Source organism: Rhipicephalus sanguineus, chromosome 5 (genome assembly GCF_013339695.2).
Source record: "Rhipicephalus sanguineus isolate Rsan-2018 chromosome 5, BIME_Rsan_1.4, whole genome shotgun sequence".
NCBI classification, from domain to species: Eukaryota; Metazoa; Arthropoda; class Arachnida; order Ixodida; family Ixodidae; genus Rhipicephalus; species Rhipicephalus sanguineus.
This window is the reverse complement of record NC_051180.1, coordinates 111,777,610-111,921,788: the sequence shown is the minus strand read 5'-3', so window position 1 is coordinate 111,921,788 and position 144,179 is coordinate 111,777,610. Positions and strand designations below refer to the sequence as shown.

At 45.9% G+C, this 144,179-nt stretch overlaps 1 protein-coding gene across 1 annotated transcript; it reads right to left on the bottom strand.

The window, feature by feature from the left end:
* Window positions 1-11,883: 11,883 nt before the first annotated feature.
* LOC119392933 (uncharacterized) lies at window positions 11,884-14,154 on the bottom strand. The gene has a single exon (XM_037659841.2). It carries the CDS (start codon window positions 14,137-14,139, stop codon window positions 11,917-11,919), a length of 2,223 nt encoding a protein of 740 aa, XP_037515769.2. The 5' UTR covers window positions 14,140-14,154; the 3' UTR covers window positions 11,884-11,916.
* Between the last annotated feature and the right edge of the window lie 130,025 nt (window positions 14,155-144,179).

Here is a 144,179-nt window from a genome sequence, read left to right as displayed (position 1 = left end):
TGACATAAATATTATGTATATACTTCCACTCAAGTCCAGGTCTCGCCGAAATTCGCTGATGCTCAGGGACCTACGGCAACGACACGAGAGTAGTAAATGTGCATACGTGATTCAAGCAGGTAGAAGAAAAATGAATTACAAAAGTTGTTTGAGTGCTTCTTTTCCTAAAGCCACAATTTAAAAAGCCTTTATTTTTGGTCGAATGTTTCTCTGTGCAACTTATACGCCGAAATAGTACTCGCCTTCTAAAGAGAGAGAGAAGGAATGTAGGAAAGGCAGGGAGTTAACCTCCCTGCCTTTCCTACATTCCTTCTCTCTCTCTCTCTCTCTCTTTAACAGCGGAGCTGTTTAAGCTTGGAGAGGGCCCGTTAGTCGCCAACAAAAATTGTCATCGTCATGAACCGGCACCCGCTCTCTCTTTCCTCTTCTTCCACATGTTCGTGTTCTGCTTTGCTCCCGCAAAACGTGCGCCGATGTCTCCGACGTGGGATGTAATAACTTAGACAGGCGAGAGAACGACAGCAGGCAGAGAGAGAAAGAAATAGATAGAAAGTAAGAAAAACAAAGAAATAGAGAGAAAAGGGGATAAAACACAGAAAAAACTGCACAAAGACCGAAAAAATAGCCACAAAAGAGAAGTAGAAACAACACACAGCAAGACAGAAAGAGAGAGAGAAAGAGGAAGCGAGAAATAGACAGAAAGAAAGAGAGAGAAAGGGAAGAAAGAAAAAAAGAGAAAGAGCGAGAAAGACGAAGAAATATACAGAGAGAGAAAGAAATAAACAGAAATAAACAGAGAAGAAAAAGAGAGAAAAAGAGCCAGAAAGAGAGAAAGATAAAGAAAGGAAGAAAAAAAGAGAAAGTGTTACAATTGCACGCGACGTGAAAGCTGTAGGCAATGCGGGGAAGGGAGTCGCCTGCCCATACTAGGGCTGCAGAAGTTGCATCTTTTGCTCTCGCCAACCTTTCCTCCTCCTCCTCCTTCAGCGGCGCTCGCGTTAACGGCAAGCGCGTGCTGGCGCTCCAAACGTGCTGCCTGTGCGGTGTCCAGGACGGGAAAGGAAGCCTTCGTTTGTGATGCAGTAGCGCCCTCTCCCTTCATTGTTTCTCTTCTTCTCACCCTCAAATCAAGCCTCCTCACCTGCCTGCTTTTCCTCTTCGTTTTTCTCTCCTCACCCTCATTATCTTTTCCACCCGCTTGCTTATACACGGCTGTGCTATGATTCACGCTCGCCCTCCTCCTTGCCTTCCTCCTCATCCTAACTTCCCTTTTCCAAACCCTTGATACTATACATGGTTATGCAATGCTTTACCTTCTCCTTCCACCTTTCTTTCTCCCTCCTCCTCACCTTCACATCCCTTCTCCTCACGTTCACTTTCCTTTTCCACCCCTTGGTGCACTATACTATACTATACACGTCTATGCTGTTGTTTACTACTCCCTCCTCCTTTACTTCCTCTTCACCCTCTTTCTTTCGCATTTGAATGGCCGAAAGCGCTCTTGGCGATGCCTGTCGTTGCGAGGAGACGCTACACCACATCCTGTGCGACTGTCCGGTATATAATCTTCAAAGAGAGTCACTGGCGTCCGTTCTAGCGCACCTTGACAGTAGACTAATGTCTGTTGAAACTGTTCTTTCATGTCGTCAACAGAAGACATCGCAGCTGAAGGCGACGAAGGCACTACTGAGGTTTTTAAGAGAAACGGACTTGGACAAGTGGCTCTGACAGTAATGCCGCGCACCGCGCAAGAGTGACCGACTGTGACTGACTCTGTGTGTGCTGCGTCATGTGCTATCTTTCTCTCTCTCTTTCCTCTCCATCTTTAAATTCCCCCCACCCTGTTCCCGTGTGTAGGGTAGTAAACCGGATTTCCTGAACTGGGAAACCTCCCTGCCTTTCCTTCTCTACTATTTCTTCTTCTTCGCCCTCACTTCCATCCCCTCCCCTTGCTATACTGCACTACACACGACTATGCTATGCTCTTCAGTCCCCCTCGTTCTTTCCCTCCTCCTCACACTCACATTACCCCAACTCACCTTCACTTCCCTTTCCCACCCCCTTGCTATAATATAGTAGAGCTATACGTGACTGCTATAGATGGTTTTGCCCCCCGCGCATCATATGTTCTACCCGCGGGTAGAAGCGCGCGAGCGGGGGCGATGAACGCAGCTGAAGCAGAGATGAAACGAGCCAGCCCATGTCCGTTGCACGAAGGGCACGTGCTATAACATCACCCGCGTGCGTGGCCCACCGTCTATCGCTGCTCAAGCAGAGAGGAAGCGCTCCGCCCATCTTGAAGGAGCATGAAGGGACGCCGGGGGAGGGGGTGCTGTGTCGCTCAAGGAGCAAGTGTGAACTTTATGAGGGAGCGGTCGCGATCGCTGGCGCGCGCTGTATCTGGGCAGGCATCAGCAAACGGCTCGCATGCCCTACTACATGCGGGGCTCTCAACGCGTACAGACTGCAAGAAAACTGCTGCGCTCCCTGGAGCGGCCGTATTCTCTTACACCAGCGTTTTGCTTAGTTATGCAAGACCGGATCCAAAAGACTTAGCTGCTAGCCTTAGTTCGCATACCACTACAATTTCCTGCTAACGCTTTCATTGCTTTGCCCTTGCGGTAAAACTGGAATTGCTTCATTTAACCTCTGTTTTCACCCCTTTATCCATCCCACAGTGCTGGGTGGGCAAATGTGCTTGCGTTTGGTTAGCACCCTTGCATTTCCATGCTTCTCGCTCTCTCTACTAATAGTGTTGTGCCAGTCATCATCATCATCATCATCATCATCATCAGCCTGTCTACACCCACTGCAGGGCAAATGCCTCTCCCAAGTTCCGCCAATCAACCCTGTCCTGTGCTTTCTGCTGCCACGTTATACCTACCAACTTCTTAATCCCATCTGCCCACCTAATATTCTGTCTCCCCCTCACGCGCTTGCCATCTCTTGGAATCCAGTCAGTTACCCTTAATGACAACCGGTTGTCCTGCCGACGTGCTACGTGCCCGGCCCATATCCATTTCTTCTTGATTTCAACTATGATATCCTTAACTCCCGTTTGTTCCCTGACCCATTCTGCTCTCTTCCTGTCTCTTAAGGTTACACCTATCATTTTCCTTTCCATCGCTCGCTGCGTCATCCTCAATTTAAGTTGAACCCTCTTTGTAAGTCTCCAGGTTTCTGCTCCGTGGGTAAGTACCGGTAAGATGCTGCTGTTATATACATTCCTCTTGAGGGATAGTGGTAGACTACAATTCATGATTTGATAAGGCTTGCCGAATGAGCCCCATCCCATCCTTATTCTTCTAGTTATTTCATTCTCATGGTTCGGCTCCGCGGTTACTACCTGTCCTAAGTGGACGTACTCCTTTACAACTTTCAGTGTCTCGCCACCTATCGCAAAGCGCTGTTCTCTGCCAAGATTGTTCCACATTACTTTAGTTTTATGCATATTAATTTTCAGACCTACTCTTCCACTTTCCGTATCCAGTTCAGTAATCATGAGCTGTAATTCGTCTCCCGCGTTACTCATCAATGCAATGTCATCAGCGAATCGCAGGTTGTGCCAGTAAGCCTTAGCATTGTTTTACGTTGAATGGAGCCTGATATCCTAGAGGGAAGCTCGTGGGTTTCCACGTCATGCCCGATCCTGTCCGTTTGATAAACGAGTACCTTGAAAAGAGCTCATTCACGCACTGCAGATATATGGAAAAAAAGGAGTCTGAAGAACTCGAAAGATACAAACACCAAATTACCAAAAACCGTTTTTTCATGTTGAATCTGAAGGATTTCTCGCAGGTTTAGCGACTTCCAGATTGGTTGAATTAAGTCGTAGACGCATCATATGATTTTTCATCCAAACTACCCGCCTCGCTTTCCTTTCGCCTTGCGTTATTCTGTAGGCCACTTACGTCGTGTAAAACAAGTCTTGGCACCAGAAAGACGAGGGGTCAACTGCATATAACGTCGTTTACAAGACCAACCACATTTGCGGTCATTAACGATAATCTGCTCTGACGCGACCTTTTGCACCACACTCGATGTCCTTTTACATAATCCCTAAGACTATAGTACCGAGACCTGCCGTGTAACAATAGAGTATTCGATTGTAGTGGCAAATGCGGCTTCCAGAAGAGAAACGAAAGAAAGTACAGTTGTTACTGTTGGTGCTTGTGTTCGCCCCGCTTGGCCACTGACTGAACTTCCCGTTGCTGTTCATTCTCTAATACGCTTACCATACCTACAGCGTTCGCGTACTATCAACGTCAATATTTTACTTGCTTGACAGCACGCTGATGTACGATGCCCGTGCTTACCACAGTCGAAATTCACGGCTTCTTTATAGCACCGTAGTTTGCCGTTTATTTCGTGGGGTACAGGCTGCACAAACTAGGAAGCACGGCAGTAGAGATCGCGAGGCGTCTCTCTTCTCTGGTCGCTGGCGTTACTCCCAGAAAATGGCGACTACGCTTTTCTTTTCAAGGCAGGTAGTTCTTAGCAACCTAGTCACGAAACCGGAAGACGAGGAGAGGGGTGGCCGGGGAAGCCACGACGAAGAACCCAACGTCTTCTCCGAGATCTCGAAGACGCTACGGAGAAAGGTAAATAGAGGCGAAGGTACTACAAATCCCGGCTTCGCGTGGATCGTGTTTCGACCGGCTTTTGTTTACGCAGCGACCGCAATATGTGCGTCTTCCGGGGAGAGAGCTCGAGAAGGCTTAAGAATTGCAGCCTCTCTCGAGGAATTGTTCGTGTCTTCTTCGGTACTTCTTCGGCATACGTCAAATAAAAAAAATCTCGATAGGGAGAGTGCGAAAAACATGTGGCTGCAACGCTCGTTACCAGTGTCAAATGAAATAACGTCGATGATTTACACAGCGTAATAACATGCCAGTTACATTCTGCACACTAGAAGCTGGCAGAGTTGAATTGGCGCACCTTCCAATTTTTCACGTTTTTAGGCAGCATAAGAAACATTATTTGATAGTCGCTTAAACAAGATAAGACAAAATTACGCGAAATGCCACTAGCGATCGCTGCAGCTTGGGCCTGATCCTGGTGACCTTGCCCTTTCATGTTCCGTATCGATAAACATTAGCTGAGCAAATCTACGACCTATGTAACCTACCGGGATCTGAAGGTTTCTCTGAGAGCCCTCCTTGGCGTAGTGGTCTAAGGTCACTTGAATAAATTACACCGTTGGTCATTCCGCTTAGGAGCTTCACGTTCTTGGGCGCTTGTTCGTGACCTTCGACACACTCGGCTTAGCTGTGTGTTCGCAGCGCTCGGACTAACGCGCTGCTCGCACGCAACTTCCCGCGGGCAGTGCGACAAGAACTGCCGAATGGTGGCACCAATGCGCGAAAACACGGAAAAAGCTCACAAGGTTCCCTTACTGGGTGGACCACATTGTAGCATTCACCGACACTTCGGTTACAAATGTTAACGATGTTCTTGTCCCGCATAAGTTGTCATCGGTTATTGGCAGCTGGCCGTCTGAATGCGCACAAGAAAATCTGCTAGACAATTGAGGCCATTTTTTATTAAAATGATAAGGATTTTGTCATTTCTTTATCACTTGATTTTAGGGATTTCCACTTACACAAAAACAGTTTAATACGTAGGGGTTGTTGAGAAAAAGCACCTTCAAGGACGGCCATCCATTTGTTACAACTGGCTGCACGGCACCGCCCACGCAACATATCATACAGTGCACTCTAGAGGGTTTATGGAAGTATAACACTTTTCAAATAGAAAAAAAAGATAATGCATTGTTTAGGCAATGAATTATAGCCGCAATAATAAACAAATAGAAAAGTATTTCATTCCCATAGGCCTAAATATTGGACCAATAAATTATGTGGCCCAGTGACCTCCACCATAGTTTCTTGAATTTTATGTGATGTCAGGAAGACAGCTGCATGGCCGTAGGCAAGCGGGGCTTGGCACACCGGGCCCGTGCCTCCTCCCCGAAATTTTTTTTGCCATGGCCTACAGAGCTCAAAATGACACTCGGTCACATCTGCCTGCCCGTCCCCCACTTCAGATCAAGCAGGTGCCCCCCCCCCCCCCCCCCCCCCCGAAAAAAAATTTCTAGCTACGCCCCTGGACAGCTGTGCCATTGTAAACCCATCTCGAAGCGCCTAAAGAAAGCTAGAAAACCTTGCCTTCTTCTATAGGAAAATGCCAATGTTCGCAACGCTCAAAAAAATTTATCTAGAATGTGATTCTGAGTGATCATATCTGCCAGCTAGCAAAATTAACAGGTACTCCGTAACACCAGCTGGCTAAAAAGTGTGTTCAACAGTCACCCCCATAGCTACTAGTGGCGCTGACTAACACTCCTAGGATTAAACGCTGTTATAGTAACCAATCCTAATTTAGTGTAATTAAATATCTGTTTATCCTGAAGTCATTGATGGTCTGTTTTGGCAGAAGTAGAATGAAATGTCAGGCTAGAAATATAATGCAAGTTCATTTTTGGTTACGCCCATTTTGAGCAAAGAAACCTTACACTTTTCACATGGCTCGCAGGAAGGGCTACGTCGAACCACTCGTCGAACGTGGTAGTGCCTTCAGCAAAGTGATCATATGCAACAGTACACTGCGAAATGAAGTTAAATGAAGACACATTTATCATACAGGAGCTTCAATTCATCCAAATCTCGATATATCTTGCTCTTTCCTAACCCATAGTTGATACAATTAGCAAGAACATCGGGTGTACACAACTGTGTACATAGCATGTGAAAGGGTTAGCAAACTATAGTATAACTACGATGTTAATTATTACGTAAGGTCGTCTAATTGAATTATCAGAAGCCAAAGACAATGCTCTTGAACTGTCCTACAGGCCATCGACTACATATTAATCTTGCCCCTTTGTACTATGAAGCGATTGAATATTACCTGCCCCTTGATGATCCAAGCGGGAAGGTACCGTTTCATTGTTTTAGCGCTACTGCCGTTTTTGACATTGTATACAGCCGTATTACTTAAATAAGTGACAAGCAGTCGTATGACTTGCATTAGACACTGCGAAACGGCACCCGCTGGAATCCCGCGCTGACGTGCCGTGCTGTGCAGTGAAGGTGAGACAATAGTAAACTTAATTTACTATCTGGGGTTTTACGTCCCAAAACTATGATATGGTTATGAGGGACGCCGTAGTCTAGGACTCCGGAAATTTCGACCATCCGGCGTTCTTTAACGTGCACTGACATCGCACAGTAGACAAGCATCTAGCGTTTCCCCTCCATCGAAATGCGACCGCCAAGGCCGGGGAAAAGCCAACTTATGGTGGTTCAGTTCGAAAATTCTTTTATCGCTTAAAACAAAAGTTGCTCTTTTGAAATTTTCTCAATATTTTAACAACAAAGCATATTGCCCAACGAACTATGAGTCATATTTTACAGCGAAAGCTGTTATGAGATCATTTCACCGGCCGTTTTTGGCGCCGTAGTTGTCCGCCGCCGCCGCCGCCGGTGTCCGTACCCAGTATCGCTCGAAATAAGAAAAAAAAACGAAATAAGAAAAAAATTCCAGGATGGAACGAGGTTCGAACCTGGGCCCTCTGCGTGGGAGCCCAGTATTCAACCTCTGAGCTATGCCGGTGCTTGGAACTGCTTTGCAAAAAGGTGCTATACAGGCTTCATGTCGGGAAGGAACCACATTAGCATATGCAATATAGCGTGGTAGAAGAGTAAAATAAGCACCAAGCGTCGCACAACGCGAATTCTGTAACCAGGCGTCACACAATGCGAATTGCGCAACGAGTAGGTTGTTGAATGCTTCCAACCCATTACAAAGGACTCTGCCATAATTCTTCATCCTCATCAGGCACAGCATCAACAAAGTGCGCATAATGCCTTACATGCGTATAGCAGGTACCAACGCTCTCCGTAGAATGACGAAAAATGACACAGCCTGCTGCCCTACTTCTAAAAAATTACAATGATTTATAGCGTAGTGGGTTCCTCACAAGTGCACTTGTATTGGTTTCCAAGGAAGCCCATAAGCACAAGATCCACTTCCTCGGGGTCTCAGTAAAATTACACTGATTTATAGCGTAGTTGGTTCCTCGCAAGTGCACCTGTATTGGTTGCCAAGGAAGCCCATAAGCGCACGATCCATTTCCTCGGGGTCTCAGTAAAGTTCTTCGCCCCCCTCCCCCCGTCTTTCTCCTGCGTCAACGTATGTTATACAGCATGACGGGAGAGGGAAATAGCGACCGGGCGTCACCCAACGCAAATTACATAACTGGTGGCCAGTTTAAAGATTCCAACCCATTACAAAGGGCTGAGCCATAATTCTTCATCGTCATCAGTCGTCGCGTCAACAAAGTGCACATAATGCCTTACAGACGTGTAGCTGGTGCCTCGCTTCTCCGCGGAATGACGAATAATGGCTTAGTAGGTACTTCCCAACTTCACAAAAATTGTGATTTATGGCGTAGTGGGTACCTTTCCAGTGTACTTGTATGGTAGCCCCCAGAGAGCTTAACGGGCTCTAGAAACGCCGCTCTTCCAGCTTTCGCTGTGACTGTGCTGCGGTTTCAGCGCAGGCCTGGCGTTTTTTATTTGGATCGCTACCCTGCGAAAATGAAGCTGCAATATGTGCAAGAATGCTATTTTTTCCCAAATTTGACACAATATTGTGACAATGTCATGGCTTCATTCGCTCCCGCAGTATTTTTGTCATTTACTATACGAACTTTTAATGCCTACATCGTGAATATTATGCTCGCGAAGAAATTTTTGCTTGAATTAAAAATGCCAGTCGTTCAGAATTTTGCTGTTTCTTGTCAAGGCCAAAAATACTGAAAATTGAGACAAAAAATTAATAAACCATCAAAGTCATGAAATATCGGAGCTTTCATATTAAGAAAAAAATTGTTACGTATAATTAGCTCAAACCGAAAATTTTATATAAGTTATGTAGCGCGACACAGTTTCCCGTCCTTGCGCAAAGTTCAAGGCGCCCAGCATTAGTTTTTTTTTACCGAAATATAGCGTGTCAACAACTTCTCACATGCGCACATACACACATAGTAGCACGATTTTTTTCAACATGATCGCAGACGGCCGAAAATCCACCCGGTGCACTTATATATATATATATATATATATATATATATATATATATATATATATATATATATATATATATATATATATATATATATATATATATATATATATATATATTATAGTAGCAGATGGAGCCTTACACTGAGCACTGCACTCTCTGGGAATTAAGTATAAACAACAAATAATGTTTTCTACTTAGAGTACTATTTTCTGAAACCTTCTCGTTCACACAACGGTTGAAGTTTTTATAGGTGTAGGTCCGGCTTCAGTGGAACTTGCGGTGTTCGGCAGATGGCACTTTAAAGGATGGAAACGCTTCTAAAAGAGTGTTGTGCTTCTACATTTACGCTATGGTTGTCGCTAATGTCAATCAGTTATATGTAAGCGATCAGCAAGCTGCACCAGAACAACCCTGGAGGCTTTTGAAGTTTATTAGTGTGGGCTAGACATAATATAGGTGGCTCCATGGATAGCACGTCGTCTTCGTGTGCATTCTCCACTACAATAACGTTTGCTCAGTTATCTTAGAATATAAGGAAAATTGCGCTAGATCCTATGCGCTGTACCAATGGATGTTTTCAGAAGCAGTCAGCGAGCAGCTGCTTATGCCGCATTGTTTAGCTTTGACACAAGCGTTACGACGCGATCGAAGACTTTGCGTAAATGAAGCAGTTTTGTGCATAATGTGGGCCTTCTAGTCACGTCGACTAAACTATGACACCAAAAGGGTAGCGTAAGTCCGGCGTAATTTGGGCACTCACGTTCGAGCACAAAAGTAGGTTTATCGAAATGTACGCTCTGCAGTGCGCTTATCTGCATATCATGAGCAGCGTTCGTCGGCGTATTCTGGCGGAGTCGAGCAGCGCTATACCACGGCCGCTCGGTAAAGCTATACAGTACTAATCATCAAGGGGGTTCGAATATTCAAAACCTGGAATATTAGACTCGAATAGTTCAATATTGTTGCGAATATATTTATAACTTATTTACAGTGTAGGATGGTCCAGCAGTCAAGATGGCGGTTGTTACTTCCAGCACACCGACACGTCGTCTGCCTCTTCTTTGCACACCTCACCATAGTCATAGCTGCAACCCCGCTACATCGACCTCCGGCGGCGAAAGCGCCGACTCGGCGCCTGTTAGCAGGTGGTGGGCGAAAGGTACGGCTTCAGGCGAGCGACGTGGACGACGTTTGAAGACGTAGAGGGCGCCGTAGGGTCCAGAGGGAGTCACCTGGCGTAGCACACGGTAGGGGCCGGAGTATTTGGGCAGAAGTTTTTCGGCCAGGCCAACATGCCGAGACGGAGACCACAGGAGAACGAGGTCACCCGGATTGAAGCGAACGTTCCGGTGGCAACTGTCGTATCTATGTTTCTGGCTGGGTTGCGAGTCCGAAAGGCGTCGATGGGCGATCTGACGGGCCTTTTCGGCTGTGCTGATAGCGTGGCGAGCATATTCGGTGGAGATGTGGTCAGGGATGGGTACGAGCGTGTCGAACGGCAAGGTCGGTTCTCTTCCATACAAAAGGTAAAAGGGAGAATATCCAGCAGTGTCGTGGCGCGAGCTGTTGTAAGCGAAAGTGACAAAGGGTAGAGCAATGTCCCAGTCGCGATGATCAGTCGAGACATACATGGCGAGCATGTCAGTGATCGTGCGATTCAAACGTTCTGTGAGTCCGTTCGTTTGGGGATGATAGGCCGTTGTAAGCTTGTGCTTGGTTGCACAAGAGCGAAGTAGGTCCTCGATTACCTTGGATAAAAAGTAGCGGCCTCGGTCTGTGATGAGTTGACGAGGAGCGCCGTGATGTAAGATGACGTCTTGTATCAAAAAGTCGGCGACGTCTGTAGCGCAGCTGCTCGGGAGAGGTCTCGTAATGGCAAAACGGGTAGAATAATCCGTAGCGACGGCGACCCATCTGTTACCGTTGTGAGAAAGTGGGAAAGGTCCCAGAAGGTCGAGGCCGACACGAAAAAAAGGCTCAGCAGGTATGTCTATGGGTTGAAGGAGCCCGGCGGGGTGTACAGCTGGCCTTTTCCGGCGTTGGCACGACTCGCAAGAAGCGACATAACGATGTACGGAACGGTAGAGGCCGGGCCAGAAAAAGCGTCGGCGGACACGGTCGTACGTTCTGGCAACACCAAGGTGGCCGGCCGTTGGTACATCATGTAGTTGCTGAAGTACGGTCGAGCGGAGATGAGTGGGTACTACAACTAGTAGTTCCTGTCCCACTGGGCGCATGTTCCGGCGGTATAAGATACCGTCTATGATGACGAACATGCGAAGCGAACTGTCCGTCGAGTCAGTATTCAGGCGGGTGATTAGATCTCGTAGGGACGCGTCACGCTGTTGCTCGTCACCGATGTTGCCGAAAGCAGAGAGCGAGGAGATACAGATGGACGTGTCATCCGTTACGTGGTCTGGATCGTCAACGGGGTACCGAGAAAGGCAGTCGGCGTCTTGATGTAGACGGCCGGACTTGTAGACCACTGTGTACGTGAATTCCTGGAGGCGCAGAGACCAACGAGCTAGGCGCCCTGTTGGATCTTTGAGTGCTGAAAGCCAGCATAGAGCGTGGTGGTCTGTGGTAACGGTGAAAGGTCGACCATATAAATAGGGGCGGAATTTACCAACTGCCCATACAAGCGCCAGGCACTCGCGCTCAGTAATAGAGTAATTGCGTTCGGCAGGGGAGAGGAGCCGGCTGGCATACGCAAGAACTCTATCATGACCGGATTGACGCTGGGTGGTGGTGGTGATATCTTTATTGCTCCCAGAACAAACAAAAAATAATAAAGAGGGGACCAGTACGAAGACTGGTTGCGCTATTTCAGAGGAGGTCGGCGGGGATCCCTTGGGATACCGCAGCCTCCACCGCGCGCTGGATGAGCCGGCGTTGGTCTTCTGGCTCGGAGGTACGCAAGAGGGACTCCCACGACTCTGGAGTGTTTGTGTTGTCTGTGTTGTAGTGCGTGCACGTCCACACCATATGTGTGAGTGTCGCCGGATATGAGCAATGTTTGCACCTTGGCGCTATCCGTTCCGGAAAGATTCTGCTGTATAAGAGGGGGTGTGGGAAGCTGCCTGTCTGTAGTTTGCGCCATTGGACGGCCTCACGTCTTGTTAGATCGTGGTGTGCAGGGGGGTATACGCATCTTCCGAGTCGGTAATACTGGAGGATGTCCGTATAAGTGGTGAGTAGTGAGTCGCGCGGTATAGTTGTATCAGGGGAAGCGGCGCGGTGAACCCTACACTCGGCTCGGCAGCTAAGATCTCGGGCGAGTGTGTGCACCTGGGCGTTTCCGCTCAACGACTCGTGGGCTGGAGCCCAAAGGAGTAAACGGGATGTAGAAGAGGGGGGAGCAGAAATTATAATGTGTAATGCCTGGCGGCAGATGCGGCCGGCATCGTAGTTGCGGATGGCTTGTTGAGAGTCACTGATGACAACTTTGGTAGTAGGGTCAGCTAGCGCAAGCGCGATGGCAACCTCTTCTGCTGCGGTGACCGTTTCTGTTTTGCGAATGCTGCATGCTGTGTGCCAGCTACGGTAGGGGGCGAGGGCCACCGCCACCATCGCTGGCTTCGAGGGGTGGTAAGAGGCGTCCGTATACGTGACGTCTGGACGTCCGCTGAAGCGCTTCTCGAACTGACGTGCCCGGTCGGCCCGTCTCTCGGCGTGGTGTTCCGGATGCATCCGCTTGGGAATGGGAGGGATGCAGAGACTTCGACGGTATTCTGGTGTGAGGTCTGCATAGTTGGGGGCCGCCCTCGTTGGTGAGATCCCAATTTGCTGCAGTATCGCTCGGCCGGCGTGTGTGAGTGACAGCCGCTCATATTGGGCGGTGAGGGTAGCTTCGATCAGCTCGCTCACTGTGTTGGTGATGCCGAGAGCCATAAGCTTGTGAGTGGCTGTGGACATGGGAAGACTCAGGGCCGTTTTGTATGCTTTACGAAGTGTCGTCTCTAGCCGTTCGCTTTCGGCGCGAGTGAGACGTAGGTAAGGTGCAGAGTAGGTGATGCGGGAGCAGATGAAGGCTTGGACGAGGCGCAGGAGGTTGGACTCTCGCATACCTCGGTGTTTGTTGGAGACTCGCTTGAGAAGGCGTCCGATCTGTACAACCGACTGGTCGATGCGTTGGAGCGAAATAGTATTGCTGCCGTTTGCCTGTAAGTGCAGGCCTAGAATCCTGATGTGATCCGTTCGAGGGATGGGGTTACCTTGGACCTGGAGGTTCATCTCAGGAAGTACCTTTGGTGCACGTCGTCCTGGGGACGGGATGATGATGTACTCTGACTTAGTCGCCGAACAGCTAAGGCCAACTGTATCGAGGTACCTACCGACACGATCGATGGCGGTCTGGAGAGCCTCTTCGATCTGGCCGTCGCTGCCCTGCGTGATCCAAAGAGTCAGATCGTCAGCATACAGGCTGTGGTGTAAGTTGGGGATGTCAGCCAGAAGCTTAGGTAGTCCTATCAGTGCGACGTTAAAAAGCAGCGGTGACAGAACGGAGCCTTGTGGTGTGCCGCGGTTGCCAGGAGAGACGATGCAGGAATTTGCCGTGCCGACGCCCAGTTTTATTTTTCGGTCGGTGAGAAAGTCTCGCACGTATGCATACGTACGATGTCCGACGCCAAGGGTCTGTAGTTGTCGAAGAATCGCTTCGTGGAGGACGTTGTCGAAAGCCTTGGCAACATCGAGACCAACAATGACTTTTGTGTCAAGGGTGCGTTGCATGACGACCTGGTGATGAAGAAGAAGCATAACGTCCGGCGCTGCTAGATGAGGGCGAAAGCCGAACATCGTGTCTGGTAGGAGGTGGTTGTCTTCGAGGTAGCGAAGGAGTCTAGTCTGGATCACACGTTCCATCAACTTCCCCACACAGGAAGTGATAGAAATGGGGCGGAGGTTGGCCAAGGTGGGTGGTTTTCCCGGCTTAGGAATAAAGACTAGATCGGCGCACTTCCATTCTTTCGGAATGGTACCGCTGGCCCAGCATTCTTGAAGGTAGTCGGTGAGGGCATGAATAGAGGCGTCGTCTAGATTCCTAAGCATTGTGTTAGAAATGCGGTCGGGGCCTACTGCTGAGTTGGTCTTAAGGCGATTAAGTTCTGCTCGGACTTCAGCTAAAGTGATCGGAGCGTCTAAGGTAGGATTGTCCGAACCCTGATAAAAGGGGAGGCTGGTTGCCGGTTTGGGCCGAATGTAGGTGTCAATTAGCTCTTGTTTGAGCTCATCTGGCGTGCCAGGATACAAGTGGAAGATTCGCTCTAGCTGTTGGCGTGCTTGGAGCTTTCCTCCAGCTGGTTCCAGCAGATGTCTGAGTAGGCTCCACGTATTTCGAGTGTTAAGGGTCTTGTTCATTTGGCAACAAATGTTGTACCAGCTCTGCCGGGTGAGTTCGATTGCATAGTTCTCTATGTTTGTGTGGGCGCGTGCCAGCCGACGGCGGATATCGCGGTCCCATTTTCGAGTGGACAGCAGGGCTTCGAGCGACTTCTTGCGCTTCCAGAGATGGGCGTAGTAACGGTCGCAGTAAGGGACTGTGTCTTCCACGTCGACCGTTTGCGTGGCGTCCGCCACCTGTTTGACAATTTCGGTTGTCCATGCGTTGATGTTCGTAATGGTGGGAGGCGCGTCCTGCTCTTTCCTGTGTGCGCGAAAAAGGTCCCAGTCGATCACCTTAGCCGGCCGTGTACGTTGCCTCGTGGGCTCTTTTATCACGATCTCGAGCATGAAGTGATCGCTTCCAAAATTTTCGTTAGTATGACACCAAGAAGCTTCGACTCCGGAGCTCGTAAAGGCGAGATCTGGCGTTGTGTCTCGGTGTAGGCCCGAACCGAGCCTAGTAGGGTAGGAGACATCTGTGATAAGGGTGAGCTGGTGGGTATGCCAGTCATTCCAGAGGCGTCTGCCCTTGGCCGAGTCGTAGTGGTAGCCCCAAGCGCGATGATGCGCATTGAAGTCACCGATGATAAGGAGAGGCTGCCCTCGCGCTAGCTCCTGGGCACTGAGGAAAAGGGGTCCGAAAACGTCTTTACGGGCCCGTGGAGGGCTGTAGACATTAAGCACAAACAAACTAGTGCGACGATTGCGCCCGGCTCGAGGTAATACTTCTAACAATACGTGTTCGGGGAAGGTAGGATCCAAATTATGCTGCAGGACCGTGAGGTTACGTTTGACGAGGGTGGCTACTTGAGGCTTTACTCGTTCTGAAAAGTATGTTGTGAAACCGGCAAGTTGCGTGTTCTTTCCCCCTTCTTGGAGGGCTATCAGCTCGGGGCGATCACTTGCGGTGAGGAACTGTTGGAGGACCGGACGCTTTCGTGCGAACCCCCGACAGTTCCACTGCCAGACGGTTGTGTTAGCCGAGCTGAATGCCATGATTAGGCTGGGAAAGTTCTGGCGTTGGAGGGAGTGCCGGCACAGCGGCCGCGGGTTCAGCGATAGCTGGGGGTTTTCCCTGGGCTTCTATGCTTTTGCTCAGGTTCTCAATTTGTTGGGCGACCTGTGAGCCGATTGTGTGAAGTGAACGTTCGATGTGCGCTTCTAGAGCCCTGATGTGAGTGTGGGTGAGTTCGTATTTTTTCTCGAGTCTGTCGAGACGTGTTTGCCAGTCTTCGGCTTTAGGATCGTTGTCAGCCGGGGCCTTGCGTTTGTGTTTGTGTCCGCTGGAAAGCGCGATTTCCATACGTTCTACCGTAGGTGGTGACTGCGCGGCCGGCGGAGATAGGGTGTGTGACGTGGCTCGATGTTCGAGAGCCTCCACTCGAACTATGAGTTGCTGTATAACTGCTGTCAGTTCTACAATCGCTTTATGTGTGTCTGAAGTACTGGGAGTTCCCTCCTGCGTACTCACCGGTTGTTGATGTCCTTGTGGGTCGGGGGAAGATGACGGTGGCGCAGGTGGATGCTGCAGAGGAGAAGAAGCTCCATGCTGCTGGGTGACTGCAGGCGGCTCTTTTCTGTTCTGGGAGGAAGTCTGAAATCGCCCTTTGGGGGTGGTAGACTCGAGCGGTGGAAAGGAGCTCGAGCGGTCCTGCCGCTGCCTCTGCCGGCTGCCGGAGCGTTGCTGGTCCCATCGACTGGTGTGCTGAAGCGTTTGTTGCTTGCCTGGCTCTTGTGTCTTGCTTCTGTGTGCCTCCGCTTGTCGGTGCTTTTCCCACTGTCGGCGCTTGACGGTGTAGGGGATCCTGAAGATTTCCTTGCAGCGGCTATCGCCCGTGAGGTGCTCCTTGCCGCACAGACGACAGGTTGGTATGCACGTGTGGTCAGTCGGCGGATTTGGTAGTTCGCAGCCTCTGCATTTCTTAGTTGGGCTAGCGCAGACGTCAGCTCGATGACCGAGCTCGCCACAGCGATAGCACACTTCGTACTTCTTCTTGAATAAGTTACATCTGTGTCGACTGTTGCAAAAGTAAATCCATGCCGGTACCTGAGGCTGAGCGAACGTGATGAGTACTGCGGTGGTGTTCCCGAGCCGCCGAAAATCCACGATGGGCGGGTTGCGGTTATCTTGTAATTCTGCTTGAATCGTATCTCGGTCCAGTCGGAGGTCGACTCCGCGAATCACACCACGGCCCGAGCTATCATCGGGAGCACAGTAGACGGACACCTCGTAATCCTTGTTGTCGATGGTGATCTCTTTGACTTGTAGGACCCGCTCAGCTCTTTCGAGATCTGGGGTGCAGTACGCGAAAGTGTTCTGAATTAGGTTGGCTTGTATTAGGTCTTCGTGACGCACGGCGTCTCTGGTGAAGCGAGCAGCATTGCACACCGCTTCCAGCAGTTGGTAGGTCGAAATCTTGGAAAGTAGCAGTCCGCCATGAGGGCGAACGATCAGCTTGAGTGCGTCGCTCGGTAATCGAGGCTGTTTTGAAGCTACAGAATTTTTGGCTAATACGCGTCCTCGCTGTCGAGGCGTGAGTTCGGTTGACGTCTTCCTTACAGGTGCACCCGAGGCATGACCTTTGTTGACTTGGGGCGGTTGATGCGGTCCCGCTTTATCTCCGGGGGAATTGGGTACGGCAGACCCTGGTGCTGTTCGCGCCACCCGGAGCTTGTTTACTTTTGTGAGCCAGTCAGTGGCGGCTAGTTCTTCACGAGAAATTGGGATGCCCTCGACGGCGACCTTCATGGTCGACTACGGCGCGCAGGCTCGGCCGACGGCGCGGCGCAGCTGGCGGACGCGCCGCTGCGGCGCCGAGCTCCGTAATCCTCGGCGCGGCGCAGTAGGCCTAGCGAGGCATCCGGCGTGGCCGCGGGAAACAATTGGCCTAGAATGGTCACTCGTCGTCGTACGTACTTCTGGTTGGTGCCTCTGAGTTCCTTTCGTCGTTAGGAAGCCGATGACGCCGATTAAAATACGCTAGGGTCTCACTGTCCGGGGTGAAGCCAGGAAATCGGCGCAGCCCATGTGAAGTGCGTCCTTCGTTGGTCGCGCTCAGTGGCGCCCCCCCAAGTGATCTCGATTGACGCTGGGCTAACACAGCGCCAATGCCGTAACCACTAGCGTCTGTGCGGACCTCGGTTTGAGCAGACAGGTCGAAGTGGGCGAGGATCGGCGGTGTGGTGAGCAGCGTAATGAGGCGGGAAAAAGCACTGGCTTGGTCAGGGCCCCACCAAAATGGCACATCTTTCTTGAGAAGATCAGTGAGGGGGCGGGCAATATCTGCGAAGTTTCTGACGAATCGTCGGAAATATGAGCATAGGCCCACAAAACTTCGAACGTCTTTGGCACAAGTTGGTACGGGAAAATCGAGGACAGCGCGAACTTTGTCGGGATCGGGTCGGATGCCAGATGAGTCAACGAGATGCCCGAGAATAGCAACTTGGCGATGGCCAAAGTGGCATTTCGATGAATTAAGTTGTAGCCCAGCCGCACGAAACACTGAAAGAATGGACGAAAGTCGGTCGAGGTGAGACTCAAAGGTGGGGGCAAATACAATGACGTCGTCCAGGTAACACAGGCAGATAGACCATTTAAAGCTGCGCAAAAGCGTGTCCATCATCCGCTCGAACGTGGCCGGCGCATTGCACAAGCCGAACGGCATGACTCTGAATTGGTAGAGACCGTCAGGCGTTACAAAGGCAGTCTTCTCACGGTCGAGGTCGTCTACGGCGATTTGCCAGTAACCAGAGCGTAGGTCTATCGAAGAAAAATAGGTAGCACCATGAAGGCAGTCCAGGGCATCATCGATACGAGGAAGCGGGTAGACATCCTTTTGGTGATCTTGTTTAAATGCCGATAATCCACGCAGAAACGCCAGGTGTTGTCTTTCTTTTTAACTAAGACTACAGGGGAAGCCCACGGACTCGAAGAAGGCTCAATAATGCCTTTTGTGAGCATCTTGTCGACCTCCTGTTGAATAACTTGGCGCGCTGATGGTGAAACTCGGTAAGGACGCCTGTGAATTGGAGCTGAATCACCGGTATCTATGCGGTGCTTGACTTGCGAGGTTTGACCTAAGGGCCTACCGTCGAAGTCAAATATGTCAGAGTAGATCATAAGGAGATCACTGAGGTCTTTAACTTGAGAGGGCAAAAGTTCTGAGGCAATCATCTTGGTGATGTTGTTGTGCAGTGTAGAAGAGGCGACTGCGTCGACTCTATGCGGGTTCGGAGAGACGACAACGGGCAGTTCAGGTGACACCGATGAGATCTGGCACTCGTGCGACGGTGACAGAGTAGCAAGAGCAATGCCTTGTGGTAGGACTTGAGGGCTGAATCCGAAGTTCAGAAGAGGAAGGCGCGTCTTGTTCACTGTAACAGTTACAACTGTGTACGGAGAGGAGACGCTGCGGGCCAGTAGAACACTGGGAGAAGGAGAAACCACGTAATCACCATCCGGTACATTGGGATAGGGTTCAACAGCGACGCAAGTTAGGGCTTGTGGTGGCAGACGAATAGCCTCAGCACACGAAAGTTTGGTCTGAACCACCTCCGACACGTCGGCGGACGCAGGCATGTCAAGTTGTACAACACCGGCCGAGCAGTCAATGACAGCAGAGTGGTCAGACAAGAAATCGAGTCCGAGGATGACATCATGTGGACAATGAGCGAGAACATGAAACAGAACGGACGTCTGGCGGTCGGAGAACCTCACACGTGCCGTGCACATTCCGAGTACAGCCGGAGTTCCTCCACTAGCGACACGTACAAATAGGGACTCGGGCGGCGTAAGGACCTTATTTAATCGTGCACGGAGATCAGAGCTCATAATAGAAATATGTGCGCCGGTATCAATGAGGGCAGTAACAGGTAGGCCATCCACTTCCACAGCAAGCAGGTTCTGGTCCGTAGTGAGGGTCAGCAGAGGGTTTTCAGGTCGGGGGTCGAATGCAGCATCACCTCCGGGAGCTGCATTGCTCAGTTTTCCGAGTATGGGCGTCCAGTAGGGTGGGGCGACGAATGGCGACGGGGCTGAGGTGACCGGGAGCGACGATCGCTTGGGGACGGTGAACGGCTGGAGCGTCGGACCGATGTCGCAGGAGCCTCAGCGTATGGTCCACCGTCACGAGCGGGAAACTGCAGGGGCGGGTGGTTGTCGTCACGTCGATAGCCAGAAAACGAGCGAGATGGAAAGGTGCGAGAACGACAGTAGCGAGAAATATGTCCTACACCGTGGCAACGAAAGCAGATCGGCTTGTCGTCCTGCGTTCTCCACTGGGCAGGGTCACGATAGCGGCGAAACATTTCCGGTGCACGAGGAGGCGTTATGGAACTGACACGAGGTTCCGTCAACGAACACACCGGCTGCAGTCCGACATTTGCAAGCTCTTCCCTCACAACCTGCTGGATCAACGAGATCGTTGGTCGAGGATCATCAGATGGCCGCGTCAGGAAAGATGGTGGCGACGCCGCCTCGATTTCTCGGCGCACGATGCGAACTACGCTCTCGTTGGTAGGCGGTTGACCGCATGGCGGCTGAAGGTCCTCGCAAGATGATGTAGCGGCCGTGTTCGGAAGTCGCACGAAATGCTGGGCAATGCGGCGACTCTTCAGTTCTTCGAACCGGCGGCACTCTTTGATGATGTCGTCCACGGTGGAGCAGTCTTTAGACACTAGTAAATTGAAAGCATCATCCGCAATTCCCTTGAGCAAGTGGCTTACTTTGTCACCCTCTGACATGTTGGTGTCGACCCGTCGGCAAAGGGCCAGGACGTCAAGGATGTAGGAGACATACGATTCGGTCGAAGATTGTGCCCGACAGGAGAGTTCTTTAGAAGCGGCCCGCTGGCGTCCGACGGCTCTACCAAATAGGTCACGAAGCTTCTGTTTACAGGCATCCCAACTGGTTATGTCAGCTTCATGAGCCTGAAACCACGTACCTGCTGTTCCGCAGAGATAGAAGTCAACGTTGGCAAGCATCATTGTAGGGTCCCACCGGTAGACCGCTGCAAACCGCTCATACTTCGCGATCCAGTCATCGACGTCAACGTGGTCGGTGCCGCAGAAGTTACCGGGATCGCGGGGTTGAGTCAATACGACCGGCTGTACCGGCTGTACCGGAGGCGCGGTCGAAGCGGCAGCAGCAGAGTTGCTTTCTGTTGACATATTGCTGCTGTCCAGGATACGTCCGCTGCGGAGTTCCGTCTTGCGTAGTACCCAGCACCACCACCAAAATGTTGCGAATATATTTATAACTTATTTACAGTGTAGGATGGTCCAGCAGTCAAGATGGCGGTTGTTACTTCCAGCACACCGACACGTCGTCTGCCTCTTCTTTGCACACCTCACCATAGTCATAGCTGCAACCCCGCTACAATATTTCATCAGATTCGGACGGCAGTTTTACAATTCGAAATATTCAGACACCACAAAACTTCAGAGCACTTATTGAAATGAGCACGAAGATTTACATACCTGTGCTGAATTTCGCCAATTATGATGCACAAATACACAAAGTTTCCGATGCCACATTCCCCCATCCCCCTTCAATGCGCTTTTACAAATTTTGCCTCAGTATTCAAGTGCAGAAGCCAGAGCATGGCTGTGTGTATAACAGCATGACAGTGTGAGGCCGAGCAATCGAGTGCCGTAATTATACTGAACAAATCTACCGAATCAAGTGGGAGCCCTTGCGAAATTAATAAGAAAAGGCTAAAAACAAGAAAACCCAGCATTATTCTGAATTAACCTTCGATGAAGCACATTCAACGAACATCATGCCAAACAGATGTCATTGCGATTGAGATGGAATGCTTAGCAGATTAAACTATGACAAGCTAAATCGACCGAGAATAACTGACTGAGCTACATCGACTGAGAATAAAAAGAAGAAGATAGCTTTCGCCTTGAGTCTTGTTACGCGAATTCACAAGGGACCCTGTGAGTAGTTTCTTTACGACCTGTGTGACGCTCGGTTTGTTGCTATGGACCGTAAGTAAACGGGTGTGCGAGACGTCGGGCCACCGACGACGACGAAGTTTACTCTCAGCCCGATCGGTACATTTAGGTATGATTATACGTTTTTATTGCAAGTAAATGTATGGACACTCCAGGCGCATTTCGCGGTCACCGTCGGCATCGCCGTCGCCGTAAGGTTCCACATAAAGTCGAAATCGACGTCAGCCTACGCGTTGTATGCTCAATGTGCGAGTGAAAGGCTGCGAAGGCAGTCTACGCTCGCGGCTAAAATGAAAAGAAAACGCGCCGATCGCCTTTCGACGCGTGAAAGGTTAATGGAAGAAGGGGGGGCCTCGGAGCTGGGTATGCACCACTCCGGCAGTCTCTTGGTACTTCGATCACCGGGCGTGGTCGCTCGCAGTCGCACGTGCTATATCTTGACAGGGATGAGCAACGTCTTACAGCTTTGTGCATGCTGTTTTACAGCGAAAGCTGTTATGAGATCATTTCACCGGCCGTTTTTGGCGCCGTAGTTGTCCGCCGCCGCCGCCGCCACCGGTGTCCGTAACCAGTATCGCTCGAAATAAGAAAAAAAAAACGAAATAAGAAAAAAATTCCAAGATGGAACGACGTTCGAACATGGGCCCTCTGCGTGGGAGCCCAGTATTCAACCTCTGAGCCATGCCGGTGCTTAAAACTGCTTTGCAAAAAGGTCCTATACAGGCTTCATGTCGGGAAGGAACCACATTAGCATATGCAATATAGCGTGGTAGAAGAGTAAAATAAGCACCAAGCGTCGCACAACGCGATTTCTGTAACCAGGCGTCACACAATGCGAATTGCGCAACGAGTAGGTTGTTGAATGCTTATAACCCATTACAAAGGACTCTGCCATAATTCTTCATCCTCATCAGGCACAGCATCAACAAAGTGCGCATAATGCCTTACATGCGTATAGCAGGTACCAACGCTCTCCGTAGAATGACGAAAAATGGCACAGCCTGCTGCCCTACTTCTAAAAAATTACAATGATTTATAGCGTAGTGGGTTCCTCACAAGTGCACTTGCATTGGTTTCCAAGGAAGCCCATAAGCGCATGATCCACTTCCTCGGGGTCTCGGTAAAATTACACTGATTTATAGCGTAGTTGGTTCCTCGCAAGTGCACCTATATTGGTTGCCAAGGAAGCCCATAAGCGCACGATCCATTTCCTCGGGGTCTCAGTAAAGTTCTTCACCCCCCCCCCCCGTCTCTCTCCCGCGTCAACGTATGTTATACAGCATGACGGGAGAGGGAAATAGCGACCGGGCGTCACCCAATGCAAATTACATAACTGGTGGCCAGTTTAAAGATTCCAACCCATTACAAAGGGCTGAGCCATAATTCTTCATCATCATCAGTCGTCGCGTCAACAAAGTGCACATAATGCCTTGCAGACGTGTAGCTGGTGCCTCGCTTCTCCGCGGAATGACGAATAATGGCTTAGTAGGTGCTTCCCAACTTCACAAAAATTGTGATTTATGGCGTAGTGGGTACCTTTCCAGTGTACTTGTATGGTAGCCCCAAGAGAGCTTAACGGGCTCTAGAAACGCCGCTCTTCCAGCTTTCGCTTTGACTGTGCTGCGGTTTCAGCGCAGGCCTGGCGTTTTTTGGAATCGCTTATCTTGCGTTGAAGCGATAGACAGCACAAAGGTCGCTTCGCTCTCTGCAGTGAGCACGTTCCCTTACACAAATGTTGTGCTGAGTTATACCAGAACGGACGCAAAGGAGTTACTGCTAGCCTTCGTATAATATTTTACATCGTTACTATCGCATTCATTGCTGCGCTTTTGAGGGCGAAACTGTGACTTTATTTAATTGCGGAGCATTTTTTTCTGCGAAGGAAAGGTCTTTTCTCGGTATTGCTAGAAAGTTGGGTTTCCGCAGACTGCATTTCGAAGCTCCGTTGGCTAACCCCCGCCCCTTGGCGCGTTCGTGCAGCCATTGATTTGCCGGCGTCTATGGCGGCTGCAACGCACATTGTCTTGTATAGGTGGACTTAATTGCTGGTGTGTTTTGTAAAGTGATACGATTCCTTATGAATTCGCCTAAGACGACTCGAAGGCAAAAGCCATGTTCTTGTTCTTCTTATTCGGCTCACTCTGTTGTATTGATTCACCCTGTGACGTCCTAATGACGTTACAGTATGGCGTCATCATGTTGCCACCTATCGTCACGTTAGTTTTTGCAGCATTCGTCTTGACGCCGATGCCGACGGTCACTTGTCACTTTTGATGACGCATATAAGCCTTTCGCCTTAATAATCTGACTCAATGTAGCGCGCGGAACTTCAAAATAGCGGTAGCTGAAAGACGGAGAAGTACGAGACGTAGCGAACAAATTAAGGTACAACGCCGGCATAAAAGGATGATGAGGAATGCTAACATAATGGCTAAAAGCACGAATCATATCGAAATACCGTATCTTCAAGGCTGCTATGTGTTTTATAGATTTCGGTGTAGCTGTTGATTTCAGAATAATGCATTGGACGGTAGAAAACCAACTAAAGAAATGAGTGCCATTTCCTTGCTGCTGCGGCGTTCTTCAGCTATTAGGGGCGAAGCTCCTTGAGGCGGCACCCGTTCGTCCCTCGTAGTCGTAGTCGTAGTAGTCGTAGTGCGTAACCAGTCTTACGCTTTGACCTCCAAGGTGGTGCCGGTGGGAGATTTTTCCTGTGCGTTGTTGAACAATAAAAAATTCGCAGCGTGCGCGTTAACTAAAAGCCGAATTCTTCTGTCTCTCATTCCCCATTAGCAGCCATTGGCATGTTCCAGTAGGAAACGTTAGTAGAAGTAGAATTGTAAGTGTTAGCTAAAAGCCGACTTCTTCTGTCTCTCATTCCCATTAGCAGCCATTGTTTACCTCCAAGGTAGTGCCTGGTGAGATTTCTCCTGTGCGTGATTAAACAATAAACATTTTGTTCAAAACGCCGTTGATTGATGAAATAAACCAACGAAAGACGCCAGATGTTTTGTAAAAGCAAAACGAAAGAACGCCAGATGTTTCTAAAGCAAAACGAAAAGACGCCAGCTGCTTAACGAAAGACGCCAGGTGTTTTCTAAAGCAATGGTTTTCTAAACAATGAAAATTCACAGCGTACATGTAAAATTAAAGTGAGCTGCAAGTCGTCATAACTCATCGAACCTTTAGTATAAACGCGCCCGATCTCACGTCGGTGATGATGTACTGGGCAGAATTCACGGAAGATTCACGGTTTACCGATGAACCTCCGCAGCTTCGCCCACTCATCATCATTCACTCCGTGGATATGCTGTGATTTATGTTTATGAACTTTTTTTAATGTCAGCCGAAAGCCAGGTTGGGAAGAATATCATTGCAAAAACGCGTTAAGGTATAATAAGTCATTTTACTGCTTCAAAATTGCCATGGATGTTTATTTCAATATTTTAAACAGGTCTAAAGAAGATTTCGCGTTTAACGTCCTTCCAACAGATTTTTTTTTTCTTTCTGGTGTGCACTTTACGAGTGTGATCAGCATGTATGAAGCACTGAGCAATAAAACAAGCAAAACAAGTAAGGACAGATTAAAGAGTATGCAGTATTGCCAACATAAACTGAGAAAGCCCCTCCTTGTGTTACCGCTGGACCTGTATAAAATAACATTACAATACGCAAATCAAAGGGAGGACAGATAGCAACGCCCCGCATTCCTCCTAACTATAAATACAAGGGTGATCGTTACAGATACCTCAATACTTTACGGTGGGCATATCTGACAAACGGTCAGCAAGAAGTTATGGCCGGTGGGCTCGGAATCTACTTTTACGGCATGGTACCGTTTATGGGCGTTTCCGTACTAACCGTTACAATCATTTGGCGAGATAAGCTAAATGACTAGCTAAATGACTGTATTATGGCCTTATTGGGATTACTATAACTTTGAAGGTTTAATATAAATCTGGAGCGAAGCGATTTGCACGGAACAGACTGTTTGATGTCGGATGCTATCTTAAGAGTTTCGGTGAATGGTGTCCTAAGCATATCTCGCTGTCAGGATTAGGCAGACGCTGGAATGGCGCAAGTAAAGTTTTTTTTTCTTTTCTTTCATTTTTTACCTGAGTAATAAAGCACGTTTGCTGGCAGAGCACGCAATAAATTTGAAACAACTCAAGATTAGCAAACAGTTCTGCCAAGTATTTATTGTATCGAAGGCGCTTATGATCTGGTTCAATAGAAAAAGACTGCATTTCATAGTCGTTCATGTGACGTTGCTGTGTGCGAAAGGTTAGATAGCTAAAAAATTGTAATATGCTTTCATTTTGTTTAGTTGCTGTGACGTGCTTCTATGCTTTCACAACGGGCACAAGGCTTATCTTATTGTGGCAACAGTGATCAGACAGGCACCATCGGAACGAGATGTTCTAGGCAACCACTCGCAAGGCGGTTGCTGCTATGCTGACAGCTGTGAATGTGTCACCAAAGTATGTAATGTCTACTCGTCTACAGAGTAGGTAATGAAAGCAGTGTGAGCTAAACTTCATAGCATAGGCGGTTTACTTTATTTATGTTCCTGGTTTATTACAGCGAAAGCTGTTATGAGATCATTTCACCGGCCGTTTTTGGCGCCGTAGTTGTCCGCCGCCGCCGCCGCCGCCGCCAGTGTCCGTAACCACTATCGCTCGAAATAAGAAAAAAAAAACGAAATAAGAAAAAATTCCAGGATTGAACGAGGTTTCTGCGTGGGAGCCCAGTATTCAACCTCTGAGCCATGCCGGTGCTTGAAACTGCTTTGCAAAAAGGTCCTATACAGGCTTCATGTCGGGAAGGAACCACATTAGCATATGCAATATAGCGTGGTAGAAGAGTAAAATAAGCACCAAGCGTCGCACAACGCGAATTCTGTAACCAGGCGTCACACAATGCGAATTGCGCAACGAGTAGGTTGTTGAATGCTTCCAACCCATTACAAAGGACTCTGCCATAATTCTTCATCCTCATCAGGCACAGCATCAACAAAGTACGCATAATGCCTTACATGCGTATAGCAGGTACCAACGCTCTCCGTAGAATGACGAAAAATGGCACAGCCTGCTGCCCTACTTCTAAAAAATTACAATGATTTATAGCGTAGTGGGTTCCTCACAAGTGCACTTGTATTGGTTTCCAAGGAAGCCCATAAGCGCATGATCCATTTCCTCGGGGTCTCAGTAAAATTACACTGATCTATAGCGTAGTTGGTTCCTCGCAAGTGCACCTGTATTGGTTGCCAAGGAAGCCCATAAGCGCACGATCCATTTCCTCGGGGTCTCAGTAAAGTTCTTCGCCCCCCCCCCCCCCCCGTCTCAACGTATGTTATACAGCATGACGGGAGAGGGAAAAAGCGACCGGGCGTCACCCAATGCAAATTACATAACTGGTGGCCAGTTTAAAGATTCCAACCCATTACAATGGGCTGAGCCATAATTCTTCATCGTCATCAGTCGTCGCGTCAACAAAGTGCACATAATGCTTTACAGACGTGTAGCTGGTGCCTCGCTTCTCCGCGGAATGACGAATAATGGCTTAGTAGGTGCTTCCCAACTTCACAAAAATTGTGATTTATGGCGTAGTGGGTACCTTTCCAGTGTACTTGTATGGTAGCCCCAAGAGAGCTTAACGGGCTCTAGAAACGCCGCTCTTCCAGCTTTCGCTGTGACTGTGCTGCGGTTTCAGCGCAGGCCTGGCGTTTTTTTCTTGTGAAACTTCAACCCTTCCCCTCCTACAGCGTAGACGTACATGAACTACCTGTTATTACGTCTACACCATTTCAATGATTGTACGTCAACAGTAACGCAACAGTAGGAATGTTTGCAGATGACTGAATTATCTGTAAGGAAGTAAGCAGCCGTGAAGTTCAGATGTACCCGAACAGAGCCCTTGAACATATAACACACTGGTGTCAAAAGTGGCAGATAGTGACTGACGCTGACAAATGATTTGTATAACAGTGACGAATAAAACGGCGCCCATAAACTTCCCATACTATTTTAGGCGTCATAATTTCATCAGATCTCAAATGGAACAAGCAGGTAACATTTATTGTTAACAAAGCATTGGCAGCTTTGTACTCGTTGAAACGCTCGCTTAGACCCGCATCCGTAGATACTAAACGCCTAGCATACACGTCATTCGTTCGCTCTATATTGGAATATAGAATAGTATGTTGGTTTCCCTTCCGTAGAGAGTACACAACAAAATTAAAAAGCGTACAAAGGAAAGCACTTAGATTTATCTTTATTAAGTATCGCCGTCATGACTGTCAGACAGAACTACTAAAGCAAGCCGAACTCAACACTATACAAAATCGAGCCAAACTACTTCGTCTTAAGTTTCTTTTTCTTCCTCCTAATGGCAGCATGAAGATCAATGTGGTCAACTATTTACTACATTCAGATACAACCAGTTCCTTAACACAACAAGAACTTAGCTGAATAGAGATTTCACAACTACATATTCAGGTACTCCTTTTTTCCGCCAGCAATCCGAGGTTGGAACAGTTTGCCTAACGATGTTGCCAAGTCCACATCACTCGAGGTTTTTCTCGCCAAGATATCAACCAATGCTTCGTAGTTATGATCGGCATGCAGGCTCGCTGCATTGTGAAATGGTAATCTGTTTCACTTCTCAGTATCTTGTTTTCCCGCCTTTATTTTACGCTACTCATGATTTCGTCAGTACTTTCCGAACCTTATCTCCAGTGAAATGAGTGTCTGATTTATGTACAGTTTCATTTTATTGCTTTTTTCGTGCGCTAAACTTTCTAATATGTTATTTATTACTATTTTTCTCATTGTAGCATCTGTAGAATTACTGTAGTGTGCACATGTATTGTCCGGTTCAACTGAACATGTATACGCGCCTACTTGAACTGTCTTGTCTTGAATATGTATCTTACCCCCTTTCTGCAACAGCCTCAGATGTTAGGCTAGAAGTGTGTTCAAATAAATCAATAAAATTTCACTCATTTTTGCTCTTGAGCAACGCCTCCTCTAGAAACATGCCTGCGGCGTCGCTGGCTATCCCATTGTAGCCGTAGTGCCTTGAGTTGTGGTCGCTTGTCGAGAGATGGCGCCACGTTCTCCCCTATTGTTTTCAATGGGGCTGACGTGGTGTGACGTCGAGGGAGGTTGTGCGCATGCGCAAATGTGTGTTGCAAGCGGCCACCGCAAGGATCGCCAGCTACTGCCCTCATTAGAAACGGTGAAGGAGGGAAAGGGTAGGGCAGGAGGTTTTTGGCTCACGCGGCAGGCATCTTTCTAGTTGAGGCGTTGTCTTGAGTTTACAGAACGTTTTATTCTATTACACTTCGGATCGGCCTAAACAACTTCGCAATGGATATCGTGTGACACTCACCGATCAAGGCCACTATCCAAAGGTGTGTATATCCAGAAGAATGCTTACCTGCAAAAATGGAAATCAAGCGATTGAGTACATATACAATACGTAAGCCGCAAACATGTCACGCATAAACACTCGCTTGATTATGTATGAAATAGCAATGACACTGTTTCTATCATGGTTTCTACCGTGCTCAAACATTTAGGTCCGTCACCTTTGTAAACCACTTGGCGTTTTACATTACAATACACAATACATATTATACACACTATTGAAAACAACGCTAACTACAACAATATAATAAAAGGCACCGAGAAAGGGGCTCTAGCCCTAGTTCTAGGTTCTTAGATTTTGCTAATTTTTGGCATCTCAGATGAGACAGGGCACAAAAACAAAACCACGTGCAGTCATCTGACACTGAAGCCCGACCCGACGTTCTTGTTTTACATAGTTCCCGTGTAACCAGGATACCGAGCATCCTTGTGAGACTGCCGTTCCTTAGTGTTGCACGGTCTCGATTATTTAGCTGCCAAATCATCCATTGTATAAATGACATATTGCTCGAGAACTACCCCAATAGAGACATGAAAGACAATGCTAAGTACAATGTAACAATGAGCTAGAGACGCTTTCTTTTTCAAGATTTAACGCAGAGAATCGTCTTAGGTACAGCTCTGTGACGGGCACCTCACTTAATAATTAGAGAAGTATAAGAACGAGTTACCTGAAGGGGGCAAAACTGACACAGCGAAATGGCCGAATGTTAGCCTAAACAATCTAGACAGGTTGTTAGACTTCCCCTAATCCCTAATTTGGTAATTTTATTGCAGAGCCAATTAGCGAAGCGTGAGGTTGCGCGCATTTTGGCGTCAGCTTTTTGGAGTGAATTTTCACAAAATTTGTTTATTGATTCACTTCCGCTGCAAGAAATATCTCTCGCATCGGGAAAGTGATGCCTCTCTCAGATCTCCTCGCGCGTTCCCAGGCGCCGTATCGCAATTTCGCAAGGGGTTATGTCGGTCGCTTAGCGCATTAAATACTGTAGCACGCTGCGGCCACTGGTCAAGAAGGTAAGTGGATACAGCTGCTACGAATACCTGGGCACGCAGAAATTCGAGGCAATCAGCTTGCTCACGCTTCCACCCACGAACTCATACACGGGACCCCCGCTGCTTCCTCCACAGCGCAACTTCTCGCTGACTAGGACGACCCCCAGCCCCTCCTTTCCTATACTGATATCTTGCAAAACATTAAGGTCAGAAGACTCACTCTACGCCCACCTGATTCTAAATTAAGATACGGCAACGCAGGTCGCGTGGCGACGAATACAATCACTGTCCTTTCCAAATTATTATGTCTTGTACAAGATAGATCCTTTGGCGTACAATCCGCGATGTAAATTCTGTTCCCAGACCGCCACCTTATTCCATATGGTATGGAAGTGCCAAGACAATCCCGATATATCGGCCAAACATAATCCTACAATAGAGTGGGAGGCGACCCTGTGCAGCTCTGACCCAGTGCAGCAGCAAGCCCTGGTCGACCGAGTCTGGACGGCGGCAAAAGCCAACGATTCTTTCTTTTTCTGCTCAGGCAACTACGCATAAAAAACTACACGTCGAACAATTCACTTCTTTTCCAGTCCAGATATTTTGTTTTCAGAACAGTAGTTTAGCCGAAGGAACAGAAAGAATTTACCAAAGTCTGACTGAAGTATTCCTGATACCTATTGTGAATTTGGGTGCGTTCTTCAGAACGCCTCAATTTGAGGGACCACGAGATAGGCGGACAAGAAAGCTGACGCAGGCTGTCAATAGCCTTGCAATTAGAGCCCTGACAATATAAAAGTGCATATAAGTGCGCATGTACACGAAGCGAGAGCACAGTTATAAAAAATTGCTTTAATTCCTTGAGCAGCGGCTAATATAGAAATCAAACAGCCTAAAAAAGATCACTGTGTCTCAGCCACCATCGATGCTTTTACCATACATTTCACTCAGGAATTGAGTAGAATAACCAACCAGCGCTGAAACGAAAAAAAAAAAACCGTTGGGATGTGCCTATATTAGGAACGGGTGCTCATTCATTATACCCGAAGTTATGCTTCGGCTTGGTTTCATGAATAATTCCTAAAATTTTGCAGCCCGAATCGCCCCTTTGTGTCAGGGCAGGTAATTAGCATAACTGATTCTGCATAGCCATCTTTCTTATTGGAAGAGATTAAACGTTTTGCCCATGCATTAGCATTAGCACTTAAACATATATCACGGTCGTTCTGACAGAAAAAGACCACCAGACCTGTCATTGCGTATTAAGCGTATGTAAATAATATGAGTGGTAAAATAAAAACATTGGCCGTACTACGGTATGCAAGCATAGTCACTACTATGGCGCCTTAAAAAACACATGTATTCGAAGTGTGCATACAGCAGTACTATTTCGAGAGGTATATAACGTAACAATATCAGAAATTCATACATGGTATACTACACTATGTCGGACTTTGCGAAAATCCAAAAGAGTATGTTGAGCATACAGATCCGTATTTTGCCACATATCAGAGGTGCACTAAAGTTAAACCCACCATCAATTCTAACTGCTAAATTATTCTTCCAAATCTCTGCCTTGATTATTCGCCATTACAGTTTCGTTACTAGCAGAGAAAATGAACGTAGAGGTTTCCTTTTGAATTCGGCGAGAAACTTCAGCAACTGAGAGTCAATTGGAGTTCACAAATTTCAGGCTTTCCAAATTTTTACCACATTAGCTCCATAATATATTTAGAGTTTAGTTAGGTATTCGGCGCACTTAATACACAATATGTAATTCCTTTTTACCGACAACGAACTTGATAGACCCTAGCAGACACCGTCAAAATATTTTCTGCCACGGCGGATTGGCGCAGGCAGTTGAAGCGGTGTCACCACATATTACAATTTTAAAAACGATAGTCTTTCTTGGGGAACTTCAACGCAGAAATTTTGGTCTGTCTGTCTGTCTGTCTGTCTGTCTGTCTGTCACCCGATTCAGCGACCCGGCCAAAGCTGAACCACTTGCTTACCGCCCACCCATTTTCAACTGGTACGGCTGTTCATACTTGTGAAAGTTGTCGGTCAAAAAAGTAAATATTACGCATATCTGAGGCGCAACATCACTAGGTAAGTATTAGGTGGTGTGTTCCTTTAAAAGAAAATACATAGATACGCAATTTTAGAGAGCCTAGTTTCTTAAGCTGCGCTGAAAATGCGGCTGCGCTGAAAATGCCTATGCGCGCCGACGAACGCCCTCTGCCACGGAGGAAGGAAACCCTCTGCACAAGCTCATGTTTCCCGACGTATTGCCAGATGGCGTCCACATCTCACGCAGCGCCTCCTCTATCGTCTTTACACGGCATTTGCAGCGGAGCACGCAGATACGCCGCCTATTATTTTCGTGCGTTTTCTCACTTGCAAAGCTTTTTTTTGAAGCAACAGTGGTACTTTTGGTATTGTGAAAAAGTGATTTACTAACACTACAAGAAAGTTTTTTAAAAAATCACAGCATATCCACGGAGTGAATGATGATGAGTGGGCGAAGCTGCGGAAGTTCATCGGTAAACCGTGAATCTTCCGTGAATTCTGCCCAGTACATCATCACCCACGTGAGATCGGGCGCGTTTATACTAAAGGTTCGATGAGTTATGACGACTTGCAGCTCACTTTAATTTTACATGTACGCTGTGAATTTTCATTGTTTAGAAAACCATTGCTTTAGAAAACATCTGGCGTCTTTCGTTAAGCAGCTGGCGTCTTTTCGTTTTGCTTTAGAAACATCTGGCGTTCTTTCGTTTTGCTGTTAGAAAACATCTGGCGTCTTTCGTTGGTTTATTTCATCAATCAACGGCGTTTTGAACAAAATTTTATTGTTTAATCACGCACAGGAGAAATCTCACCAGGCACTACCTTGGAGGTAAACAATGGCTGCTAATGGGAATGAGAGACAGAAGAAGTCGGCTTTTAGCTAACACTTACACTTCTACTTCTACTAACGTTTCCTACTGGAACATGCCAATGGCTGCTAATGGGGAATGAGAGACAGAAGAATTCGGCTTTTAGTTAAAGCGCACGCTGCGAATTTTTTATTGTTCAACAACGCACAGGAAAAATCTCCCACCGGCACCACCTTGGAGGTCAAGATCTGGTACTAGCGTTACGACTGGATACGCACTACTACGAGGGACGAACGCGTGCCGCTTTAAGGAGCTTCGCCACTAATATCTTTTATGTGATAGTATAATAACCACTGCTGTGAAAGGTCAATGGGTCGGCAAATCGAGACAGTCGTAGTCGAAGAGAACAGAACCGTGGTCGATCAGATTGTATTCGCGTTTATGCCTCAGACTCAATGACAACAATTATTCTGCGTGATTCATATAATTTTTCTAAGCCTTTTCACGCATCCTCTGTGTCATAAACAACATTCAAGATTTTGTTTCAGTAGATCCGCTAAGGTCAGCTCATCTTATAGTTTGTGGAAGTGCGAAATGAAATATCGCGACAAAGAGTTTCCTTACTCAGTGAAGTACGCCGTAGAGCAAATAACCAAAGGAGGCTATGGTGTGAGAGATGATCTTGCTATAATTAAAGAGGGAGTCACTTGCATAGAGAGTGTTCTTTGTTCTTTTTCCTCGTGGAGAGATGAGTATGATATGGGTCAGTGGAAACGATAGAGTCCCTTGTATAGCGTGCATAAGAAAGCACGCGGGCGTGAAGAGTTTCGAAGTGGAAAAGTGACCCTCGGCTAGAATACAAATCAGCCTCGTTAGGTTGTTCAGTTCGGTTAGCAAACGAAGACGTTGAAGTAATCTAGGTAGAAAAGTAAGTTATAAAAATTACAAGACAGTTATGCCTGATTTTCTCAAAGCTTTGTACAAGGTAATGAATAAGAGTTATGCCTTTTCCAAGGAGCCGCATTGTTCAAGGCTCAACATTTCGGTTTATAATGTCTAAATTTTTCAAAAACAAATGCTTCGCGGCAGTCCACGCCGGGTCATCTTAGCAAAGTATCGAAACGTGTTCAGTTCTATGATGTAGTATGATAGCGGTGATAGTGAAGTAAATTCGAACTGCAAGAGCCATTGCTGCTGTAATATTCTTTGGTAAGCCGTGTGAGAGCCATTCTTTAGAACCACAAACGCCCCTTGCGGAAGCTAACTACGTCGAAAATGTAGCGGATGAGTGCCGCGTGGTAATGTGATACAAAGGCTGTGTAAGCGAAGATGACTGGCGTGGGAACAACGTTAGCTGGGCTTCCACGTGGTAGCCTTGGAAGCTGCTCTTCTCTGGCGACATTGTGCTTGCAGCGTAGAAAACGCTACGCGCAAAAAAGAAGGAATTGCCAAAGGTGTGCAGTACAGCGCAAACTACACACGCGAAGCAGCCGCTATCGAATGTTAAGGCTAGAAGCGCAACAGCAGCAAACGGCTCGCTGGCTCCTATTACCTCCTCTTCTTTCGAATAACATTATCAACGAAGGCTGGGGACATAGGCGGGCGCACAGGAGAACCCCCCCCCCCCCCCCCCACCCTAGTACCTCGTCTTTGCGCGGCATTTCGATCGTAGGGGCCTTAGTGGGAGGGGGTTGGGAAGAGCGGGGGTGGAGCTGCTGAGAAATTTCACCCCCATCGGCTCCCACCTTAAGGAGAACCCTGCAGACAACTATGGCTGTGGTTGCTTAGAAGTGGCCTCGTTAACGCAATTAACTGGAACACAGCAGTAAGACATGTTTGAACGGTGCCCACATAATCGAGCTCAAATACTGGCTGTTTGTCCTGCCGTAAATGTTCCCTTCAACTAATCAGGATGCCCAAAAGGCATGCGCATAAATTTCAGATGCCAGCTATTGACAGAATCTCTGGTTAACCTCCCTGCCTTTCCGCATTACATTTCTCTCTCTATCTGGTTTAAACGTGTTCTCAGATGTCTTGCGTGAAGGATACGATAGAGCACTCGTTATCAGTTTGGTATGCTAAACTTTGGTAATCTTAAAGAGTATATTCGGACACTCATATTTTGCACATGCAAGCATACAGTGAAATTACACCTTCAATATGTTTACGTTGGAAATACCATCATTCGTATATGAATAAACTTGGAACAAGTGAGCTTGTTACTATCTGTGGCAATGTTTGCATTGCTGTCTGACATCTCACTCATTGCCACGGGAATTAATGAACGTAGCGCGTCTGTGGCAATTATTGATATATCAGTAGTGCAATTGCGAGCCGTCTTATGGCTTATGGTCGACTAAACTAGATGTCTTCACGTCTGTGCTGTTTGATTTAACGGAGGCCTGTAAATAGCATTGCAAGCAAAGACTACGTGTAAAAGAGCTCGAGAAGGTTAGTAAACCATTATCCAAAATGGAACGATGGCGTAGTGGTAGAGCATCAGCTTCGCATGCAAGAGGTCCGTGGTTCGAATCCCGGTGCCGGACAATTCCCAACCGGATTAAAAAAAAAAGAAATCCGCGTGATGATGGAATTGTGTAAAAAGGCCTGGGGTGCAGCCTCACTGGCGACCACAGCCAGCAATGCACTCCCTCACCAGAGTAGGATTGGCCACCCTGGTGTAGTACTTGGCCACTACCTCCCACATGAATACACCAATTAACCCTCGGCCCTCAGTCCCTAGCGGCTGCGAAGCAACTGACCAAGGCGGCGGTCAGACCTGCGACGCAGCAGAGGATGCTAAGAATCTCTGGGTACGGACAGATCGCCATTGGAATCTGAATTTGGCTACGTATAACGCTAGAACTTTATCTAGTGAGGCGAGTCTAGCTGTACTATTCGAGGAATTGGAGGGTGTTAAATGGGATGTAATAGGGCTCAGTGAGGTTAGGAGGCCACAGGAGGCTTATACAGTGCTGAAGAACGGACACGTCCTATGCTATCGCGGCTTAGCTGACAGAAGAGAACTAGGAGTGGGGTTCCTTATTCATAAAGATATAGCTGGCAATATAGAGGAATACTATAGCATTAATGAGAGGGTGATATGTATCGTAATTAAGTTTAATAAGAGGTACAAGATGAAGGTGGTACAGGCCTACGCGCCTACATCCAGCCATGATGATCAAATGGTTGAACGCTTCTACGAAGACGTAGAATCAGCAATGAGTAAGGTAAAGACACAGTATACTGTACTGATGGGCGACTTGAATGCAAAGGTAGGCAAGAAGCAGGATGGAGATCATGCATTTGGGGAATATGGCATCGGCTCTAGAAACGCCAGAGGGGAGTTACTAGTAGAGTTTGCAGAACGCAATAATTTACGCATCTTGAATACCTTCTACAGAAAACGGGCTACTCGTAAGTGGACGTGGAGGAGTCCTAATGGCGAAACTAAAAATGAAATAGACTTCATAATGTGCGGCCACCCGGGCATTGTACAGGATGTGGAAGTAGTTAACAAGATCCGATGCAGTGACCATAGAATGGTAAGATCTAGAATTCAACTTGACGTGAGGAAGGAACGGCAGAAACTGATACGCAGGAAGCCGATTAATGAACTAGCTCTGAGAGGGAAAGTTGAGGAATTCAGAGTTTCACTTCAGAATAGGTACGCGGCTTTAACCGAGGAAACCGACCTTAGCGTTGACGCAATGAATGATAATCTGACTAGTATCATCAAGGAGTGTGCAGTGGAAGTCGGGGGTACAGTTGTTAGACAGGACACTGGTAAACTATCCCAAGAGACGAAAAACCTCATTAAGAAACGTCAAGCTATGAAAGCCTCAAATGCAACAGACAAAATAGAGCTGGCGGAGCTTTCGAAATTAATCAATAGGCGTAAAGTAGCCGACATAAGAAAGTATAATATGGAGAGAATTGAGCATGCTCTAAAGAACGGAAGAAGTTTCAAAGCTATGAAGACAAAACTGTGCATAGGCAAAAGTCAGATGTATGCATTAAGGGATAAGGAAGGCAAGGTCACAAACAATATGGATAGAATAGTTGAGGTAGCGGAAGAGTTCTACAGAGATCTGTACAGCAGCCGAGCCATTCAGGATGATAACGTAAGAAGGAGTAGTAGCGCAGAGGAATCTGACATCCCACCAGTATTGACAGGAGAAGTAAAGAAAGCCCTAAAGGGAATGCAAAGAGGCAAAGCAGCTGGTGAGGATCGGGTAACATCAGACCTGTTGAAAGACGGTGGAGAGATTATGTTAGAGAAACTGGCCACCCTGTATACGAAGTGCCTCTCGACGGGGAGGATACCAGAATCTTGGAAGAATGCCAACATCATCTTGATCCATAAGAAAGGGGACGTCAAAGACCTGAAAAATTACAGGCCCATAAGCTTACTGTCGGTTGTCTACAAGCTATTTACAAAAGTAATTGCTAACAGAATTAATACGACATTGGAGTTCAATCAACCAAGGGACCAGGCAGGATTTCGTACAGGATTCTCAACAATAGACCATATACATACTATCAATCAGGTGATAGAGAAATGCGCGGAATACAACCAACCCCTATACATAGCCTTCATAGATTACGAGAAGGCATTTGATTCGGTGGAGACATCAGCAGTCATGCAGGCACTGCAGAATCAAGGCATCGACGAAGCCTATATAAACATAATAGAAGAAATCTACAGCGGATCCACAGCCACTATAGTCCTCCATAAAGAAAGCGACAGAATCCCAATAAAGAAGGGCGTACGGCAGGGAGACACGATCTCTCCAATGTTATTCACCGCGTGTTTACAGGAGGTTTTCAGGGCCCTAGATTGGGAAGAGCTAGGGATAAGAGTCAATGGAGAGTATCTCAGTAACCTACGATTCGCTGATGACATTGCATTGATGAGTAACGCGGGAGACGAATTGCAGCTCATGATTACTGAACTGGATACGGAAAGTAGAAGAGTAGGTCTGAAAATTAATATGCATAAAACTAAAGTAATGTGGAACAATCTTGGTAGAGAACAGCGCTTTGCGATAGGTGGCGAGACACTGGAAGTTGTAAAGGAGTACGTCTACTTAGGACAGGTAGTAACCGCGGAGCCGAACCATGAGAGTGAAATAACTAGAAGAATAAGGATGGGTTGGGGCTCATTCGGCAAGCATTATCAAATCATGAATGGTAATCTACCACTATCCCTCAAGAGGAAGGTATATAACAGCTGCATCTTACCGGTACTTACCTACGGAGCAGAAACCTGGAGACTTACAAAGAGGGTTCAACTTAAATTGAGGACGACGCAGCGAGCGATGGAAAGGAAAATGATAGGTGTAACCTTAAGAGACAGGAAGAGAGCAGAGTGGGTCAGGGAACAAACGGGGGTTAATGACATCATAGTTGAAATCAAGAAGAAGAAATGGATATGGGCCGGGCACGTAGCACGTCGGCAGGATAACCGGTGGTCATTAAGGGTAACTGACTGGATTCCAAGAGATGGCAAACGCGTGAGGGGGAGACAGAAAATTAGGTGGGTAGATGAGATTAAGAAGTTTGCAGGTATTACGTGGCAGCAGAAAGCACAGGACCGGGTTGATTGGCGGAACATGGGAGAGGCCTTTGCCCTGCAGTGGGCGTAGACAGGCTGATGATGATGATGATGATCCAAAATGAAAACACAGTATGGCCATTCAAACTCCAAAATATTTTCGCTTCGAAATATTCTGGCAATTCGGTTTTCTGAATGCAATAATTCAGCCCGATTTCTTTTTGTTCGAATACATTTGAGATGGTCTTTAAAATGGCTGGACGTTTGGCGTGGGATTACCCAGTAGTCAGTTTCCTGAACATGAAGAGAATAGACGGGTGCTTTGTTTTTAAGTTGTCCAGCGAGCCTACTACTACTACTAATGCTATTGCTTTGAGTGCCCAGTTAGTACCTCGGCGAATATAAATATCAATAAATTTATCCCCATTTCAGTTCCTCTAGCGTCTCGCCTCTTCTACCCACAATGTGCCTTGTTTCCGCAGTCTTTTTTTTTTCTTTTTGTTTTTTTCCTATCATTCCTATCACGTAACCATTCGTACCGTGAAGGTACGTAGACTTTCGTACCTTCAGGTATCACTGCTACTACTCGCTGCAGGGCAAAGGACAATACAACAAGACGATGAAAAAAAAAGGTAATGATGCAAGATTCCGGCTATCTTTCCCGCTTTCATATGGTGACATGAATATGATTATTGGAGTAGACAACGCTATGATTGTAAAGAAAGCATGATTCCAATGAGCACAACGTTGCCTTTGTACGCCCTGCCGTAACTTCTGATACGAATGCATAGATGTGACCGCTCTCAATTCGGCAAACGCCGAAGCGTTTGCTTAGCCCTAAAGTCAAGAGGTGATAAAAGTTGCCAAAGGCGCCACACTTCAAAGCTCAGCGCTATCGACAGTCACATAATTTGAGTCTTTCAGAACATTTCTTGGCATTCTGGTTGACAAACCAAACGGAACTAAACGCTAGAACTTGGCCACATTCGAGAGGCAAGCAATACAATACTACTCAACATGAAAAGGCCTCTTCGGTTATATGTTTCGCAGGTAGCGGAACGCTTTTATTTCCCTCTCGCTCATATGGTTAACGATGGGGTTGTTGGCAGAGAGGCCACCGCATCCGCGTTCTTTTGAATATTCCTGTGAGGCACGGAACATCCTCCAGATAGATCAGCGAGGGAAATAAGGCAATACATTTGGAGATGAAACATTTATGCGCTTTCAAGCGTTAATTTTAAGCAAACATTCAAACATACATGCTCCTGGAAAATTATATATCGAATCGTTCATATTAAGCAAACATTCAAACGTACGTGCTACAGCCGCCACGTTGGTCTAATGGTTATGGTGCTCGACTGCTGAGCCGCAGGTCGCGGGATCGAATCCCGGCCGTGGCAGCCGCATTTTTGATGGAGGCGAAAATGCTGGAGGCTCGTGTGCTTAGATTTAGGTGCACGTTAAGAAACCCGAGGTGGTCGAATTTCCGGAGTCCTCCACTACGGCGTCTCTCATAATCATATCGTGGTTTTGGGACGTTAAACCCCAACAATTATTAATAAACGTACGTGCTACTGGAAAGTAACATACAGAATTCTTCTACGATGACCACCACATGACTTTCATTATCATACCATGACATACAAAGAGCGTTAACGCGAAGATGGTGGCACGAAGCGATCAAAAAAACCGTCGTAGGCGCGAATGTTCATTGAAGATGACGTCGTCTAAACTGGTTCAATCACAAATGAAGATAACGAGTCTTGCTTCCTTGACCTGTGGTGTCTACTTGTGACGAGTTCGATATAAGACACTACTTTTAAACATACTCAGGCGATTAGCATAAACTGAATTTCTTCTTTTATTCAGGAATATTCAACTTATGGAAAAAGGCAGGTTCCTTAGATAGCATATCCTAAGCATAAAAACATGTGAAATGGCAAACACTTTCTCTTAATTTAAGCGTAGAGGTCCTTCCCGCTCTGACGCTTATCTTGAGAAAAGAAACTTAAGGAGCCTTATTCGTTTTAAAATCCAATCTTGCTGCACTTTGAAAGTGACGCAAGATGGAAATATAAAACCAATTTTCCTGCAATTGAGCTCGTAAGTGTGCAGTTGAAAGGCGCAAAAACAGGGCTCCTGTACAGCTTGCCGAAATTATAAACGTGGGAACAGTAGGGTTAAACAGCTTCGCAAAATAAAAACGTTCATATGAAACGAGACGACGGCGTTGGGAATTGAAACATTCCGTGATTTCCACATATAGCGAGCGAAAATATCCTTTTTTGAGATATTCCCCACCCGCCTTTCTGCTGGAAACGCACTTCGAACACTGAAATCGTGGGTCTCCTCCACCATCTGATGCAGTTTACATTTCCTGACGAGAAAAAAAAATGCAAGAAGAGTAAACCACTCAATAATGACGGAGTATTATACAGTGCTGACACATGTTTAGTTTTTTTGTCTGTGACCATCTTTTGTCATGTTATCACTGTTATCAAGGTAATATTAGCCGCAAGCCCACTTGCCGTAGGAAAAGTTTTTCACGTCGTCGTGAATCCTGCAGCAAAAAAAAAAAGTAGTTGTTTGTTCACTCGCATATTTTCAAATGTGTTCCAGCTCTAGCCTTTGCTGTGGAATGTATACAAGAGCACACAGTAACGCACCTGCCTTCCGCTAGTGCTTCGTTGTTGGCTTACAAAGCTTACAAAACAATAGGTGCAATTATGAGATATATAGTATTTCCTAAGCCAAACAGGAAGGCTGGCATCAACAAAAATAAAAGAATATATCGCTTTGCGCGCTTGAAAACATTGATATAAAACTGATAGTTCACAAGAGAAGCAAAGTCGTGCCGTTCGAATTATATAAATGTGTTTAAGAATATGTCGGTGCCCGTTAGACGTATCTGACTTTTTCTGATCATTCGCAGATGTGCTAAAAATGTCTCAAACAAAGGGTTTAGGAAACGCTGTGGTAACTACAATTCAAAAGGTCACAAAAACAGAGCTAGTAAAAAATGTTCCGGCCTAGTTCACAAAAATTGGCACAGGTTGAGGCATAACTGATATTCATCTTTTGTGTGCGACGTGGATACACCATAACAAAAGTGATGAAGAAAACATACGGAAATTTTGCACGACACGAATGTCCGCGAATAGGACGTCGTCATCAATGTTACGGTGATCAGATTATGTAAAGTTTATATGTTCTTGATTCTTAAAATGCGGCTCAACGACATAATTTTTCTGAAGGCCGTGTAGCAAAAGCTTTATCGAGTGTAGTGCTGTTCTGACATTCACAGCTTGATAATTTTTCGTCATACGAAATCAATAAGAACAAATATTTACACACAACGCACTTGGAACAACCTCGTATTTTCATGACAGGGAGTCTTTCCCGCAGTCTACCCAATAAAGTTACGCGGCATCTTCAGATATTCATCTATCTGACATTTTTCAGCCCATCTCATGCAATCTCTGCGGAACATGCCTTCATTTATTCTTAGCTTCGTATCTGTGTGTAACCTGCAAGAGTTTAGAGAAATACAGTAAGAGAAACAGTTCGCATTTTATTGTAGCGGCGCGTACAAGTCGCTTCGTCAAGTCCTTGGCAAGGCACGTCACTGCTTTGAAGTTCAGAAGTCCTAAAGTTTGTCATAATATCATTTTCGGATTACGCGCACGATTTCATTTTGTGCTCGTCTTGCTTTTCTCAACCGAGATTCAGTGTCGAAACGCCTCAGATTCGTCTAAGCTCATCTTGTACGTGAGTATCTTTCTGAGCCCCAACTTGGAGTTCGCAAATGATCCTTTGTGAAAAAGGACGTTCGCTGAAAATCGAATAAATGAGCCAATAAAACGGTTCATTCAGAGAGTAATAAACAGAAGGACTACGTTATCAAAAGCCTGCATATTGGACCCTTGAGCGAGCGAGCGAGCGAGGAATGCGGCTTTTTTTCTTACATAAATGTGGCGCAGCTGTCAAGAAAGGATACATAGCAGGAAGATAAAACGTTTCTGCGGCATCAGCGGATGTCGCGACGAGCTAACAGGCAAGCGCAATCACCGAAGCCATCACTTCCCTCTGCACTCTTTGTACTCTAAACTGATAATCAGATTATCCACTAACAATTTAGCTTTCACGAACGGTCAACCCTTCATAAACACGCATTCACCCCTCGGGGCCGCTTTCAGCGGCTGGCTCTGTGAAACCATACTATGAATAATCACAGCATTAACGATTTTTGAGACGCGTCAAAAACTGCTTAGGACTGGGCAGAGATGCTCAGAAAAGTATTCCCGAATACAGATGTCGAAATGCATGCGCTGGAAGTCTAAAATACAGATACTGAGATACATTTGTCTTTGACGTAATGGGATATTTCGGAGATACATTTGCGAACAGACGAAAAAAGTATTCTGGAAAACAGATACAGTGACTAAAATACATTTTGTTTCGCGGATGCTGATACTCCGAAACAACGCTTATTAAGTGCAGCATAACATCGTGAATAATGTTGGAGCGTATTGAAACGTGCAGGTAAACCACATCGCCCGAATCACTAACGAACCCCAGTGTATTGAGAGAAAGCATTTATTTATAATTTATTTAACAAGCAACACTGAAGATCTGCTTTATTCAGAATCTTGTTCTGTTAACTGCACTCAGGCAACAACAGTATGTCAGTCTGTCTACTAGAGAGCGTCGGTTCACCTTCAACACAAGTCTCGCAAACTCGCCACATGACTGGCTGCCGAAAACAATTAGGCGTTTTTCACCAGCCTTGAGAGACGGCCACTTTGTCGGCAAGGCTGACTGACAATACTGCATCCGCGTTTGTGCCGTAAGTGGCGTCGGGCGCTTTACCACATGGGTCATTATGTGCGTGTGGGGAACCCATTGCCACCCTCTTTGTGTCGCCAACCGGTGGCGCGTATTTCCCTTGCTTAGCACATAAAGTGTCCTTTTCCACTTTGCGAACACGTGTGATAATTTGCGACAAAAAAGTAACGAGATACCCGCGTCCAACGAAGTATCGCGATATAATCAATACATCGTAAACGTATTTCACTACTAAGATACAAATAAATTTTTCTGATGTATATCGATACAGAAATACAGATACTCAACAGTATCTCTGAGATACTACTGCTATACTCTTGTATCGCGATACTGCCCAGCGCTGCTTATAACACAGAATAAGAGCATTAGTTCCACTGCGGGTATTACTGACAAAAAATCCGGCAGATTCACCGAACTGTCAGAGTCGATGTTATGCGAAGTATTCAGCAAGGGGCTCGTTTTTAAGCACTGTTTCAATTACAATCCAGTTTTATGCGCCGGATACACGCCATTTTTATCTTGTGAAATGGAACTTTGGACAGCAACAGAAAAGCGTTTCAAAGAAATCCTGATGCACTTCCTATAATTTGCTCCGCATTAATGAAACTAACTTTAAAAAATTCGGCAGATCCCACGTACCGTGAGAGTCGATGTTATGCGAAGCATGCGGCGGGAAGGTGACTGTGGCGTAATTTTTTTACTGAGCGAAACGTTACAAAGTTATGCTAAAGATTTGTATAAATTTTATACGCACACATATACGTTGAAGAGCCGCATATGTGTTATATAACCAGTTGCTTACAGTTGGGTAACGCTGCCAACGGCAACGTGGGTATTACCAAAACCAGGAGCAATAAGCTGATATGTAGTGCTTGTCCTTATGTTGGAGAACGTATGCACGTTTCACGAACGCGTGTGCATGTGTGGAAAAGGTTCCTGACAGTTCTTGAACAAGGTCATTATCACCGTGATCAGTGAGCACCAGGTCATGACTTGCTATCGGATCCGTTCGTGATCGCGGTGACGAGGAGTCCATGTGTAGTGAAGTATGAGGTATAGTACAGCTGTCAGAAATCGTGGATGCCTCGGTCATTTCGTCGACAAATTGTCTGTCTATAGGCGCTGCGCATCGCGAATAGGGGCGCCACTGAAAGCCGCGTAGCGGTGGCCGTTGGAACCGCTCGCGGGTCGCGTAGCAGACGCCTCATTCGCGCGCGTGCGATTCGCAGGTTGTGCGCGTCCCAGATAATTACTTTTGCGGCAACAGTGTGCGCAAAGGAGCCGCACTTTATAATAGTGGACATGTGTCCGATGTCACAGCTGTGTGGGACGACAATGTCCCCATACGCGACAAGTGTTTGTCACAGACAATCGACAACAAGCTTCTCCTACGAAGTGGAGCTCATCGTAAGTACACCGCTTTCTTTATAACGTCCCGATCACTAACGCCTGGAAGCGTTGACGCGTGAACCAATGTTTTTTTCTCGACACAGTAGCTTCGTTTACGTGCCATGTGCTGATATAGTAGATTTTGAGGGAGCGCTGTCGCACCGGCGTATAGATTTCACAGGGTCGGCCACGTGAAGGGTCAGCGTTGGTAAAACTTTGAAACCAGCACGATAAACTTGTGAAAAAATAAATGATACGCTTGTCATCATCGGTGCAGAAGCGCACAGCGAACATTCTGCACCGATGATCGCATTCCACTGCCATCAATAAGTAGAATGCAGCCGATTTCGTACAGCACACGTGTGATTCCACGGCGCTTTTTTAAAGGAGCCGTTACCTGCCGTACATTCTCTCGCATTGCGCTTCACGCCATTCGTTTTTCAAGTGAGCCAACGTATCGCGTCTTATCAGTAATAACAACCTCATGTGAATTGTACTGTCTACAATGCAGGCGAGGCGACCAAGTGTAAACGTAGTAGCGTTCGCTGAAAACGTAGCGACAAAAAAGAAGAAATAAAAACACGGTAATCGTTCTAACACTGCCGTAAACAAAGCGCGATTGCTTAACTTCTACGTCGTACAGCCGCAATCCACCGCCGCCGTCGCTTTCGCTCATGAAATAGCACCGGAAACCTGTAGATGTGCGTTCCTGGCGATTTTTTTTGTGTGTTTGAGCAGCCGACAACGCAGCAGGTATTTTTCGACATCGCTGAGGCCCGCCAGAATCGTTAAATCACGATGAAAAACACATCCATCCGTGCACTCGCGTATAGACGCTCGCGGGAACACTGCTCGCCGGGCCCGCGAGCGCTCCCGAGCCATGGCGGCAGATGGCGTCGTCGGCGCTTTGCGCATCGCCTATAGAGCCGGCGACATGTCGGAACCTGAAGTGACTCTTCGCGTTGGTGAGGTTTGGGCCGTTGACGCTGGTATGCCTGGATAATGCTACGTAGACCAACATCAGTGGATGGCGCTTGTCGTATTCGTAGACTACCTGGGCGTATGTGGCCTACGTAGCCTAGTCTACAAAGTGGCTGTCAATCAGTCTGGCATCATCCTCGGTGAGCATGAGGCCATCGCCCAGCCTCGTAAGAAATGAAGAGGACACTGCTCCATTCTGGCGGACTAAGTGCACTTTACGGTGCGATGATGTGAATATCATACGTAAATTTCGTTAATATATTCCTCTGGGGTCGAGCAATGCTCCAATATAGCTTGCTGAATCATAGGAATACAAATGTAACGTTTATTAGACTGCTATAAAAGCAGAGCCAACACCGGAACCACGGACGTTGATCTGATATGATGCCTGTATCGTATGAGTATCATGTAGTCTTTATTGCTTTCTTGTAAAACTAGATAGCCACCACCACAACCACAATTGACGTTGCACCAATATTACGGCTGCATGGGCTTCTTTTCCAAACCACTTTATATACCTGGCGTGGCTCCGTGGTAGAACACCTGATCGCCACGCAGAATTTTTGGGTTCGATCCCTGCTGGGATCCTAATTTTTATTCTTTCTATTCGTCGGGTCAATGCTGCCGATGTCGTAAGTTACCAATGTCTGTTCTCGCCGTTCCTGGGTAGATATAAACTGTCAATCACCTGTGGCGCATACCCGTACACCGCGGCCCGTGGTAAACGGGTATGTGCCACACGTGTCTGGAGGAAAGGGTTTGACGACGTACGCGACAGGATTTTCGCGTTATTCATGTCATGACCCGGCAGTCATAGTCTTCAAATCTTCTCACTCTCTCATGCCAATTTTGGTCTACACCAAGTCAAGGAGGCGATCATGAGAGCACCCAGACGTAGGCGGCTAGATAGATAGATAGATAGATAGATAGATAGATAGATAGATAGATAGATAGATAGATAGATAGATAGATAGATAGATAGATAGATAGATAGATAGATAGATAGAAACGCTCAAAGTGCCAAAGGTTCGCTAAGAAATGCTTCGCATTTAATATCCCTATTGCGGAACTGTGGCAATCTCTCGGCAATCATCTGCGCCACACAACAGTTGTATTATTTATAGGTGTAGTTCTGGCTTGAATGTAACTTGAGGTGCCCATCAGGTGGTAACTTAAAGGTTGGAAACGAATCATAACGAATATCGCAGTTCAACATTTTCGTCGATGTTGCCCACAATGCCGATCAAGCCTGCAGATGAGATCAGCAAGCAGAGCCAGAGCAACTACGCAGGCCTTTAAAGGTTACGTGCGTTGACAGGTCGTTATACGGTTGGCTCCATGAACAGTGTCATGCCCTCGTGACCGTCTTCGTTTTCGGTGCTTTAGGACCTGTTGCGTGCAGCACTCCAAGTGTATTCATTTCGAGATATTTTCATGCAAGGAATTGAATGAGACACGTACGTACTTGAAATTACAGACTTAATTTTCCATCCATACTCTTTCTTGAGGAAACACCCCTCTCCAAGTCGTTGATGCTCATGCTGGAAGCCTTATGGTCAGAGAAATGGGTGTGATGTAAGTTAAAAGTGCTGCACCGAGGCCTGATTCTCACAGACGAGGATTCTAGATTGTTACGTCGCCGCCGATGAGCCTGTGCTTGGTCAACTTGTTTAACAGCGGCAGGAGACGAAGAGCTTCCACCGGTTGCGTCGCTCATTATTGGGGAATGACTGCTGAAAATCCGATCTGCGGATCAAGCTCGTCGGCTTTTATACATAACTCATCACTTCTACCGGTTGCGTCGCCTATAATTCAGAAAGAAATGACAAAACTGTGATCAGAGTGTAAAGCTGAGAGTTTGGCCTCCTACTACTCTCCAAAGACAGTATAGTGATGTCCAAAAGAGAGCTAGCGTGTATCTTTAAAAACGGTTACATGTGTGGCATGTCAGAACTCGCCAAAAAGTCTAACAAGTAATCTTTTTTTTTCTTAGAGTGTACTTTTACTCCAGGAGTAAGCACATACCTGCCACGGCACGTACTGCGTCAGCCATTACAGCTACTTTGATTAACTAATGGTTGTATGAGCGTCCATATAGAGATTTTAGATTTAAAACATGGCTGATCCCTCTGTCATAGGGATCGGTATAACACGAAAGGCAAACGTGTCTTCACAGACGTAGTTGAGCGTTTGCTGTGCATTGTTTCGGCACAAGCGCGAAAGAATGGATGCTCTAGCAACAATTTTAACGTCACGCGAAGAACGGCAAGCGACTCGAAACTCGCAACGCGCTGCTCGAGCAGAAAGTACGCAGGGAAAGAACATACACAGGGTTAGCGCGAATTAATGTCTGTCACAGCTCGGCAGGTAAAGCGCGCTGCTCAAACACAAAGGAGGACGCACGAAACGAACGCACAAGTATACACAGGATGAGCGCGAACTAACTCTCACAGTTGTAACTTGTTTGTGTGTGAACAGCAGGCTCCTTTCGCAAAAGCGGTCGCTGCGGTGACCGGAGTGACCTTCGTGGTCTCTGTATCTTCAACGCCAACTTCCAAACACCCCCGATCACGAGATAAGTGCTCGCACGCGAGCGACCACGCCCTGTGGAGGCGCGCGCGCATCGCAACGCGCGGGGCGACGACCTTTAAAGCGCGTCATTCTGAAGTGGATTTACGCCCTTTGAGCCCTTCGCGCTACCTCGTTAGTGATAACGAAAACACGCTTAAGTGCCACCGATCTCTGAGTACCGTCAACGGCAAATGGTGTATATAAATAGCTCGCCGTTAGTACGCTAAAGAACGTGCCGTCTGTGGCCGAGTCGGATCGCGCCGCGCGCTGCGGAGCGAGGCGTCGTAGGTTCGACTCCCAGCGACAGAACTTTTTCTCTAGTTTTTTTGTCATCTGTTAGTGTATATTTTAAAACGCCATATCCGTGATAGAAGTACGTCAGTGGAGCCGTAGTGGAACCCGGCATAAAACACTTTCGTGCTATAGAAAGAACAATATTGTCTTAAAGCTTCCCGCATTATCAATATCAGTTGAGTTGTAGCTTGACTTCGTTATTAATAAGTTGCAAGTTATTTTACTAATATATGTGCGCTTCATTACTAACAAGCGTTGTAGCGATTGCATTGTTTCATTACAAACCGAAGCTGCCTCCTCGACATTCAGTTTCGAAGACAAGTACGACGGAAATTTTATACCAGTTGTCCTGGTGCGAAACAGTGGGGTAACTAGCACAGCAATCAGACGCCTGTCACGCTGATGGGGCGCGTGCGTCCGTGGAAAGTGAAAGTTCTGAACTTAATGAAGATTGTGGTCTTTTACTTATCCAATAAGGCGACATATGGTTGCATACATGTTTCATTGGCGGCACACAGGCTTCTATCTGGTAGTGCTGTCCGAGGCCCAGTGATGAATGCGGTTAATTAACTCGCCACACAAAACATTACTGGCGCTGATGGCCTAAATAGCGTATGATATGCTTCTGAGGACACGTTACGAGATCAACGCATCATAAGGCACCATTAAATGTATGCTTCCAATCGAACTGCAACAAGTGTAAGAGAAGACAAATGCCTTGGGGACGAACACGTGAGTTAAACACATTGCATGACATACTATGCGTGAATACATTTCGAACTCTTCCACGTATTGACCGGGCTGCGCATTCACTCGAGGAAGTTGAAAAAAAATATTGTCTACCATAAAGAGCCCTAAGACGCGCTTGTTTAGTCAAAGAACGTGCAACTTCATCTGAGAACATGCCACTTTCTTTTCGTGTAATTGCGGTTTGACGCCACACCCAACTCCCAACCTTAGCTTTGTTGCTCGGCTGTCCAACTTGTAGACCAGTTCAGTTCCTATTCTGTTCCATGAGAGAAACGTTTCTCTTCGACACCTCCTCCAAGCGTTTCCTCTGCATTATGATTAGTGCTGCTTTTGCGCCATAAAGCCGAACATAACAAATCCAAGTGTTTCCAAAAAGAAAAGATCGAGGGCTTAAGTTTGCTTTAACTGCTCGCAGCATTCTATTGCACTCTATACAGCCGTTATGGCACTCTTCATTAGCTAGGAGTGATTACTTCGACTTGCGTAAAATGATACAGCCAGAATAAATGTCATCATGTCATTAACCGTCCGCCCTCTCACCATGAAGATTAAAGGTTCAACGAATATGCTGGTGAGGTGTGGGATGTCGATCGTGTGTGAGTCAAACGCAGTATTCAATACAAGCGTCTAATGAACACACACTAAGCTGTCTTCGCAGCATCTAACCTCCATAGTTACACGCTTCCTGTTAGATACATCACAGAGAAAATGAGTCTGCGCTGTCAACACAATGAGGAACAACAGCTCTTTGAATTTTGTTAAAAAAATTCGTGCACCATGTGAAGTTGTCATGTTTTTTTTTTCGTCCAGTTTAGTCGTATAACTTTTCGTTGAATAAGAAGGCAAATTGCAAAGGATACAGGAGGTTCTGTCGAGGTACATGAGAGAAGCGTTTCTCTTCTGAATTCTGGTCTTTCGGAGAAGCAACCACCAATATTCCATTCCCAAGAAATTCCTAATGCAAGTATGGCAAAAGAGTCTTTAACAGCTTATTCGCACATCCAGCAACCCATTTATGGAGGGATGCGGCTGACAAGAAAGTGGAATGAGTCCGTAAAATGGACACCACAGGCCTCCTTCGGTCAGCGGTTTGAAGCGAGAAAACATCAGATACGATTGACACATTTTTTCGATGCAGTCGCGGCCGCACTTCCGTCTATAATATGTTCAAATACTGGCTTTGTTGCGACTATTCTGAAGTGTCATTATCTCATTATCGCGTGGCATATACCGGCTCGCAAGAAAGAGCAGTGTGATTGTCGTAAGGAGTACATTCAGCTCAACGTTCGTAGGAGCTTCCCATTGGCTAAAGCAGCCGTACATCAGTGGGTGTGGATAATAGGCGACGTTGCGTGACGTCCCACGATAGACGTAGGCGTGGGCTATCCTGCTGCCATTGTCTCAGGCCGCGCTCGTTGAAGAACATGCAGGAAGAAATGAAAACTGAGACGAGTCGTGGGCGGCACTCATGAGGTGATTGACCCGGTAATATCGCTGACCGAAATCCTGAGGTAGTGTGACCTTTCGCGCGCATGTAAAATAGAATTGCAGTTCATTCGCCCGTGCAGCTTGGAAAATTCTGTGGTATTTTCTGCTTACGGATCTTTTTCATCAGCCTACCCATCTCGCTATCTGAGCTATTTCAGATTGTTTTGCTCATATTTGACGAATTTACATTAAGTATGTTAGTGGCATTGCGCTCATGCTTGCTTTGTTTCGTATGACCTGCAAAACGAGGCTGATTTGCATGTCCCGACAGAGCGAGGAAAAGGGACCGGCGCGGGCCAGTGCCTGAAGGCTCTTAGTTCTTTTTCTTTTCTTTTTTACTATTGCGTAGCTGGCTTCGTTGAAAACTATGCGAGATGTGTGTCGCTGCGCTTATTTCTTTACCAATAGCTACAGTATAACCGACGTGATTATATCTGTATCTTGATTGATACGCTGTTACACCTTTCAAATCACTGACGAGGAAGTCGGTTTTCACAATGTCTTGTTCTTTATGTCCACGCTTGCAAATACTTCGGCGCTTGGTGAAGCCACATCTCACGTAAAGCATTAAAGGTAGGAAACGCCTACGAAAGATTTTCTAAACATCTACAAGATTACTTATGCCTTATATTGTCTCATGAAACAAAAGTTGAATGCGCCAAATTGTACAGCGTGGGTCAGAACGTGCAACATCCGTTTCAGCACAGCTAGTTAACGCGCACGCTGCGAATTTTTTATTGTTCAATAACGCACAGGAAAAATCTCCCACCGGCACCACCTTGGAGGTCAAGATCTGGTACTGGCGTTACGACTGGTTACGCACTACGACTACGACAACTACGAGGGACGAACGGGTGCCGCCTTAAGGAGCTTCGCCCCTAAAACAAAGAACACCGGGCACATCTAAAGTCCCTGTTAGGCACATCTTGCATCAAACGACCCCGTGTGGAAGGAAACGAAGGGGGTCACTCGACGTGCTGCAGTTTAAAAGAAGCTGATTTTCCATTGTCGACACTTGCAGCGGGTTGCTCAAGCACACAGACGTAACAACTGTGACAGTTGTTAGTTCACGCTTGCCCTGTGCATGCCTGTGCGTTCTTTTAGGGCGTCCTTCTTTGCGCTTCAGCGGCGCGCTGCAAGTATCGAGCTGCTTCTGGTTCTTCGTGTGACATTTCAATTTCTTGCTATCGCATTCATTGCTTCGCCCTTGCGGCGAAACTGTGACATTTTTTTAACTCCGGAGCATCATGTTTGCTCCTATAGTTTCCTATCGACATTCTACATTATCGACGTCGCAACGGTGAACTTATTGGGTGCATAATATTGCTGTCAATAATCCTCCATGCGTTCCTCCACCTGTGCACGAAACGAGTACTGTAGGAGAGATAACATAAACGAAAAAATCATAGCATATCCACAGAGTGAATGATGATGAGTGGGCGAAGCTGCGGAGGTTCATCGGTAAACCGTGAATCTTCCGTGAATTCTGCCCAGTACATCATCACCGACGTGAGATCGGGCGCGTTTATACTAAAGGTTCGATGAGTTATGACGACTTGCAGCTCACTTTAATTTTACATGTACGCTGTGAATTTTCATTGTTTAGAAAACCATTGCTTTAGAAAACATCTGGCGTCTTTCGTTAAGCAGCTGGCGTCTTTTGGTTTTGCTTTAGAAACATCTGGCGTTCTTTCGTATTGCTTTTAGAAAACATCTGGCGTCTTTCGTTGGTTTATTTCATCAATCAACGGCGTTTTGCTCAAAATTTTTATTGTTTAATCACGCACAGGAGGAATCTCACCAGGCACTACCTTGGAGGTAAACAATGGCTGCTAATGGGAATGAGAGGTAGAAGAAGTCGGCTTTTAGCTAACACTTACACTTCTACTTCTACTCACGTTTCCTACTGGAACATGCCAATGGCTGCTAATGGGGAATGATAGACAGAAGAATTCGGCTTTTAGTTAACGCGCACGCTGCGAATTTTTTATTGTTCAACAACGCACAGGAAAAATCTCCCACCGGCACCACCTTGGAGGTCAAGATCTGGTCTAGCGTTACGACTGGTTACGCGCTACGACTACGACAACTACGAGGGACGAACGGGTGCCGCCTTAAGGAGCTTCGCCCCTAAAAATGGGGGGACGCTTAAGCTTCGCCTTTGAGAGTGGAACGCGATAGCGATATCCGGCCCCATCCTCAAGGTGCTATGTTTCGCTTGTCATTATGTTCAGTCACCCGGTCTCACACACACGCACACATACACACGCACACATACACACACTCTACATACGTATAGTAAAGGTAAAGGTTTCAGCCCTCTTCAACAGCACTTTTATGACAACAGTGTACCCACTACGTTCGTGTAAGAGAATACGCGTACTAATGTGTATGCCCTTTGTAATGCGTGGCATGCTTTAACAAGCAGCAATTACGCGCACGATACTTTTTCGAAGTTGCGATGCGCCCACTAGACGTTCGTAAGGGAATACGCGCAGTAATGTGTGTGCCTTTTGTAATGTATGGCCGGCTTTAAACCACCAACTCGTTATGCAGTTCACATGCTGTGTCGCCCGATGGCAATATACGCTTGTAACCCGTTCTACTGCGATATTACATCTCGTACTGTGACACCTGTACACAGGACGCGTATGTTTGTGAAGCATTAAAGCTAATTTCAGTGCAGTTCCAAGCAATGGAGTGGCTCTGTAGTAGAACATCTGCTTGCCACGCAGAAGGCCTGGGTTCAATTCTCACTCGAACGTAAGATTTTTTTTATTATTTATTTTATACAAGATGATGATTTTTCGCTCACAACCAACGACGCCGACACCGACACCACAATTTCTGTGGAACGAGCTCTTTAACGCTATCACGTTAATAAAGCAAGTGTCGCCATGTCTCCGTTCAGCTAGAAAATGAATTTCGTCCCCGCTTTACTCAAGGATACCTAAACTCACCGAAATGAAGAAAATTCACCAATGCTTCGTGGTCAGTTCTCTCTCTGCGGGTACACAGAACCCAAGTGTGAGTGCAACTGGCTTGAAATAAGGGATGAAATCGATTGTGGTCGTCTGTGTTCCCGCTCCCTGTAACTTTCCTTATTAAGTCGCTAGGGGCGCGCCTTTCACTTGGTTGAGTCGTTTCGCCACTAGCAGTCGGACGATCTTACCTCTTCGCTTTGCCATTACTTAATTGTTTTGGTTTCCTTATGGCCTTGTTTGGTTTTCGGTTTCTGCACAACTCGCAAAGGCTCTGCTCTAATCTGAAACGGCAGCCGGAATGTCTACGCAGGCGACCAATTCTCTCGTCCAGCCTTATCGATGTATAGCTGTTGGCTTCCGCTTTTTTGTGTGTGCATTGGGCCGGCACTTATTTTGTGTGACCGTTCCCAGTGTTGTTCATGGCTGCGTAGGAATCTCTGTTCCGCTGTCCTACACTTCTATCCTACTTCCGATGTCGCCTTTTTTATTGTTATATAATTTTGATATAGGGCCCGCATGAAAAAGAATGGTGCTTGCCGATTCCGAGGCCGGTACATTGTTCCGTCCTGCCGTTATTTTTGCTCCCACAAAAATGTCAGGCCGTTATAATTTGGTGGCAATTTTTACATCAGCGAGTCATCCGGCCTCATATATTTTTATTATTCTGCTTCTGTGGAGCTGGCAATCTTCTTTCCTTGTGGGCTAACCACAGAAAGAGTCTTCTAATTTGTGAAGTGCTTTATCAAGGGCGCCCTATCAAGGGCGCCGCTGTATGGTGCGATATACATTGCGTACCAAGTGCTGCCTCCGCTTCGTTCTCCTCTCCCGTTTTAGGGACGAAGCTCCTTAATACGGCACGCGTTCGTCCCTCGTAGTCGTAGTAGTGCGTGACCAGTCGTAACGCGAGTACCAGATCTTGACCTCCAAGGTGGTGCCGGTGGGAGATTTTTCCTGTGCGTTGTTGAACAATAAAAAATTCGCAGCGTGCGCGTTCACTAAAAGCCGAATTCTTCTGTCTCTCACTCCCCGTTAGCAGCCATTGGCATGTTCCAGTAGGAAACGTTAGTAGAAGTGTAAGTGTTAGCTAAAAGCCGACTTCTTCTGTCTCTCATTCCCATTAGCAGCCATTGTTTACCTCCAAGGTAGTGCCTGGTGAGATTTCTCCTGTGCGTGAATAAACAATAAAAAAAGTCACAGTTTCGCCGCAACGGCGAAGCAATGAATGCGATAGCAATAAATTGTAATGTAACGCGAAGAATGGAAAGCAGCTCGAAATTGCCAGCGCGTCGCTCGAGCCCAAAGGACGCACGAAAAGAACGCACACAGGACGAGCGCGAACTAATGCGTCACAGCTCGACACTTTGAAGCGCACTGCTGAAACATACAGCAGGACGCACGAAACGAACGAACAGATACACACAAGACGAGCGCGAACTAATTGTCACTTTTGTTACTTATTTCTGTTTGAACAGCGCGCTCCTTCCGCAAACGCGGCCGCTGCAGCGAGCGAAGTGAAGCACCCCACCGGCCGCCCCTTAAACAACCACGCCCTGTAGAGCGAAGAGCAACGGCGATCGCAGGAGCGGCGCGCGCACGTCGCGCCATCTATGTAGCCACTAAGAAAGCATGCTGAATTACATGATGTATATAAATAGCGCGCCGTTAGCACGCTGAAAGACGGTGCTGTCGTGGCCTAACGTCCAACGCGGCGGGCTGCAAATCGCGAGGTCGCCCGTTCGATTCCGCGCGTCGGAAAGAATTTCTGAATTATTTTTCTTTATGGCTTTTCTATATATATACATACTTATACATATACGGTGAATGAGGGCGACGGGGACGGACATTTTCCAGCCGAGACTGTCCATATAATTGCTATCGCAATAAAATTCTGTTCAAAACGCCGTTGATTGATGAAATAAACTGACGAAAGACGCCAGATGTTTTCTAAAAGCAAAACGAAAGAACGCCAGATGTTTCTAAAGCAAAAAGAAAAGACGCCAGCTGCTTAACGAAAGACGCCAGATGTTTTCTAAAGCAATGGTTTTCTTAACAATGAAAATTCACAGCGTACATGTAAAATTAAAGTGAGCTGCAAGTCATCATAACTCATCGAACCTTTAGTATAAACGCGCCCGATCTCACGTCGGTGATGATGTACTGGGCAGAATTGACGGAAGGTTCACGGTTTACCGATGAACCTCCGGAGCTTCGCCCACTCATCATCGTTCACTCCATGGATATGCTGTGATTTTTCTCTCTCTCCGCCCCAGCTGTGCGCTCGTATGTAATGCGGCGCTCGCTCGCTCCCGTTGCACTCTCCTTCGCAACGGCGCTATGGATGCTCGCGAAGCTGAACGCAAACGGGAACGCCAGCCAGTGAATCTCGAAGCTGCGAGGCTGAAAAAGCGCGCGTTCGCTGTGCTTCCGTCATTCTCTCTCTGTGCAACGGTATGGCAACGGTGTGCGAAACGCCATGAACAACGACAACGTGAGCGCTAGCTGCAGCGGCAGCGCCACCGCCGCCGAGCAGAGGAAGGCTCTGGAAGCAGAACGTAAACGTCAGCGTCGGCAAGCGATAATTCAAACGCCTCGACAACCACCGTCTCCTAAGTCACATAAGAGAAACGGAGACTCGATACTCACCCCCCGCGATGCTTTCGCATCCCGCCATGGTTGCCCGTAGGGGGAGATGATGCGTAATTTTTTGACGCTTTCGAGTACTAATTCCCAATACTGGATGACATTATTTCGTCCACCATGGTGGAACAGTGTTTATGGCGCTCAGCTGCTGACCCGAAGGACGCGGGTTTGATCCCGGCCGCGGCGGTCGCATTTCTATGAACAGAAAATGCTAGAAGCCCGTGTTCTGCGTGATGTCAGTGCACGTTACAGATCACCAGATGGTCGAAATTTCCGTCTCTCATAATCATATCGCGGATTTGGACGTGAAGCCCCACATGTTATTATTAATGAATGATATTCTTTATTGATGCCCCCCTTTCTGAATGGTGATCTTGAAGATGCTCCAGACACAATATATCTGAACTCATCGAAATGCATGTGATTCTTTCTTATTTCCAAAACTTCTAGTGTATCATAGAGCGCACTTTGAACGCGAATGTGATCGATAGCTTAGTACTATCGATGTATGTGTTTTCGAGAAAAAAAAACGCACTTCTCACGCTCGTGAGTGAAACTCTGCGAATGTTAGAGGCATGTTATGCCATCATCATCATCACCATCAGTACGACTACGCCCAACGCCGAGCAAAGGCCTCTTCCAAGGCAAGCATAAAAAAATATTCACAAAAGAAAAGCCTTGGTTCTGCCTCGTATACATATGTATCGCTTAGCATTACATATAGTCGGTCGCAACCTAAGGATAAATGCAAGCTCTGCCTCCAGAACTGCGGCGCGCATGCCATTAATCTGTGCAAGAGAGTCTTGCTTGGTAGTTTCCTTTCTAACAGTAAGTCCTTTTTTTTCTCGCTGCTAATGCAGGTATCACGCGTACTAAGAACAGAAAGTTCGTCATAAGTACTTGTAATATTAGGTTTAGCTGAGCAGTGATATCGGAACTTCGCTGCAATTTGGCAAGAACTTCAAGTTTTAGAAGAGAAACCAAAGATATAATTATATGTCTGTATGTGAAATTTACCTATCTTAAATACGGGAAAATTGCTTGACATTGCGAAAATGAGCAAATGCGAATAAATAGAGCATTTAGCAAGTTTTCTCTGTGGGTGGGACGGCCACGGCTGTAGGCAAAGCTTACATCAATTCTTCGTATTTGACCGACACAGACACCTCACAACGGAGAATCTGCGTAAAGATTTTAACTGAAGTGTTTGTAACACACATTTCGGTGGTGTCGTACGAAAAAACCCCGGTGCTGGCGAGTGTACAGCAATGCTGCCCGCGAAGATGCGCTGGTCGCATGCGTATTTGTATGCACCGCTTTTCATAACTGATGCTCTCTCGATCGGCTGCGCTGGAACGCAAGCAGCGTTGCACGCGCTGGTGGTGTGCATGCCATGTCCACGTAGCCAAGGAAGTTTGACAAGGCGTCGTTGCATGTACACCGTCTCCATGATCGTCTCTACATCACAGCGAGCGTACAATAACGCTCCCCACCTTCTCCCACTCTGAGCGAACCTCTCTCTCGCCACTGTCCCTTCCTACCCTTCCTACCCGTCCTACCGAGCCTCACGTTCGCTTCACCGCAAGGCCAGGTGACCCAGCGGGAAACCGGCGGGGGTACCCATGCACGCTCTGCGTGACGACCAGATACCTTCCATGGGCATGGTTAGCCCCTAAACAGGTGAACTGCTAAAGGAAGACAAATACGTAAGGAAGACACTTACGTAAAGGGCAAGGGTTCCTGTATTCCTTTACTGCGTTCATAACTATATGGAGCCTCTCGGCGAGTTTTAGCCGTCGCCACCATCATGTTCCACACACACACATACACACACACACACACACACACACACATATATATATATATATATATATATATATATATATATATATATATATATATATATATATATATATATATATATATATATAAATATATATAATATATATATACGCCACAAAGAAAAATAAATTAGAAGAAAAATTTTCCCAAGCGCGCGACTGGGCATTTGAAGCTGTGGCCCCTCGCTCAGCAGCGCGCCGTGTTAGACAACTGTAGCACGCGCCATACATCCTGCAGCTTATTAACGACGAGCTATTTATATACATCATTTACCACTGGCGGTACGCAGAATCGGAGGTGCTTCAGCGTGTTCGCTATCATCCGCGAGGTGGCGCGAAAGGCACGCATTAAAGCAATGCTCCTAGATTTTCTTTCAGTTTGAAAAGTGCCCTTGAGACGTGCACGAAAAACTGGCCCCTTTCTATACCCACTCGCGATGTGGACCGCCAGGCAAAGAATGCGTCGAACGCCACCGCGCGGCACAAACGCAGACTGGAGGCTTCAGGAGTCTAAACTTAAAACAACGCCTCCGAGATGCTCGTTCCAGCGTACTGTGGGAATAGATAATACGCGAAGCTAGCGGCTTACAAGACACGCAATTAATGAAGCGTGGTACGTTGAGCCAGTTGGTAATGGTACATGGTCTAACAGCGCAAAAAGAAAAAAAAACGGAAAAGAACACAAAAGAGGAGAAGAATACGAAAACAGGCGACTACTATCATCTGAAGGTATATTCTAAGAAAGCAAGGCAATATAAGCGACAAGTAAATTGCATGACCGGGGAAGTGGGGGAGGGGGGAGAAGAGAATGGCATGGAGGACCCAGATCAACGAAAGCCGATGACGCATCAACCATGACACGCCCTTCACACGTCCAAGATAACTCTTTTTTGTATATACTGCTGATTTAACGATACGGCTACGAGAGCACAACGTCGATGGTAATAATAATCAATCAATCAATCAATCAATCAATCAATCAATCAATCAATCAATCAATCAATCAATCAATCAATCAATCAATCAATCAATGATTTATTTAACGTGCCCAGGAACAACCGTAAGGTCTTTGTGCTGGCGCACACAAAAAAAAAACAATAAAAATAAACAATACAATACAGACAGTTTTCAGAAATAAAAAGAGCAAAAACACGTAGACAAGGAGAAATGAACACAAAAGGGGAGGAGTAAAATAAGACAACACGAGAAATATTGACGGGGCACAAAAAATTAGATTGCATATATACAACTATGTGGAAAGACTGAGAAGGGAAGACTTTGTACATTGTGCCACACTATGTCAAAACAGTGCAAAGCTCGGATAAAAACAATGATTGTGGGCTATGAAAAACGTCAAGATCAAGAAAATTAACATTATAGAGACTTTGTATTCTGTGAACGGTAGAGTGTTGGAAGAAGCAGGCGGGTACATGAAACGGTCTGTTCTCTCTGGTTAACTTACGCGGAATTCGGAAATTTACACAATTGAGAATAATAATAATAATAATAATAATAATAATAATAATAATAATAATAATAATAATAATAATAATAATAATAATAATAATAATAATAATAATAATAATAATAATAATAATAATAATAATAATAATAATAATAATAATAATAATAATAATCAATTATTTATTTAACGTGCCCAGGAACAACCGTGAGGTCTTTGTGCAGGCGCACGAAAAAAAAAAAACAATAAAAATAAACAATACAACACAGACAGTCTTCAGAAATAAAAAGAGCAAAAAAACGTAGACAAAGAGAAATGAACACAAAAGGGGACGAGTAAAATAATACAACATGAGAAATATTGAAGGGGAATAAAAAATTAGATTGCTTATATACAACTATGCGGAAAGACGGAGAAGGGAAGACTTCAATAATAATAATAATAATAATCAATCAATCAATCAATCAATCATTTATTTAACGTGCCCAGGAACAACCGTGAGGTCTTTGTGCAGGCGCACGCAAAAATAAAATCAATAAAAATAAACAATACAATACAGACAGTCTTCAGAAATAAAAAGAGCAAAAACACGTAGACAAAGAGAAATGAACACTAAAGGGGAGGAGTAAAATAAGACAATATGAGAAATATTGAAGGGGAATAAAAAATTAGATTGCACATATACAACTATGCGGAAAGACGGAGAAGGGAAGACTTTGTACACTGTGCCATACTATGTCAAAACAGTGCAAAGCTCGGATAAAAACAGTGATTGTGGACTATGAAAAACGTCAAGATCAAGAAAATTAATATTATAAAGACTTTGTATTCTGTGAACGGTAGAGTGTTGGAAGAAGCAGGCAGGTACATGAAACGGTCTGTTCTCTCTGGTTAACTTACGCGGAATTCGAAAATTAACACAATTGAGAAGTACAGGGCAGGATATGAAACCATGGACTAGCTTGTAGAGAAATAAGAGATCAGAACGATTTCGTCGGCAGTGAAGTGATGGCAGTGATAATGACTCAGCAGTATTTGAATGAGATCCAGAGTCATTTTTAGCAAAGCGATGGTTATATATGCTGAGGAATTTTTTCTGGACTCGTTCAATGGTGTTACCGCTGGATTGAGCAATGCCATTCCATATCACGGACGCATACTCAAGTAGCGGAAGACATATTGCCGTGTACAATTTGTGTAGGGCCATGGGAGACCTGAATTCTCGAGATATTCTACAAACACATCCGAGAGAACGAAGGCCCCGCATAGCAGCACGCTTAACGTGAGAAGAAAAGTTTAACGCGCTGTCAACAACAACACCAAGATCACTGATTTCATAAGCCTTGCATAACGGCACAGAATTGACAAAGTATTGAAATGACACGCTAGATGTTTTGCGAGTGATAGACATGAATTTTGTCTTTGCGGTATTTAGAGAAAGGTTATTGCCGTTGCACCATTCGGAAAAAGAACACAAATCTGACTGCAACAAGCGACAGTCGTTAACTGAATGAATTTCCTTAAATATCTTGATGTCATCGGCATACAAGAGGAAAGAAGAATTACGAATGGCAAAAGAAACATCATTAACGTAAATTAAAAATAGGAGTGGGCCTAATACCGACCCTTGAGGGACCCCACTAGTCACTTTATACAAAGAAGAGGTTTGGCCATTTATGGCAACATAACAAGATCTATTGAGCAGATAGCTGTGCAAGAGATTCACAATCGACAAGTCAACGTCAAAGTTCGCAAGTTTAACCATAATCAGTGTGTGGCTGACTACGTCAAAAGCCTTGCTCAGGTCACAGTAGATTACGTCAACCTGTCCTCGCTGAGAAATAGGTGTGGAGATCTGCGTCATGAAACTAGCAAGATTTGTGGTAGTTGAGCGGCCAGCAAGAAAACCATGTTGATTTGGAATCAGTGAGTTTTTCACACTAAAAGACAATATTTTGTGAAGAGCCAGTTCGAAGATCTTTGATGTGGCACATAGTAGAGAAATCGGGCGATAATTAGAAACATCTGTCTTAGAGCCCGACTTAAATACTGGGAAAACACGAGCAGTTTTCCACATGCTAGGAAATGTGGAAGTGTCCAGGCAGTTATTAAATATCGCAGTCAGTACTGGGACAAATATAGTACCATATGCTTTTAGTATGGCGGAGGGGATGCCATCTGGGCCACATGATAAGCATGGTTTTAAGCGCTTAATGCATTCGCTGATAAGATTTTCATCCAGCGACAAAGCACTGGATGAGCTAACTGCCTTGGGCTGTTGTCTGATATCAGTGCTGGAGTCTGAGGCCTTATAAACGGATGAGAAATGTGTGGCAAAACAGTCAGCGACGGCATGCACTTCTACCCCATTTGAGTCTAGTAGTCTGAAGGACTACTAGACTATAATAATAATAATAATAATAATAATAATAATAATAATAATAATAATAATAATAATAATAATAATAATAATAATAATAATAATAATAATAATAATAATAATAATATCTGCGGTTGTACGTCCAAAAAACACGATATGATCATCAGGGGCGCCGTAGTGGCGGGCTCCGGAAATTTCTACCATGTGGTGTTCTTTAACGTGTACTGACATCGCACTAGTACACACGGACCTCTACCATTTTGCCTCCACCGAAATATACATATACATATTGTCACGTGGTTGTGACGTTGACGAAGGCAGCAGTCGGCGTGTTCAAGATGGAACTCTTAATTTGGGCGAAACTGTGCCCCAGAAATGAAAACTCAAGCTACAGCTATACACCGTATACACTGATAGCGGCGAACAGAGCGTGGGCCGTCGATAATCTGATCTGCGGCTAGGCGCCCCTGCATTTGTACATGTGGCATCGAACATTGCAGTCTTATCGCTGGTGGCTGCGCTAGTTGCAGAACAAACTCAACTCTTCGCGTTTGCGGGTTCATGCCTATCAGAAGATTCTAAAATAACCTGGAACCTTGCCAGACATTCGGCGCGGTTTGCGAAAGGCAGTGGCCATACGCGTAGCGAATAGGTTACATGGAAATACAAAAGGAGTGCACATGGCACTATATATATATATATATATATATATATATATATATATATATATATATATATATATATATATATATATATATATATATATATATATTGTAGAGACGAAGAGTGGCACGGAAGCTCGGGAACGAGGGCGAAGGAGAAGAAGACGACAACGAAATAGAACAGCCTGCCCGCAGCAAGGGTCCTCCATGGCGATATATTAAAATTTATTAACGATAAACAATTGTTGAGTTCGTGTCAAATAGGTTTCAGATCTGGTTATTCAATATGGCACGCGCATGTGAACCTAAAAAGCCGTATTCACATTGCCCGCAACAAAAAACAGTATTCGGGATTAGTTACATTAGACATATGTAAAGCATATGACAGTGTAGAGCATCCCATTCTAATTAATCGGTTGTGGAGTCATGGGTTTCCTGTTTATATAGTAGCCGAGTACAAGGACCTTCTATTCCCTTGGCACAGCGATTTAGCTAATTCAAGATTGATGGAAGTTGCCCTAACAAAGATTCGTTGCCGCGTTACTTTCCCGAATTTTTACTTCCATCGATCAGGTTTAGTGAACTCCTTTCTGTGCCTTTTCTGTAATCAGGAAGAAACGATTAGTCATTTTTTCCTATCGTGTCGCCGCTTCAACACATTCAGGAAACGAATACTTGTACCACCTCTTCCTAAACTGGGCCTGGGATTATTGGAATCCATTCTTCTTTCTTTTGGGGCCACTACCCTGGGGTACAGCCACAGGGCTGTTTTCTTTGCTGTTCAGGAATACATCATTGCGACTAAAAGAATATCTTGCTAAATTCCATGAGCATTAACATTTTTCATTACTCATAATTGGCACTTTAATTCAAGACAAATAGCGTAATAAATAACAAGGAGTCACAACATACAGAAAATATAGGACGAATTCACCATCTACTCGGCCGATCCCCTCCATTGGGTATGTGCCATGAGGGGAGGTCAACAACAACGACAACAACAAGGGTGCTGTCTCTGTGTCGTTCCTTTACAATGGCGTAGCTGCGAACTGCCGACTCCGACATCCCTGCGTCCACTACACTCCGAAGTGGACGAGTACTCACGGACTTGCCACCGACCACGGACGGCGTCCAGGCCTACACGGCGGCTCCGCGTCATGACTGCGGCGAAGCGATTTCCCAAGCCTTCTCGATGTTCGCTCAAAAGCTCAAGACGTCCGGCTTTGGGTGCGCCCCACTTGGATCGTCCACTGAGAACGAAATTCCATGTTTTCACGGGCTTAAGGATGACCCCGCGAGCTGGGTAAGCGTCGTAAACTCGGTTGCTTTTAAACACTCTTGGAGTGGCACAATCAAGAAATGCGTCGCCGAAGGACGTCTGCTAGGATCCGCCCAAGCATGGCATCGATTCGAAGGCAGCGCTTACACTACATGGCCGACATGGAGCGCGGCCCTGACGCCCGCATTTGAGCCGCTTCAGAGCGCTTATGACGATCGTTTCATGACCATGCGGTCATGCCGGCAAGGTGCAACTGAAGACGTCGCAACTTGCATCTACGACAAGCTGTCCCTTTTACAAGCTTGCGGCATACTCTGGACCTCCTCAGAAGCCAGGCAGTACGTCATCGACGGGATCCTTGACTTGACGCACGCGGCCGTCTTATCCGCCAACACCCACCCAGCCAACATCTCCACTTTTGTACGCCAGGCACTGGAGTTGCAGGACACTTCTCATCGGCGTGCGGCTACAGTTTCCCCAAAGGAGCCGGCTCCACCGAAACGTGGATGCTACACGTGTGGGCGCTTCGGGAATGGGTATAAAAACTGCCCACAAAGCCAGCCTCAGGCCATACAATATCAAGCACGCGCACTTCCAACCCTCATGGTCCGCGTCGACGGCATCGGAGAACTGACGGCTCTCGTTGATACCGGAGCTCAACGTACGGCGTTGCTTCGACGCCACGCCCCAGGAGATCTCCAGCCTTGGACTGAGCCACCGCTGCGGGGCCTTGGGGGCGACGTACTACCGGTCGGTGCTCTAAACCTGCAGATCAACACCGAGGCCGGCCGCAAGTTCTTGTCCTCTGTGCCTGTGTTCGAGGACTTGCCGGCAGACATAGTCTTGGGGGCCGACTACCTTCTTTCCGGGGATGTGCGCCTCACTGTGGAAGGAAGTAGCGTCAGCCTCCATCCCGTAGCCCCAAGTACGCCTCCGGCTCAACCAGGTGAGCTGACAACACCACTTACACTCCCCGCTATACTCGAGAGGCACGCGCCGCTCTTCGCTGATACTACTGATCAGCTCCCCGGTACTAGCGTGCTGGAGCGCCATATTACAACCGACAACCATCCGCCCGTGTCCATACCGTTACGTAGATACGCCGAACGAGAGCGGACTGTAATCGACGAACAAGTGCAAGATATGCTAGCCACTAACATCATCAGGCCGTCTGCTAGCCCGTGGGCAGCACCTGTTGCCCTAGTCCGTAATAAGGACGGCAATCGCCGATTCTGTGTCGGCTACCGAGAGTTGAACAAACCCACCATACCAGACTTATACCCGCTGCCACGCATTGAGGATACTATTGACGCCGTACGAAATGCCAGGTTCTTTTCGTCACTAGACCTAAAAGCAGGGTATTGGCAGATAAACGTGGCTGAAGAAGATAAGTTTAAGACGGCCTTCCGGACTCCATCTGGCTTGTACGAATTTAACCGGATGCCTTTCGGTCTGCAATCTGCCAAAGCACGTTTCAGTGTGCCATGAACACGGTGTTGGGCACGCTGATAGACCATGCCTGTATCGTTTACCTCGACGACATTCTAGTCATCGGGGAAACAGAAAAACAACATCTGCAAAATCTCGACACAATACTGCAGAGGTTGCATGACACCGGCTTTCGACTTAACCGCGAGAAGTGCCAGTTCGGGTTGACGACGATATCATATCTCGGTTATCAGATATCTTGTAATGGCGTACGACCCTTGCCTGAACGCATAGACGCAGTCGCCAAATACCCTGCACCAACATCTATTAAACAGCTACAGGTATTCCTCGGCATGGCGTCATACCTGCGCAAGTTCGTGCCGAGCTTCACGTCAACTGCTGCTCCACTCACGGACTTACTGAAGAAAGGCGCTCAATTTCAATGGGGTTCTTCGCAGGATAACGCCTTCCAAACCCTCAAACACCAGCTTACGCATAGCCTGGTGCTCTGCCACTTTAATGAAGATTGGGTGACAGAAGTGCATACTGATGCGAGTCAGATTGGCCTAGGGGCAGTTTTGCTTCAACGTGACACAAGTGGGCGCGGGCACGTCATCTCCTACGCCAGTCGTAAACTCTCGGACGCGGAACGTCATTATCATTCGAATGAACTGGAGTGATTGGCCGTAGTGTGGAGTGTGGATGAAAATTTCCGCCACTACTTGTTTGGCCGACACTTCACGGTGGTAACAGACAACTCCGCGATTGCATGGATGTTCCAGAAGCGGCATTTCAAACACAAGATTGCCCGATGGATTTTTCGGCTACAGGACTACACGTACGACATCCGTCACCGTGATGGAGCACAAAATCAGCTGGCGGACGCTTTGTCGCGAAATCCGATCGAGGAATCCTCCCTACGGAATCCAGAAAGCTGGATCATGTTTTCTCAACAAGACGTGACGACGGCCCAACGCGGCGATGAAGGTCTCGTATTCGTTATAGACTCCATTGAGGATACAGCACACAATGCCAAGTCTGTCTTACTTGATGGTACGTTGTATCGTCGTCACTGGGCCGATAAGAGTGACGAGCGTCATCTCCTGGTTATTCCTGACTCCTTACGGTCGAGCATATTACGTGCCATCCATGACAGCCCAGAAAGAGGCTATGTCGGCTATCGAGCCACCTTATGCAAGGCACAAGAACGATTTTGGTGGCCGAAAATGTTTAAAAGTGTGCGTTCGTATGTTGCCAGTTGCGAGGTGTGTCAACAAGAGAAACGACGTCCCGGAGGCCAATGACGGCAGCGGGTAATCGTTATATCATACTCGCTGTGGATCACTTGTCCAAGTTTCTAGAGGTCGCGGCCGTGCCTTCGCTTGCTGCTAGCTACGTCATCCGATTCTTGCGAGAGCGCTTCGAATAGCGACAGGGCCTTCCTAAGAAGTTGATTTCCGACCGGTCGACCACCTTCCTCAGTCGCGAGCTCCGCACTTATCTACAGCAAGTAGGAGTTGAGCATCACTTCGCGTCGGCATACCATCCACAGGCGAACGGACTGACGGAAAGCTCGAACCAGACTATCCAGGCTCGACTCGCACCGTACTGTAAGAATCACAAACGAGGGGAAGCCGACTGGGATGACCATCTCCAAGCGGCTGCATACGCAGTGAACACGGCGGCACACAGCCCTGCAGGAAGTTGCCCCTACGAGATTGTCTACGGGCAGCTCCCGCAACTGAATGCTACATTCGGTATGGACACTCCCGTCAAAGTTCGGAGTTCCGTTGCACGCCAGACACTTTGTCGCGATATCCGTATGGAGGCACGCAGGAAGATTGCACAGGCTCAACAGGCGCAAAAGCGGTACTACGACCGACGCCACCGTCCGGCGCCGAAATATAGTATAGGCGAGGAGGTGTGGCTACAGCGAGGTGCTCCATCATCTTCAGACAAACTGCGCCCAAAGTACGAAGGCCCGTTCATTATTTCCGAGCGCTTAGGAGAGAACACGTGGCGAGTACGATCCACGGCTTCTGATGCACGCACGGACAAGAGAAAACGAAATAACTTTGCTGTGCATGTGTCGCGAATGAAGAACTGTGTCCGTCGACAAACGTGACGTTGTCTTATGCGCTTTTCTGGGAGGAATAAACCAGTTGCAGCGTGGCCGAGTGTAGTGACGAAGAGTGGCACGGAAGCTCGGGAAACGAGGGCGAAGGAGAAGAAGACGACAACGAAATAGAACAGCCTGCCCGCAGCAACAGTGCTGTCTCTGTGTCGTTCCTTTACAATATATATATATATATATATATATATATATATATATATATATATACACACTTGCAGATGTCGCGCTGTGACAGTTGTTAGTTCGCGCTCGTCCTGAGTGTGTTCTTTTCGTGCGTGCTTTGTGCTTGAGCGGCACTCTGCAAGTTTTGAGCTGCTTGCCGTTCTTCCTGCGACATTCAAAATTGTGGCTACTGCAATCATTGCTTCGCTCATGCGGCGAAACTGCATTTGTGATTATTAAATTATAACTGACTGAAGAGTGCTTTGTAGTATGTATGCGACAATGAACACTTGCCCTGCAACACTTGTCAATGGAGCCAAATACATACACACAGCGCTCGAGTACACTGTCTTGAATAACTTCAGTGCTTGCACATGTTAAACGGTAACTTGTAGCTGTACATATCATAGGTGTTCCGGGCAACCTGAGCATAAAGCATAGCAATGAATATTTGTTGGTTTTCTTGTACATCCTTATTGCTAACGCTTCCGAACACGAACTATCACGGCATATATATAGCCAAAATGCTTTCTTGGGACGCATCCTACTTTTGGGTAATAAAGCTAGAGGCGCGGGGCCATCAGTGGGTAATGAGAAAGAGAGTGTCACTGATGAAATAAGTTAGGCGCCTCCACCCTATGAAGGCGGGTGACCAGCGGAGCTGTATCGTGTCAAATCAGCACGTAGGATCATGCAAAACTGACCACTTCACAAAGGGTTAGTGTTTGCCAGGTATCACTAAGCTTTTTTGAGTGCGCTTCGTCTCCGCGTCACCGGCGTCACACGGGCACTGTTGAACGCGAAAGGGGCCGTCCCGCATTAGGCTCGATCCGTATCAGGTGCTGCTACACGGTCACCCTTAATCGCGACAAGGCTCCATCGGCATCAAGACATCCGCGAACTGCGCATCTCAATCTGACTCACAGATCGCGATTTGGCAGACGTCTGCGCCAAACGGCGTTAGTTTACATCATGCAGTGGCGATAATGTTTTATCACAGTCATGTAATCTAATCCGGATCCGCCCTGATCGCGATAATAATAATCCCTGTTGGGATTTTATGTCCTAAAGCATACGAGCCTCCGCAGCGGCAGCCGAAGTACTTGATGTCTCTCTGCGAGTGCACCTCTCGCCCATTGTTGTTTTAACACTGGAGCTGTTTTAGGCTCACCGTTGGTCAGTGCAGCGTTCGCAAAAACTCGGCCTGTGTTTGGCGGGTATGTGCCACAGAAAGCGAATATGTGCCAAGCAGCACCTAGCATAGCCATCGATGCCTAGTGATAGCCAATCGATAACCAATCATTAGCTAATCGATAATAAATCAATAACAGGTAAATTCTACGAAATGCTTGTTTGTGCTTAGCATGGCTCAAAAACTTGGCCAAAACCTAGTGATAGCCAATCGATAGCTCATCAATAGCTAATCGACAATCGATCATTAACCAATAAATTTTAGAACACGCTTGGCTGACCCAAATGCATGACCGATACCTTGTGTTATAACCAATCGATAGTCAAGGAATAATCGATCAATAACTCAAAAACTAGAAAAGGCTTTGTAGTGCTTACCCTAGCCATGTACAGTACAATATAGCAAGGGGAGGGAAAGGAAAGTGAATGTGAGGAGGAGGGAAAGGAGGAGGGCAACGCCACCAGCTCCACAGCTTCCTCAGTATTCGCACCGCTAGTGCGTAGTTGCTCCAATTTTTTGGTTTTATAAAACAAAGCGCGGAAACCATGTTTCGGGGCTTGTCTACCGTCAACCACCCTGTTTAACTGTATGCGTTTGCATTTTTTATTACTAGAACACTGCATACAGCGATGAAAGAGCTGTCTCTCTAAACGTTGCGTTGTATGTGTGTCTAAGTATCCAGAGCGTCCCAACTATCACGCAGCACGATTTAAAAAAATAGGAACGTCGTTACGCGAAGCACACCTCACGCATATTATTCCCAGTATACTGTAGTAGTCACTGCTAATTTTTTCATTATTGTGGTTTAGCTGATTGGTCCTAATTATGTTTCTAACTCGACAAGTACTTACCTAATAATTAAAGTGTCAGTGAAGCATATGTAGGCACGTTCAAATGACATCTAACTGCGTTATTTCAGGCAACGTACTGATTAAGTGCTCATTTTTTCGGCTGATAAAGAAAGTGCGCGCAATATGAAAAATAACACGTGACTACGCTCCCACCTACAAAAGAAAGCAGCACCCTCAAATCAGCTTACTGCTAGCAACCGCTTTTCCTTTTGTCGGTTGCCAGAGACGGCGTTCCGCACTTTGGCACGGGTACACAAGACGAGCGCCATCAACATGCGTCGCAGTTTTGCAGGTATTCCTTGCACTCGATTGTACACCACTATCATTATCCGTACCTCACGGCCGACTGTCATCAATAACGCGGCCGAAGCACTGTTCAGATTATGGCTGACTCAAGACCAGAGCGGCGCGTTTCTTCGGCTGAGTGTAGAAAGGGTGATTCATTACACTTTTCTTGACTTGCTACCTCACAGTGACTCTGTTTGAGGGCGCTGCTTCCTGAAGAGCGCTGCATTCTAGACACGTGTCACTTTTCAGATTTCGCGGGTTTTCTTCATTAGAAAAAAGAAAGATAGCGAGCACGCAATTAGTACGTTCTGCAAGAAAGCGCAGTTAGATGTCATTTAAACATGTTTCCATATGCCTCATTGGCATGTTAATGATTAGGTGATCACTTGTTGATTTAAAAATATAATTAGTACTAATTAACTTAACCTAATTAACGAAACGATTTGTAATGGCTACTACAGTATACTTGGAACAATATGCACTACGTGTGCTACGCGTAAGGACGTTCCTTTTTTTTTTTTTAGATCGTGCTGCGTGATAGCTGGAACGCCCTGTATATGGAGTTATGTGTCTCGACACCTCATTCTGGAGTGCCTCCTGCACTTATGTGACAAATCTCACTTGCGAGATTAGCGTCAACTCAGTCTGTCCGAATATGAGCACAAATAACTACTAAACCAAATAATATATTGTCCTAAAACCTTGCTCCCAAGATTACACCACATATTTGATAAGCTACAAGTGAGCCACAGTAACGCCGTTAGCAAGTCCGATTACAGCTATCGCTAACGACCAAAATTTTCCTTCTAGAAGCCGATGCACTGCCTAGTGGCGTTACCACAATTTCTCAAGCCGTGCCCCAGTGAGAAACAAGCAAAATTAAGGCAACACTGCCTCACACGTCTGTTCCTGATAGTCAGCGTTGCGTGGCTTTTCAGGACAGTTGAAATCCCTGTACAACTAGCTTTTTTTTAACATTTTTATTTAGTTAGTCAATCGCTGTCGGGCGCACTAGCACTCGATGGAAACCCAATTAAGTTGCCAGCTTCCTCGAAGCATAAAATCTCGGTACCACGAGAACAACGCTACGAGGTTACCATGGAGACGCCCTGAATAACACGTTTCAAGAGCAGCGGGTCCGATTGATGATGGCTCACTGGCTCTTGTGGCCGGCGACAGTCTTAATCCAAACCTCGTAATTTAAACACCAAGGTTTGTAGCGGCTGAGATGCCACGCTGCGTAGAGAAGAAAATAAGCTATGCGGCGAAGGCTTCTTTGGCAATGAATAGCTGCTGGAGTGCTCTGGCTCGCCGTTCTTTGAACTGGCTGCGCACAACGCTGAAAGCCGTCTTGCGTAAAAACAGTTAACACCTCGGCTCTTAATGTTCTCGACCATATTGAAGTGCCAAGTTTTATTATGCTCCTAAACCGTTCTGTATGGAGGAAATACCGCAAGATATGCCTTTAATTTATATACCACAACATTTTCCCGTAATGCTATGCAGCAGCAATTTTTTGTTTACCAGAAGCATTTTCATGAGGCGCTTTAGATACTGTAGATGTGTTTCTGAATGCCTGGTGGCTTGAACCTTGTGATCATAAAAGCGCGATCTGCTTAATAGAGCGAATATTACCTGAAATAGAGTGAAGTAGAGTCGAGTAGAGTATAGAGTAGAGTAGATCCTTGTATCCGTGGCACAAACCCACGCTGGGGGATAAATGACTAGCGGACGTTTCTTTCTCCCAATTAAACAGTAAAACTTATTTACCTCTCTTTTATCTGTGTTTTTATGGTATTACAGTATGCACGTGCTTGGTAATCATTATTTTGTTTATTCACTTTCATACAAAGAAAGAAAGAGAGAGAGAGAGAGAGAAAGAAAGAAAGAAAGAAAGAAAGACACCCATGATCAATTTCTTAGCGAACCTCAGGCACTTTGGGCGTTTCTATCTATCTATCTATCTATCTATCTATCTATCTATCTATCTATCTATCTATCTATCTATCTATCTATCTATCTATCTATCTATCTATCTATCTATCTATCTATCTATCTATCTATCTATCTATCTATCTATCTATCTATCTATCTATCTATCTATCTATCTATCTATCTATCTATCTATCTATCTATCTATCTATCTATCTATCTATCTATCTATCTATCTATCTATCTATCTATCTATCTATCTATCTATCTATCTATCTATCTATCTATCTATCTATCTATCTATCTATCTATCTATTCGGGTCGTCTGCATAGGTTGTAATATACCACAATTTGCATAGCATAGGATGAGTGTATAACGAACACGATTCACTGGTGATGACATGAATAACTCAAATACCTGTCGCGTACGTCATGAAACCCACTACGCCATAAATCATAATTTTTGTGAAGTTCGGAAGCACCCACTACGCCATTATTCATCATTCTGCGGAGAAGAGAGGTACCAGCTACACGCACGTCTGTAAGATATTATGTGAACTTTGTTGATGCGACGGCTGATGACGATGAATTATTATGGCTGAGCTTTTTGTAATGGATTAGAAGCTTTAAACGACCCACTAGTTACGTTATTCGCATTGTCTGACACGCGGTCGTTATTTCACTCTCCCACCACGCTATATATTACACGTTAACGTCAGAAACAGAGAGAGGGGAAGAACTTTATTGAGACCCTGAGGAAATGGACCATGAGTGTCTTATGAGCTTTCTTTGCAACCAATACAATTCCACTTGCGAGGAAACCACTACGCTATAAATAATAATTTTTGTGAAGTAGGGAAGCAGCCACTATACCATTTTTGTCATTCTGCGGAGAACCAAGGTACCCGCTAAACACCTGTAAGGCATTATGTGCCCTTTGTTGGTGCTCTAACTGATGACGATGAAGAATTATGGCAGAGCCCTTTGTAATGGGTTGGAGGAATACAACAACCCACTTGTTGCGCAGTTCGGATTGTGTGAAGCCTGGTTGTTATTTAACTCTTCTACCACGATATATTACATATGTGGTTCCTTCCCGAAATGAAGCTTGTATAGGGTCTTCTGGCAAAAGAGTTTCAAGCACCAGCATGGCTCTGTGGTCGAATACTAAGCTCCCACGCAGAGGGCCCAGGTTCGAGTCCCATTCTTATTTCGCGCGAGAGCGGTTACGGACACCGGCGGCGGCGGCGGTGGACAACCACGGCGCCAAAAACGGCCGTTGTGTGATCACATAACAGCTTTCGCTGTAAAACTTGGAGAACGCTTTAGCTTCGCCTCCAACAATAGAGCGCGAGAGCGTAATCGGGCCCTGTGTGCGTCGCCTTGAATCGTGCCGCAAGAAAAGGGGCGTTTGTGCGCGCAACATTGGCCGTCTCAAACTATCCTAGAATGCCTACTGCATGTAGGGTTGCTAAGTGCCCACTACGCCATAATTCTTCCTTTTGCAAATTGACAAAGTAGCCACTATGCGTCCGTAAGATCCACTCGGACGAACGCAGCTGCACGCTTTGTAATGGTGGTCACCTTTAAACCACCCACCCATTGGCTTGAGTACTGTGAACAAAATGGCGCACGCGTAATTATTACAGGAGATTTCAACATAGATATGCTGTCTTCAAGCAGCAACAAACAAAACTTTCTTGACCGAATGCTTTCCTTTGGTTACGAAAACACAATTCATATAGCTACCAGAATGACGCAATTTACTGAAACTGCATTGGACTTATGCTTCACGAACTGTAAAAATGAGATCTGCACAGGTGTTCTGACACCTGGAGTGAGCGATCATCTGCCAATTTTCGCATTTCTTACCTGGGCAGTAAAGAAACGAAGTCCAGTAAACCCTATCCATTATCGGAAAATTAACCAAGAGAGCATTGAGGTTTTCCGAAAAGTTGTTGCAGAAACGAACTGGAATTGTATTTTCGATAACACTGACCCTGTGATCGCCTACGATATATTTATAGCGAAATTAACAGAGCTTTATGATCTAGCCTTTCCGATTGCTACATATATAAAAAGCAAGAAGGCAAGAAAACCATGGATTCATGCTACACTTCTAAAAAAGGATGAAAGAAAGAGATAAGTTATTCACTGTATTATAAAAACTAAACGCTTAGAGTACTTCATTGAGTTCAAGCAGGTCAGAAATAAGCTAGCGTCCGATATTAAAAAGGCGCGAATTAGTTACTACGAAAATAAGTTCGCAAATATACTCGGTGATCAAAAAGCCATTTGGAACACTGTCAACGATATTTTGCAAAGCAAAAATACTAAGAATATTTCTGAACTTCAAATAGAGGGCAGATCTTGTTCCGGTACAGTACTTGCCAATATGTTCAATGACCATTTTTTGAGATCAGGAGCTTCCGATACCTCAAGTGGTGCCGCCCAGTCTTACAAATCATGTACTACAGCATGCATCCCAGAATCCATTTTCCTTACTCCCACGGATGAATCGGAAATAGCCTTACTGATAAAAAATTTAAATAATAGCTGGTTTTAATAACTGCTGTTGGTTTTGACGATCTAAAAGCTGAACCTTTGAAAGCTGTTTCAGAGCATATTAGCGCATCCTTTGCCCATATCTGCAACCTTATCCTGAGCACGGGAACGTTCCCGGACAAACTAAAAGTAGCTAAGGTATCTGTCATTCACAAAGGTGGCGATGAAAATGACATGAGTAATTATAGGCCGATTTCTGTTTTGCCCATTTTCTCAAAAATTGTAGAACGTGTCATATATATACGAATTGCAAATTTTTGTAGCTCAAAAAAAGTTATAACAGAACACCAGTATGGGTTCCAGAAGAACAAGTCTACTGAAAAAGCCCTATTATCCATTAAAGATAAAATAATTCATAACTTTGAGCAAAAACTACACACAATAGGAATATTTCTTGATTTTAAGAAAGCGTTTGATTCTATTAAGCATGAAATTCTTCTACAAAAACTTAATGAATACGGTATAAGAGGCTCGTCTCTTAATTTAATAAGAAGTTACCTTTCTAATCGATATCAATATACAGATATGAAGCACTCAAAGTCTCAAATGGGCAAGATAAACTACGGCGTCCCACAGGGCTCCATACTTGGACCGCTCCTGTTTCTCTTCTATATTAATGATATCGTAAATGTACCTCTAACACCAGACATTGTATTGTACGCAGACGATACTAATGTATTTTTTTTCCGGTGAAGACATGTCTAATCTCGAAAAACAAGCAAACTTGTGGCTTGACAATGTGTCTCTATGGTTGCAAACAAATCAGTTAGAATTAAACATTAAGAAAACAAAGTACATTATTTTTCACCCGCGAAACCGTTCTATTTTCCGTAATACGCAGCTCGCATTTAGAGGAGTTTTGATTGAGCGTGTTCAGACTCAAAAGTTCCTAGGCGTCATCTTTCACGAAACGCTGAATTGGTCCAATCATATTGACAAACTTCGTACCCAGGTATCACGGTCCATTGGTGTAATTGGAAAAATAAGATGCTTACTACCTCTCTGGGTGGCAAAGCAGCTTTACTACACTCTGGTTTATTCGCGCATGCATTACTGCGTGTTAATCTGGGGCTCTACAACAAAACAAATAAAATTGGTCTTGACAAACTGCAAAAAAGAATGCTACGTATCATTGAAAATGTTCCCCGTCGAACGCCTTCTGCTCCACTTTTTCATAAGCATGGAATCCTAAAATTTGAAAACGTATTTTATAAAAAGCTCGCGGCAGTTATCTATGATCAAATAAAAACGAACGCAGATCAATTTAAGGATGCTTACTCCCGGAAACTACAAACGTATAGCTTTAGAAAAACCACCTATTACAGTGAGAGGATTAGGACGAACTACGGCAGGCAAAAGTTAGCACACCTCATTCCTTCATTTCTAAATTCAAACAGCATGGTTATCAGCATAGTGAACGAAAGTCGTTCGACAACAGTTTTCAAAAAAAAGATACACGCTTATCTACTCTCTCTTCAAACATGATATGTCTGTTTTGTTCCTCTTTGTAAGATTGCGCATCTCGTGTGCTGTCTAGGAAATGTAATGCACCTTAAATTTGTACAAGCCAGCCACGGTCCTGTTCACTTCGCGACCTGTCACTTGATAACTGTGCAAAAGTGCGACTGTATTATTAAAGGGTTTTTTTGTGTGTAAAGAGTGCATGTATAAGTGTCTCAGAATTTCTTTTCCTTTCTTCCTCTACACTCTCTTTATTTTCGCTGTATCTCTTCTTTTTTTTTTTTTTTTACAAATCTGTAACTATTGTATTTTTGCTGTATTGAATTTGTGTTCATGCTATAAAGACATGCTGAGTGTAGTGTTGTTTTGGTCTGGGCGGGGATTGGCGCATTGTCAGGCATTTAGTTGCCTTTTCGCCACCCCTTCCCATTAAACCACTGGAAAAAGATGTATGCATCAATGATGAATAAACTTCAAACTTCAAACTTCAAACATGTTTTAACGCCAGGTGCGATTCTACGATTCTGCCACGCAATGTTACATGCGCTAAGGAGACTGCAACCACTGGAACGCATTGTTATCGCATTTTTTTACGTGTAGAGAAGCATTGGAACGCTCTAATGGGTCGTCCTCTCAAGCGCCTCCTAGTGGGTCACCCTCTTCGCCTATCCTCGGAGAGCACGCCCCTCGTGCTCGTGCTCGTGAGAGTCTGCGAGTCTGCGCTCTGTCGTTGTGCATCGTCGCCGTCAATCTCGCCGTCAATAAACGTCTTAACAAAGTGGTGGAGAGTGCTGTACCGTCACCACTACTTCGGTCTCCATTCGATGCCCCTGGAGCTTCGATCCCGTACCGTGCCATCTACCATGCCGCAAGACGCCGCTCAGCAAACGCCGCCTCCTGCTCCGACCGCTTGTCCCGGTGTCCCCCGCATCCGTGACCCTCCTGTCTTCACCGGCGCGGATGGCACCGACGTGGAGGACTGGCTCACGATTTACGAACGGGTGAGTGTCCCAAATAAATGGGACGAAGCAGGCAAGCTGAGCAACTTGGTTTTCTACCTCGCGGGTGTGGCAGGCATGTGGTACAACAACCATGCATCCGACTTCCCGACGTGGTCCAATTTCAAGACCGCCATCGTCGACGTGTTTGGCCGCCCTGCCGTCCGTAAGCTGCAAGCCGAACAGCGGTTGCGTGAACGGGCACAGCAGGCCGGTGAATCGTTCACGAGCTACATTGAAGACATCCTTGACTTGTGCAAAAAAGCCGACGCGAGCATGCCGGAGTCTGAGAGAATCAGGAATGTTATGAAAGGCATCGACGACGATGCCTTCACCATGCTGCTGGCCAAAAACCCTCGCACAGTGGCAGAGGTCATCACGCTGTGCCAAAGTTACGAGGAGCTGCGCCGGCAGCGCTTGATGACCCGTCGACCGCCATCACGCGATGCTGATCTCGCGGGCTTGTCGGCCATTTCCGACCACTCCACCTTGCTCGCCGAAATCAAGTCGTTCGTGCGTGAGGAAATTGCCCGCCAGATCTCTCTACTGCTTTCGCTCCACCGCAGCGTGTTGACCAGCCGCCCACTACCCTCCTGCCTCCTCTCCGCCGAGCGATTCAGCAGGAAATCGCAGAGGTCATTCCTGAATACCACCAACCGCCTCCAGTGCATGCGCCACTAAGCTACGCGCAAGCTGTAGCCAGGCCGCCTCCAGCGATTACTGTGGCTGCACCGCGAAGTTACGCCGAAGCTGTCGTCGGACCCCAGGCCTTCGACGCGCCTGTGCCGCCTACGTACGTCGACGTCGTCCCCAGGCCCCGACTCCTGCCCACAATGCCCTCATATCAGCAGCCGTCTCGTCCGTCCCGTTCTGCGACATGGATGGGACCCGCGAACCGCTGGCGCACTTCCGACAACCGCCCCATCTGCTTCGCGTGCGGTTGCGCCGGTCACGTCGCACGCTACTGCAATCGCATGGAGCCGCCTCGGGTCGCATCAGCCCTCCCCAGCCAATCAAGCCGACCTTATTATGACCAAGCGCCGCCTATGTCACCGACGTCCCACGCCGCAACATCTACCCGCCGGTCACCGTCTCCACGACGTCGCTCACTGTCGCCCATGCGGCCACGTCCGGTCTCACGTGACCAGGAAAACTAGTCGTCGCAGTCCACGAGGCAAGGGCTGCGACGCTATCGAACTGCGAAAGCCCTCAGCGAAGCCCATCGAACGTGATAGACGTGTTTGTGGACGGTGTTCGCGCATCTGCCCTTATCGACACTGGAGCCGCCGTATCCGTCATGGACGCCAAACTTAGCCGATTACTGCGAAAAGTGACGACGCCACTTTCCGGTCTCTCCCTCCGTACAGCCAGCGCCCAAAGTATTCACCCTACAGCGGTGTGCACCGCCCGCGTCTATATTCAGGATGCTCTGTACGCCGTCGAATTGATCATAATTCCAGCCTGCTCTCACGACGTCATCCTAGGATGGGATTTTCTCTCCCTCCACGACGCCGTCATTCATTGCGCACCAGCCGAAATAGAGCTCTCACCGTTCCCTGATTGGACGCCGGCAGACAATCCATCGGCTGCGGGCAAGGTACATGTCAAAGACGACACCAAGGTGCCTGCAAACTCGTCAACGGCGGTGTCAGTCTACTGCGCAAGTCTTTCCGACACCGTTGCACTCCTCTCGCCATCTGACCGTGTTTGCACGAGGAAAGGCTTGCTGGTGCCTTTCGCGACCGTGCAAGTCACTCAGGGCAGCACCTCTATTTTTGTTATCAATCCATTCCCGTACAGTGTCATGTTGGTGCAAGGGGAATGTCTCGGTAGCGTGGAACCCCTCGAAGACGCACAAGTTATGGACGAACCAGATGAAATGCACTGCCACAGTTCCAGTACGCTCGGTGCTGTTTCCACGTCTGGTTCATCACCCGCTGATGTATTTGGTTCCTCCATTGCTGACAACCTTACGCCAGTCCAGCGTTCCCAGCTTCTGGGCCTGTTGGAAGAATTTCGCTCTTCTTTCGATGTCGCTCAAACTTCTCTCGGCCGCACGTCCGCCGTTACGCATCGCATCGACACTGGCACCCAGCCGCCACTGCGGCAACGTCCATATCGCGTATCTCCCACAGAACGCCGTGTAATCAACGAGCAAGTCGACGAGATGCTTCGCCGCGATGTTATTCGACCTTCTAACAGCCCCTGGGCGTCTCCTGTCGTTCTTGTGGCGAAGAAGGACGGTTCTGTGCGGTTCTGTGTGGACTACCGACGACTTAACAAGATCACTCGCAAGGACGTGTATCCACTACCGCGAATAGACGACGCAATTGACAGCCTGCAAGGCGCAGAATTCTTTTCATCTCTCGATTTGCGCTCAGGGTACTGGCAAGTACCCATGGCTGATGACGCTCGACCGAAGACCGCCTTTGTCACGCCCGACGGCTTGTACGAATTCAACGTCATGCCGTTTGGGCTGTGTAATGCGCCCGCCACCTTTGAGCGCATGATGGATACCGTTCTGCGCAACCTGAAATGGCACATATGCTTATGCTACCTCGACGACGTCGTTGTTTTCGCTCCGGACTTCTCCACGCATCTTCAACGCCTGCGGCATGTTTTGACGCGTTTGAGCGAGGCCGGTCTGCAACTGAATCTAAAGAAGTGCCGATTTGCAGCACGGGAGTTGACAATACTCGGTTACGTCGTGTCCAAGGACGGTATTCTCCCCGATCCAGCCAAGCTTCGGGCCGTGACCGAGTTCCCCAACCTACGTCCGTCAAGGAACTGCGCAGTTTCGTAGGACTGTGTTCCTACTTTCGGCGCTTCATTCGAAACTTCGCGACTATCATATCGCCGCTGACGAAGCTCCTCGGAAGTAATGGGCCGCTCAATTCGTGGTCGTCAGAGTGCGACGAAGCTTTCGCGAAGCTCCGTCGTTTGTTGACGTCGCCTCCCATACTACGCCACTACGACCCTACGGCCCCTACAGAGGTACACACAGACGCCAGCGGTGTTGGCCTTGGCGCTGTCCTTGCGCAGCGCAAGCCAGGGTTCCCTGAATATGTCGTGGCATATGCAAGTCGTACGCTTACCAAAGCCGAGACTAATTACACCGTCACCGAAAAGGAATGCCTGGCGATTATCTGGGCCCTTACGAAGTTCCGACCTTATTTGTATGGTCGCCCATTTGATGTCATCACCGACCACCATGCACTATGCTGGCTGTCATCATTGAAGGATCCATCAGGCCGCCTCGCCCGCTGGGCACTTCGCCTACAGGACTACGACATCCGCGTGCTGTACCGCAACGGACGCCAGCATGCTGACGCCGACGCACTCTCGCGCTCCCCCTTGCCTGACGACAATACCCACAGCTCAATGTCTCACAATGCCGTTTCTTCCATCGACATTCACACCATCGCTACCGAACAGCGCAAGGATCAGTGGATCGCTTCACTGATAGACTTGCTCACTGATCCATCGGCAACACCATCCACTCGCGCGTTGCGTCGTCAAGCCCATCATTTCGCCATTCGCGACGACCTCCTTCACCGACGCAATTATAACGCCGACGGCCGCCAGTGGCTACTAGTAATACCCCGCAGTCTCCGTTCTGACATATGCGAATCGTTCCACGCTGATCCGCAGTGTGCGCACTCTGGGGTATCGAAAACATACCACCGCATTCGCCAACGGTACTTTTGGCGAGGGATGTACCGCTACGTGCAGAAGTTCGTTCGCTCCTGCATCGATTGTCAACGCCGCAAAGCTTCAACGCACCAGTCACCAGTAGGTCTACAGCCTTTACCTTGCCCTGACCGGCCGTTTGGGCGCGTTGGCATCGATTTGTATGGGCCACTTCCTCTGACGTCGGCTGGTAACCGCTGGGCCATCGTCGCTGTAGACCACCTTACGCGATACGCCGAAACTGCCGCCCTCCCCGCGGCTACAGCGCGCGATGTAGCCTCCTTCCTGCTCCACCGGTTCATGCTGCGCCACGGTCCACCCCAGGAGCTGCTCAGTGATCGAGGCCGTGTCTTCCTGTCGGAAGTCGTCGAAGCCATCCTCAAAGAGTGCAACGTTGTTCACCGCAAAACTACTGCTTACCACCCGCAGACGAATGGCCTCACCGAACGCTTTAACCGCACGCTCGGCGACATGCTATCGATGTACGTCGCCGCCGATCACACAAATTGGGATTCGATTCTGCCTTTCGTCACCTACGCCTACAATACCGCCCCTCAAAGCACCACTGGTTTCTCACCCTTTTTCTTATTGTACGGCAGGCACCCGTCGCACACAATCGACACCATCCTTCCATACACGCCGGATCGATCGGAGTGTGCGCCTATTTCTGCCACAGCCAGACTTGCTGAGGAGTGTCGCGAGCTAGCCAGGACCTTTACTACGCAGGACCAAGAGCGGCAGAAGAGCATTCGCAGTGCCACCAACACTTCTGCACCCACGTTCCTCCCTGGAGCGCTGGTATGGCTCTCGGTTCCTACCACTGCAACTGGCCTCTCTTCCAAACTACTACCAAAATACGAAGGCCCCTACCGTGTCGTCGAACGCACATCCCCGGTAAACTACCTGATTGAGCCTATTGAACCATCTTCCGACATGCGCCGTCGAGGGCGCGACATTGTCAACGTGGAGCGCCTCAAGCCCTACCATGACCCGCTCATAGTGACCAGCTGTTAGGTCGCCAGGCGGCTCCCTTTTCGTACCCGGGGTAATTGTAGAGAAGCATTGGAACGCTCTAATGGGTCGTCCTCTCAAGCGCCTCCTAGTGGGTCACCCTCTTCGCCTATCCTCGGAGAGCACGCCCCTCGTGCTCGTGCTCGTGAGAGTCTGCGAGTCTGCGCTCTGTCGTTGTGCATCGTCGCCGTCAATCTCGCCGTCAATAAACGTCTTAACATACGAAGCAGTTTCAAGCCCTGGCGTGGCTCCGTGGTAGAACACCTGCTTACCACGCAGAAGGACTGAGTTCGATTCTCACCCGGGCCAAAAATTTTTACTATTTATTTGTTTGCATCTATCTCCAATTTTCGCCTACGGACAACGCCGACTTTTTGCTTACAACCAACGACACCGACACCGACCTCGTTGCCTATGGCGTTAAAAGAGCTTAACAACGGGCTATGCCAGGGTCACAAGTCAACCCATGAAGCCGTCAAGTGTGCAAAAAGAGAAAATAAATGCCAAAAAAAAGAAAGAAAAAACACGAGAGTGAGAATAAGAATAAAATAAAGGCAGGGAGGTTAACCCGGGTTGAGCCCGGTAGGCTACCCTGCACGGGGGAAGAGGAGAGGGGGAAGAAAATTTAGAGAGGAGGAGAGAAAAGTCACTCTTTCAGCCGACGCATTTTGAAAACCTTTCAGCGCGAACGGGACGGAGCACAAAGAAGAGGACACAAGACGAGCGCTGTCTAACAACTGAAGTTTATTGAAAGAAAAATCCAAACACCTGACAACCAACAACGCATGCGCAAAAGTTACCTGTAGTCAAAGAACTCATTAAGCTTACGTAGTTCACAATGTAAAAGGCAAACGGACGGCTCAGATACGCAATCATCTCCCGCATCTTTAATGAAGTACGCTTCCACGAGTTCCCGTTCCCTTACATCTCTATGTTTGTGCAAGATGACAGTGTTGTCGAAGAACCGTTTACAACCACATGCCCTACAATGTGTCGAAAGGTGTGACGTCGACGTTCCCCTTAAAGTGCCATTGTGCTGGCGGAATCTTTCGTTGATACATTTACCCGACTGGCCTATATACACCTTGCCGCAGGAGAGGGGGATCCTGTAGACCACACCAACAGCGCATGACACAGGGGGGTTGTGATGCTTCACCGTGCAACCCACACCCGAACTTCCTCTAGCCTTGTTTTCAATCACAGCACAAGCTTTACCAACTTTTTTAGTTTGACGAAAAAAGAACATCGACGTCAAAACTTTTTGCTATCTTCTTAAAACGATGAGACAGTCGGTGCACGTAAGGCATGACAGCGTATCTCCTGGGCTTATCGTCTGGTTCACCGGTTACAACTTGGCGGGATTTGCACTTCTTGATTAATCTTGCCGAGGCTGACACAAGAACATGCGCGGGGAACCCAGCATTATTTAGACGACTTTGTGCTCCGTCCCGTTCGCGCTGAAATGTTTTCAAAGTGCATCAGTTCCAACTCGCCCACCTCTCTACTTTTCAGCCGACGTAACAGTTCCGCGTTTGACATCACCAACGGTGAATTAGTCCGGATATCCTTGAGAAAACGCAACAGCGCTTTCGTTGCCTTTCGGAACTATGATGGGCAGCCCCATGGTCCCAATATCTTCTCAACAGTGAAAACGCTTGCGTCCAGTTGATTTAGAGCAGTGCAGAGGGGAAGCCTCTCGTTTGCGTAACTCGGGCAGTAACACAAAAGGTGCTCAGTAGTTTCAGCAAAGGCACAGGTCGCTGTACTGGGCGTTGTCGGCCATCTCGATCTTAAATGAGTAGGCGTTGGTGAATGCTGCACCCAGACGCAGACGGCACAACACTGTATTTTTCTCCCGGGATAGACCAGGTAGTAGCCGCAGTCGTAGATATTGGTCGAAAGAATACTGTCGATGGTGTGTGAACTGGGATGTATTTCACTTTTTCAGAGTCATGTTCTGCGCCAGCTAACTAAGTACCGAGCCGCGTCAATCCTCCACGGATAACGGTATGGAAACGAGGTTTGTCTCTACGTGTGCTTTTCTGGCAGCTTCATCAGCGAGGTCATCGCCGGAGATACCGCAATGACTTGGTATCCACTGAAAACAAAGTTGTGTCCTTTTAAATGCGAATGCATTTCTTAGTCGGGCTATGTCAGGCATCCGGCGTTGTCCGCGCGCCTCTTTGCTCTCACTCTCTCTCCCATAGCAACAGCTGCGGGCGCGCGCGCTTATCCTCGCCCCTAGCAACCGGAGCAGGTGGTGCGGGCGGAGTAACGGAGAGTGAGTGGAGAGGAGGAGCGCGCTCTGGCGTGTGAGGGCGCTCGCATCGCGGGAGCTCGGCGGAGCTCCCGCGTGTGTGGAGAGAGTGTAGGAGAGGGTAGGTGCAGTGCTTCGCCGCTCCTTCTCTCGCTGTTCGCTCTCTCTCCTCCCTGCGCCACCGCCTCAATGCAGTGCGTTTGAAACGCGTTTGTACCGTTTGTGCTGCCTTGGCACAGCCTGAAAACAGCGCGTTCTAAACGCGTTTGTGCTGCATTGAAGGCGGTGGCAACATCCCTGAGGTGATTACGAACGCACGTAGGAAGCGTTCGTTGAAAGAGGCGCCCAAAAGGGACACACTTGAGCGCGTCGATGTGTGTCCAGCTTTACGCCATTAAAATTACTACGCCGTGTACTCTCGGCGCAAGAAATGCATTCGCATTTCCTCAGGATTCCCTTCGGGGAGGTGGGGGCATTTTTTTTCAATTGCATAGTGCTGCATTTCTCGTACTTCCCACACAAGTTGTCCCACGAATACACGCTCACGGGGATCGTCACGCTTAAGCAATAAAGAGGCCATACCGAAAGATAACTCACCATTACACCTAATCACAAGATGTAATTACCACACTTTCTGATATATTCGGGGAAACCTGCCCCGTCGCTACTGCATAAAATTCTTCGTCGTTCGCCTACCATAGCCGTCCCTGCTGCTCGCTATAAAATAATGCGTGCGTCTGTGCAACACGCATTCCTTAATCTCCAGAGCAATCTTTCGAAAACGGCCCCCTGTGTCGAGGTAATAATTCCTGAGTGGGCGTGTGGCAATCACCTTCGTTCTGCGTCGTTAGGACGCCTGCAGTTTCATGCATGGGTGCGTCGTAGATGCTCATTTTAAAGCGGACATCCCTTTGTAACGTTACACAGACGGCACCGTTGCTCAGTCACTAAGACTGCAGTCATAAGAAGTGAATAACACTTTCAATAAAACTAGCGAGCATAAGTGGGGACACAGGTAAGACACTTGAACACACATGGCGCTACAGGTGCATGTGTGTGTGTCACTGCCTATAAGGGTTGCAATATATCTGAAGATACTGTAGCGCCGTCCACTACAAACGTATGCTGCTTCAAGAAAAATATTGGGATGAAAAACAGAAAAATGCACAACATATTAACTTATTTGAACGCCAACGTTGGCGGGGAACCGGAATAAGTGTATAGGAAAGAAATAATAATAAGAATAATATCTGGGGTTTAACGTCCCAAAATCACGATATGATTACGAGAGACGCAGTAATGGAGGGCTCCGGAAATTTCGAGCACCTGGGGTCCTTTAACGTGCACCTAAATCTAAGTACGCGGCCCTCAAGCATTTTCGGCTCCATAGAAAATGCAGCCGCCACGGCCGGGATTCGATCCCGCGATTTTCGGGTCAACAGTCGAGCGCCATAACAAATAGAGCACCGTGGCGGGGCATAAGAAAGAAATACGGCGGCCGTTTTCTTTAACGTCCCTTTATATACGTCCCACATGGGTCGGGCATGAAATCGCATATACTTTCAAGGTGGGGTGTTGGCTCCCATGGTGCAAGCAATTGCTTTCTTTTTTCTTCCAATTACATTACACTTTCTTTTACGTCTCATGTTTATACTTTATGTTTATACTGCACATCATTTCTTTACGCTTTCCGTGGCTTTATTAATATTCAATATGCCAACTGACCCTCCAAAAAGTAACCCAACTGACCCTCCAGACAGGCCCCTGGCTGGTCCTGGCTTGGCTAGGCTTTCACCCTCTCATCTCTGTCTTTGCCACCCATTGCTAGCCTCTGCTATACGGGGCTGAACGTTCTCTCTCTTTTTCTATATTTTTTTACCTGTTTGTTTCTATCTCTTTCTCTCTGGGTCTTTTTATTTCTATGTCATTCCGTTTTTTCTATCTTTAGAGTCTTTCTCTCTCTTTCCCTCAGAAGTTGTTGTCTCCCCTTCTATCTTTTTCACTCTTTCTTTTCTTTATTTATATCTATTTCTCTCTTTTTCTCTCTCTGTACTTGCTCTCCGCTCCGCCTTTCCATTCTCCTCACCTTCACTTCCCTTTCCCACCCCCTTGCTATGCTGTACTATACTGAAAAAGGCTGTGCTATGCTCTGCTAGCGTGTCGAGAGAGCCGAGCGGTTACGACGTTCTACTTTGAATCTTGAGAACGCGGGTTCGAATATCGCCTCGCCAAGAAACGTTTTCGGTAAGGAATCTATTTTCTATATCGTTTTTTCTCTTTCTTTCTTTTTCGCTACCTCTTCCCCTCTATGTGTACTCATTCTCTCGCACATCAGAGTTATTGCATCCCACGCCGGACAAAACGGCGCACCTGTTCTGAGAGCGAAGCAGAAGAGGGATAAGAGGAATGCGATGAAGAAGAGAACGAAGAGAGCGCGTGCCGGTTGATGATGATGATTATTTTCTATCTAGGACACACGGCAAACCTCGACCCTAGCAGCTCTGCTGTGAAATGCCACATATATCCGTATCAGCGAATCAGTATTTCTCAGAGGGACTGGGTGATGGATATTTCCATTATAGCATGCAACGGACGCTAGGATAACGTATATGAAAACACTGAGCCCTCGCTAAGTGCGTGAGCTGTGATAAGTGATGCACGAAAATTCCGCCGAAACGCTCCCGCAAGCATACAATAATCACTGCGCGCTACAGAAACGTCTTTGTCTTTGTTTATAAGCTTTGTCGTTGGGTATCTGCCCCAATATATATTTGAATTCTTTGGAATTTGATATGCAAGAAGACCCAGAATGGCACGTGCTTTCGTTCTCTACGAACATTGAGTCAATTTGTTTTTTATGTATTGCGTGAAGTTGTATGCCATTTGTAACTGACATCACATTTTGCATTCCTTACAAGAATACAGAAATGTTGCTTCTCAAAGCTGAAACTATTGCTTTGTGGACAAAAGGTACTTACCGTAAGAACGCATATAATAAGAATGATCAGTGTTGCCTCAGACACGATGAGATCAAGGATTGAAAACGCTGACAGTGTTTTATACGACCATGCGCGACTTCTCAAGCGATTACAGGGGCCCTGCAATACTTTTAGAACATGGTCAGAAAATGCCCGCCATTGGTAGTCAGCGCTCTGAACATGTTATCCAAACATTATAGGGCAGCACGCGGCATGTAAATTGAATTCGTTTCAAATTCAGCTGAAATAGCTCGCTTTTCTCTCGAAATATGATGCCATAAGCTTAATTTTTACCGCGTCATAAGCGCGAAGACGCGGCCATTGGCTGGTTTTAGCATCGCGAACTGCATGGTTACCGCGCTCATCAGCGAGGTGCCGCGACGTTCCCGCCCCGCCGCGCTTCATAGAGCTATAATTACACACAATATAGAATTGCACCAGCGCGTTAGTGGTCACAATGAAATTAAGCCGCACATTCAATGAAAAAAAAAAGAAAATAAAGTGGTCAAGGACATGATGCCGGTTGACTTACAGACGTAGCTTCATAGGTTCCCTTGTCATCCCCCCTATCCCCTTCGGCAAATACTACGTGGTGCCCGGCATACACTAACCCTTTGTGTTGTGGTCCGTTTTGCATGATCTTATGTTCATACGTAACACGGTACAGCTTCGCAGGTTAATCAACATTGCAGGGTGGAATCGCGCTCTTATTTCATCTATGGCAGTCATTTACTCAGCACCCCACGAAAGCCCCACGCCTGTGGTTTTATTACCCAAAAACAGGATACATTCCTACAAAGCGCATTAGCGCATTTGCCTATACATATGCTACGAATGTTCGTGTTCGAAGATATCAGCTATAAGGACGTAAAATAAATGCAACAAATACTATTTGCCATGTTTTATGCTTAGGTTGCTAGAAACGCTGATGACCTCTGCACCTACGAGTGATTGTTTAACTTGTCCAAGCACTGAGGTGTTTCAAGGTAGCGTACTGGAGCGTTGCGATTAGGTATTCGGCTTCAGTATCTCCAGAAAATTGGGGAGGCGTTCTCAACCACTACGACATGACCCTTAGACTTTCTCGTGTATAGGCTATGAAGTGCTCTTTTGTCGGTTGTAACCTAAGAATAAAGAAAAGTCACAGTTCCGTCGCAACAGCGAAGCAATGAATGCGATATCAACAAATTAGAATGTCATACGAATAACGGCAAGCAGCTCGATACTTGCAACACCTCCTTGCTTGCAACTAATTACTTGCAACGCACCGCTCGAGCGCAAAGGACTGACAAAAAGAACACACACAGGACGACCGCGAGCTAACAACGGTCACAGCTCGACACTTTCGGCGCGCTGCTCAAACACAAAGAAGGACACTCGAAAAGAACGCACAAGTACACACAGGACAAACGCGAACTAACAGTGCGCTACAACCCAACGCCCTTAGCGTTCATTTTCTTTAAAACTGCGGCGCGTGGAGTGACCCCTCCGCGTCTCCTGCCGCGCGGTGGCGTTCGAGGCACTGTTTACTCGGCGTTCCACATCGTCAGTGCAGCGCCTTCTGGAAGCGCTGGTCAGTGGGCACAGAAATGGGCCACCCCTTAGTGCGTGTCTCAACGGCAGCTTTGGAACTGAAGGAAAATGTAGGAGCGTTGCGTTTAAGCGCGCCCTTCGGGCAATCACGCGGGCGATACTACACACACTGAAGCATCTCCGAGCTCTGCGTGCCGTTAGCGTTAATTGGTGTATATAAATAGCTCGCCATTGTCATGCTAAACAGCCGGTGTCGCGTGAACTAGTTGTTTAAAGTAGCGCGCTGCGGAGCGAGGGGTCGCAGGTTCGAATCCCGGTGGCGCGCTTCGGAAATTTTTTTCCGCGTCGTGCGCAGCTTCGCCGAGCTGGGGAAGAGCGGATGAGATGTGGAGAGGAGGAAGGAGGCAGATGGTAGTAGAGCGAGGCTTAGCGGGTGAGAGTGAGCGGAGCGCCGAGGGTGGCCGGAGCCTAGCGGGGGATAAGGAGCAGCGCGGCTGCCACACATTGTGTGACGTTATTGCGCTCCGATAAAACCCGCGCGCCAGAGCGCTTGCTTCGGCCGTCTACTCTCGCAGTGGAAGAAGCAGTGATGTGGCGTTTGCCTAGCAATGGCGAAAGCTACTATGAAGAATGCCGAGGAAGAAGCCGCTCGACTGCAGCGCCGTCGAGAAGCTAATCGTGAGCGGATGCGGCGACAGCGACCCGATCCTGAAGCACGCCAATCGTCGCAGAAAAGAAGATACCGAGTTTAGATTGAGGGAAGCCGAGCGTTCACTTAGGCGAGGAAATGGAGATCCGGAAGCTTGTGAACGTTACCGCTTGACCAGTGGAGCTGTGGGAAGCCCAGCAACAGTTAGACTAATTGTGTGGTTTGGTACTACTTTACTGCTTTACTGAGCTTGCTCAAGCTCCGCTGGCCTTTGGAGTTTGCGATATCACAGCCAAGCATAACTTTTTCTTTCCTTCTTTTTTTCTTCTTCTTTCTTTCTTTTCTTTCTTTCTTTCTCTCTTTCTTTTCTTTTCTTTCTTTCTTTCTTTCTTTCTTTCTTTCTTTCTTTCTATTGCATTACGCAATGCTCCCTCATAAGTGCTGCCTTCCTCAATGCCGGGAATCCGACTATAATCCATGTGCTTTGCTGCGCAACACGCAGACAACAACGACTGTCGCGCGTTCATGAAATGAGGCTGCAATGAAATGTGGGAACGGGAAATGAAAAGTCGTCTCGAGAAAAGATCAGATTGCCATGCCGGAAACGGCACGTTGCGCTTTGCGATTATCGTCTTCCTTTCACCTTTTAGCCACAATTAACGACGATATACTTCTAACTAATGCATCCTGACACATTTTAGCGCAATTGGAGATGTATCGCAAAGAGTTTCTACCTTTTCCAATGTTCTATAAAAAATGTTCAGAAAACCAAGCTGAAATTTTTCCGGATAGGATTCCTGTTCGTCCCACCGCAACATTTAACATGGAGAAATTTTAACGCAAAATTATCACGACAGAAACCGGAAATAACAGCCCTAAAAAACGCTATAAAAAAGGCTTTCAACTTATTGGATGCAGAAGCAGATGTCTCACCCCAAAGCTGCTCTTGAGTGTTGCGTGTTTCCGGTTGCTGCTCGTAAGAATCTGTGCGTTGCGCTGGAGACACTCTGTTAGAAAGGCACCTTCCTGAAAGCGATCTCGACGCAAGCTTTTACTCTTCCACAAAATGGAAAAAAACGGCCAAATGCCCCGCGCGCCAGAAAAAACATGATCCAGGCTCAATCTTCACACCAATGGCGATTCTTCTACGCGAGCCCTGAATCCTAAATCGAGCTCCTAGCAATCGTTTCGGAACATTACGACAGAGAAAAGAATACACGTTCCGTTCAGCTGGTTTCGAACAATATAAAACTTTTCATGGAGGAAACCTAAGTGAACGACAGGAAACGTTACACCTAAAAAGCGACAAAAGTGAAAAAAAAAGAAAAAAAGATTCAAGTCGTTCTCACGAAGTAAAACCGCGCCGACGAAGGTATGATAGAAACAAAATTCATGCCAGGCTGGCAGAAATCCGGCTTTTAAAGTTCGCGCTTCATTTCTGCGTTCGTACTTTCTTGATCGTCTATGTGGCGTGGTGCACGTTTCCTGAATAGATGGTTGACTTCTTTTCATCCCAGCGAAATAGGTTGGGGTGGTCGCGCTACTTTGTAATTCAACTTTTTGGTACCCGACCTATCGAAAAGGTAAGGTTTGGCTTGTTGTTTGGGTGCTGATAGTGCGCTTTAATCCACTACGAAGGATCGGAATTCAATCTGGTGGAAGCGGGGAGAGAAGGAGGAAAGTGAACATTACTCATGTAAATAAAAGCGGAGGCTATGAAGTTAGGATATTGTTTTTTTTGTGGAATATGGCCATAATTAAAAAAGATTTCTATGTTTTACTTAATGCCATGTGATTTTAGGGCTTATATCAGGAAAGCATGAATGCGTCATCTATTTTCTTTTCTGATCGTTACAGTGGGATGCACGCTATAGTAGGAGCGATGCCTTTTTTCTATTTGACACATGTCGGTAATGTCTCAGATCTTCAAGAAAATATACCCATTGCGATGGCGCAGTATTGATTACAGGCTAGCAGCAAGTAACGAGTCTGATTGCTGGGCATAGCGGCTGCGGTAATATATGGCAAAGCTACACTAATGCCCTGGTAGCCGTGCTTTTGGTTCATTAAGCATGTGCCACATTCACAGCTATACCCCAAAATGTCGCACTCCTTCCGGATTCACGAATACTGTGTGATTAGGTGGTACTTGCGTGCTAGTTGTATGTACGCGATTTTGAGAACACCAGTGCGGAAGTTTAGGAAACATGAACAGAAAAAAACAGGAACAGTGCCGCTGTTCTGTGTATCTATCTTTTCTGAAATTTCGCGCTAGTGTTCTCAAGATAATGAGTGAGCCAATAACTATCACGCTGGTAAACAACCAGCGTAGTGGTGTTTTCTATTCAACCCTGCCACCACAAAAAAAAAAATTATGTAATGATCCGGCATCAGGCTAATTTGTGCTATGCGTGCTTTTTTTACTCGTTAAGCAATAAATCAAACAGAACAGCTCACCGCGTTGGGGTAAGAGAACGTAATGTTGTGAAGTATAGCAGACTGCGTCAAAAACGATGTTTTTATGATGATAATTCGTAAACACACACAATCCACGAGAGGAATCCAAGAAATTTTCGCAAAAAGTCATTGACATGCCTTTGTGGGTGTGTACAATGAAACACTTCCCATACGAATACATTCCGTTGTTCATTTTTTTTTCTTTTTTTCCTTGGTATGCCAAAATAGTTCCTTGTAGACAAAGTTTCGCATTGTTCGACCGTAATGAGTTTCCAAAAACCTAACAGCATATATTATTAATTGGTGGGGTTTAAAGTCCCAAAACCACGATATGATTATGAGAGACGCCGTAGTGGAGGGCTGCGGAAATATCGACCACCTGGGGTTCCTTAACGTGCACCTAAATCCAAGCATACGGGCGTCGAAGCCTAAAATCATACAGGCTCTTCTCAATATGCATTGTTAAAACGGCCAGTACTTTGTAAAAGCCTGATGAACGTTTCACTAACTTGTTCAAACAAAACGACCACATGTACAAAAATGAATGGCACCAATACGTGATAACGAACGCATTATTTTCTTCCACAAACAGAAAAGAGGACCGCTATAACTCGGGCATTATTACGTCTCTTATAGACATAAGACTGCTTTGTGCGATAATGGTCAGCGGTCGCCTTGTTACGAAAGCAAGAAAAATTTTTCGCTGCTTCTGCTAGCTTGAGTCGGTCCTAGCGCGTGCAAGCGGCGCTCCCCGTTGTCGTAGAGAGGAGTATCCAGCTTTTTTAGATGCGAAGCAGCTTATGAACGAGGCCTGTCCCCCCGGCGTGACCAGTGCCCCACGTGACACTAGATGTATGGAAGAAAGAAGAGAATGAAGTGCTTGCACGAGAGGAGAGCTCGCGCACTGTGTGCAGAAAGGAATGTTTGCCTGAGAAAACGGTGCCACTAGATATATGGAAGAAAGAAGAGAACGAAGTTCTCGCACGAGCGGAGAGCTCGCGCATGGTGTGCAGAAAGGAATCTTTGCCTGCCATCTGGACGTGCGATAGAGCGCTCGCTCTACTGCGGCGCGTGCTCTAGTATAAATCATGCAAGGTACCCACTACTCCATAAATCATGCAAGGTACCCACTTCGCCATAAATCATCGTCATTCATACAAGGTACCCACTACGCCATAAATCATGCAAGGTATTCACTACGCCATAAATCGTCGTCATTCATGCAAGGTACCCACTACGCCATAAATCATGCAAGGTACCCTTAGATGCGAAGCAGCTTGTGAACGAGGCCTGTCTTCCCGGCGTCGCGTCGACGTAGCCAGTGCCCCAGCCGATCCGGAGCGGCGGGCTCGCGAAGCCGAAGCGAAACGGGCCGTTGACATCGCATTATCAAACTTCAAGCTGCAACCTTTGCAGCAAGAGCCATTAACTTTATACTTTACGGACCACAAGGCCGTTATACTCAAGGGAAAACGTTCCCCTGAGCTTAAAGTCATATATGGCGAGTAACAACATCAGGGGAACCTCGAATAGAAGGACCATGAACAGTGACGAAGAAAATAAAAGATTTACAGAAATCTAAGTCGACTCATGGCTTCTTCGCATACTACTCGGGGTTCTCTTTACGGGGAGATGGCGGGATTTTTTTTTCAAGAACTTCGCTTGTTGTCCCACCGGCATTATTCATTACTCTTTTAATCTGTGCGCTGATTACGAACCAGCACTGGATTGCAATGACACATCTGTCAGACGAGTGCTCAAGAATGCACGCACGGCATTATGGAAGGGCACGAACGTGAAAAAACACGCGCAGATTGGATGAGTTGAACGGTTAGTGACATGCAGCAATATAAAACAGCAGTTTACACATGGGACAAAGCAAGAAGTGACCCACTCAGGTCGACGGTGTTGTCAGCCCTTGCTTTGTCCTGTGTAGTTAAAACGCTGTTTTTATGATTTATGTTTTTGAAGCGGGTAAGGCAGTAGCAATAGATTCCGAATGGTGTGTGAGTGGCAAACATTTAACCTCGATAATCTTTCTGGCACTACACCTTAGGGACAAAGTTAAGAAAAAACATGACATAACTCAATAACACAATGTGAATAGTGGCAATGCATGCTAAGTTAACTACAGAAAGTTTCCATTTCTACATTCTTCGCGGCAAACATAGTTGGTGGTCAATATATTCAAGAAGGACTAGATTGAGGTGAACAACTTTCATAGTGTTCTCACTCACATTAATGAGCACAATAGCATGAGTCCTACTACCAAGTTATGCGGGAATATTGCCTGTCTCACGTTTCCTGTTCCTCGGCCGAGCGTCAAACGCGTTAACCGTATTTGCAAGCTAGTTCCGTAGATAAAGGATGGCTGCAATAAAGCGAGCGTGTTTTTTACTCGTCCGTTCCTTTGAGAACCAATAGGTGCTTATGCGCTAATGGAATGCATCGAGCTAGGAGCCCTGCACATAAACAAATGCTCGAGTTCCGAAGTGCTTCCATACGCGAGTCCCATGGCATTAAAGGGGTACTGACACAAAATTTCGCAGCCGAGATTGCCTGCTGGATCGATTCCCGTGTACGTGCGTGTACCATCTGCAAAATATCGGCAGCGAATAAAGCTTGGAAGGTATTTTTTATGAATTTTGAAGTTCGCGATCGCGATCCAGCATTATAGGCCGCACCTAGTGCATTGACACCCTCGGAGGTGACCCGAGGTGACCCCCCTACTTCCCCTACGTAACCGTTGCAGCCGGTACAAATTACGATGACGTCGTAGCCGCCATTTCTGTTTTGACGCGCTTCCCGACGAATCGCTCCTCGCCAGCGGGTCAAACATGAAGTGATTCGCCACGTCGAAAATTCCTTCGATCCCCCCCGCAAGAAAATCGTCGCCATCAGACGACTATGAGCCCGACGACGACAGACGGCGCGGAAATGCGTCACTGTTCTGTGTGCTCACGTGACCGAGCGTTTCACTCGCTAGGTGGTGATAGTCGCACCCGGCGGCTTGCCATTTTTGGAGTTCTGTCAAACCGAAACTGAGGCTGTGTCGGTAATGAGGAGCTTGTAATTAATTATCTGTCGCGCGCTGCAGCAAACGATGTGCCGTGTTATGACTAACAGGCCCCCAGCAACACATTGCAGCAAAAAAACGCGGGGCGAAAATTTTTGTGTCAGGACTCCTTTAATAACATTGCTTCGCGGAAGTGAAGTGGCAGCCCTATACTTCCGGTTTGACATTGCGAGCAATCTTGTTGCTCATAAACAGAAAGAGGTCCTCGGGATCAGTGTGTGCGCAGACTTACGGAATGTATTTGCAAGGGCATATAGGATTCGGGTGGCGGCGTGTAAAGTAGATGCGTGTTTGGGAGAAAACTTGATTATCAGCTCAATCATTGCCGGTGTAGCAAGCTCCTAGTTACGCGCTCATAGTTATAATCATTATGATCCATTGGTCGTAGCGATATGTCATTATATTTTTATTGAGAACTAGTCTTCCGCATATTGCGGACTGAGGGGGTTGATCTGTGTATTTCATATGTCTCTATTCATGCTCATCTTGGGAAGCAAGGCAATCTTCTGCACATGCTCAGACTAAATATATGCGTACGTGTAAGTACTCATTACATTGTGTGAAGTACTTACATTGTGTAAGCACCAGGGGTGTAGCCAGGGGAAGGGGGGAGGGGGGTTCAAACCCCCCGAAATTTTGCAGTTTTGCTTGTGTATATTACACGCGCACATACAAATGCACGCAGGAACATACATAAAGTATTGTTGAACACCCCCCCCTCCCCCGAAAAAATTTCTGGCTACGCCCCTGCATTACACTTTCCAGCACGTCTAGGACTGCAATTGGTCCTTATTAGCTCGATTCGCTAAAAACGTTTCAGTTTAAGCAACATAAAACAACGTTAAGCATATTTTACAATATATTTTACGGTGGCAATCGAAATCTTTAATGCACTCGCTGTGCTATAAAGCACGGCACCATAAACCGAACGAGGACGAATGAGGCTTTTCTACTAGTTTGTTAAACTCACCCTGTCGCTGCGCCTATTTATGTGCGATCAAATTTTTGATAACGTTGATCCTTTTTTGGGCATTCGCCCCTAGGACTATTTGGAATGAAAGTTGGGATTCTGCCTATAATGAACCTGAAGAATTTACGTCCTCTGTTCATTGGTATGCGCTTTCCCCACAGTGCAACAGAGTGATCTGGAGGCAGGCCTGCATTCTTTGTAAAAATCGCACACCTGCTTTTTTGGGGGATTTAATATAAATGAATTTTATTCAACCCGTTTAGAAACTTTGTTCACGCCGAGTTCAAGCATGTAAGCTAACATCTCACTCGCTTTAGGATTACGGGTTTTGAAACCTATCTATATACCGCCGACATATATAGAATGAAAATACAGTTCAGCAGGTGATGTTCCAAGTGAGGCAGATTTAAAGATATAGAGGGTGAAACGAAGCGCAGCTTCCCAAAGCAGGCGCGTTTCCTTCTCAGACGAATGAAGGAACAGATTCCAATTCTGATTTTACCATCTAATGTGATTTTCTAGTAAAACATGCGTTGACCATTTATGCCCGATGAACTTTGTCTGGGCTGAAACTTTAAATAAGGAACACGTTGAAAAGGACACAACGACAACGGCGCTCTTGAAGAACTCTGAAGACAAAGCGAAGACAAGCTGCAGGTGCAGTTTTCGCACGAAAAAAAAAACATGAATGGATAAACTCAACTTCTTCTTACGCTCGAGTTACCACGTATAATGCGATAAATTTTCAAATAGCTGCACGCGAAGCAACCTAGCACCTTTTAGGGTGTACTGTTTTTGGCAGGTCCTACTTTATTTGTCCTTCAACTACTATTCATGTAAATCAACAAGCTAAATCCTGCACCACCTGGTGCGCACCAACGTTATAGCTTCAAGGAACGACGTGCACCTTTCTTTTTACCTAATTATCACTCGTGCTGACGCCGTCGCCGCCGCCGACGGTCACTTTTCGTGTTTGATGAGGCGTCTAAGGCTTTCGCCTTAATATGCATGATGCATAAGATGCATCAAAAATGATGGTTAGCTGGACTTGATAGCACACCTGCACGCTTAAAGTCCTTACTTCTCCTTATTCATCACGCGTTTTTCATGTTTTTTTTTCTCTGCCCTCTCTGGCGTACTTCTTTCTTTCATGAGAGAGCGCCAGTCGTAACGAACATAGTTTTCACCGATGTTCTCAGTCACTAAAAATAATTTAACAAAATGACAATTCAACAAGCACTGCACCATTACCGAGCAATGCGTTAGCTCCACGTCAAGGCAATCGCGCAAAGCCAAGCTGAGCAGACCTGCGTCAATTTTATTTTTTCTGCTTTTCTACATGTATGCAGGACGCAGAGCACCAGCTCCTGTGGCAGTGAACGTTGAGAGAGTCAGCATTATGCACGCACCGATTAGCATTTTGAAGCTCAAGACAATGAAATAGAGGTCCGCGCCTCACAAAGGCGGCCGGAGTTCGTAAACCAAGATGGATGACACTACGCAGGCGTGCTGAAGCTGTTGGTGGTGATTTCCAGCTCTATAAGACCGGCAGTTTATGAGCTGGCAAAGAGAAGCGAGCTATGCCTCGGATAACAAAAGGCCCAACGCTTCCGGAAGAGGAGGAAGATCTGGGAAAGGAAGAAGTACATCCGAGGCAAACGACGACAGGCAAAAGAGCGCCCCGGATAGCCAGCATCGATCGACGTACCTGCGTTGGGTTCCATTCTTTCACGAACTCCCGGTCATACAAAAACATTTCCATTCTTGCACTCTCGGCAAGGGACGTATATACGGCCCCTCGGAATGCTATTGTCTCTGTGCGTCCGGGTATTGAAGTTAACGCTCCGGTGGTTCTTCGTCGGATGTGAGCTGCGATGGACGTGCGAGTGCTAATCACATTCCGTAGGCTTGCGAGCGCTGCTGAATAAAATGGTAATTGACCGCAACTGTCAATAATTGCAAGGGTAAGAAATCAAAGCACTGACGCCAAGTATCGATAGTATACTTCGTATCCGACAAACTATAATAATAATAATAATAATATCTGGGGTTTAACGTCCCAAAACCACCATATGATTATGAGAGACGCCGTAGTGGAGGGCTCCGGAAATTTCGACCACCTGGGGTTCTTTAACGTGCACCTAAATCTAAGTACACGGGCCTCAGACATTTTCGCCTCCATCGCCGACAAACTATAGGTTTGGCTGATATCGATGACGTACTATGAAGACTGAAACGGCAAAAATCATTAGAAGGGTCGACAACAGTTGTGAAAACTACAAAGGCCACTTATTTCATATTGTTCAACTAAATTACGAAATTGTTTACATTTATTCGTCATAAAACATTAAAAAAATTCAAGAAAGTTCATTTAGCGAGAGTCCAATGAGACCTGAAAACAAAGTACATATATAGCCGAAAGTTCGTGCTAAATTCCCGCATAAGCCTCATAAGCATGTCATGAAAATATAAACTCGCATCATTTACTAATAGGAAATCAAAGGAAGTGCATGGAAAACGCTGAACTCGTCGGCTTCTCCAGAGTGACTCATTATTTACGGCACGCATCGTGTACATACTGCGCAGGTTACCAGTTCCCCATCCGAACGGGCCTGTGTTTCCTAATGAGGCTCCGTTTAATTACTCCATTCACCTAATGCCTTTCTCGTGTGTTTTTGCCTGCCTTTTCGTGGTAGCAGCAGAGCCTATTGTGCCGTTGCTGAATGGTGGAATGCAAGCTCAGACTAGACACGTGCCCAACACGAAAAGGACCCAGAGAGGAAGCGAAGTTTGCTATGCTTCACAGTGCGTGACGCCCATTTTACCGTCATACATCTCCGACAACCACGATACGTGCTACCAGCTGGTCTTTTTGTGTCTGTTCGTCGCTGAGACTACATTATGTATCACCGCGAGAACATCTCGCACCATCCACGTTGCCGACGCAGAATGTAGGGGTTGCATAAACGGGTTGTTAATTATCTTTTGAGTGATGGCTGAGATAAGGGGATGTATAAACGTAGTGTACACGGCAGGCTCAGATATCTTGGATATGAACTGAGGGCAATTGTTTAAGAAAGTAGAGAGGAATTAAAAGGCGGAAAAGGATTCATAACCGAAGCATTAGTGAACAGCAAAGAGCGTCTTCCACGAGACTTGCTGGGCTGAGGTTAGCAAAAAATACATGCAGGCACAATGGGAATTTTGCAACGCGATGTGAGAAAACTTTTATAGTAGGTACAATGCGTAGTGAACAATTTGTATTAAATTAAACTACGTGGTTTAGTGTGCCGAAACCACGATATGATTGTGACGCAGGACATAGAGTGGGGCACGCTGGAATAATTTTGACCACGAGGGGGTTTCTTTTAGTATGGTGCACATCAATGATGTGCTGCGGTCAATTTAGATTTGTCATCGTGAGTGTCGTCATTTAATACTGAAAACGCAAAGCCTTGGTCATGCCATCGTCGTCAACGCATTATCGTCATACTGTCCTCGTCACGATGTCGTGGCGATGGCTCACCACGGCGCGCGAGGATCGTTTCTAAGTGAGCCGAATCAGGACAGTGTATATTGTAGATCGCAGAAGTAAGTGAAGTATAAAAAAACTTGGAGGACGCTTGACTTCACCTTCAAGAATAGAACGCGATAGCGCAATCGGGCCCCGTGCTCATTGCCTTCTGAACAGCAAGCCTGGTTTCGGTTCTCGGTGCATGCCTCAAACGTGCCGAAGGAAACGAACGACTGCGCCTAACATGGGCCATTTCAAACTATCCTAGAAAGCCTAGGGAAAGCACAGTTCTTAAGTGCCCACTACGCCATGACTCTTCCTTTTGCGAATCAGCGAAGGGCCCACTACACGTCCCTAAGGCAACACCCGAACCTACGCAGCTGCTCACGTTGTTGATGATGTTGCAGTTGATGATGAATAAATATGTCTTAGCGCTTTGTAATTGGTGGTGTAACACCCACTCGTTGCGCAATTCACATGTTTTGACGCCTGGCGCGAATATACGCTTCTGCCGCGCAGTATTATATGCGTTAAAGAGACTATTTCCACTACATGACATTCATAGTGTTTTTTCCCGAAGCAGTTTCAAGCAATAGAAAACCTGCTTGCCACGCAGACGGCCTGTGTTCGATTCTCACTCGAACCTAAGTTTTTATTGTTTATTTTATTTGCATCTCTCTAGATTTTTTGGTCACGGACAAGATGATTTTTCGCTCACAGCCAACGACGCCTACAGCGACGCCTACACCGAAATTTCTGCGAAACGAGCTCTTTAACGCTATCTGCTTAAAATAAAAACTAGAAACTTAACATGAAGCTGTCTGCAGCCATATGGTGCGACCCTACGTTGTTTGAATGCTAATTCTACTAACGTTAACAGTCATTATCATAGCGGCACTGTCGCAACTTCTTCCATGCATCTCACCCACTGACATATTGCATATTTTTGCAGGTAACGTCCGTTAAGATACGAATGACGTTTTTGCGCCGGGCAGTCGTAACTTCACAGCATTTCGGTTACATAAATTGATTCACAAGCGATGTTGCCGACAATATCACTTCAGACGAACCACGCCTTTGTATGTTCTTGGCAATTGATTACTACCGCAATGAGGTCGCTTTGCAATACTGAGAGAATTCATCGAGCTGTCAGTAAAAAATGTGATATCCCAGTTTCACACAGTGCCGCTATAGTAGCGACAAATACAGACGTCACTGCTTCATTCACAGTGTATACCTAAACGTTACGCATTATAGCTCCAAATTCAATATGGTTGTTTTGCAGCGACACATGTTTTCTTTTTTTTCAACGGAAACAGGGTGCTTGTGAAACCACCCCCCCCCCAAAAAAAAAAAGAAGAAAAAAGAAAAAAGAAGAGGCTGCCTTTATGTCTCCAGCGAAAGCACCAGTATTATCCTATTATAGCCAAGAAAATATTTATCGCGAACCCCAGAACTATAGTGTCTTGTGTATGACAATAAATGAGGAGACAAATCCTGGCAGGGGTAGACCATTTCGTGAGAAGCAGTGCCTCGTCGTCGCGTATAAAGTTGCGACACGCAATTTTAAGCACTGTTGCCGAAACCACTCAAGCAATTCTTATTTCTGGCTGGCGCTCGTTATTGTCTTTTTTTTTTCTCTGTGCAACGAAAGCGAGCTCCCTGGGACGCAATAACGACGCTGGTGAAAATAAAGAAAACTTTTTTTTGTGCGTGCAATGCGTAGGTCCGCTACATAGGCGATAGAAAATATAAAAAGAAGAAGGCCTTAGCAACGTTTCACGGTGGAGCTTCTCTCTAGCGCAGAGGTGATCCATCTCGTTTTAACGCGATTCGATCATTCCAGCGACTATAGGCGGCGCCACGGTAGGTCAAAATGCCGGACGAGATGGTCATGAGGCGATCTCGCAAGCGTGCGCCTGTCGAGCAGCAAAGCTTGTCAGGCCCTCTAGTTTCGCTACAGGCGATACTTTCTGTCGCTAAAGAAAAGCAAAGATGTTTGAATGAATGCGAAGCGACGTTCAACGCCTCTCACATCACCGGGTACAAGCTTCGGAGGAGTGCCGCGTTGCGCCGCCTGGGATGCTGGAATGACCGAATAGCGTTAAAGAGCTCGTTTCGCAGAAATTCCGGTCTCGGCGTCGGTGTCGGTGTCGGCGTCGCTGACTGTGAGCGAACAATCATGGTCTTGTCCGTGACCGAAACATTTAGAAAGATGCAAATCAAATAACTAATGAAAACGTTCGGTCCCATTGAGAATCGAACACAGGCAGTCTGCGCGGCAAGCAGGTGTTCTACCACAGAGTCACGCTATTGCTTGAAGCTGTTTCGGAAAAAAAAATACTATATGGATGTCATGTTGTCGAAGGAGTCTTCTTAACGCATGATATATGCGTGGCAGAAGCGTAGAATCGTGCAAGGCGTCGAAGCATGTGAATTGCGCTATTAGTGGGTGTTTTAAAGGCCTACCCATTACAAAGCGCTCAGACATATTTAATCATCAACAGGTGCAAAAGCATCCACAAAGTGAGCAGCTGCGTAGGTTGGCGTGTTGCCTTACGGACGCGTAGTGGGCCCTTCGCTGATTCGCAAAAGGAATAATTAGGGCTTAGCCACTTCACAACTTTACTTGCAGTAGGGATTCGAGGATAGTTTGAAACAGCCAACGTTACGCGCACAGTATTTCGTTTCCTTACGGCACGGTTGAGGCATGCACCGAGAACCGAAGCTGGGGCTAGCAATTGAAAAAGGCGATGCGCACGGGGCCCGATTACGATATCGCGTTCTACTCTTGAAGGTGAAGCTCCAGCGTCCTCTAAGTTATTTATGTGTCTGAGAAGATTTCGGCAATGAAGGAATTTGGGCATCTCATATCTTCTCCATCGCCGTCTTCCAGAAACTTCCTAGGTCGTGGATTATTTTTGGCATTCCCGTCGCCTCAGGCTGGATAATGTACGAGTTTTTCGGCAATCCTTTAAGGTTAACACGTTTAGGTGAGTTACGACTTGTTAGTGATAATCATGAAATTCATAAGGAACACATCTTGAATGAATTCCTTATATTTATTGTACCGCACAAATAAAAGGACCTTGTCGCCAGTTGCGGCTACGTGCTTACTGCCGTGCGGTATAAGCTGAAACGCACAATCCCCCCCCCCCCCCCCCCGCATGGCCCCAAAGAGCTAATAGACGCAAACATCAAAACAAGCAATACAACACCGACTTAGCCACCTGTGTTAACATACTTATTGTGAACTTCTACTTCACTGGAAGCGTTTTTATCAGAATATTTAAAGGCACCTTGCTAAACGACAACGCTAAATGCGCATAGTTTTTCCGCGAGCGTGAAATGAGAATAGTGAATATGTACAATCCATTACTCTTGACACTTGTGGGTCTCCAGAAGTTAAAAACGATGCTACAGCGACAAATTACTAGCGTCACCTTTGAGGAGACTATCAGTGTCAGCTTATAATATGTGCGCAAGAATGGGTTGCCGAAAAGTAATTAAAATTTAGAAATCCTTACCAAATGTTTTGCATTTTTATCCAGTCACCGATATAATATTAAACGCTTTTAGGCATAAAACCTCTTCGAATGTAGTTTCAAATGACACACTAAGCACCGCTGATACCACTAGTGCGGTTGATACCACTCGATTTAAACATGCCAAAAAACAACAACAAGAAAAGAACGAAACAATAAATGCTTTACCAGTGAGGCACGCAGTAGTTGATGCAACTCACCATTCACCGTCAGGCAACAACTCCAAAAGAAGGTGAAATCCTTACCTGGAAAAGAAGAAAATCACAACCTCAGTTTTTTTTTTTGCGATTTTTAAAAAGAGGAAACCTACTTGCACATTGTGAATTGAACAACGAAATTTAGTCAAGAAACGCTATATGCAAAGAAATGAAACCCTTCCGCTATCGGGAAAAAGGGGCCTGACCTACTTTTTTGTTTATCGCATTGCACAATACTCTCTCCTCACTTCGTTCTTTCTCCATGCCGGGAATTCGAACTTCATCCACGTGCCTATAGCAACGCAACACTTATGCCGGTACAGACAACAACGACGGTCATATGTGAAACAATATAATGCAAAATTGAGATATGACAACGTGAAATGACAGGTGACCTCGATAAAAGATAACATTGCCATGTCAGAAACGGCTGATAGCCGGCAAGTCCACGATCGAGAGAGCACAAATTATTGATAAACGGTGCATACAAATACGCATGCGACCGTACCTTCGAGGGCCTCATTTCTGTACACCGGCGCTTCTGTACACCTGCCGGCATCGGGACTTTAGCGAAACATATCACCGTCGTCGCCACCACGGAAATCAGTAACAAATAGGAGCTTCTCTTCATAAATATCTTTGGCGAGGCTGGGTTTGGACCCGGTCTCTCTCGGTCCGAAGACATGTGTCATGATAACTGGGCTACACACCACGATTGCACGACATGAATTTAGGGGAAGCATATAAATAGAGCTCTACAGCGAATCATGCGCGCGTCTGCGGGGATCATTCTCGCCCCAACGTTGTCATGGTCGTTGAGCGGCCGTAGTACGCCCGAGGGGCCGAGTGATAGCAACAAGACGATGGCGACGACGCTGCCGATAGTTTAGCCGGTGGCAACACGAGCTTAAGAGGAGCGGTGCTTATAACGAGCCAGCTAGGGGGCATATAAAATACTTAATTAGAACTTTGCCGAAACTAAGGAGGAAGATATAATGCCTGCCGAAAGGGGCGATAGGGCGTCCGACAGTTTTCATGACGCAGAAGTGGCTAGGATTTTTTGTCGTATAGTCGCGTTTGATTCGCATGCTACTAGGCGCCAGCGTGGTGCCCATGTTTATTGCTAGAACGCCATCAGTAGCGTTCTCGCGCAAACTTATTTTTAAAGCGAGATTGACTTGCCCTGAAGGCATAATATTTTGTGTCTATATGTGTAGTAGATGTGCGCCCTTATACCAATTTACTTTATTCGAATCGTAGCCTCCGCGAATAGCTCGGTGTTGTCGTAGCTAACTGAGGATGTCCCGTTCCAATGATAGCTAGGGTTCAAACTGCTTTTTATGTGGCCAGTGATTCTCAGCAGAGTTTGCGAACAACGTCGTTTTAAGCATTTCTTGTTTGGAGATGCTCGTTTAAAGGATATCATTGCAACTGAACGTTTTCATGGATTTTTAAATCTTTTTTTTAGTTGCAATCTTTTTTTTAGCTGCAAGTGATGTTAATTAGAAAGGAACACCTAATATAAAAAAATAGCCTAGATCTAGCCGGAAGGCTTTCCCGGACAATGAAGATTAGTTGTGCCTAACACATATTTGGCTTCATGGACAGTATCTGTGCGCTTGGTGGCTTTTCTGTTCACGTAGCGTTAGGTTCACCACTCTCCCTTAGTTACGTACATCTAGACGTTATCAACGCAAAGAGGGTGAAACAAATTCGGCTGCCCTTGCGCTCTCGTAAAAATGGGGACAAGGAAGGCTTTGATGTGCCGTAATACTTTTCTGACATAATGCTTTATATCTCATTTCCCGATGCTCCCTCATAACTGTTTTCTTCATCTATGCTGGAAATTTCATTTTCATCCACGTGCTAAGCAGCCGAACATTTCAGTTGCTACAGGCAACACTGACGGCCAAGAGCTCACACCAAGGAAAGAATGTAACGTGGCAACGTGGAATGACAAGTCACCCCGGTAGAAGATCACATTGCCATATCAGAAACGGCTGATCGCCGACAAGGCCGCAATCGAGAGAGCCCGAGTTATCGGAAAATGGCGCATACAAATAGATAGATAGATAGATAGATAGATAGATAGATAGATAGATAGATAGATAGATAGATAGATAGATAGATAGATAGATAGATAGATAGATAGATAGATAGATAGATAGATAGATAGATAGATAGATAGACAGACAGACAGACAGACAGACAGACAGACAGACAGACAGACAGACAGACAGACAGACAGACAGACAGATAGATAGATAGATAGATAGATAGATAGATAGATAGATAGATAGATAGATAGATAGATAGATAGATAGATAGATAGATAGATAGATAGATAGATAGATAGATAGATAGATAGATAGATAGATAGATAGATAGATAGATAGATAGATAGATAGATAGAATGTAGCTGCAAGGTATCATGCTCTCTTCTGGATTCCCCCCCCCCCCTTCTCCACGACACCAAAAGTATCCGTTTGAAGCCTTTCAGTCGAACTATGATTCGCGACAACGCTGGAAAAACTTCGGCTTACGCTCATCTCGGCGTTCTCGAAGGCGGTAGTGGACACTGAGCATTCCGAAAGTGCGCCCACGCCGCAGAAGCAACATGACGTTTTTTGTGAGTTTCCACTTAGTTTACAATTCTTCTTGAGCAAAAAGAAACAGAAGAAAGAAACTTCAAAAAAGTAGGGAGAAATCTGAGATAGCGTGTGATTTGGACAAATCTACTGCCTACAGAAGAGAAATATACAACACCAAGACTAGAAGAGCAATAGTGCTGATGTCGTAGAGAGGAGAGTATACACTAAACCTGATTATATTGTCACTCCATACTCCTCCTCCAACATTTTTCTGTTGACATTGAAAGGAAGCAGAAAAAAAATAGACGCGAAAAAAAAGAGCAGAAACAAAGAACAGAATGACATTCCAGACGAATGTGCATCAGGACTACAAAGAGTCAATCAGGCTGGCACGTTTCAAGAAACTGCAATAGCTTTAATATCAAGAAAATGTAAATAAGCAAAGACAAAAAGAATGGCGTAATTCATTTGTTTTTTCTTTGCTCACACTTTACTGTGCATTTTGTATATGTAGCCATTGTCAGAATGACGGCACAAGTAAAAGATGAAACTTTTCGTAGAATGGTACAGAGCCACAAGACCGCAGCTAAAAGCTCAGTGTACTAAGATTGCCTTTGATGTTTCGAGATGTGTTCTTGCGAAGACATCATTTAAAAAAAAATACAAGAATGTAAATGTGCCTCATTTTTTAGCGTGTCTACCGCAGTTCTTGATTAGAAGAGGGAACAAAAACCTAGACAAATTCCAACATCTAAAAGTGCACAAATAATTTTCTGGTTTTATAAGCTTTTTTAAGGTCTTCCGCAAAGGCGAAAATAGCTGAGATGGAGAAGAAGAATGTCTCAGTGTATTGTTCTATTTTGCCAGAGTTGCTGGCGCTTAAACACTGAAAAACGAAGGCGTATCTTTTATCAATGTTACCTTTTGTAACATTAATTCGTATTTTCTCGGTCACCAAATACTTAAAGCGTACGGCAAAGCAACTATATTTTGGCATACGAGAAAATCAATTTTCGCTTGGTACAGCTGAGCCCACCTGCGCCCCACGAAGAAGATTGGTTTTATGACGTTGAAAAGTGGCAGCGCCGCAGTGTAGATGCACCTTATAAAAACCCACCGGTGATTTATTTCCCGGACACTACCTAAAAAAACGAAACAGGCAGTTTGCACCGGGTTTCTCTGGTCCTACGAAAATGAAGTTCTTTTGTCAATGCTTTTTTTTAGCTGTAATATAAATAGGACCACATATTGCTACAATCTCCAGCGAAACTGTTACGTAACTATTTCTGAAATTGCACAAAAAAGCTCATTTTAAAGTGCGTGTCTGAAACAGCTTATGACAAATTTGTTCTTCAATAATTCACATCGGTGACACTTGCGTAGGGTGCAGTTGAGTTACAGCATTTTTCTCAACGTCCTATGGGTACGCGCTTGAGCTGTCGCTTTGAAATCAGGAAATATTTGAATCTACATCGGTACAATGTTTATTATTTAACTGGTTAACGCCCACCGGCAGTCCTGCGTCGAGAAAAATTGTAAATGTTCCCCTTTTTCTTTTCTCGTCCAGAATATCTGAACAGTCAGTAAATGTTATTTAAACAAAAAAAATATTAGAAAAATGACTGAATTAGTAAATGCGTTGTTTATGCATCTCTGTGTGAAAATTCACTACAATGCAGAAAACACAGAACTGCAATAGGGAAACACGGCAACTTCCTTTTTAATATCAGGAAAACGAAAAAAAAAAAACTAGTTTAAAACGTCTGCATTTCGTCGAGGGCATACTTGTCAGATTTTATTTATTGTTCATAAAAAGAGATTTCACGTGAGAAACACCTCTCAAAAGAAAAATACCACAAGATCTCTTTGCAATGGCTGCCTGCCCATTACCGAATCGCTGGAAGCGACGACGCAGGTAAGGCTGCCAGGGCGTCTGACAGCAAAAAGACCGCTGAATCTTAATGTCACTTTAAGGGCAGACTCCAAGGCAGCTTAGAATTTCTGTACACAGCATCTTGTTGGCTGGGTAGAATACCCCACAAATAAGCCACACCAGACTGTACAGACTATGTTCTTCGCCGAGAATAGCACCTCTATGGCGAATTCACGGATGAGAACCATCTCTTCGGTGTAAGTGATGGTCGCGAGTTTCATGGCCGCACTTACGTCACATATTTCGGCCCGGATAGTTGAATCCATTCATTCATTTTTTTTATATACAGTTCTCTGAGTACAAGGGAATGCCCAAAGCTGCCCTAATATAAATAGAAGAAACGCTGAACACACAAACTCAAGCACACTGTGCGAGAACACGTCCCTGTATGCCACACGCGAAGCATAGAACAATAGCCTAACTTCCTCCAAGCAGCAGCAAACTGCATTATCTTCTTTTCTTCACAGCTGAGTGACACTTGCACATCCTTTACTTTTCGCACAGTGTAGACTAGAGGAAGCTATGAGACCCGTACATGAATCCTATGAATATACATACTTGACGTGCGATTAAAAGTAAAATGTTATTTTATGCATCAGTCTGACCTCCCGCCTACAAGATAAAGAACTATTTTTCCTGTTGAAGAGAGGAAGGTGGTAATTTGATAAAACGGTAGAGCGAGCAAACAGCACAATAGTTCCGGTAACAAGATTAGCTTTTTTTTTTTCGAGGTGTTCACCTTCACAGTTGCCGTTTGTCGCGTGGTACAGCTACTCTGCACACAAAACGGGCTAAGTAGAAATACGAACAAACCACGAACGTTGTTCCAACGTCCGTAAGCCTGGTGGCCTGAACAATGCTCAATATTATCAACTATGGCGGCCTACACGTTGTGCTCACTATACAGGCGCGTAAAGTGGCGCAGTGAGCACAGTGTTCCGCTTTGCATCAGTTCACAGGCTTCGTAACTGGACACAGCGGCCGCACAGCGATCAGTGCTCAATGAAATTATTTGTTTCAGAAGCTCCAAGAGTGAGTTAAAAACTTCAAACAAGTACTTAATTCTACTAGGAGTCAGTGACATGTTAAGATCAACAGGTCTAATAATATACAGTCTCTGTCACGCTTAAGTCGGACAAACCTTAAGCACGTTACGCGTCCTCTACGTGCCGACAAAAGTCTGATTTCAAAAGCCTCTACGCTGGCTCCTGTAAGCACGTGTATGTTAATGCGGCTTGAATTTCGCCAATAAATTTACTTGTGGCTATACCCTCGCCTTATGAGAACCAGCGACCCCACAATCTTCGTCCAATACCTGCATGTCTGACACTTGAAGAAAATAACAAAAGCAAGCAAGATCCGCGCGTTTATATTACGAATGATACCAGTGAAGGCTACGCTCTGCCGATGTGAAAAATACTGCCGGAAAAGAGTAACGAAATAGTGCCAAATGAGAGTCACTGTAGGTCTGTATTTAACAGTTAGCTTAGGAATTTACTGTCGTCATAGCCATCGAATGGGCGTGGCTCATATGCATTTCTTTCAGACTTGAACAGCATGGAGAGAAATATTACGAAGCATTCCCTAATACCATAAAGAAAACCAAAAAAATATTTTGCCACCAGAATTACGTCGCACCTTATAAACTAACTTGAGCATCATTTTACTGAAGGATAATTCAGGAGGACTGAGTGGGCCACTAAAGATTGCATCGCAAATATAAATGGTTGGTTGTTCGAAAATAAGGACACACACCAAAAGACAACAGAATAGAAAGTGTTCTTACTTGTCTACCTTGTTTTTCTTTCTTTTTTATTTTACGCTATACCGTTGGTAGAATAAAAAATGCTTGCAGGTTTTGCTCAAGTTCATTTGCTTTATGATTTACTGAGTTTTAACAAACCTTGCCAGGCCTTTTTAACCGTCTAATTCTTTCATCTTAAAGTACTTCTATTAGCTTTCTTTTTTGTAAGTGTTTCACAATGAAAAGAAAAATGAAACCTTGCTCATATTCTCTCGTGTCGTGTACATTTTCCTAATTACATTCTTTTTCCTTTCAACGCTGAATTTAGGACTCCAGTCCTAAGGAACTCATTTGAATGTATCGAGGTCACTGAATTTGGATATTCACAAAAAGCAACTTGCTGGCATAGAGAAATACAGCACGACGATATGTTACTCGGCTTTTTTATTGCGGTGCAATTGCTGCTTCTATGAACTCATGAATGGGCTGAAGAAGTGGAAAGAAAGGACTCTTCGTTGCCAGATGGATCCTTAAGGGAGCATCACTAAGCAGAGCGGGTTGTTGCGGCGTACGAGCTGCGAGAGACTGCTGCAAAAAGTAATCAAGACATGCCAGACAATTGCGAAGAACGCGGAAGAAACTGAAAACTCGCCTGGCTTCTTGCCAAAGGCGAAACTTTGTACCATGGATAAGCAATGCTGGCCTGCGCCCTTTAGGATGCACGCGCTTTGTGGCGGTTGTGAGAGCACAAAGATGCCAAGAACTTTTTTATGCCCATATTGTGCGACTTGTTAAAAGGAACTGCTGCAACGCTCACTTAAAAAAAAGAAAGAAGAAGCAATGGAAAACTAACTCGCGGAGTATCGCGCCGGGTAAGAGGCTGTTTCATAAAAATCATTCTGCACGTCGACCTAATATGAGCTCGCAACTGTGCTTCGGTGTCTTTTGTTGTAGTGCCGTGCTACGTTGCCAGCAATACATTGTAATGCAAGGCGCGCCTGCATACACTCCATTTTCAGCCTGTGGTTATAACAAACCTTAACCTTAGCTGACTGGGCAGCGCAAATAGAAAAGGGACACGGGGATATTGTGCAAACTGTGTGCATGCTGCAGTTGTTACTTTTATTTTTGTGACAGACGTATTCATGCTCGGCATTCTTATGAGCCGAAATCTCGAGGTTAAAGCGTTACGTCGTGATTACTTCTTAACTCGGCGTCCGTGCTATCTCTCTTTCTCTTTTTTGAGGAGCAGAGCTAGGAATTCATTTCTCTTTGTAACATGAGGAATATTTGTGTTAGCACAAATGTCGGTCAAAAAAATAAAAAAGCTCCGACAGAGCGAATGAATGTGACCTTCATTGAAATAAAAGGACGACTCTTGGCCGCTGTTGGGTCTCCGTCTACAACAGACCCGTAACCAGAAAGGATCAAAATCACTCCTCCTTGAGGCTCCGACAGAGAAAAGTATCACAACAATGATCACTAAAAGAATAAGCAATATAGAAAAAAAAACCTCTACGGAGAAGTAAGAACCGTTATGCAATTACACAACCTCTCAAGTGGCGCTTGAAACTTGAGAAGTGCGCTTCATTGGGCTGGTTGGTGCATAGTAGACGAAGAAAAAAACGGCTCTTACGACGGGACGAGAAGAAGGCAGTCAGCGCCGTTTCTGTGTCTTCTTCTTGTCCCGTCCTCAGCGCTGTCTTATTCTTCGCTTGAAATTTGATGAGGTAATCCCTGTGGTACGCGTATGTTATTTTTTGTTTCTTTTTTTAATTTACGACATAGACTTGCCCTGAAGGCATAATATTTGTTGGGTATATTTGTGTTAAATGTGCGCCGTTAGGCCGGTGTTGTGTATGAAGTGAAGAAGTGTCTTGTGGAATGCGTTGTCATGTATCCATCGGTCATACCTGTTTGTGTCACTGTAGCGAAGACCAGCTTCTAGTCCACTGCTAGTCATTTTTACCTTTATACGAGTGGTTTCCTGCATTTGCGCAGCAGAATTATACAGCCTACGTTTTGTAGAACCGTCACAAGCGAACCCGATTGTAGAAACAAATACAGCCCTTCCCAGAACTTTTGAACCTGAGCTGGTGTAGAAGAAGAAGAAAAGGCGACAAAGCTTTGTCATTTATGTGGCTATGACTCTGGCTTTAATAGAATTCGCAATAATCAAGGGCAAATATCTCAAAATTGTTGCAATTTTGACTGCGTTCATCAAAAAAGTAGCACGTAATTCGCCATATAATCAAGAGTTCAAGGCTGCAATAAAATCCTAATAACTTTTTTTTCGTCGCCTCTGTAGCACGTTAGCGGTAAAGCAATTACGCCATGCATAGAAGGTCATCTGCAAGTACGCTGTTTTGCAGCACATCCAAGTCTTTTGTGTAAAATTCTGTGTACAATTAAAGAGAGAGCACTGTTGAGTAGCAAGGTTAATTAAAAGATCGTGGTTCATTTTTTCTCCTGAATCGCACATAATTAGCGGCAGAGTAGTATCTACCGCATAAGAAAACAAAAGAACACGAACGCCAGATTGAAGGATCTTCTGGTGCATATTTGAACATATACTCCAATACTCTCATACCTGTACTTTCACATAACTGTGCCTATACTCCTTCGCATAGCACTCATCTTTCCGTTTTAAGCACTCAACTTACGCCATCACCTTTTATATGAGAGGTTGGATCCATGTTTATTTAAGCGTATCTTTTCATTTTGCCATTTTGCTAAATTAATGAAATGATGATTGCGACCAGGACCAGCCGAATGAAGCAGGTCGCGCAGCGATTTTCCCGTCTCATCTCCTCGTGCCTCGTTTGCATTTTCTTCGCCTGGACGAGCACGTCGGCAACACCGGATTTGTCGTCTTTGCTTCATAAGATATTGCTAGAAGCCTCTCTGCCATTTGCCGTTTTGTTTATTAACTTGCTTGACAATCAACTTCTTTTTCTTGCATTCTTTCGCTTGCATGAGTATGTATTGTAGTTTTCGAGATGAGTTGTATGAATTATTTTATGGATCGAATGGACTTAACTGGGTAAAACCCTCATTCACATCATGAGAATAACTGTTGCGCTCCGGCATTTCGCACGTGTGTGTTTGTTTGTTTGTTTGCGTGTGTGCGTGCGTGCGCGTGCGCGCACGCGCGCGCGCGCGTGTATGTGTGTGTGTGGATTTGTGAGTGAGTGAGTGAGTGAGTGAGTGAGTGAGTGAGTGAGTGAGTGAGTGAGTGAGTGAGTGAGTGAGTGAGTGGCTTTTATGAACCCTTGAGCATGCTACGTAAGCGTCACAATGAGTCACCAGTCTCGCGAAAAGTCTTGCTACATCGCACTTTTTAAAGACGATTCTTTCTTGGGATACTTGAAGGCAGAAATTTTGGTCTGTCTGTCTGTCTGTCTGTCTGTCTGTCTGTCTGTCTGTCTGTCTGTCTGTCTGTCTGTCTGTCTGTCTGTCTGTCTGTCTGTCTGTCTGTCTGTCTGTCTGTCTGTCTGTCTGTCTGTCACATGATTCAGCCAACCGGCCAAAGACCCTAGTGTTTCTTAGGCTGAGCGGAAAAGGCGACGCTATGCACGGAAAAGCCCTCTGCCGGCGATATGGTGCTGCCACTTGGCGGTGGCCCTGGTTTCTGCACAAGCTGGTGTTTCCCGGCGCCGCTGCCAGATGGCGCCCATATCTCACGCAGCGCCTCCTCTATTTTATCAATGCCAGCCAGATGCGGCCGATTCAACATAGAGGAGGTGCTGCCTGAGGCAAGGCAACACATAAATGGCCGCTTGATGAAATAATGCGGTAAAATGAAATCTGTTCAAACAAACATTCATTGCATTTATCATTCCAGGACGAAAATGGTACGAGAACAGCATCACGGGTGGCCGCGGATGAGACCAGGGCTCATGTAGTACTGCTAGAAGAAGACTATCGTCTTTCGACGACATTTGCAGCGAAGCACGCAGATACGCGGCCACTTTTTTCTTCTCATTTTGGCTATCCGTTTGTTTGGTCAACCTGAATGATCAGTACTACACCTAAATCTCTTCTGCGCTGCCCGAGGCTTGTCACACGATGCACACGCACCTGATATGTTATCAAATTAAAAAGCTTTAAAAATTACGGCCATGGCTGTATATAAAATCCCTAAAATCTTTAACTCGCACTTATTCTTTTAAAGTTTTCTTCACTGAGCTTCATTTTATTCTTTCACTTTTATATTATGAACGGCTCCCTTGTGCATATTCAGTGGATTCCATGTATCTAGCACTTTATAAAATGCAATGTGTGCTATGTGAGCAATACTGTATCGTTGCCTTCTGCAGCCTTCGTTATATGCGGTAGCGCAAAGTGTCAGCGATGATTTCCCATCATCGTTTGCGACCTATCAACACTAAGATATGTAACGCCGCAGTGAAAAGAAATAAAATCAAAGTCAAATCCAATCTCACTTTCCATAGCGTGTCTAGCTTGCCACTAGGAGAAACGTAACCTTGTTTCTCCCTCTATCCTAGCCATAGGGAGCCATCTGTTTCTGCCTATCAGTTTATTGTATTCATTTCTCTCACTGAATGACCACGCTGATTGCAGCCAACGCCCGTAAGTGCGGTCCCTCGGTCCTCTGGAACATCGCAATCGTGCATCATCGCTCCGATTTGGCGTCACGAAGTTAAGTGTCTGTCTTCTTTTGTGCTTTTTGCTAATTTCATCACAAATAAAGGAAAATGAACCTTAATTTGGAAAGTGGCCTCAAGAGAGACGCCGCCAGCGCTCTAGAAGATCGATGGGCTCTTCGAATGAATAACTTTTTTTTCCCTCCTTCTGCTTCCAGAACTTGCGACTGTTACGCCATTCCTTATATGTACCCACATTGCCCGTTTTCTTCGGTGCTCGTATAACAAAGGGCCTGACCTGCTTTATTGATTTTTGCGAGTTACCCTGCGTAATTTATTGAGTATGGAGTCGGCAACCTGCGGCCCGCAGGGCGGTATTATGTGGCCCCCGGCACGACGTCAGAACCCCAGGCCCCCCACCCTCCCCATGTCACTTCCTATCTGAAAGGTGATATGAGAGTTAAGACCTGAAATAGGGTTCTACAGGAAAAAAGCAAGGTCACTTCCAGTTGGCATCTTTACACTTAGCCAGATAATGTCTTCAATTCCTTTCTCTGCCCAAGTCCAAAAAAAGGGGTAAGGAAGATTCGTTATGGAAATACTACGTCAGGTAAAGGTCTTCATCCAAGAATCTTAAAGTGTACGCCAGTTTTGTACACTGTCGTCAATTTACCGAATTTTTTCCGTGTGCCGGCAACCCCCCTCCCCTTCGGTTTTGCCGTCTGGACCCTGCCGTGTCGGCTTCATGTCACCTTTGGCACACCGCCTAAAAAGGTTTTCGACCCTTGTATTAAGTGATACACTACAGAACACAATTATGTCCTTGTACCAGGATACGCCACTGTGTATATATATATATATATATATATATATATATATATATATATATATATTGAATCATATGTCGGTGAATTCTCCATCCAAAGTACCATTTTAGTCGCTTTCTTAGCGCGGACAGTAGGGCAACCGCAAGAGGAAAGGCGATGCTTCCAGATAGTCTCAAACGCTCAACTACAGCCGATTTCCCAACTGCGAAGCTCTATTTCTGAGAAATCCCGATCGCTTCTTTCTTTTTGAAAATTCGCGCTGCAAAGCTGGTGAAGGACCATTTCGCTTTCATTAACCGTACCACACCTTGCGGGGTTTCTGCAGAACCGGTTTCTGAAATATAAGGGTTAACAAAAAGCTGCTCCAACACCGGTGATAATGTTACCTCCCCATCTTTTAGAAATTTTCAATGAAAGGCCCGGTAGACTTGCCCCAACGCGTTCATTTCTTTCCTCGCAGTTTAGCGTGGGCGTTCTCTACGAAACGCCGTTTTAGTATGTACGTTGTAATGAGGCGCTTCGTTCTGCTCCGAATGTTACGCTGTGCACAGCTCCACCGACAGCCTGGCTACGCCGAGGTCTTTATTGTAACGACTATTCTCATCCACGTGACCACTCGCCTCGTTGACAGTAATGCTCCATCCTGCCGCAGGGCACCCCCTGCAAGCACGCTTTTTTACGGGGGGCAAGTTCTCTGAACCGTCGCCGCAATTACTACAGCTCGACGAAAGCGCGCGTGGTCGCGTGGTTTATAGATGAGCGATACACGAGCTGCAATTTCCGCGCTTTATGTTTTCTTTGGTGGCCTTCGCTCTCCATTCAACCCCTTTTGGTGGCAGTGGTCATCCTCCCCCTCTCTATTGTTTCTGTGGCCCTGTATATTTGCGTATCTCAAACTCTCCACACGCTATTCTATTAATGCCATATGTTTCCATATACAGGGTGTCCCTGCTATCACGCAGCACGATTTAAAAAAAAAAAATTGGCCGCGTATCTGCGTGCTTCGCTGCAAATGTCGTGTAAAGACGATAGAAGAGGCGCTGTGTGAGATATGGACGCCATCTGGCAATACGTCGGGAAACATGAGTGCTGTGTTGCGTGCTGGTAGTCCCGGCGCAGCAGCAGGCGAAGACCGGCGGTGACCAACGCGACCGGCGGGGACGCCAGCCAGCCCGAAAACGCGGTTTGGCGCGAAGTGCTGAAGCAGACAAACGTCCGCACTCAACGAGTACTCTCCACACACTCTTTTATTTACACGTCGCCTGGGTAAAACAGGAACGCCAGAGCGGCGCCCACAACCGGCAGCCTGAAGGCCGCCCACAATGCTGCTTTTTCATTTTTTAAATATTTTGTTTTTCACCTTCTTGGCCTTCTCAAAAGTAAAGTTTTTCAACACCAACCCATGGCATTCGTACAGTGCAATACAGAACCGAAACCGAAACACAACAATGAGCTCGTGCGAAGGGCACGGAGGAAGGCAAATTTCAGCGCAGTCGCATTTTCAGCTTTGTTGAAACAGCGCTCACTAGACGACGACGAAGTAAAAGAAGGCACGGGACAGGCAGCGCCTGTCCTGTGCCTTCTTTTACTTCGTCGTCGTCTAGTGAGCGCTGTTTCAACAAAGATGAACGCATACCAACTCGCTCAAGCTTCCATTCTTATGCATTTTCAGCGCAGCTTAAGAAACTAGGGTCCTTAAAATTACGTATGTGTGCATTTTCTATTAAAGGAACACGCCACCTAATACTTACCTTGTGATGTTGCACCTCAGATATGCATGATATTTACTTTTTGATCGACAACGTTCACAAGTATGAACAGCCATACCAGTTCAAGACGACTGGCCCTTGTGCAAGTGGTTCAACTTTGGCAGAGTGGCTGAATCGAGGGACGTGCCGACAAACAGAAAGACAGACCAAAATTTCTGCGTTTAAGTTCCCCAAGAAAGACTATCGTCTTTAAAATTGGCCGCGTATCTGCATGCTTCGCTGCAAATGTCGTGTAAAGACGATAGAAGAGGCGCTGTGTGAGATATGGACGCCATCTGGCAATACGTCGGGAAACATGAGTGCTGTGTTGCGTGCTGGTAGTCCCGGCGCAGCAGCAGGCGAAGACCGGCGGTGACCAACGCGACCGGCGGGGACGCCAGCCAGCCCGAAAACGCGGTTTGGCGCGAAGCGCTGAAGCAGAGAAACGTCCGCACTCAACGAGTACTCTCCACACACTCTTTTATTTACACGTCGCCTGGGTAAAACAGGAACGCCAGAGCGGCGCCCACAACCGGCAGCCTGAAGGCCGCCCACAACGCTGCTCTTTCATTTTTTAAATATTTTTTTCACCTTCTTGGCCTTCTCAAAACTAAAGTTTTGCAACACCAACCCATGGCATTCGTACAGTGCAATACAGAACCGAAACCGAAACACAACAATGAGCTCGTGCGAAGGGCACGGAGGAAGGCAAATTTCAGCGCAGTCGCATTTTCAGCTTTGTTGAAACAGCGCTCACTAGACGACGACAAAGTAAAAGAAGGCACAGGACAGGCGCTGCCTGTCCTGTGCCTTCTTTTACTTCGTCGTCGTCTAGTGAGCGCTGTTTCAACAAAGATGAACGCATACCAACTCGCTCAAGCTTCCATTCTTATGCATTTTCAGCGCAGCTTAAGAAACTAGGGTCCTTAAAATTACGTATGTATGCATTTTCTATTAAAGGAACACGCCACCTAATACTTACCTAGTGATGTTGCACCTCAGATATGCATGATATTTACTTTTTGATCGACAACGTTCACAAGTATGAACAGCCGTACCAGTTCAAGACGGCTGGCCCTTGGGCAAGTGGTTCAACTTTGGCCGAGTGGCTGAATCGAGGGACGTGCCGACAAACAGAAAGACAGACAGACAGAAAGACAGACCAAAATTTCTGCGTTTAAGTTCCCCAAGAAAGACTATCGTCTTTAAAAGAGAAACGGCGTTACGCGAAGCAAACGTACTGCATATTGCTCCTAGTACACTGGAGTAGACACAGCTATTTTTTTCGTTAATGCGGTTTAATTAATTAGTCATAACTATATTTGTAACTCGACAAGTACTCACCTAATTGTCAAAATGTCAATGAGGCGTATGTAAACACGTTCAAAGGACATCTAACTGCGCAATTTGTAACAACGTACAATACGTGTTCATTTTTTCTAGCTGATAAAGAGAGCCCACGAAATATGAAAAATAAAACGTGACTACGCTCCCATCCGCAAAGGAAACCAGTGCCCTCTAATAAGCTGACTTCAAACAACTGCTTTGCCTGTTGTCCGTTCAGCATTTTGGCAAGGGTACAGGTCGGGCGCCAACGATATGCGCGCAATTTCGCTGGGATTCATTCCGTTCGACAGTACGCCACAATCATCCATATCTCACCGCCGACTGTTCTCACTGATAACGCGGCAGGTGTTCTGATTACGGCCTGACTCTGTAAAACCAAGCGGTGCGTTTCTTAGGCCGGGGAGTGGCAGATAGGGCGATGCGTTTTTTTTTTCTTTCTGCATTTTTTCTTTGATTCTGTCTGCCTCATAGGGAGCCTGTTTGACGGCGCTGGTTCCCGACGCGCGCAACAGTCTAGTCACGTGTCACTTTTCATATTTCCCGGGCTTTCTTGATCAAGCGGAAAAAATGAGCGCGCAATTAGCACGTTGTTGAAAGGAGCGCAGTTAGATGCCATTTGAACATGCCTACATACGCCTCATTGACATTTTGACAATTAGGTGAGTAGTTGTCGAGTTACAAATATAATTACGACTAATTAATTAAACCTCATCATCGAAAAAATAGCAGTGGCTACTCCAGTGCATTAGGAACAATATGTAGTAGGTTTGCTTCGCGTAACCCGTTCCTCTTTTTTTTAAATCATGCTGCGTGATAGCTGGGACACCCTGTATATGCCATATATTTCCGTAATAATCTTACGAAAACATAAGGAATTATTCGAATAGCATACTGAACGTTTTTTAGGGCCCTTTTGTATGCAAGCGTGTGAAATAATAATAATAATAATAATAATAATAATATAATAATAATAATAATAATAATAATAATAATAATAATAATAATAATAATAATAATAATAATAACAATAATAATCGTTGAGCATCCAGTCGCGCTTATAGGGGAGTTGAATCTCCGTGTAAGCAAAGGAATATGTGCCACAAACAGTGGAAACGGACCGAATTCTTATACCGCGAGTTCGCAGTGTTGCTTAAAAACTATAACAATCCACATTTGTGCGTACGCGTGTTCGAGTGTTACAAGTTACTATTATTGGCCGCATTTATGCACTCTTTAATTGAAGAGTGCGTTGAAACAATGACTATGCTCAGGCTGAAAGATTGCATAAAAACGATCTTATAAGCGGGAAATGTTTTAAATAGTACACAATAGTCATCGTAAATCGCCGTAAGTTTCACCGTAACTGTCACGAAAAAAGAACAAAGAAAAAAAAACAGAACCCGTGTTAGGCAACGTGTGGGTTTGCAGTGTTTTTTTTTTCGAACTGTATTATATCAGCCGAAAAAAAAACGCCCCCGAGAGATCTCTTAGAACATAGAATAATGCCACAATCCGGCCACAGCAACTTCGCTAATGACGTCACGTACTGCATAAGCTATTTATTATAGGCGATGTTATTATGTTGGACCGGCAAACAAGTATGTTGACTTTCAGTTCGACAAAAGTTTGCGACGCTGTCGTAAACTTGTAATTCTGGTACAAACTTTCTAAAGTGTCGAAGTGTTGCCCGAATTTTTCTATGCTGGCAAATATAGTAAACATAACAGATACAATTGACACGATACCGTACATAAATTTTCTTGCTTGTTACTTTTCAAAGTATGCGGTGAAGGCGAAGAAAGGAAGGCATGGATTCAATGATGTCCTGAACGCGAACATAAACGCCAGCGCCGACGAAACATTTGTCTCTTTGGGGTTGCGTACGAAATGCGAAGCGAGCAGCAAAATTTATCACGTGTCATTAAATCCCGAAGCACGAAGCGCTCCTTGACGCGGGCTACAAATTTTGCGCCAGCCGCGGAAGCAACACTTCCAGCAACATTCCGCAAAGCCGGCAACGACCATCCATTCCTCATTTATTTCCTTTGCGTGAACGGCAGTCGGTTAATGCAAGTTGAATAAGGAAGCAATGCTTCAACTGCCGGTGTTCCCGTGGAAACATAACTCATAGCTCCATATGGCCTACAAATAACTCATATTTGGTCTGAGTGACTGAAAGGAAAGCAGATTGTCTGGTCTTCGATAGTTGTGATTCGAAGCCTGGCACATTGTTTAAAAACAAGCTGTCAAAAAAAAAAAAAGAAATAAAAACCAAGCTTTTTACATGATTAGACACATGTGCCCCTATTATAGGGCTTCAAATTCCCGATATAACAGAGACAAGAGCCCTGAATAGTACTCTATTCTATAGATCATGGCTGCAGAGCTACTACATCGATCATCATAGAGGCCTCCGATGTTAGCCCTAAAGTGGAAGAAATTAGAACAGGAATTCGGTTAAATACAGGAGCCGACAGCAAAAGCGGAATTTTTTTATAGACGGGAGAAGATAGCAAAGGCTTTAAGATATTTAAATATAATTTTTCTAGTAGCTTCCAAGACAGCCACCGCGGCACAAACGGCTCGATACTAGATGATTATATTAGCGGTTGCACAGCGAGTTGAGCACAATGATACCATTAAGAGTGCATATTTATCACACTGTTCCATTATGATTACGTGATAACGTATGTCCGATTCGAACTAAAGGTTTTTTTTTATATATTGACGCGCCCACATTCTTTAGGCTGTAAAATCTGGGCGAGAATAAAGAAGGCTGCAACAGCGAGAACGACGCTGAAAAAAAAGTGCAGCGCTGAAATTCATTAAAGGTGGCGGCCCAGTTAAATTTATACTTTCCGCCCAGGCAAACGGTCTTAAGGTCTTGCTCACTCCAGTGCATGAACGTGGTGTTGAATGCAAAGAGCCGAAACCACGCTTATGCGGCCAACTGTCATGCGTAGAAGCCGGCGTCAATCAAGCAAATGCTTCCCTCCCGCAGAAACTGCGAGGAGTGTGCGTCAAGCAAAAACGCAGAAAGCAGTCAGCATTTCTCCATGCAGGGGCCTAATGAGAATGAGTTGGCGTTTCTGCGTCCCCGCTGCTGATGGCGTCGCTTTTAACCGAGTTACCTCGCTGGGAACTCCAAACAACCCGTCCACATTGCGACCAGTATGGCGCGGCTCCTGTCTAGCGAATGTGAAAATTGTATTCCTGAATGGCAATAGCGTGTTCTTCATCAAGTTGATATTTAAGGGCTGCCTTGCGCGCGACGAACACAAGGTTCACGTCCAAGCGCAAAACGCACTCATTTTAGCACACGCTTAATCTGTATCCATCGCCTATAAGCCCTCCTTTTCCCGTGGATCCATTCCTTTGTTTCTCAGAAATTAACGGGCCTTCCAAAGCCTGGCAGTGACATCACGTATCGAAAATTACGTAGTGCACGAATGTACTAAGATTACAGCCTCGGAGTTGTCGACGACGTTGACCACCACAAAACAGCGACACAAAACAACTATAGAGAAAAATAGATGTCGAGGAAACTTCTGCATCACCTCGCGATGACGGACAGCTGCAACGGCTTTATGTCAATGTCTTGGATATTTTTCCGTTAAGATACAAAAATCGAAACTCATTTTCATTATACAGAAAGTTCGGGTAGGCAACACCGGGAAAGGAAAGAAACTAAGGCGGACCATCGCCATCAATACCGAGACATATAATATTAATGCGCGTATCACGATATAAGTGAGCACTGTTTTCTTTCGAAAGTGCTCAAGGCTACACTTAGTTCAAGATGGCTGAACTATGCTTCCATAGCATCATAAGCTAATTCTTGAATCATAGTTCTCAGAGAGGCCGCTTAAGAGGACACGTATACAACAAAACTTAAGTGGGCACAACATATTATGCAGAAGGATGGAGTAGTCCGATGTTCTGTCTACTCCACATCCAAGTGGTGGAGGCACAACGCCGTTAGCCACCAAGTGCCAGATAGCCTGTATATTGAGGCATCTCTTGGTGGACGTCAAGAAGGAGCCATGACACTTTACTACGCAATCAAGCTGCACAGTACTGTGACATTATAAATATGTTGAGACATGAGTTCTGTGCCTTCTTACCCTGTGTCAGTAAATACATGCACGAGTGATGCGAATAAATGAAGTCGAGTTCAATCGCCAAGAATATTTATTGATAATTCGTTGCTGGGTATATTCATGCGTATTTATTAATTTATTACATTTCCCAGTTAACTAGAGAGTTAAACACCAGCCTTTTTCTTAAAACGTTGACGAAACGATTTATCGCATGAGCCGATATTCTCAAATAAATAACAAAAAGCGTAGTACGTGCACTGGGTTTTAGCGCCAGGGCTCAGCTATATGAAGCATTTTATCAACGTGACCGCATCCTGATTTCTGTACTTGTTCAGTGAAATACGCACATAGTTCGCAAGGATGAGTGCACGAATAGTTCAGCGCACATTCTTTCGTAGTCATACATACATACATACATACATACATACATACATACATACATACATACATACATACATACATACATACATACATACATACATACATACATACATACATACATACATACATACATACATACATACATACATACATACATACATACATACATACATACATACATACATACATACATACATACATACATAGAGAGTGGGCGAAATATAGACCTATCCAGAGCTGTTAGGGAAAAAAGTAGACTCTCCGAAAAAAAGAAGGAGTCATTTGACTCTTCTTTGCTACACATGTGACTATCCTATGTATAACTCTCTTTAGAAAGTCACGTTGACTCTCTTTAGTAGACTTGTGGGACGCACGACTCTCCAAAAGAGAGTTAGCGTGCCTTTTTAAAGAGAGTCATGCATCCCACGACTCTCCTAGAGAGAGTCAGTGTGCCTCTCTAAAGAGAGTCATACATCCCACGACTCTCCTAGAGAGAGTCAGTGTGCCTCTCTAAAGGGAGTTTTACATGGGAGAGTCACAGGTGTAGCAAAGAAGACACCTTTTTTCTTAGAGTGTGCTTAGGGTATCGCCGTAGCTGGGTCTGTATCACAAATCCCTGGAGTCTTTTCGCTTTTGAAAGTTTAAAGTTTAGTGCGCACGGCTCCAAGTCTCCGAAACCATTGTGCATATCCCCGCGTGTCGGTGCTGACACGACGAGAAACGAGAATACAAGGCCACCGAAGCGTGCCGAAGGCAGCTTAAAAGTGCACTCTGAACCACCTGCTTCTTATTTGCTGTGGGACTGTCTTCTCCGTATATCAAATGCGGCGGAAAAAGAGAGGAAGAATGCATAGCCTACTCCAGAGAGCTCTGGTGAAATGGCGCAAACACCCACGGGAGTGCTAACGGAACTGTCTTGAACGGTTTTCCTCGAAGAAAAGATGACATATCTGTTTATTTTGACAACAACTTCGCGATATTGTGTGTCACATCGGTGGAAGATTCAGAGACGTTTCTATCCCAGCTCCGCAATTTTAACGCGACGCAGAATCCCTAAGCTTTTTTTTCCTGAAAGAAACGGAGCCCACTGTCAATAACGGTGCAGGTTTCGCAAACTGAAACAACACAAGCGGAATAGGAAAATACGCCATATCGATACCTCTTGGACGTCTGGCCTGTTCTTGCTATCGATGGAATGAATTCGTGAAAGTTTCACTGAAGTTTCGTTTCCTTTTTTTTTATTTGCGAAAGCACTCCTTTGTGGTTTCGATGCAGTGGCATGCTATGACTTATCTGCAAATGGTAGGGACGCAACTTTAACCTGAACGAAAGCCTTATGTCTATCACTAATCGTTTTTCTTATCAACAAATGAAAAATTTGGCTGCACGCGAAGGAGCCCTTGGGGCGCTGATATGTGAGCGGTACATTTTGTGACTACATGTAAAAGCGACTCTATCAAAAGTCGCATGTGTTACAAATATTTTGTCAGAGGTGACGTGCGAACATTTACTGCATGCTTTTTTTTGCCGTAAATTCTTTCGCCAACATGGAAGACGGCCAGTTTGATCAGGAAACAGTGCTCAGAAATGTATTTTATAAGTCTTAACCTGAAACTGCCCATTCCGCAAAAAATTAAGCGAAAACAGAAAATTGTCACATTGTTGTACCGTCTATGACTTGACACAGCATACACGCGCCATATTTGACGTAAAGATCAATTTCTCGCTATTCCGCGATGTGCTTGTTGTTTCAGTCATGCTTCTTAAATGCCAGAGGAAACAGGATAGGGACAACTGAAATCTAATTTAATGCTGTTCGACTGTCGACCACTCATTCTGAGGAAGACATTAAGACTATGGCCAACAACGCAACTTAACAACAAGAATTACTGCATTTAAAGTTCTTCTTCAACACACAATATGAATTACATACTAAATATTCCTGTGACTAACTTCATGTATTTAGCTTATAAATCGACAGATTTTCTTTTATATTGCTCATGTGTTTCGTTGCGTTTTGTCCCGCAGGGATATACAGCGCATGCATTCGAGTTTGGAGACTATTTTGTGTAATTCATCTTGTTCACGGAACTCTACGAGTCCCTTCGGTGATTTTATTTACACCTCTGTGGAACTTTGAAAATGCTTTACACCGTCTCTTTTATTGTTCTATCGCTTAAGTCTTCTTTTAACGCGACAGCGTTCAAGAGCTCGTTTCGCAGAAATTCAAGTCTCGGCGTAGTCGGTTGTGAGCGAAATATCGTCATCTCGTATGTGACCAAAAAGTCGAGAAATGTGGAAATAAAATAAATAATGGAAATCTTCAGTTCAAGTGAGAATCGAACCCTGGCTGTCTGCGTGGCAAGCAGGTATGCTACCACAGAGCCACGCTGTTTTCTCTTTTTTGTTTCCGATTGTACGTCACACAAACGGGGACAACAGAATTATTTTACAAGGCACAACCAACATGTAAGCGCACATCTTCCGTCAACCACTGCATGAACAACATTGCGATTTAAACTTCCTTCATAGTAAGCAGGGGTTCTACCCTAGCCAACCATGAAGCAACGCATTTTTTTTTGGTCATGACAAAGCAGAAAATTAGGCGATTTGTTATGTATTCATCGTTACCGGAGAGCGCGCACTGACGACGTAGACAAAGACAGAACAACACGACACAAGCGCTCCGTGGTGTTACCTCGATAAACCGGGCCATACTTTCTCTAAAATACTCTCTCTCTGGTCTTCTATCCGGGTCACAGTAAAACACAGCCATTCGTGAGCGCCATATACTGTAGTGCTTTGGAAAAAAAAACAGTATATGAATGTCATGCAGTGGGAGGAGTCTCTTTAACGCATGTAATATTGGATGACAGAAGCGTAGAATCGCGCCAGGCGTCAAAGCATGTGGATTACGCAATCAGTGGGTGTTTTAAAGGCCTACCCATTACAAAGCGCTCCGACATATTTAATCATCAACAGCTGCAAAAGCATCCACAAAGTGAGCAGCTGCGTAGGTTTGCGTGTTGCCGTACGGACGCGTAGTGGGCCCTTCACTGATTCGCATAAGGAAGACTTATGCCGTAGTGCCCACTTAACAACTGTAATTGCAGTAGGCATTCTAGGATAGTTTGAAATGGCCAATGTTACGCGCACAGTTGTTCTTTTCCTTACGGCATGGTTGAGGCATGTACCGAGAATGGAATCCAGGCTAGCAGTTGAGAAGGCGATGCGCACAGGGCCTGATTACGCTATCGCGTTCTACGCTTGAAGGCGAAGCTCAAGCGTCCTTCAAGTTTTGGTGCTTCTTGTTAAGTATATCATAGTAAAAACAGTATTTTGGTCTAGTGAAGGCACCAACATTTCCTATAAGCCGTATCAATAATTAAAAAAGACCAGTCACTGTTCTTTACCGCCACTATTTTACGGCCACTAACGTTGACTAGTCATTTAGCGAGTTGATCGTACTAAGCCGCTCTTTAATGTCGAACAGCACAACGTATTTGTACACGAGCCGTTACTGATGTGACAACAGTGAGATCACTATGATGCCCGTGAAACACTGCTTCGCTACCATCGAACAAAATGAAAAAGAGCGCAAAAAAGAAGGTAGAGAGGAAGGCGACAACGTGAGATCTCACTAACAATTAAACCTCTGTGTCCTCGTTTTTTTTTTTGCGCTTTTTTCATTATGGCGTACCAACTCGTCCAACAATCTATTCTTCTAACCTTGAACTATGTGTTCAGGCTTTCGGGTACCTCTACATTCAGCACCATTACGACAAACTATCTTCCCGCAATGAGGCGGTTGAAAAGCATAGTCGGCAAAACATCACTTGATAAGCGGATATATTCCGGTTTTCTCAAATAAGAAAATATGTTATGTCGATTGCCACGTGGACGAGCTAAATTGTGGCGAAGGTGTTTAATCAACACTGCCATTTCTTTGAATTTCGTTCCAGGAATAATTTTTCTTCTTTTATGTTCCCAGTTCACATCGTGTCGCTGTTGTATCATTTGAAAAAGGGGCATAAAATTAACCGTATCACATTTCAACTTCCTCTCTGGGAAAACATTACCGAAGCAAAGACAGTTGATTGGCAAGAGCACGGGCCCTGTTTTCTAAAGTCCATTGATTCTCAAAAATAACTAGTTTGTTTTCATTGGAGTGTTACACTATTGTACAAATCCAGAATGTTTTGTTATCACCTTTCCTCCTTTATCCATTCCACGAACTGAGCACGGAAACAAAACTGACGTGCGTCGTGTTTAAGTATCTCATTCTCTTTGCTTTATTTCTGAAATACAAGTCAATAATAATAATTGCTGGGGTTTAACGTCCCAAAAACAGGATATGATTATCAGAGACGCCGTAGTGGAGGGCTCCGGAGATTTCGAAATAAGTCAAGTTTCCTCCACCGTTAAAAGAGTGGTAGTTCAAGAAACGCGCTTTATCGGCACCAGTAAGCCATAAAGAACCATTATAAATAGAACTATGTGCCAGTGCCGTACACAGAATGTTATAAATCATTATTCGCTAAAGCAGTAGGAGTAATATCACCCACATTTTGCTCATGATGATGAACTTTTCTCTATTAAAATGGTGCCGCGATGATAAATTATGCATTACCTTCGTTTTTTTAAGAAACCGCTTTAAAATACAAGCTTAAGTGGTTGAGCAGTTTATTTTTCGAGACTTACAACGTTTTTGGACCGTTTCTGCAAAGCACATCAACTCGACGGACAGCTTCTTCCGGCGAGCCCATGACTTTAGCCATCGCCGAATATTCTAGAAAGACCACCGGACTTCTGGATCAGATACGTTTGCCTCCTGTCGGCAAATGAATGTCGATTTCGCTCTTATAGCATAGTACGCGATCCGGTGGACGTTCAGGCTAGTTACACACGAAGGAAGGAAGGAAGGAAGGCAACAGAAAAAAGAGAAGGCGGGAAGGTTAACCAGAGACGCTTCCGGTTGGCTACCCTACACTGGGTGGTCGGGGAAGGGGAATACAAAGACGAGAAATAGAGAGGAGGGAAGAGAGAGAAGAGATGCAGTGCATTCGCTGAAGCGTGCGGGATTGCACCACAAGCCAGAGGCGTTCGCACAAGTCCGTCGTTCTCAAAAAACACAAGAGTACTTTCACTGCCAGCATTTTCATTTTTAGTGTTGCGCAGTTGAGTGCTGAGGCTTGCCGAATTTCGGTGGCATATACCCGCTGGGCTTTAGTCTAACTCGCGTTTGCGTTGTCGCGTAATGTTCCTTTCAAGGCAGTTGCCCTAGACGCTGACGAACACTGGAAGAAATATGAAAGACGCCATGTCGACGCCAACCTGTGGATGCATGATAAGCTGCCTATATTTGAAGTGAAGTGGAAGCCCACATCGCTAGTCTACTTAGCTTGGGTGGTCAGACCCTTACTTGCTTGCCCGCAAAACGGCTCGTGTGGCCTCTCCTTAGGCAAGTGCGTTTCTCTATTAGGGGCGAAGCTCCTTAAAGCGGCACCCGTTCGTCCCTTGTAGTTGTCGTAGTCGTAGTGCGTAACCAGTCGTAACGCTAGTACCAGATCTTGACCTCCAAGGTGGTGCCGGTGGGAGATTTTTCCTGTGCGTTGTTGAACAATAAAAAATTCGCAGCGTGCGCATTAACTAAAAGCCGAATTCTTCTGTCTCTCATTCCCCATTAGCAGCCATTGGCATGTTCCAGTAGGAAACGTTAGTAGAAGTAGAAGTGTAAGTGTTAGCTAAAAGCCGACTTCTTCTGTCTCTCATTCCCATTAGCAGCCATTGTTTACCTCCAAGGTAGTGCCTGGTGAGATTTCTCCTGTGCGTGATTAAACAATAAAAATTTTGTTCAAAGCGCCGTTGATTGATGAAATAAACCAACGAAAGACGCCAGATGTTTTCTAAAAGCAAAACGAAAGAACGCCAGATGTTTCTAAAGCAAAACGAAAAGACGCCAGCTGCTTAACGAAAGACGCCAGATGTTTTCTAAAGCAATGGTTTTCTAAACAATGAAAATTCACAGCGTACATGTAAAATTAAAGTGAGCTGCAAGTCGTCATAACTCATAGAACCTTTAGTATAAACGCGCCCGATCTCACGTCGGTGATGATGTACTGGGCAGAATTCACGGAAGATTCACGGTTTACCGATGAACTTCCGCAGCTTCGCCCACTCATCATCATTCACTCCGTGGATACGCTGTGATTTTTTTTTATAATTCGCACCCTGCTATGGGTGAGCTGTACGCAAGAAAATGGCACCATCTCATTCAGCGTCCATCCATCGCCATTGGGACCGGATCTGTGAAAGCGCCATTTACAAATGCAACCATGACAAGCGTGCCGGTCTTATATAGTTAGTCTGTAGATTTAATGCACGAATCTAGTATGCGCTATGAAGAAAAAAATCAAATTGATATGTAGTTGTCACAATGGCTGATTGGGCGAGTTGGTGATCCATGATACATGAAATACAAGCGCGCAACTTAAACGAGGACCTAGGGAGACAAGGATAAGCGCTTGTAATTGTCTTCCTAAGTTCCTGTTTAAGTTACACTCTTGTATTTCAAGTATCTTGATAAGAAAAGCTAGCAACGGGAATCCTCCGTATTCCTTAAGCTGGTATTTTAGAAAAGAAGGCTAAAGAAACTCCCTGAAATATTGGACAGATTTAGTTGAGCGTCCGCAACAACGTACGGACGCAGCCAGCCATAGGAAATGGCTGGCAGGCTGCGTCCGTACGTTGCTGCGGACGCCCAACTAAATCTGTCTATTGCCATGGAGAGACGCGGTTCTCGCGCGGTCTGTCGTCTCAGCGTGAAGCGGTGATAGCACAGCACGTAGAAGGCTGTACGAGCCATTTGCTCATGTCTGCCGAGATAGCGCGCCTTCCTGCACTGGAGACCGCGCCCTTATGACAAAAGTTCGGAGTTACATATCGAGACACAGCCCCCCACCTCCCCCTTCCACTGGCGTGCGTCCATGCTCCGTACAAAAGACGGGCGGAGCGTTTGGTCTCCACTTGAGCAGCAATCGACGGCAGGTCTCGCACGCGGGCTGATGTAATCGCATGTGCCCTCCGTGCGACGACGGAGATGGCTGGCTCCTTTTGTGTATGCTTCAGCTGAGGTAGTCGCCAGTGCTCGCGCGCCTTTACTCGTGGGTAGAACATACGATTCGCAGGCGATGTTATTGAAGGTAAACATTAGACAGAAGTCTGTCTGGTTGGGTAAGTAAACTGAGATAACTGATATTTATTCTGATATTTATTCTGATATTTATTCTGATATTTATTCTGATATGACGGACGTCGTTGACGTGTTGAGGCAACACGTCCGTAAACTCAACAAAGAACGCAGCGCCGTCGCCGAGCACGCAGAGACGTTTGACCACAGAATAGACTTCAACGGAACCGCCATCCTCGAAAGTGAAACCAAGTGGAGGAGGAGGTTACTACTGGAGTCGTGGCATATACAGAGGACCACTCAAAATATCAACCGTTCACTCGGAACTCTCCCCCCGGTGTATGCGCATGGGCTACGCTCCTCGGTAATGCGTGGGGTCGTTAACCGCCGCGAGAGTGCCTTAAAGAGGCCGCTGCCAAGCCGCCGCAGTCCCCCCTGAGGAAGGAACCGAGCTGGTTCCGAAACGTCGGGTTTTTACGTGTTTTCGTAACTTTGGTTGGAGAATAAATATCAGTTATCGCAGGCGATGTTATCATTGTGGACTTTACACGAAACATGACGGCGACAGCGTCAGCGTCGGCTACCGCAATAACTGCTATCGAATAATGTCATCGCTTATCGCCTATCGGCAATTGCTATCGATTATCGCAACATTATTGCTATCGCAATAAAAAGCAATTTGGAAGCAGTACAGTTGCTGCGGGCGCTTCAGTGCAATATTGCGAACTGGCGGACTCGAAGCCATCTGCGGGACAAGGCGTAAGGTCGATATCAGGAATTGCACAATTCAGGAAAATTCCGACTTCGAGAAAATCGAATTCAGAGCCCGCGTTTTCATTATCTCGTGATGGTCCTTTCGTTGGGCCCTTCTAGAAGCTGCGAACGCTGGTAAGAACATGAAAGACGTCGTGCCGGTTCAGCCCGAAAACAGCGTTCGGCGGAAAACAGCTATCTATAATTAAACTAGACGCTTACGTTAGAAGGGAGCATTGCGCAATGCGAAAGAAAGAAAGAAAGAAAGAAAGAAAGAAAGAAAGAAAGAAAGAAAGAAAGAAAAGCGGTAAGGAAGGCACGGCCACGTCAAGCTTCGCGTGCCACGATATCCCCGATGAAGGAAGGGCTCCTTAATTTATTCCTCACACTCACTAAGAATCAATCTGAGAAATTTTTCCGGGCAGACACTGCTCAACGTGTGTTTTTGTGTTATTAGTTACAATAAGAAGTTTTCAATTATGACAAATTTCACTGGTGATCACATCACCAACACTTATTTCAATATGACACTTTTGTCAGGGCCAACGAGCTCTTGTTTCAAAATTAACGTAACGGTTTCACTAGAGGGGCAACCATTTGATCTATAAGAGGGCGCTTGCCCACAAGTAAGAGATAAAGTAGGGGCAAACTCCGGCTTCACCTTTTGCAATAACGCGTTACGAAGGCTTTCTTTGCCCATTTTCGGGTAGTGACGCCGCGTAAACAAGTACAGCGACTCGAGAACGTTTTCGCTTATCTTTATGGAGCCAAATATACACTTCGCGCCGATAACTTACCTTATCCGGCAAAGCCTTCCAGCTCTATCAAGATATTTGTTTATTTAGGGAATCATTTCTAATTAATATTACTTGCAGCAATAACATAAAAAGTCTAATCCATGAAAACGTTAAGTTGCAATGACATCCTTTAAACAAGCATCTCCGAACAAGAAGTGCTTGAAACAATGTTGTTCGCAATGTCTGCTAAGAATCACTGGCGACATAAGAAGCGGTTTCAACCCTTGAAATCATTGGAACGGGATCTCCGCCGTTAGCTACGGTGCCGCCGAGCTAATTGCGGAGGCTACGATTCGAAGGTGGCGCCATCTTCTACAGCCTTTTACAGCCTTTGCGTGAGCCCGGCAATTGCAAGTAATATAATTGTTGCTCTTGTACGCTTCTAATGGCGTTCTAGCCGTCAGAAGCCATCATAGGGGCGACAAGTTCGCACGTAGCGGCATGCGAGTCAAACGCGACTCCTTAAGAGAAACAACATATCCGGAACAACGTTTTCGTTGCGCAGTGTACTTCTTTTGTTAGCCCCATCCAACCACACACATATAAACGCACACTTGCATTGTCATTGCCCAACTCCGAGTGATGCCCGAAACACGTGGAGATGTTAGAGATTAGAGTTGGGCTAGTTGTTACGATTTGATAACTTGAGGCATACCTAATTAGAGCGAAAAGGACAAAAGACAAGGCAAAAGAAACAGACAAGACGCAGCGCTACACTTCAGCTGAGGATTTACTTACAGGAAAACATGCAAGTCGCATGATGTGCAGAAACCAGTGCAACAGAAGAAACATTGTTCCTGATAACGCCCCCTGTATTCACCACTAATCTTTCAAACTGTCCGACCTGCATTTGCCGCATTTAACCAAACATTTACATAAACAGATTTCTTTCGGGATATGCGCATTCTTTGCAGAGCTATCATGCAGGATCTCTAAGGTATGTAGCGCGGCATAGAAGTGAGAGCTGTGCCTGGTTCTAAGTCTTCCGAAGAGGGATTCTGTTACAATGGCATCATCTTGTTGACATGTAATCTGTCTTATTTCACAACTTTGCTTCAGATGCACTTCATGCCATCAGATGCAAAGAAACTATGAAGTCAATCTGAGTGACCTATTTTTCGCAATCTCTACATCAGTGATTCTATTTTTAGTGTATATTCAGTATTAAGGGTACAGGTGGAACATCTTGAAATGAATTCATTTATTAAAGACTGTCTAGTTGTTCCATTCTCGGAGGACAAACAGCTAGAATCGCATATTGTCCATCTTGACTACCTGAACTAGCTCTGAAATAGTGTTGTTTGAAATGGATGGCGACATCACACGCCGCAAAACCAAATGCGTATTTGTTGAATATAGACTGATTTAATTCTAATGCATAGAATTAGTATTTATGAACGTCCGGATATATATATATATATATATATATATATATATATATATATATATATATATATATATATATATATATATACACACACACACACACACACACACACACACACTGATAGCGGTACACTGATAGCGGTGAACAGAGCGTCGGCCATCGATAGCCCGCCCAGCGGTAAAGCGCGTCGGCTTTTCCACATGTGCTATCGAAGATTCTAGCGGTATCACTGGTGGTCGCGTAAGCTCTCGAATAAACTATAGTATTCGCGTCCTGCGCAAAATCTTAACAGAATGATCTCAAACAATCTCGAAGCCTCTCAAACATTGCGTTGCTAACAGTCTTTGCGGGCGCAATCCGAACACATCGAAACGAAACACTCATGGCAATATTTCTTTGTTTGTTTGTAAATAAAGTGCATGTTTTCTGGCAACATAAGCCATGCTTATGCACCATATCGGTGGGCATCTTCGATTATCCACCATCACAGTTCCGCATTACCAGAGGCGATGTTTTACGCCAATGAGCGTTGCATATACATCACCTCGGGCGCACCTGAACTATTAGGGACGGACAACCGGTGACACCCACTATCTTTTAGTTGTAAAGGTGGCAATTATTTATTTATTTATTTATTTATTTATTTATTTATTTATTTACTTGGTCAGTCAGTCAGTCAGTCAGTCAGTCAGTCAGTCAGTCAGTTAGTTAGTTAGTTAGTTAGTTAGTTAGTTAGTTAGTTAGTTAGTTAGTTAGTTAGTTAGTTAGTTAGTTAGTTAGTTAGTTAGTTAGTTAGTTAGTTAGTTAGTTAGCAACGGTGTCATTGAAACAGGTTACTGCAATTACAAAAAAAGTCGGAAAGTGTATTGACTCTACAACAACGTTGAAAATGGAACCGCTTACTAAGGTATTCAAACCTGGCGGTAAATTCCCCAGAAAGAGTGAAACTGTGAGTGTTACACCCGTTTTTTGTTCTATGGGTGTAAGCCATAAGACCATTAAAATAGAGATATGGGTGTAATTGGGTTTGCAGTGCGTACCTATACACCAGGTCATTCACGAGCTTGACCAACTTTACCGTTATGCAAGCACGGAGTAAGGTGGACGCGTAGTGAGATGAGAGCATTATTGAGTTTGTTCCTGCAACGCAGTGTTTTATTCGTGTCTGCAGAAAACCCCCAGCCGGAAAAGCACCACACCGCATTCCCTCGTTTTACCTGGTTCCGGTGGTTTTCCCACCGTCTTGTTAGGTGCAGCATTTTTGAAACCATCCGCTAGCAATTCCCAAACGTTTGCAACAACGTATCCGCAGCGCTCGTTATCGCGGTCGTTACAAATCTCTCTCGGTCGGCGCTGTCTAACACGTCCATTAGTGGAGCACCCCTTTCGTCGGAGGCTCGCTCCAGGGGCGAACACAGGCTTCCACCAGCAGCGTCAGTGCGGTATTTTGTGCCACCACTCTGCGGGGTGAAACGTGCCGTGCCGCAAGCGATAAACGGAGATCAATAGCCCAGCTGGCGATGCCTGTGGCGGAGGCGTCAGAGGAGGAAGACTCCGTATTTAAAAATAGCCGGCGTCGCTCTTTGGGCGGTTGCGTTCACGTTGGACGTTCGAGAGTGTCAGGTGGCGGAAACATTCCGCAGCGGCCCAATAGGCACAGCCGCGGGCGCAATAGGACAGTCGTTTGAACCAGAAAAACACTATTTAAGAAAAAATAGGAGTCGAAAGTCAGCAGTGCGGAAGAAGCGGTTCGTGCTTTTTTTTATTATTGTTGAAATAAAAACAAATGAAGAAGTTGTCACCATTGCTGCGTGACGGCTACCCCTTTTCCACTTGGTTGTTATAATGAAAACATAAGAACAAAAAGTAATATATATAAATATATACTATCCTACATTTGGTAAGTTAAAAAAACTCTATATTAAGCAGAGCACACATGCAGTCGCGGTACACGCTTTCAATATAGTCCGCTCAATATTCATAACAAATATTGATGTCTTCAAAAAACGTTGGGGCATTTTCATTACTTTGCGGTTTATTCTAGGCGGCTATGGGCCTAGTATTTTCGTGAACGAAAACGTTCGCTCCGAGTCCAGCGTGTGGAGTTCCTGTTGGAGTCGCTGTCTATGCGTGTCGTACTTGGGACAATCGAGCAACAGATGATGCACATCCTCGTCGTCGTGGCCGCACGAACATGTTGACGATGATGCACGATGAATCCGAAATAAGAAGTGCTTTGTGTAAGTAATTCCGAGCCTTAAGTGCCATTTAGGGACTCTTTAAGGGGCTGATATATTCCAACGTTCCTTCCCTTTCTCTCTTTCACGCATCTCGGGTGCTTCACTTCGCCGAGCAGAGTTTTCGTTTAACGCTCGCATCTACTGCACTCAATTGTGGCGCTTTCCCAAATCCTGTGGCGCATACCCACCTGTGGAGTTTTGCACGACGGAGCGCAAATTACCGATAGATTAAAGAGCTTCGCATTCTAAAGAGTGCTTTAGTTTTGTGAGTCCTAAATTGCCACGTATATGACTCCCTTTGAAGAGTCACGTGAACTCTCTTTGGAGATCATTACACTGTCGTCGGAGAGTCGCTTGTGTTCTTCACCAGAGTGCTTTGCTGACACATGGTCAAAAGTCAAACTCGTCAGCTCTAGCAGAAAGGAAGCCGTTACATGTGGTGGAACTGCGCGGCTTGAAATTTGTATTGCATTTTATGATTTCAAAATAAAAAAGTATGAAGAACTAACTTTGTTAATTGTAAGGCGTAACTGGTAGCTTTTGGGTATGAATTTCTTGATGGAAATATTCTGCCATTTTCGATACGGAAATACCTTATTTCTCTCGCCAAAAATTGTTCATAAATTAAGCGAAGCTGATAGTAGGCTATCGAAAATATTTTGACAATATGGCCGGCCGGCAACAGCCAAATTATTCACAACCCTATCGATAGTATTGTCACGTGTTTGTGACTGTGAAGAATGCTACAGCAAGGCTGGGAAATACATAGCTCTTTATTTGGGCGACCTTGTGCCCAAAAAATCAAAACTGAAAATACAAACGATACACGCTGCGCACTGATAGCGGCGAGAACAGTCGTCAGCCGTCGAGTAATTTGATCATCGGCGGAACGCGTCGTCTTTTAAACATCAGTCATCGAGTCTCCTTTATTTTTTCCCATGCTTTTCAATAGCCTCTTAGCAAAAAAAAATGTTTAAAAAATTTGTTCTACCCTATGAAAAATTCGGGACGGAAAGGGATATACGTGGCAAGTCAGGAGTTACCGAAAAGGGTAACACATGCTTTTGGCTTCCTTCGTACTCGAAAAAAACCCCCCACCCAAGAAAAACGTGCACCGATATAACGCGGGCTCAGCGCTGTCAGCGTGCAGGAGAGCAATTCTACTTATGAACGAGAGGGCGAGGAACGGAGGGAGAGAGAGAGAGAGAGACGGAAGGTTTCCATGAAGAAAACCGATCGATGGTACCAATCCTCAGTGCTCTTCTGTCGGCCGTCAGCCCTTTCTGCCAGTCCTGACCATGACTGCCCCTCCCGTCCCCCTCCCCCACTTCCCCCGGAAGTCCTTGGATCTTTTGTTTTGAGCGCATACATAGTGTCCGGCTCTTCATCGTCTCCTGACCTACGACACTCATAGGGCTCGCAAATCAAGGCCTCTCGCTGGAAGGTTTCAATGTCCTCGGTCGATAAATAGGAAGTTTGTTCCTCCGCCGGAACACGAGGCCCCCTTCTTGATTGCGCCTTTCAAGATTTACCGCCTGGCGCTTATAACGAGAACGTGGTCAATATGTAGCAGTATGGGCGTCCGATTTTGTGCATCATACGCATTTGCCCAGCCAAGCGATGGCGCAGACCTGCGCTTCGTCTATATGGGTGTTTGCACGGATTTTATTCAAGCATGCTGACGCCATGACACTGCATTCAACGTTCAGAAATTGTTCCAAGAGCCAATAAATATGATTAAACGCCGTAAACAAATATGGCTAATTGGTTACGCTATTTTTATCACTAAATGGGTGAATTAATCAGTGAATCGTAGCACTAAAATTTGGTTCCCGCGGCTCTTTTTTACATAAAAATGTACCGCATGGTACGCGTTGTCCAGGGGATCTTTAAAAAAATTGCGAAATGACAACTTGTATGAACTGGCAAATGTCTATTCCAGAAATTTGACAAGTGTACCACGAAAGGCCAAGATAAAGAAATAAACGACATAGAAATAGTGCACAAAGCTTCACAATCGTTCACAATGAACTATTTATTTCGTATAAAAAAATACGAAATCAACGCACTAAGTGAGTGTACATGTGATAACGGAAATTTCATTGATAATCACGAAGTGTAAATAAGAAATCGTTTCAGTTTCGTTGTATGATTGCATTTTTTCCCTATCTGAATGTGTACTCTGGTTTGAGCATTTTGCTACGCACACCAACAAAAATTTACGGATACTGCTACAACACTGCAAGTATGGTGCAAACCACGCAACAGGAAAATCAGTGACCTCGGAATACGTAGTATATTTCCCTCCTTTTCGCTCCACAGCACGTGACAGACTAGAAGCAGCAAGGCTATAGAGTGCCTTCGTCATAACAATGCTTCAGATGTATGGTTAACAGTTCGATAAGACAAAAGGACCATCTGTTAATATCCAGTAGTCTATTTCGCGTGTATCATCTATTCCTCGCAATGTTTACTGAAATACAAAAAAGACGCTTACCATCTAGGAAGAATTGAAGACAGAACAGAAATGGGCGTCATAAAGTTGTGTCTTAAATTCTTCCTAGATGGTACGCGTCTTTTTTGCATTTCAGTAAGCATGTGCCAACTAGCTCAACAACAAGTTTCCTCGCAACGTATTAAGGAAGCTAGCTCAGTCATTCAATCAATTCATTTCTTAACTACTTTTTGCCACCAACTAACGCACTCACATGCCGGTATTCTTAAATTAAGCCTAAATGAAGGCTAGACGGCGAGTTCTTTGCATCTAAGAATTTGCAGCGGCTGCACATTATGACAGTTTAGTAATAATAAGTGTAGGAATTTTACGACCCCAAACCACGATATGATTACGCGGGATGCCAGACTGGAGGGCTCCGGAAATTTCAACAACTTAGGGTTCTTTAACGTGCAGCATTTCGCTTTCACCGAAATGCAAGCCGCTGCGGCAGACCATGCACTAAATTTTATGCCTTTAGGCTGAATAACGTCGTTGGTTTTAAAGCCCACTGTTCCTTGTCTCATAGGAACAAGTGCATGCACGTGAGCCCTGGCCCTCAATATGTCGTGATAACGTTGATACTTGGACAAATTTCTGAAATTCTTATGCAGACGGCACCGCAAATCACGCAGAAAACACGTAAAAAGACTAAATTAGAACTGTGTTACATCGAGTCCTGAAGGGCCGTCTTAAAGCAAAATCCAAGCAATCGTCTTAAATTCGCTCCTTTTTTTAATGCGTAAATCATACTTTTGAGACCGAAGAAGGGGAATTTTTGCCGAGAAGCTCGTTCTATGGTTAGAAACAACCAAATCAATCCAAGGAGAGCATAGGGGACAATACTTATTTTTTAACTGTAGTGTAATTCCTTTAATTCCACTTTAATTGTTTTTAAGTTGTACCATTACTACTACACTAGAATTAAATACAAGAAATAATGTCTCCTATGCTTTCCTTGGCTTAGTTTTTTGTTGCACTTATTTGGTCATGCTGGTTAAAATGATGTGGCACGGTATTCTTCGATCATTTCCGTTGTCTCGTCGTGCCAGGCGAACTGATCTCACAGCTGAACCGCGGACATGAAAACCGTAAATTTTACCTTCCGATTCCCGCCTAATCAATCTTATCACGGAGTACCCCTGCCGAAGTGGCACCGAAAGAGTTCCTTGTGTTTTCGATTTTTAAAAACCTAGCGACCGTTGTCAAGCGCTGTATTATCACTGCAAGCCGAGCAACATCAATCGATGACGCCGTCTGTTGTTTATGCGCGCATGTTTACGGTTGGTGGGCGCTGGCGAGCGAACGTGCCGCCGCATTCAGGGCGAGTGATTTCACGAGGTAACCTGACCAAATGTGCGCACTGATCATTTCTTGCTGAAAATAATGGGATAGAAAATAACTAGAGAGAATTTGGTAATTGTAACTGCGAGGAACTGTTAATAATCACTTTCAAGCAGCCCTGATCGATCAGGTATACCAGACGAGGCATGGTGTTGAGAAGGACTACGGGGAAGAGGACTACTTGCAAGTGCCGCTGACTAAGGCCTATCTAAAATACCCGTTATAATTTACCGCAGTTTTGTGTCACCTGCTGCTAAGTGCTTCCCCCGTTCTTCCTAAAGGAACGAAGATATACTAGACGAGTTCAAGGTCATACTCTTGTTTTTTTTAACGGCGAAGCTGTTCTTGGTCGAACCTTTCATGTCCGGAATCAGTGGTAACGCTTGTGGGCATCATAAACAGGTATGCGCCGCAGACATTGGGTAAACCCCACTACTCACCACTGGTCCACTAAAAGTGAAGGAAACAGTTAGTCCACCAAACGGGTATGTGCCACAAAAATCTATGCGCCCTATCAGAAAACTGTCACCATGATAAACGCGTATGTGCCACATGAATTGGGTAAATCTCAAGGCACGCAGTTTCCACTAAAAATGAAGAAGGAAACAGTTAGCCCAACAAATGGCGCGCGCGTTACCGCAGTCAAACCACTGTCACGCGATACTTTGTGGTTATAAAAGGGGGTCGCTATCCGCCTCGTGCGCTGCTGCTTTCAGTTGTACTGGTGGCGCCACCAACGGCGAACGGTGGCGAAAGGTCACTACTGTCAGCCCAGGCATCTTTTCAGACACGGTTAGGGCAGTCATCGATTGTGCCGTTTCCATGGTGTTCCGTATGTCCGTGATATTTAATGAAAGAGAGAAAAAAGCAAGGAAAATACATGAAAATTAAGCAGACCCACTCCCAGTTTTCTACTGTGCTCTCAGTGAAAGGAAAAGCTTCCCCTTCAAGAATATATTGCGATAGCATGACCGGCCCCACCAGCATCGCCTTTTAATTCGTCAGCCAAGCTGTGCTGCTGGGTGAATATCTCAACCGTGCCGCGAGGAAAGGAACGCCTGGCGGGATTGTAGTCTTCTGGCACGGAACAGTACGTCTGTTAACATGATTACTCGCTTTGCATCACGTCTGTATACGGCATTATTCCCGAAACAGTTTTAATCCCTGGCTTGGCCCTGTGGTTGAACACCTGCTTACCGCGTATAAGAGCTGGGTTCAATTCAGGCTTACACCCATCATTTTCAATATTTGCAACTGTCTCCATTTTTCGCACAACGATGCCGACGCCGACGGCGTACTTTATGAGAAACGAACTCTTTCATGCCATCGCGTTAAGATTGACTTTAAATAAAAATAAGAACAAAGGGACAGAGCGCTAATCTCGCGCACTCTTGCACGAGCACATGAAGTCTACGCGAAAGGCCCTTTAGGTGCACTTGTAACGCGTTCGTTACTTTCTGCATTTTCGACATACGTGACTATAATTTAAGGACGTTGTATGTTGTAAACACTTTCCAAATAATAGCAGATGTGTTTCAGAATCAGGTTGGTTGTGATCTCTTCAGCTTTACATTGTTTACTTTTGGGCTGTATGACATTATTTTGGAGCTCATATGAGTGCGACTCCTGATCGAGGATATACGGTACTCAGGAATATACAACCACAAAAGCAAACAAAGAAAAAAATTGGCCGCGTATCTGCGTGCTTCGCTGCAAATGTCGTGTAAAGACGATAGAAGAGGCGCTGTGTGAGATATGGACGCCATCTGGCAATACGTCGGGAAACATGAGTGCTGTGTTGCGTGCTGGTAGTCCCGGCGCAGCAGCAGGCGAAGACCGGCGGTGACCAACGCGACCGGCGGGGACGCCAGCCAGCCCGAAAACGCGCTTTGGCGCGAAGCGCTGAAGCAGAGAAACGTCCGCACTCAACGAGTACTCTCCACACACTCTTTTATTTACACGTCGCCTGGGTAAAACAGGAACGCCAGAGCGGCGCCCACAACCGGCAGCCTGAAGGCCGCCCACAACGCTGCTTTTTCATTTTTTAAATATTTTTTTTCACCTTCTTGGCCTTCTCAAAACTAAAGTTTTTCAACACCAACCCATGGCATTCGTACAGTGCAATACAGAACCGAAACACAACAATGAGCTCGTGCGAAGGGCACGGAGGAAGGCAAATTTCAGCGCAGTCGCATTTTCAGCTTTGTTGAAACAGCGCTCACTAGACGACGACGAAGTAAAAGAAGGCACAGGACAGGCAGCGCCTGTCCTGTGCCTTCTTTTACTTTGTAGTCGTCTAGTGAGCGCTGTTTGAACAAAGATGAACGCATACCAACTCGCTCAAGCTTCCATTCTTATGCATTTTCAGCACAGCTTAAGAAACTAGGGTCCTTAAAATTACGTATGTATGCATTTTCTATTAAAGGAACACGCCACCTAATACTTACCTAGTGATGTTGCACCTCAGATATGCATGATATTTACTTTTTGATCGACAACGTTCACAAGTATGAACAGCCGTACCAGTTCAAGACGGCTGGCCCTTGGGCAAGTGGTTCAACTTTGGCCGAGTGGCTGAATCGAGGGACGTGCCGACAAACAGAAAGACAGACAGACAGACAGACAGAAAGACAGACCAAAATTTCTGCGTTTAAGTTCCCCAAGAAAGACTATCGTCTTTGAAAAAAACGAACACCTACCACACTGCGCGCACGTATAAACATAAAATAATTTTGCCAGTGCTGCGTTCCTCCTTCTTTATTCGTTTATTTTTTCCTCGTTAACACCCGGGTCGCCATCTTTTCCAATCTGGATGCTGCAGGGTGCGTGACCGCAACGTCAGGCGAGGTAATGGTCCCGTGTTCCCCGGAGGATCATAAACTTGAGCATTTCCAGCTTCTGACGCAAGAAAATATGATTGCGCTAAGAGCGCCTAATCTACTACAAATCAAGCGCTGGTATGCGGTGAGCTATTCCATAAACGGAAGCCACCTCTGGTGCAGTGATGCAAGGCATTAGTCGCAGACGTTCAAGAAACCGTGAAACAAAAATTATCAGTGGCAATTCTTCATCCTTTAGCCTTTTGTTAAAAAAAGTTCATTCCTCCTACTCCTCCTCTGCATGCTACATGTGCTTGCCTTTTTGTCCCTAGGCTTTTATGGCACATTGCGGTAGACGTCAATCAAATCTCAATCGAGAAGCTCGATCGCGATACGTAGGTCGCTATAGTTGAGATCTGGTCGGGCAACATTGTGATTGAAAGTGCCCACGTCGCATCGCTCAATCCGGACCGATCTCTATAAGAATCGGACAGCATCGCGCACTCAACTGTGTGACAACGACATAAGCCTAATGAACATGATCCTTCAAAACGGAATACGGTTATTACAATATCTTACTATTTTTACATGCATGAAGGAAAGGAGATGGTTCTTAATGGCTCGTTTATCTTTGTTAGACACAATAATAATGAGAACTAACAGACAATAACGCCAAGGAATGTATAGGGGGTGTTATCTGTAGTATTTAGAATATAAATGTGAAGAAAGTAAAGTGGACGAAAAGATGACTTGCCGCCGGCAGGGACCGAACCTGCGACCTTTGAATAACGCGTCCGATGCTCTACAGCTGAGCTACGGCGGCGGTCATCCTCCCGTCCACTTTGTGGTGTATATGTGGATTTAAACATAGGAGTGGATTAAACCTGACTAACACTCGTAGGTTTAAATCCACATAGATACACCACAAAGTAGACGGGAGGATGACCGCCGCCGTAGCTCAGTGGTAGAGCATCGGACGCGTTATTCGAAGGTCGCAGGTTCGGTTCCTGCCGGCGGCAATTCATCTTTTCGTCCACTTTAGTTTCTTCACATTTATATTCTAAATACTACAGATAACACCCCCTATACATTCCTTGGCGTTATTGTCTGTTAGATCTCATTAATATTTTTACTTGCAGAACGTCTAGTTTATCCGTTTCTCTATGTATTCTGCCGCCCTATGATAGTCCATTACTATAGTGGATCGAGACCAAGCACGCATCAGCCAACTGACCAGCTTCCAGGTTATAGAGTTGCACCTTTCGCTGCCCCAGCTGCGAGATCATGGGAAGCCTGGTAACTATCGTTGGGCAGGCAAGCGGCGAAGGAGGCACGAACCAGCTTTCGGCGAGCACAAGAAACGAACCGGCGAACCAGCGTTTTCTTTATTTGAATTCGTTGAGGTTATGCAACTTTCTTGCCGCATGATGTCAACATTGCGGCCACAAGACGTATCGCGAGTAATGTGCTTAACTTTCTTCATTATGGTCACCACCATGCTCTGGCGATAATGTTGGCATCGACGCAGACGTTTCAAGAAGTTAAAGACTTATGTTTGATGTTTGTCAAAAGACGTGCGCTGAGTACTGTGGAACAACGGAAATGTTCATTGCAAGCTGCTATGTCCATTTCGAAACAGTGAAACATACCCAGTGGTATCATACAGAATGGCCTAATGATGTTAAAGGCCAAGCATGAGAAACATGAGAAACTTTGTTTTCGAAAATTCTGTATTATAATATTAAGAGGCGCACATGTCTGCGTTTAGAATTGACGCCTGAGCACCTTAGAGGATTCTAGTATATTATTGTTTAGAAATGCATTGATTAGGTGCACGCACTGCTAGAGTTTGGTTGCTGAAATTTGCGTGTTGCTAAGCGAGAACATCGTTCGCATTCACATATTTGAATAGCGGGGTAGCCAAACCTACGACATCAGCTAAGAAATTCAATACCAGTCTGTATTCTGTAAATGTATGGTTATGGGAAGGCACCCAGGGGATCTGAATACACAAATTTTACTGAAAATATGTCGGACGCACCAAAAAAAGCACTCTAATTAGTGCCTTAAACGGATAAGCAAAGTCGCAAAGAATGCGCTACCAGAAAATAAATAATACATAACACGTTTTGTAATGTCGATTACCAATTAAGCTTTGTGCGGGTAAGACGATTTACAGCCTTTGTAATATCCTCAAAATATCGTGGCCGGCACTGGTAATTTTGTAAAGAAAAAAATCAACAAAGATTGTCTGTCGCCCGTTTGGACTGTTTTTAGTTATCGGTAATGATTTACGTCTCATTGAACACTGTCGTACTTTAAACGGTGCTCTTAAAGGTCCCTGGGGCTGTTTAACTTACGCGGTAAACAATAAACCTGTATTAAGCTGGCACGACGATGGTTCTTCTGGGAGACAATAGCAACGAAATTGCTACAATGTTGATTTTCTTCGTGCTAGAAATAAAATTACGATAGGAAACAAAGGAAGGCTTGCTGACGGAGACACATCGCGATGGATACTCGAGCCGTCTCCATGGCAACGTGTTGCCCTTTGCAGATCTGTCGCGCTATAAGCAGAAACTCTCGAGTAAACAAACAGTCCCTTCATCCTTTCGCCCGAGACAGCAAGCCTGTCTGCTTACCCAACAGGGTATGCGTGGCACGACGCATTGAGGATCTTTTTTTCCGGGTGTCTTCTTGCTTTTACCCGCAGTCTTAATGTAATGTAAATGTGCTGAAAGAACAATGACGAATTCCTAACAACGTCCATATCTATGATCTGTAGAGACGCGCCTATAAGGCTATAAATCTTTGTGGCATATAATGATCGGTAACGATGAAACTCGGAGGGATTAAGGTTTGCTATTATGAAAGCTTTTGCCATAAGCGGTGTTGAGACTTCTAAATCATTTGCCTTCCGCATCTGCTGGAAGACTGTGCTGCTTGCAAGCACGGTGGCAGCGAAGAAACCATACCACACGTTATTTGTCACAGTCATCGCTACAGCGCGCGCATACTGCCGCTCGCGGCTTTGTCAGCCCGCCTTGACGACAGGAGCCTGTCATAACAAACAATATTAGAATGTTGACCCGAACTATCGTCGCACCAGAGATCCATTAGGCCTTTTTGA

Excerpts from the sequence above, each read along its gene's own strand:
- LOC119392933 (XM_037659841.2), bottom strand. The coding sequence starts at position 14,139 with ATGCTTAGGAATCTAGACGACGCCTCTATTCATGCCCTCACCGACTAC.